The sequence below is a fragment of the Odontesthes bonariensis genome, chromosome 13 (genome assembly GCF_027942865.1).
Source record: "Odontesthes bonariensis isolate fOdoBon6 chromosome 13, fOdoBon6.hap1, whole genome shotgun sequence".
Lineage (NCBI taxonomy): Eukaryota > Metazoa > Chordata > Actinopteri > Atheriniformes > Atherinopsidae > Odontesthes > Odontesthes bonariensis.
This window is the reverse complement of record NC_134518.1, coordinates 8,626,434-8,746,008: the sequence shown is the minus strand read 5'-3', so window position 1 is coordinate 8,746,008 and position 119,575 is coordinate 8,626,434. Positions and strand designations below refer to the sequence as shown.

General features: G+C 42.9%; 4 protein-coding genes and 2 non-coding genes across 8 annotated transcripts; 3 read left to right on the top strand and 3 right to left on the bottom strand.

Annotated features, from left to right (window-relative positions):
• Window positions 1–18,813: 18,813 nt before the first annotated feature.
• cnga2a (cyclic nucleotide gated channel subunit alpha 2a) lies at window positions 18,814–56,874 on the bottom strand. Of its 3 annotated transcripts, none has more exons than XM_075480854.1 (11): window positions 56,833–56,874; window positions 54,017–54,106; window positions 27,363–27,473; window positions 27,020–27,211; window positions 26,821–26,931; window positions 23,415–23,521; window positions 22,573–23,060; window positions 22,189–22,467; window positions 22,000–22,098; window positions 19,246–19,623; window positions 18,814–19,120 (listed from the first exon to the last, which is right to left on the bottom strand). In XM_075480854.1, the coding sequence occupies exons 2-11, from the start codon at window positions 54,103–54,105 to the stop codon at window positions 18,935–18,937; spliced, it is 2,040 nt and encodes a 679-aa protein (XP_075336969.1). In that variant the 5' UTR covers window position 54,106; window positions 56,833–56,874; the 3' UTR covers window positions 18,814–18,934. The 3 variants fall into 3 exon arrangements, with proteins under 3 accessions (XP_075336969.1, XP_075336968.1, XP_075336970.1); XM_075480853.1 differs by lacking the exon at window positions 56,833–56,874 and adding an exon at window positions 54,369–54,542; XM_075480855.1 differs by lacking the exon at window positions 56,833–56,874 and adding an exon at window positions 54,369–54,542 and having other exon boundaries at window positions 19,030–19,151.
• Window positions 56,875–59,317: 2,443 nt separating this feature from the next.
• LOC142397472 (plastin-3-like) lies at window positions 59,318–78,310 on the bottom strand. Its single transcript, XM_075480851.1, has 16 exons — window positions 78,229–78,310; window positions 75,232–75,300; window positions 74,527–74,678; window positions 69,328–69,457; window positions 69,062–69,194; window positions 68,836–68,917; window positions 68,580–68,745; window positions 67,893–68,032; window positions 67,254–67,349; window positions 63,045–63,231; window positions 62,880–62,958; window positions 62,679–62,799; window positions 61,640–61,773; window positions 60,893–61,016; window positions 60,682–60,806; window positions 59,318–60,543 (listed from the first exon to the last, which is right to left on the bottom strand). Exons 2-16 carry the CDS (start codon window positions 75,290–75,292, stop codon window positions 60,411–60,413), a joined length of 1,863 nt encoding a protein of 620 aa, XP_075336966.1. The 5' UTR covers window positions 75,293–75,300; window positions 78,229–78,310; the 3' UTR covers window positions 59,318–60,410.
• Window positions 78,311–85,234: 6,924 nt separating this feature from the next.
• ptcd3 (pentatricopeptide repeat domain 3) lies at window positions 85,235–94,187 on the bottom strand. Its single transcript, XM_075480850.1, has 23 exons — window positions 94,092–94,187; window positions 93,509–93,561; window positions 93,248–93,287; window positions 93,091–93,136; window positions 92,920–92,988; window positions 92,374–92,478; window positions 92,137–92,260; window positions 91,922–92,025; window positions 91,629–91,793; window positions 91,441–91,501; window positions 90,295–90,377; window positions 89,822–89,966; window positions 89,641–89,691; window positions 89,468–89,557; window positions 89,314–89,342; window positions 88,846–88,952; window positions 88,658–88,736; window positions 88,057–88,147; window positions 87,880–87,965; window positions 87,627–87,763; window positions 87,467–87,508; window positions 87,116–87,274; window positions 85,235–85,367 (listed from the first exon to the last, which is right to left on the bottom strand). Exons 1-23 carry the CDS (start codon window positions 94,178–94,180, stop codon window positions 85,322–85,324), a joined length of 2,001 nt encoding a protein of 666 aa, XP_075336965.1. The 5' UTR covers window positions 94,181–94,187; the 3' UTR covers window positions 85,235–85,321.
• Window positions 94,188–94,432: 245 nt separating this feature from the next.
• On the top strand, window positions 94,433–119,332 carry polr1a (RNA polymerase I subunit A). Its single transcript, XM_075480849.1, has 37 exons — window positions 94,433–94,609; window positions 94,971–95,079; window positions 95,234–95,329; window positions 95,514–95,663; window positions 97,908–98,018; window positions 98,150–98,235; window positions 98,919–99,007; window positions 99,305–99,385; window positions 99,730–99,847; window positions 100,092–100,233; window positions 100,486–100,647; window positions 100,864–100,986; window positions 101,101–101,328; window positions 101,410–101,517; window positions 101,615–101,761; window positions 101,955–102,146; window positions 102,355–102,504; window positions 102,613–102,796; window positions 102,915–102,997; window positions 104,126–104,284; window positions 106,114–106,212; window positions 106,385–106,537; window positions 106,967–107,049; window positions 107,240–107,405; window positions 108,070–108,193; window positions 108,322–108,419; window positions 108,571–108,770; window positions 111,994–112,161; window positions 112,564–112,699; window positions 112,934–113,088; window positions 113,187–113,316; window positions 113,437–113,544; window positions 114,955–115,227; window positions 117,053–117,253; window positions 118,172–118,289; window positions 118,368–118,532; window positions 118,895–119,332. The coding sequence occupies exons 1-37, from the start codon at window positions 94,533–94,535 to the stop codon at window positions 118,993–118,995; spliced, it is 5,073 nt and encodes a 1,690-aa protein (XP_075336964.1). The 5' UTR covers window positions 94,433–94,532; the 3' UTR covers window positions 118,996–119,332.
• Window positions 103,118–103,254, top strand: LOC142398143 (small nucleolar RNA SNORA5). The gene has a single exon (XR_012772759.1). It is a non-coding gene; the product is annotated as a small nucleolar RNA SNORA5 (small nucleolar RNA).
• On the top strand, window positions 107,593–107,729 carry LOC142398144 (small nucleolar RNA SNORA5). Its single transcript, XR_012772760.1, has one exon. It is a non-coding gene; the product is annotated as a small nucleolar RNA SNORA5 (small nucleolar RNA).
• Window positions 119,333–119,575: the final 243 nt, after the last annotated feature.

Here is a 119,575-nt window from a genome sequence, read left to right as displayed (position 1 = left end):
GGGGTCCAATTCACAGAAAGTGAAGTTATTTCAGACAGAAATGGTAGATTTGTCATAATTAAAGGGAGACTATTTGGTTTGCCAGTGGTGTTAGCTAATATATATGCACCTAATTGGGAAGATGCAGGTTTTTTCCAACATTTTTTTTCTCTCCTTCCATCTATGGACTCGCACAAGTTGATACTGGGGGGTGATCTGAATTGTGTTTTGTGTCCAAAATTAGACCGCTCAAATCCTACCACCAAAATGGTTAGTAAGACAACCCAGGCTGTAAACTCTTTCATGCAAGCATATGGAGTTATTGATCCTTGGAGACACCACAACCCACATTCTAAAGTCTATTCTTTTTTCTCACATGTACACCAATCATATTCCAGGATAGATCATTTTCTGATGCATTATTGCCTTTGTTTAGATCAATTACTTATGACGCTATTGTAATCTCAGATCATGGCCCTGTTAATATGGTACTTAGCTTCCCTGGACAAGTTTCAGCTCAGTTAGTTTGGCGCTTAAACCCACGATGGCTTTCAGATGAGGATTTTGTGACATATTTGTCAAATCAGATAGATTTTTTCCTACTGACTAATAACTCCTTTACAGTGAGTAGATGCACACTTTGGGTGACTATGAAAGCTTACATTAGAGGTATGATTATTTCGTATACAGCAAGTGAAAACAAGAAATTATATACACGGCAGAAAGAATTGCAGGACAAAATAAAGGAAATTGATAAACAGCATGCATCTACACCCTCCCCTGAACTTTACAAGGAGAGGCTTTTGTTAAAAACCGAATATGATATTTCAACAACAAGCCAAATGCAGGACCTGTATGTGCATTCTCGTAGTGAACATTATGAGCATGGGGAACGAGCGGGGAAACTGTTAAGTCATCAGCTTAAGAAGTCTGCCTCTGCAAACCAAATTACAGAAATAGCATTGGATGATGGTTCAGTTACGTGTGATCAAAGGAAAATTAATGGACAGTTTAAGCAGTTCTATAAAAATTTGTATACTGGTGAAACTCTTAATGATGACTCCATAAGCAAGATTTTGGATGGTCTGGAATTTAAAGACATTGAAGAGTCTGACAAGGTGGCTTTAGACCGTACGATAACCCAAGAGGAAATTGTGAAAGTTATAACATGTCTGAAATCAGGTAAAGCTCCAGGACCGGATGGGTTCCCCATTGAGTTCTATAAGAAGTTCTCTGCAAAATTGGCCCCGATTTTATTAGAGGTGTATGAAGAATGTTTTAACAACGAAACTTTACCTCCAACAATGACCCAAGCAATAATATCTGTGCTGCTCAAGAAGGATAAGGATCCTTTACAGTGCGGCTCTTACAGGCCAGTGAGTCTATTGGGATGTGATTACAAAATACTTACCAAAATCTTGGCCTCTAGACTTGAATCTGTTTTACCCAAGTTTATACACACAGATCAGACTGGCTTTGTAAGAGGCAGGCATTTGTTCAGCAATTCATCACCTGTCCCTGAAGTTCTTCTTTCACTAGACGCGATGAAGGCGTTCGACCGCATAAGCCATAATTACTTGTATAAGGTCCTAGAGAAGTTTGGTTTTGGGTCTACATTTCAAACGTGGGTTAAAATACTGTATGCTGCCCCTCAGGCGGCTGTACGCACTGATAGAGTAGTGTCAGACTATTTCCCCATTGGTAGAGGCACTAGGCAGGGATGCCCACTATCTCCCCTGCTTTTTGACATCGCCATCGAGCCACTTGCTATGGCTATTAGGAGTTCCCCTTTGATCTCAGGGGTTAAAAGAGGGGAGTATATACATAAAGTTTCAAAGTATGCAGACGACTCAATGTTTTTTCTTTCAAACCCAAATAGCTCACTGCCTGAAGTATTACGAATAATATCAGATTTTGGACGGATTTCTGGTTATAAAGTGAATCTGACCAAGAGTTTGATTATTCCTATGAACAAACAGGCTAGTCAGATGTCTTTTGACTCATATCCATTTCAAGTCATACGTGATAGTTTCACTCAGTTTAAGGCCTTATTGACTAAAATGGAGTTGTCTAGGTGGGTAACCTTGCCATTGTCACTGGCAGGGCGAGTGAATTCTGTTAAAATGACTATCTTACCCAAATTTCTGTTTTTGTTTCAGACACTACCTGTGTTTATTCCCAAGTCATACTTTAAAGAGTTAGACCAGCTGACATCTTCTTTTATATGGAACAAAACTATTCCACGAATCAGGAAAGAGTCTTTACAAAGACATAAAAAGGAAGGGGGTTTGGGATTACCAAACTTCATTAATTACTACTGGGCTGCCAATGTACACAAAATCCAGTTCTGGATGTCATCTAGGCCAATGGAAGAACAACCACTGTGGGCATTGATGGAGCGTAGTGTGAGTGCCCCTGTGAATTTGGCTGCACTAGTATGTGCCCCAGCACCTCTTAGTAAGAAATATTTGACTACTAATCCAATAGTGAGTGCTACACTTAGAATTTGGTCTCAGTTTAGGTTACATTTGAAGCACAAGACTAGCTTACCATCTAGTCCAATAGTAGCAAATCCACTTTTCCCACCATCTTTGTTGGACACAACTTTTCGGAGGTGGAGTGCGGGAGGCTTAGCTTGTGTGAAAGGTAAAAAGGTAGATCCCGATCCTTTGATGGGTGTTTTTGGAATAACTCCTCTGGGATCGTCATTTACAAATTCACAGTCAGAAGTCATTGCATTTACATCTCTGTTAGCTAGACGACTCATATTATTAAACTGGAAGGCTGATATCCCTCCATCATATGGACGTTGGGTGGTGGATGTTATGGCCTACTTGAAATTAGAAAGAATGAGGATTGCCTTGAGAGGCTCAGAAAGGAAGTTTTGGAAAGTGTGGCAACCTTTTATAGATTATGTGGAAGATCATTTCAGACCTAATGTATAGTTCTGGGATGTACGGTGTATAGTAATCACTGCAAACACCCCCCTCTTCTTATCGTTTTTTTTGTTTTGTTTTGTTTTTTTATATGATTATAATTACTGTTTTTGTCTTGTATTATTTGTTGAGTTTTATTTTGGTATGTGCGTTTGGATTTTTGTTTTTTTCCTGTAATTTCTTAAATAAGGTCCTCACAGTTCGACCTCTTTTGTTAAGCATATTGTGAAGTTTTTGGTGTGTTTGATGTGTGTTTGATGTTTGTTTGATGTATCTTCATGGACACTCCCTGAATGTAAAGATTGTAAGTCAACTTTTGACTCATATGGAGACCTGAAAAAACTCAATAAACATAATTTCATATATATTAGGAGAGATAGCTCATAAGATGGATGTTAGACCACCTACGTGGAAGGAGGTTGAGGAGGTAGTCAGGCGTGCAAAGGCTTCGTCGGCCCCAGGGCCAAATGGAGTCCCCTACCGGGTTTATAAAAGTCCACCTGATATCCTAAAGTTTTTGTGGAGGCAATTAAGAATAGTTTGGGAGAAACAGATTATTCCTAGAGCATGGCGTAGGGCAGGAGGCGTTCTTATTCCAAAGGAGAAAGAGTCCTCAGACCTGAGTCAGTTCCGGATGATCTCTCTCCTAAATGTAGAGGGGAAGATTTTCTTTAGTTTAGTTGCACAGAGATTAGCTAGTTATTTAGAAAAGAATAGCTTAATAGATACTACTGTGCAGAAGGCAGGAATACCAGGTTTCGTAGGGTGTTTAGAGCACACAAGCATGATTTGGCATCAGATTCAGACAGCCAAGATTGAGAAAAAAGACTTGCATGTTATATTTCTGGATCTAGCAAATGCATTTGGTTCAGTGCCACACGCCTTATTTGGAAAGCATTTGAGTATTTTAGAGTGCCTGTAGTAGTTGTTAACTTAGTAAGAGCATATTTTCAGGATATTAGACTGTGCCTAAGTACAACAGGTTTCACAACAGGTTGGCAAAGGCTAGAAATAGGCATTATGGCAGGGTGTACGATTTCTCCATTTGCATTTACAATGGCGATGGAGATAATTATTAGAGCTTCCAAGTGGGTTGTAGGTGGAGAGAGACGTCAGGATGGCATGCGCCTTACACCAATTAGAGCATACATGGATGATATGACGTTAGTGACTACAACAGTGCCATGTATGAAGAGAATACTTGAGAGACTTAATAAAAATCTAAAGTGGCCTGGGATGAAAATTAAACCTACTAAGTCTAGAAGTATCTCAATAAGTAGAGGGAAATTAAGTGATAGAAAGTTTGTAATAGATGAAGAAAGCATTCCAATAATTAGGGAAAAGGCAGTAAAGAGTTTAGGCAGGTGGTACCAGGCAGACATGAATGATGGAGAGCGGGCAGTGCAGTTTCGGAAAGATGTTGCTGAGGGACTGGATAGAATAGATAAATCAGAGCTTCCAGGAAAATTGAAGCTGTGGTGTCTGCAGTTTGGATTGTTTCCTAGGTTGATGTGGCCACTGTCTGTGTATGAGATTCCATTATCTGTTGCAGAAAAAATGGAAAGATTAGTTAGTTTTTTATATTAGGAAGTGGCTAGGTGTTCCTAGATGCTTAAGTACTGTGCTCAATTAACCTCATTTGGCACACTGACGCTGTGACGCTTTGCGGTAAGACGTATTGCATCACATCATGTTACCTTGCTTGTGCACTGTGGAATTTCTTGCTCCGCTTGGACTACTGATAATCACTTTATTTCTATCTATAATTTACACAATTTTGCATAGTTAAACTCTACAGCTTACCGTTCTGTTCTAACACACTCCTACAGATCTTTAATCTTTATTCGCACTTTTTAACGGTGTGTCTGGTTCTCTAGCGTAGCATGGCTACCGGTTGTCTTCCTCCATCTCCTGCTTTCACCTGCTCCGTGTGTCAGATTTTTAGTTACTCCTCTGCCTCCTTTAGCGATAATGGTACATGTAACAAATGTAGTCTTTTTGTAGTTTTGGAGGCGAGGTTATCTGAATTGGAAGCTCGGCTCTGCACTGTTGAAAATCAACCGATAGCGAGCCAGGTCCCTTTAGCCAGTGTGGAGCCACCTAGCGTAGCTAGCTCAATTAGCCTCCCCCTAGCAGAACCTGAGCAGCCAGGATTACAACGTGGCTGGGTGACTGTCAGGAAGAGGCATAGCTCTAAAGTCAAGCCCGTTGTTCACCATCGACCTGTCCACGCTTCAAACAGATTTTCCCCACTCAGCGACACACCCGCTGAGGAAAAAACCCTGGTAATTGGCAGCTCCATAGTCAGAAACGTGGCATTAGAGACACCAACGGCCATAGTCAAATGCATTCCAGGGGCCAGAGCGGGCGACATAGAATCCTATTTAAAACTGCTGGCTAAGGATAAACGTAAATACGGTAAAATAGTTATTCACGTCGGCGTTAATGACACCCGGTTGCGCCAATCGGAGGTCACTAAAATTAATGTTGCATCGGTGTGTAATTTTGCCAAAACAATGTCGGACTCAGTAGTTTTCTCTGGACCCCTGCCAAATCTGACCAGTGATGACATGTTTAGCCGCATGTCGTCCTACAATCGCTGGTTGTCTAGATGGTGTCCAGCAAACAACGTGGGCTACATAGATAATTGGCAATCTTTCTGGAGAAAACCTGGTCTGATGAGGAGAGACGGCATCCATCCCACTTTGGAAGGAGCAGCTCTCATTTCTAGAAATATGGATGAATTTATTTGCCACCCTAAAACATGACAACCCAGGGCTCAGACCAGGATGCAGAGTTGTAGTCTTACACACTTCTCTGCAGCTTCCCAACTGCTGCTACCCACCCAATCAATTAACACAAAAGGAGCAAATCCTCTTGTGCAAAAAGAAATTATTAAAACAAAAACTTTAACTGAACAAAAACATCAAACTATTAAATGTGGTTTGCTGAATATCAGATCTCTCCTTTCGAAGTCTCTGTTAGTGAATGAGTTGATTTGTGATCATCATATTGATATATTTTGTCTCACAGAAACCTGGCTGCAGCAGGAGGATCATGTTAGCATTAATGAATCAACTCCCTCTGACTGTTTAAATGTTCACGTTCCTCGAACCACAGGCAGAGGAGGAGGAGTGGCAGCGATTTTCAGATCAGGGTTACTAATCAGTCCCAGACCCAAGATTAGTTTGAGCTCTTTTGAATCTCTGATTCTCAGTTTTTCCCACGCAAAGTGGAAATCACAGAAACCTCTTGTGTTTGTTGTTGTGTATCGTCCACCTGGCCCTTATTCTGAGTTTCTGTCTGAATTCTCAGTTTTTATCCCAGTTAGTGCTGAGTACAGATAAAGTCATTGTAGTGGGTGACTTTGATGTTGAAAATGACAGCCTAAATATGAACTTTAATTCTATATTAGACTCTATTGGATTTTCTCAGAGTGTTCACAGACCGACTCACTGCCTTAATCACACCCTTGATCTTGTGCTGACTTATGGCATTGAGAGTGAACAGTTAACAGTGTTCCCTCATAACCCTGTCTTATCTGACCATTTTTTGATAACCTTTGAGTTTACATTACTTAATTATACAGTTTCTGAGAAGAAATTTACATATAGAAGGTGTCTATCAGAGGATGCTGTAACCAGATTTAAAGACTTAATTCCATCATCCTTTTCGTCACTGCCATGTGCAGATATGACAGAGGACGACCACCTAAACTTTACTCCAGCAACACTCGACTCTCTTGTTGACAGCACTATAGTTTCAATGCGTACAGCACTGGACAATGTTGCCCCTCTGAAAAGGAAGGTAATCAGTCAGAAGAGGTTGGCTCCTTGGTATAATTCACAGTTGCGTGCTTTAAAGCAGACTGCAAGAAAGCTTGAGAGACAATGGCGTTCCTCTAATTTAGAAGAGTCTCAATTAGTCTGGAAAGATAGTTTAATAATGTATAAGAAAGCCCTTCGTAAAGCTAGAACTGCTTATTATTCATCATTGATGGAAGAGAATAAGAACAATCCCAGGTTTCTTTTCAGCACTGTAGCCAGTCTGACTAAGAGTCCGAGCTCTGTTGAGCCAGGTATTCCTTTAACTCTCAGCAGTGATGATTTCATGAGCTTCTTTATTAATAAAATTGTTTCTATCAGAGAGAAGATTGATGGAGTCCTTCCCACTATTATCAGTGATGTATCATCAAGTACAGCAGCTTTAGAAGTATCTTTAGAACCTGATTTGTATTTAGACGGCTTCTGCCCAGTTGATCTCTCTGAACTAACGACAGTAGTAGTCTCTTCTAAACCATCAACTTGTGTTTTAGACCCAATCCCAACCAGACTGTTCAAGGAGGTTTTCCCATTAATTGACACTTCCATATTGGATTTGATCAATCTGTCTTTGCTGACAGGATATGTACCTCAGACTTTTAAGGTTGCTGTAATTAAACCTTTACTTAAAAAACCTACTCTTGATTCAGAAGTGTTGGCTCATTATATCCAATCTCCCTTTTATGTCTAAAGTTCTTGAAAAAAATAGTTGCAGCTCAGCTTTGTGATCATTTACACAGAAATAATCTTTTTGAAGAGTTTCAGTCAGGATTCAGAGTGCATCATAGCACAGAAACAGCACTGCTGAAAGTTACCAATGATCTCCTCTTAGCCTCTGATAGCGGACTTGTGTCTGTGCTTTTCCTGTTGGATCTCAGTGCTGCATTTGATACGGTCGATCACAGTATCTTATTACAGAGACTTGAACATGTTATTGGGATTAAAGGAACTGCATTAGGTTGGTTTAAGTCATATTTATCTGATAGATTTCAGTTTGTTCTTGTAAATGAAGAATCTTCCTCACACACCAGAGTAAGTCATGGAGTTCCCCAGGGTTCTGTGCTTGGACCGATTCTTTTCACTTTATACATGCTTCCATTAGGTAACATTATTAGACAGCATGGCATAAATTTCCATTGCTATGCTGATGATACTCAGCTGTACTTATCTATAAAACCAGATGAACCCAATAGGTTGGTCAGACTACAACCATATCTTAAAGACATAAAGACCTGGATGACTCAGAACTGTCTGCGTCTAAATTCAGACAAAACTGAAGTCGTTATCTTTGGACCTGAGCGTTTCAGGGAGAAATTGTCTAGCTATATAGTTACTCTAGATGGTATTTCCTTGGCTTCTAGTTCTACAGTGAGGAACCTTGGAGTTATTTTTGACCAGAATTTATCATTTGACTCGCATATAAAACAGGTTTCTAGGACTGCCTTCTTTCATCTTCGTAATATTGTTAAAATCAGGAACATCTTGTCTCAGAGTGATGCAGAAAAACTAGTCTATGCATTTGTTACTTCAAGATTGGACTACTGTAATTCTTTATTTATGGGCTGTCCCACATATTCTCTGAAAAGCCTTCAGTTGATCCAAAATGCTGCAGCCAGAGTTTTGATGAGAACTAACAGGAGAGATAATATTTCTCCAGTTTTAGGTTCTCTTCATTGGCTCCCTGTTAAATTCAGAATAGAATTTAAGATTCTTCTCCTAACATATAAAGCTCTTAATGACCGAGCTCCATCATATCTTAAAGATCTAATTGTAAGATATTTTCCTAACAGAGCACTTCGTTCCCAAACTGCAGGTTTACTTGAGGTTCCCAGAGTTTCTAAAAGTAGAATGGGAGGCAGAGCCTTCAGTTATTAGGCCCCTCTCTTGTGGAATAAGCTGCCAGTAAATGTCCGGGAAGCAGACACCCTTTCCACTTTTAAGACCAGGCTTAAAACTTTCCTTTTTTATAAAGCTTATAGTTAGGGATGGCTCAGGTGATCCTGAAACATCCCATAGTTAAGCTGCTATAGGCCTAGACTGCTGGGGGGCCTCATCTGTCACACCTTTCCTCACTTTACTCTCTTTATGTATATGTGACATTATTGTGGTCATTAACTCGTGTTTCCCTGTTTCAACAGATATCCTTTGAATGGTGTTACAGTGCCGCCGCGGCCCCCTCCCCCCCTTTCTGTCTTCTTAAACCCCAGCTGGTCGAGGCGGATGGCCACCCTTCCTGAGTCTGGATCTGCCAGAGGTTTCTTCCTGTTAAAAGGGAGTCGTTTCTCTCCACAGTCGCCTCAGGCACGCTCAGGACGGGAGATTGGACCGAAAAAGAAAAAGTTTTCAGTGCAATCTGTTGGTTTCCTTAGCTAGGAAATTGTTTTTGAATTGGCTCTATATGAACGAATTGGATTATTTTATGAATAATTATGATTACAATTAATTGAATTCCAATTGGCTTGAATTGGACTTTATTATCTAAGTGCCTTGAGATGACATTTGTTGTATTTGGCGCTATATAAATAAAAATTAATTGAATTGAATTGAATTGTGGCACTGTATGGGAAAGGCATACTCCAGCTCCCAGTATCTAGTCTAGTAGAGGAGTTTAAATGTACTAAAGTTAGGACAGAGCTCCTGTTAGCTGGGAGTAAAGATGTGGTAGTTAGTAAGGTGGTTCCAAACCCAACCAAGGGGAGGAAGTGGAAACTAAAGCCCTATTCGGACGGGACTAGTTTAATGGGGAGACCTGGGGTAAAGTAATAATAACCGGGAAATCTAGTCCCGTCCGAACGCGCTATGTCAGTAAAGATAGCAAGGCAAGGCAATTTTATTTATAGAGCACAATTCATACACAGGGCAATTCAAAGTGCTTTACAGCTACATAAAATCACAAGAAGGCAATAAAACCATTAAAAAGGAATAAAAAAAATAAAAGAAAGAAATTAAAATAGAAAGAAATTTAAAACCCATTAAAATAATCATTAATTAATTAAAAAGTGAAGCGGAGTATGTCGGTAAACTTTGCCGAGAATTCTACCTCCTGTGAAACGATCCGGAGTATCTACCATAGGTAATACTAATCCCGTGCAAATGCGACCTTCGGTAATAAGTACGGAATATGTCGTCACATCCTTTTAAAGAGAGAAACAATTAGGTGTGTCTGTTTGCAAACATGGAGGTTCTGGATGAAGCGCTGCTTGCAAGCACGCATGCTTCGACCTGGGGGTATTCCTAGAAGCTGGCTTAGCGGAAAGCCTGGCTTATTTCGCTACTTCTGGCTAAATTTAGCGAGAGTTCCGTTCCATAAAGGTGGCTCATTTGAACGCCCGCTGAGTAACCATGGTAATTTATGCTGCTGAACTAGCCTGGTCTCGGGCAGGCTAAAGTTGAAGCTTAGCTTAGCTGCAACTCAAAAAATGTCCGACCGGCTGAAACAGACTCCGGAAAGAAATGTTCACCTAGAATTCTGCGCTCCTGCAACTCATGTCTTGTCTAAAAAACTAAACAAAAACTGTGGTTATCATATCACCACTTTCACTGTCTCGAAAAATCAATCAATTTAGTGCAACTAAAGAAACGCAACTATACACACGTATTGAACATGAAATTAAATGAGAGAGAACATGGTATTCATTCAAACTAATCAATACCTAACAAACATCCGATCTACACCCACGTAGGACCAGACTCAGAAAAATGGGGGACAGGTAAATATGTTAATAATAAAAATTATTGAAAGCTCCTTTCAAAACAGTCAAGGACACTGTACAAACAATATATTAGATAAAACGCAGGAATTAAAACATCATACCATATTAAAAATACACAGAACGGAGCAATCAATGGAGGTAAGCAAAGTTAAACGGATGGGTTTTGAGTTAAGACTTGAACAGAGGGAGAGTGTCAGTATTGCGAATGTCGGAGGGGGTGGGGGGCGGACCTCTGTCCTTTCAGGCTGCTGCTCCACATTTACAGTAGCCGATAATGTAAAGCAACCTACTGAATTAAGTATTTGCATTAAGTTCATCATCTCCCTCAGGCTTCCCTAATGTTATCGGTGCACTACACTGTGCCCATGTACGCATCCAAGGCAAGGCAATTTGTAGAGCACAATTCGTACACAAGGCAATTCAAACTGCTTTACAGCTACATAAAATCACAAGAAGGCAATAAAATCATTCCAAAAAACAAAATAATCATTAATTAATTAATTTAAAAGTGAAGAGTGCAGATAAACTACTTTCAGGTGTCATATGCACATCTAAATAGAACTGTTTTCAGTCTGGATTTAAACATTGTCACATTGTCCAGGCCCCTGCTGGACCCGTGGAGGCTGACTATGTAAACCGAAAATTTTTCCATTCCTAAATGTACAGGTACACTTGGGGATAATTGTCCATAGACTCTGAACTGGATTTCTCATTTTGAAAAATACCACATCAACCCCTTTGAGTAATGCTGAGCAATGTTACATTTATGCCCTGTGAAACCTCATCATTGACTCCTATCCTCCGTGCATACAGATGATCTGTGATGGAGGTCATTTCATTTCCAACATTGAGGCTAAATGGCCGGGATCAGTTCATGATTCTAGGATCTTCCGAGCATCCTCACTGACACAGAGGTTTGCACAAGGCGCAAGAATTTTACTTACCTGAAGGAGTGTACTTTTGAAGTAAGGTGTAGCATAGGCAGAATTTTGGTAATCTAATGAGAGGTCAGGTGTAGAGGTCATCTTAAGGAATTTAAAGTGCTCGTCATACTTTATTATAGATAGCCATATAAGGCACATATTCAATATGTGCCTTATATGGCTATCTATGCAATAATTGCATCAAATTGCCAAGTCTTAACACATGTATATCCATCCAACATTTCTCTTATTCTGCTGGAGAGTTCAATGGTGTCCTGCTTGGGGACAGAGGCTATGCATGCTGGCCGTACCTCCTCACGCCATATCCTGATCCAGGAACAAGAGCGGAGAGGGCATTCCACCATGAACATGCTAAAACAAGGGTACAGATAGAAATGACCTTTGGCCAAATTAAATACAGGTTCATTGCTTAAACTTCTCAGGGACAATGGCTGACTTCTGACAGAGCCATCTTAAATTAATAGTATACTTCATATTTTATACATTTTGTCTTGCGGACAACTTTTCAGGCTCAAGTCTTTTCTTCGTTGAGTTCTAGTGCCTGAAAGGACTCAGTTTCTCCTGACACAGTGAGGGACCTATACAGGGACACATATTTCCTTTGATCCTTATTGTTGTGACCTTTGAGTTAGAACTTCTTTTCATAATTTAGCATTGACACAGTAGCAGTTTAAGTCAGAGCAAGTGTAAGAAGGCTAAATGGACAGAGATGATTTATAACTTTCCACACGTTAGGTCATGGCACCCCACTGAATATAAACGTAAAAAACACATTTCTAACACTTTGCATGAACCGTACAATAATGACAAGTTTGACTTCAAGTTGGGTTGAATTGTTTAATTATTATTACATGTTTCTCAAGCTGTAGAGCGAAAACAGAATTAAATACAGTTCACAACACGAAATTCTCCTTTATCTGAATTTATACTAACATCCCTCTTCAGTTTCATAATCTCTAACTTGATCTTTTTTATTTTCAGTTTCTTGTATTCCATATCTAGTTTGGTGCTCTCTTTATTGGACAAACACATTTCTTCAAAGGCTACTTACCACTCTGAAATATTTTCCTGTACTTTACCATCACTTGCTGCCAGGTACGCTTTTGGCTGTTAAGATTGATCCTGCTGAGATGTAACTGTGAAAAAATAATATCTGGGTCACACACACAGGATAATATAGTCACAAAGTATGATGATGCGTGTCGATTATTGCGTTATTAATAAACTGAGCAGGGCCAGTATATGTGTGCTGTACATCTCATACAGAGACAATTCAGCATGCTTTATGTAAACACATTATAACACAAAGAGGAGAGCATAAATACATGAGGACAGTAAAATAAATGTCGATGGTATGAAACTTTCATGACTTGCGCGTTTAGTCTGTCAGCAGTTGTTAGCCATGCCGTTTCTTCGCTTTTTTGATCACAGCTGTATTACCTTTTCTGGTGATGACACTTTTAAAATCCTCACACAGCTCCATCAGCATTATTTGTTCAGCTGCCGAAAAAATAACAGCGCTTGTCTCGCTCTACTTTTCACACAGATCTCCGTTTTTCCACCATCCACTCGTCAGGGCTTCTTACGTTCCTCGTGCACTCGCACTTAGCTAGGCTATGTAAGCCTCGCTTGGATTAGCCTCACCTAGATGCAGCTAAAATGTCTTCGAGGAACGACTTGAGGCTTAAATGGGAGATGGCGCTAGTTCAAGCGACGCTTACCGGCTATAGCCTGGCTTTCTTTAGCTACCTTCTAGGAACACCCCTCTGGTCGGCGCCATGTCTGTTTACAGATGGGGTTTACGGAAGTGAAATGAAGACGTGCATAGCATCCAGGATGTGACGGTTGTGCGTAACCAACAACTCCTCCCATGTTAGATGAATATTACAGGGATTTCTTGTCCCGTCCGAATGGGTCATTTCTTCTCCCTGGCGTCGTCTGGTTAACCAACATTACCATACGTCCCCCCCATTGAACTAGTCCCGTCCGAATAGGGCTTAAGAATGGCAGCTCAGGAGGCAGAAGCAAGTCTTAGACATGCAGAGATTGTGGGTAATGTGCAAATAGGCCGGGGAGGCTTGGGGCTTGGCCCAGGCAAACCAGTGTGGAGTAGAGCAGGTCCAAAGGAGAAGAGAAAGCTAGTTGTTGAGCAGGTTCGTAGACAGGAAGAAATGTTAAGGAGTGCAAAGTAAGTAAGTAAGTAAGTAATTTTTATTTATAGAGCACGTTTAAAACAGTTTCCACTGACCAAAGTGCTGTACATATGATATGGCTAAAAAAAAAATTGAAAAATAAAAGCAAATCAGAACAAGCAAAATATAAAAGCAAACACAAAGAGAGTAAGAAAGACAAATACAGAAATACAATTGACAAATAGACAGCACTAACAAATAAATAGCAACAGAACAGAAGACACTTGAATATAAAGAGAGGAGAGAGATGGAAAGCTAGGAAGCAGGGAAGGCCAGGGAGTATAGGTGGGTCTTGAGCCTTGATTTAAAGGTGGTCACAGAGGGAGACAGTCTAACATCTGGGGGAAGACAATTCCACATACGTGGGGCTGCTACTGCAAAAGCTCTATCGGCTTTTTGCTTGAGGCCAGTACAGGGGTGATGTGTTGATATTTTTTGGTGCCAGTTAGCAGCCTTGCAGTTGCATTCTGTACCAATTGCAGACGAGAAAGTTGGGACTGGGGGAGACCAAGATAGAGGGAGTTGCAATAATCTAACAAATGCATGAATTACTGTTTCTAAGTCCTTGGGAGACAGGGAGGGTTTGAGATGGGAAATAATTCTCAGCTGATGGAAGCTACTCTTGATAACAGAGCTAATCTGCCTTTTAAAACAGAGCTCTGAGTCAATGGTGACACCTAGATTTTTGGCATGTGGCTTGACAAAAGGGGCGAGGTGGGCTAATTGTCCTTCGATCAGGTGCCTAGCTTTAGGAGGGCCAAAAATGATGACCTCTGTCTTACCATCATTTAGCTGAAGGAAGTTACTACTCATCCAGCGCTTAATATCCTGGAGACAATCCAGAAGAGGCTGAATGGAGTTATCAGATTTTAGGGGCAGGTATAGCTGGGTGTCATCAGCATAAAAGTGAAAAGAGATGTCATAACGCCGGATGATGTCGCCAAGGGGGAGCATGTATAAACAAAACAGCAAAGGGCCCAAAATGGAGCCTTGCGGGACCCCATAAGAAACAGGAGCTGAGGAGTAAGAGGAGCAACCAAGGGATACAGAGAAGGTTCTGTGTCTGAGGTAGGAGCTGAACCAGAGTAATGCTGTCCCCTTTATGCCTACCCAGTCCTCAAGACGGGATAGGAGGGTGTTGTGGTCCACAGTATCAAACACTGCACTGAGGTCCAAAAGAACCAGGATCGCATTTTGACCTGAATCTAAAGTGAGAAGCAGATCATTGGTGACTTTTAGCAGAGCCGATTCAGTACTGTGGAGTGTTCTAAAACCTGACTGGAAGGGCTCAATGATGTTATGCTCAGTCAGGAAGGGAAGCAACTGGGACAGCACTACTTTCTCCAGTACCTTGGAAAGGAAAGGAAGTTTAGAGATGGGACGGTAATTATTTAAAGAATTTGCATCCAGGTTGGGCTTTTTAAGCAGGGGTTGGACCACTGCATGCTTAAAGCAGGCAGGGACAGCGCCAGATGTCAAACAGGAGTTGACAACTAACTGTATGGAAGGGCCCAGCACATCAAAAACATCTTTAAAAATAGAAGAGGGGACAACATCACCAGGGGAAGATGTGGGTTTCATACAGAGGACTATGTCCTTGAGATCTGCCAGCGATACATCAGCAAAGTGACTAAAAGTAAATAAAGGGCCTGAAGACACCTTAACTGCGGGGGAAGGCAGAGGAGGGGGAGAGAACAGTGCTCTGATGTTTTCAATTTTATCAATGAAAAATGTCTTAAATTTCTCACAAGCATCAGCATTTGTGAAGGGAGCCGGTGAGAGTGGAGGGTTGGTGATTTGATTAATAGTGTGAAACAGGATTTTGGGTCTGTTAGCATGTTGATTGATAATATCAGAGAAGTATTTAGCTCTGGCTGCTTTGGCAGCTGCCTGGAAGGATGCTAAAGTAGATTTAAAAATGTCATGGGAGATTGTAAGACGGTCTTTTAGCCATTTCCTTTCAGCTCTCCGGCAGGCCTGCCTGAGTGAGCGGGAGGCATCATCTAACCAGACTTGAGATCTAAATTTTGGGCGCTTGTGACAAAGAGGAGCTACCATATCCAGAATGGCTAGGCAGGAGGAGTGGAAGAGAGCAACAATATCATCTGGGCTGGATGAGACAGAAGAGGCTGAGGACATGGTAGTAGCAATGGACTCTTTGACAAAAAAGTCAGAGAACTGAGCTATTGACTGAGAATTTATACAGCGAGAGTAGCGGCCAGTAGCTTTAGCCGCCTGCACAGGGTTAGAGATGACAAAGTTAAATAAAACAGGTAGATGGTCAGAGAAGGACGTTTCCTCAACCATAATATTGTCTACAGAAAAACCATAAGATAAAACAAGATCAAGGGTATGACCTAATATGTGGGTGGCTTGATCAATATGTTGACTGAGACCAAATGCATTCATAGCATCACAGAACTCTTTTACCATTGGCTTATCTGGGCAGCATACATGAATATTAAAATCACCCAGTACTAGTAACCGGTCATGCAATGACACAAAATGAGAGCGGAAACCTGAAAATTCAGCAATAAAATCTTTATCTGGTTTAGGAGGTCTATAAATCAACACACACACCAGCGAGTTCGTTTTAGATTCCACTGTCATGCATTGAAGTTCGAAGGTACTGTAAATCTCTGTTGGAAGCGACCGGATTTTCACGGCTTTTTTGTATACAAGAGCTACGCCACCACCCATCCAACACGTCTCGGGGTACTAACAAATGAATAGTTTGTGGGACACAGTTCACCGAAGGCAGCAGACTCACCAACTCCGGCAACAATCCAGGTCTCCGTTAGAAACAATAAGTCCAGGTCATGACGGCAGAGAAAGTCGTTCAATATGAAAGTCTTATTTAGCACCGACCTGCAGTTGACAAGAGCTGCATTAGCCACAAAGTGAGCTGCGGCTTGATGACATGGCGAGTAGTCCAATGAACGAATGTTTCGGGGGTTTACTCCACCACTGCGGATGCGTAGCCTCGGGCGGGCGGGATGACGGGCGCTGAGGACTTCGGTGGAGCAGCAGAGACATGACAGGAGTAGATCAGATCCCACGAACGCCGAGTCAGGAAGATGTCATCTCGGCCTAAGGAGAAGGCATGGCACAGGTGGGGTCCTAGTCCTGACTGCGAGTGGGCAAGTCTCGCCCAGCTCCTGATTTTCACCCGAAGGCCTCCACGATTGCCTCGACGCTTACGACGCTTCTTGCGGTGGGCAGAGCAGCAAGAGAGCCGGCGTATGCACTCCAGGGACGGCTGGATGAACGTTGGACGAAACCGGTGATGAACGGCAGGATTAGCACTGGTAAAGTGGTCCAGTGAGTCCTTAATGTGGAGCAATAACTGGCGATCATAGATCAGAAGAGCAGCGGAGTATTTCCAGTGCAGCAGGAGCAGACAAAACTTCAGACGGACAGGTAAGAGCTCACGGAGCAGACGGCAGGCCTACGAGCACACTGGCGCCATCATGCAACCGGCAGTGGCTCAGGCTAAGCAGGGACGGTGGTTGAATTGGGAAGGTATAGAGAAGAAAAAGCTTAGTTGGAAAGAACTGTGGAGTATGGACGAAAGGAGTATTAGATTTTTGATAGGGGCAACATATGATGTATTGCCAACTCCCCAGAACCTAAAACTCTGGGTAAATGGAGACCCGTTATGTTCGTTATGTTCAGGTACTGCAACTCTAAGGCATATTTTGTCAGGTTGTAAGGTTAGTCTGTCACAAGGCCGGTATACATGGCGACATGACCAAGTATTAAGAAGCTTAGCTGCAGGTATTGAAGATAAACGAAGGCAGGTAAACTTAGGAGGGTCTAAGGTGAAGAGAGTTGCAATTCAGTTTGTTCAAGAAAGGGAGAAAGTTAAAAAGACGATAAGGAGCCACGGCAGCTTGGAGGATGCTTGTGATTGGGAGATGCAGGTAGATTTAGGAAATAAGCTTGTTGTTCCCCAGGAGATAGCCTCTACAAATTTAAGGCCTGATATAGTTTTGTGGTCTAGGAGTAGAATGAGAGTCTATTTCATAGAGCTGACTGTTCCTCGGGAGGAATTAGTAGTAGAAGCATATGAAAGGAAAAAGCTTAGATATGTGGAGTTGGGGGCAGAAGCAGAGCAGCGAGGATGGAAAGTTAGGATATGTCCAGTGGAAGTAGGATGTAGAGGATTTGTTGCAAAGTCTGTTGTCTCATTGTTGAGGGAGCTGGGTGTAAGCGGACAGAGTGTGAGGAAAATAGTGAAGAAGTGTCAGATGAAGCAGTAAAATCGGTGGATTTGGATTAGAAGAAGTAATAGCAGCTGGGGGCCCAGCAGGGGGAGCACTTAGGGTAAACAGACTCTTGGAAGAAGCAAAGAAGAAATTCAGGATATTTAATTGGAGGGTTTGGCCCATGTGAGCCTTTTGAATCCAGGCGGCCATTTTGGGTGAGTTGGCTTTGAGTGAGTTGTATGGCTTAGTTTTTGCTGGCATTTTTGCTGATTATAGGACTGTTTAGGTGAGTTTGTCTGCTGAATCTGCTAGTGTGTCTTATCCTGCCTCCACCTCTGGCACCCTCTATACTTTCATTACCCCCTACCCGAACCAGGGTTTGAATCCCATTCCTGCTTATCTTACCTCTTTTATTTCTCCCCCTACCCGAACCAGGGTTTGCATCCCCACCCCGCTGTGACTGGTGTGCAGTTGGTGAGAGTGAGTTGTATGGCTTTGTTTTTGCTGGCATTCTTAGTGATTATAGGATTGTTTAGGTGAGTTTTTCTGCTGAATCTGCTAGTTGTCTTGTCCTGCCTCCACCTCTGACACCCTCTATATTTTCAGTACCCCCTACCCGAACCAGGGTTTGAATCCCCACCCTGCTGTTACTGGTGTGCAGTTGGTGAGAGGCTGAGGTAGCTTGTGGCTGTGGGAGGAAAAAAAAGATGGTGGTTGTGGTGTGAGGAGCAGTGATGGCTGGCATTAGGGGGGTGACTCTGGGACGCCAGTGGTCATTGTCTAGCCTCCTGGAGGTCTCGTGGGCCCAACTAGACGAACACTGATGACCCCAATGATATGTTGGTCAGCACTGCTCACTGGTCTATATAGGGAGTATAGGGAATTACTCACTGCAGACACCACAGCATAGAAATCTAGAGAAAATGTCTCATTCAGCCAAAGTATTGGTAGTTTATTTGGTGTGATGTTGTACGTTATCAATTTTATGTACAAAAAGACACAGAAAAACACTCATGAAAGGTCAAAGTTTGGACGCATTAAGATACAAACAAACAAAGAAATAAAATAAAAACAAAACACATGTTAAAAAAAAAATCTGCTCATAATATTGGTTGGAAATAAAATGGAATACAACTATTTTTCAAAGCCGAATGTTGATTTCACTTCGCGCACCGTCACAACCGGAAACGCTCTCAACACCGTCGACGTCTGACAGGAAGCCGCTGCCGGTGGCTGCATTGGTGATGTTGTGTTCCAGGGCTGTGATTCTCTGTTTCAGACGAAGCTGTGCAGAGTTGAACTCGCTCTGCAGACGGGCCAAGCAAGTCTGACAGTAACAGTAATGATAGTTGTTATCGCTATTAAAAAAAATCTGCATTTTATTGTCATCGCGAGCACAAGTTGGGAGTGAGTGTACATGGCGGCAGAGCTAGCAGCTACAACGGCACTGACCTGCAGTCGATCCAGACTAGTTTCCAGCCTCTCCACCTTCTCATCCAACTCTTCCCCGGCAGATATGTTCACCTCTTCCAGAAGACCCTCCTTCTGCAGGATGTCCCTCCCCCTCTGCTCCAGCTGGGCCCTGGCATGAGGAAACTCTTGAAGTGCATCCATCAGGTCTTGTTTAGAAAGGCAGAACAAGTCGGAGTATCCCAGACTCCGAATATTAGCTGTGCGTCTGTTCCCCATCTTGCTGCCGCTGATGTTTAGGATGCTGATCTCTCCAAAGCAACTTCCTGCGGTCAGGACGGCTAACTGGGTTACTCCATCATCCCCAACCACCACCAGGCGGCCATCTTTTATTATGTACATCTCCTTACCGACATCACCCTTGAAAGAAAACAGTCAGAGAAAATATCAGGATTTACCAGTAATTTTATAATTTCATCATTAAGGAACAAGAACTGAAATTAGAAATAGAGGGGTATGGCATTGGCAGCAATTCATTTAAATTAGATAATACTTTAATAATCCCAGAAGGGAAATTCTATCGCTGCAGTAATAATTCATATGAAATATATGCTATTGCTATAGATAGATAACAAAATAGAATATAAATCAGCTGACAAATGTAGAAAGTTGAAGTGTAGCAGAGAGGAAGGTGTAGAAATCTTTAGAGACAACATCAGCGGGTTGGGATGTTGTTTTTGTAGCTTGGCTGATGAAATGCACATCGTCAGCAAGTAGCACAGATTAACTCTCTCAGTAGGCAACATGGACAGAAACTGACAGCCAACAGTTCAACATCTGGGGGTTGTTAACACAGACATCCGTTGTTAACAAGCTCTGCTCTCTTCCTCCTTCCTGCTTACCACCCTGTCTGCAGTCTCTGTCTGCCCATATAGTCTTAAAGCTGAGGTGAGAGGTGTTAAAGATGTTCTTGCAGCCAGGTCTCTATGAGAAAATAATAATGCTTCGCTGATAGCCCTATTGTGTCCTCATCAGGATCCAAGCTTATCAATTTCATCTGCCAGGGATCTCACACTTCCCATGATGATCAAGGGAAAAAATTTAATTTTTCTCCATTTTGTTCCTGCTCTGAGGACTAGACATGTCCTCTTCAACTTATCTTGATTTGGTGTCTTATTCCAGGCATTACTTGGACTCTGGGAAGCTTATTTAGCTGCTCCAGCATGTTGACAACTTTCCTGTTGCCATGGTTAGGCATCGTAACAAATGGAAAGAACTGCCAGAGTTACCAGCAGAAGTCCTTCCAGTAGTGCAGCATCCAAACCAGCATAGACGAATGCCCTAGAAATCAGTTCCTTCACAGATAAAAGCTCAGAAGAAAATTTCAAGAAGATGAAAAAAAAGACACATGATGTCCAGAGCAATTGCAGCAGGCTACCTGCCTATAGGGCAGCGCCATTCTGTGATGTAAGTCTGAATGCTAGTAGCGTCAACAGCAACTATCCCGGAATAGGTAAAAGTATCCTTTCTTACAACTGAGTTAAACCCAGGAGCAGTATGTGACACACGAGAGATAGTTTCATACTACTGGAAGGTTGAATGTCAAGAATTGTTCAGGAGGATAATATGAAGCATGTTGAGACATCTACCTACTTGCCCTCCAAAATGCATAAACTATATAAACCACATAACAGCACAGTTTTTATTAACTGTCCTGTTACCTCTACACCATTTTGTGCTGGTCATACAGCTTTATAACATCCTTAATATCCACGATAAAGAACTGCCGTTCCTTTAAGAGGACATTTCTTGTCTCCTGAGCATCAGGGCCTTTGGACGACTACCAGGTTCAGTATCTATTCAAAAGCCACACCAATATGAATATTATATGTCTGTGTTGTTCATAGGGGGCTCTACAACTGCAGATAAAGAAAAGTTTGGACAGTAGAAATTCCTACATTTACTTGACTTTTATTTCTTTGCAGACTGTATGCACCCAAGATATTTAATATTTATTTTATCAACTTAATTTATTTATTATTATCATAATGCAGAATATGACTAAACCATTCAAGCCATCCGGAGGAGTTTCAGTGTGTAAACGTCAAGGGGGGCAAGCTAGTTGGACACCTGTGATCTTCGATCCCTCAGACAGCACTGCATCAGCAACCGTCATCAATCAATAGCTGATATGACCACGTTGGCGAGGGATTAATGTGGGAAACCTTTGTCAAGCATCACAATACAGAGCTACATTCACTACTGCCGCTTCAAACATCATTGTGCAAAAAAGAAGCCTTGTGTAAACATGTGAATAGGTTGCATCGACTTCTCTGGGCTCTGAGGCATCTGAGTTGGAGCATCACACAGTGGAAATGGGTACTGTGGTCAGACCAATCAGTATTCCAGATCACTTTTGAAGAAATGGACTGTTGTACACATCCTTGCAGGAAGAATGGGACAAATAACTATTGAAATGCTTCACTGCTTGGTCATCTCAATTCCAAAACACCTTTTAAGAGGCATTAGAAGAGATGGCGATATCACAGAAGAAAAAGCTTTACTTTTCACAACTATTTTGGAATATTTTGCATGCCAGAAATTGAAAAGTCCCCCAGGCCAAGTGGAACCAGTGATCCTAATGGTTCAAAACAGCTGAAAGGCTTTTGTTGATTGAACAACATGTATATAAAAAAAAAACTGAATTGGTATTATGTCTTTGGACAATGCTTTCATCCATCACAGTAGCAACTAATGATTTATCATTTCTATAATACCAGTACCAGACATACGAACCTTTCTACAGATGTAGTCACCAGGACTGAAAACTTGCGGTCGAAGTTTCAACACCAGTTCTACAAGGAGTCCTGCCTCACAGTCTTGGAAAATACGCACCTAGATCCACAACCACATTAACAAAAACAAACTTTATAAAAAAACCATCAACGTTAAAAGGCTAACGTGAATGGAGTTAAGCGTTGTTACCTTCTTCAGTGTGTCCAAGTGAACATTTATAGCAATCTCTGCTCTGAGTTTATTAGGCAAGCTCCGAAGCACTTCTTGTTCATCTATCGTCTTCTGATTGGTCCAAAGGTAGTCATACCAGCGAATGACACGCTGCTCCAACCCCTTACTGACATGTCTGAAGTGCATGTAGTGTTTGAGTGCATCTACACGAGTTTGAAACACCGCTCTTGTTGCATTCATGTTGGAGATCATGGATCCAACATTACCCACAATGGAGGCAAAAATCAGCACACCAACCTGGGAAAGATAACCAAGAGTAGTTGCTTTTATGAGTAGAACCCACACAGAACAATATGAGGCTTTTTTGAGTCAGTCAAGTAAGACTATATCCTGTGAACGTACCAGAAAGTCAAATATCAAGAACAGATATTCCTCATCTCTTACAGGAGGCGGAGTCTCACCAATGGTCGTCAGTGTCAGGGTTGACCAGTACAGACAGTATATGTAGCTTCTGGCCAGGGAGCCAAACTCAGGGTCGGAAGCATTGGGATAAACCCACGAGTCAGATCCCAGTCCCAGGATTTTGGAGAAGCTGTAGTACCCACAGGCATTCCAGTGGATGATGACCAGAATGTACAGGACCAGCTTGCAGATGCGGAAAGCATTGGGGTAACCCGTTCGTGTTTCTGTTCGTTCAAAGAATTCAAACAGGCGCGGCAGCCGCAGCAGCCGGTTGAATCGAAGAAGAGGAGTGTAGCTGATTCCAACGGTCAGGTACAGGAGGTCGGTTGGAAGGATGGAGCAGATGTCGAGTTTACACTGCAGCGTTCGAATGTACGCTTCTCTCAGACGGCGCACATCTTTAACTAACAAGCCTTGATCCAAGAAACCTTCACACAGATAGTAGATGTACAGTAATCTTTTTTTATAGGAAAATATCTATGTATTTCTTTTATCTAAAAAAAACAACCTGATCAATATGACGATATTTTCAACAGAAAAATCTCTTTACTACATCATAATACAATTTTTTTGGGCTTTTATGCCTTTAATGGACAGGGCAGTGAAGAGAGACAGTAAGCAGGGGGCAGAGAGACGGGGAATGACATGCAGCAAAGCGCCGTCCGATGCGTGACTCAAACCGGGGCCAGCTGTAACGAGGACTGTAGCCTCTGTACATGGGGCGCCTGCTCAACCCACTACGCCACCGATCACCCCATCAGATTGCAAATTTGTCTCAATACCTGTGTGGAGACGGACAGCGATATCCAAGATGTAGACTCCATCACAGACGTAGTCCAGAACCAACCAGACCAGAACGTTGCTCATCTGGAGCTCATCGAAGCAAGCCCTTCAGAAAAACATATACGAAGCAAAAGAAAATCACATCATGCTCTTCCACACAAATGATGAGGGAAAAATTTGACCATTGGCTCCTGAAGACCTTATGTGGAACTACTAATCTACTAGAAGTGATTTTTGTTTCTATGACAGTAGTTGCAGTAGTAATGCTAATATAATTTAATCCAATGCTATAGCTGAGTGCTGAAGCCTTCTTTCAAGGCACAAAATCTAGTATTTTTCTTTTTTCCAAACAGGAAAGCAGTAGAAAAAAGGGTGATTGGCAACATAATGTGTGTAAGAGGAACGAGAGAGCCACATCCCCATGACTTTGTTGGCTGTGTCTATCTGCATGTCTGCATTTTGGCTGAAGGAAAAAAATTGTCTGAAGAGCTGAAAAATCTTGCTAGGCTTTGTAAAAGATGAAAAAAGTGAAAGAAGGTCAGCAAAAAAACTCACATTGCAAAAGCTGCTCAACATCATGGACAACGCTGCACACCCTCTACACATTGGTGATGAAGCAACTAATGGCGCATTTCCACTAGCTCGGCACGGCTCGGTTTGGTTGTGTTTCCATTTACAACCGAGTATCACTTTGTGCCTTCTCGACGTGGGAGGGGTCGTCATAACACGGCTGCGCGACCAGAACAACAACAACAACAACATACGAGGAGGATAGCATGGAGGACATTGGAAAGCTCGTGTGCTGCTCACCCTGTGTCTTTTTGTCGCACAGAAGGCAAGAGAAGAGAGCCAGAGACTCCTGGCCGCCAGACAAAACAGTATTGAAAAGTGACGACACTCATCGGCCAATCAGTGGAAGGCAGTCAGCTGAAGTCATGTTTTAGTAACGCTTCGGCCCACTTGGAACCAGGGCTGAGGTGATACGGAAAATCTACCCGGTTGCAGGTACTGCGTGCTAGTGGAAACACGCAATAGTGTGCCGAGCCGAAGCGAGCTAGTGGAAAAGCGCCATAAGTGGCTTCAGTCAGACGCTTTTTCAGCTCTGCTGCAACAACACAAAAAATGTTTTGGGAACATTTTGGGAACAAAGATGTTGGGGAAATGGCAGTTAGAGATGGCACCGTTAATCTCTGTGAATATATCAAAATACTGCCTGACGAGGTGGTCCGTGGCGTAGTGGGTTGAGAGGGCACCCCATGTACAAGAGGCTATAGTCCCCGCTGCAGCTGGCCCTGGTTCGAGTCCCGCATCGGACGGCCCTTTCCTGCATGTCGTTCCCCCTCTTTCTGTCCCCTACTTCCTGTCTCTCTTAACTTTCCTATCCATTAAAGCAATACTATGTAACATTTCTACCTTAAAATAACAGCTTGAAAAAATTTGTGTGGCTAGAATGAGTTTTAATATTACGATTGGCCTGTCTCCTATGCCCTTCGGGGGTCTGAGTTGGAAAAACTGCGCTATGTAACTTTGCTGGAGCGGCCCGGTGGCGGCCCGGGAGCTGAGCGGAAGTACTTTGACTTGCTTTCTGGCACACCTACCGCAAAAACAAATAGACCCCTCTCACGCTCCCAGGTACATTTGATTACTCTTACCTTCTTGGTCGACATAGCTTGCACCTTCTAACTCCTCGCCGGTTCGTCAACAAACGTGAAAAGTGAAAGTGAAAGGGTGTTGTATTTACGACAGTGTAACCGTACATTACCTCCAAGCCTGTAGGGGGAGCTCCAGAGTGGGCTTTTTGAGAAGTTACATTGTATCGCTTTAAAGGCATAAAAGCCCCAAAAAAATAATTAAAAAAAAAATACTGGCTGACAAGATGACTTCCAGTTTACGGAGACCTGACAGAAAAGAAAAAAACATTCCAGCATGATGATGATCCAAAACACATGGTCACACCAGAGAGTCCCAAGAAGAACAAAGTGTCATTTGTATTATCTTACCAAATATTGTCACAAGGCCAGCGTACTGTTTTCTGTTTTGTCTTTGTCTCTTGTTTGTTACCTTTTCCTTCCCCTTGCACTGTCACCTCTGGATCTGCTTACCTGCCACTCTGCCCTGCTGCTTCAATCAAGCCACCTGGTTCCCATCAGCTCATTACCCAGTCTGTATTTAGTTACTGTCCTACCTTCAGTCGTCATTCTGTCTTTGTCGGAAGTGACTTCTAGCCAAGCACAGTCTAGTACTCTATCTGTTGCTAATATAAATCTGTTTTTGTTCAGTTTCCAGATCTGCCTGTGTCTGCCTGCCAGCCCGCCAGTCTGCCTGCCAGCCTGCTTGCCATCCAGCCTGCTTGCCATCCAGCCTGCTTGCCATCCAGCCTGCCAGCTCGCCTGCCAGCTCGCCTGCCAGCCCAGCCATTCCCTCAAACTAACCTGCAGCTATTTCCCCCTGGACCCCTTCTCCAGCCCATACCCCCTTGGATCAGAGCCCCACCTTCCCACACCTTCCTTTATAAATAAACTTTTTCTTTGTCAGTTGGTGTCACATTTGGGTTCCTAGCAGAGGCGTGACAAATATATTGCCTGACATGATTACAACAGAACACTTTTTTGGTATTCAAGAGGGAAACGTAGAGAACTGCAGTAAGATGCATGCAAACAAACTTTGTGAGAGCACAAAATCATCAGTTAATCACCTTTTATTAGCTTTTTTATTAACTGGTTTGATTAGAAGAACAACTCCAAAGGCATCACTATAGCCTATGAAGGTCTTTTTGAGCTTCACCAACTACCAATTTATGTAAAAAAATATGACTCTTCAGTTGTTAGATAGTAGTAGATACTTACCAGATATAAAAATTAGAATGATAAAATGGTCCTTCCGTTATTTGGTTCTGAGCTTTGAACTAAATAATGAACCTAATTCGTCGAGTTTGGGTTTGTGAGAGCATCTTGACAGCCACAGCTATTAACAAAAGTGATATTAGCTGCAAGATGATCCCTATAATATGGACCAGTGAGCTCCCTAAAGGTGAGATGGACACTCGAGTTTGTGATAATGGGTTTGTCACATCTTCAGATTACGCATTATCTTCATCAGCTTTAATGCTAATATTAAACCAATGATTGGAGCAGCTTTAAATGTACAGATGTTAAGGTGACATGACAGCTTGGCTGGCGTGTCCGTGCCAACTTCTGTCTGCAGGAGATGGCAAACATGGTAATACGCATATGTCTGAAGATTTGTGCATGAAATATGAGGTAAAATACACTTTCATTTTTTTTCTACAGTTAGAACATAGTAGCTGCTGTAATAACAACTTCAGTTGTCCCAGAGTTATAAGTGGTGTAAGATCTTGCAGTAGAACTGTCAATTAAATTGCCATTCACAATAATAGTTCCCCACCTGACAACTAGAAGGGTCCAGTTATAAAAAACAGCAGCACCAATCACTATCACCCAGTGGTAGTAGGCATCATCAGATGGGGATAAAACCACAACGTTACACCTCCTCCTCCTGACAGAGAGTGGAAGAGAGAAAGAGTGGGTGTCTGACATGGGTGTCAGCTGTGCAAGTTCATTTTGACCGTTATTTGTTTTCTTACGTGCGCCTGGAGCGTCTGATTTCATTCTCCGTATCGGAGCCTGTGTGGGTGTGGCTGAACCTGCTGGGCGGGGCCTGTATATCCATGTTGGCTGGGCCCCTGAAACGCTCCAAGAAGGAATCTGGCCGCTCAGCTTCCTCTGCCAAACTTTTCTGAGCCCATTCTCTCAGAGTCATCACCATGCTGACTATCCTGAAGACAGATAGACAAAAAAAACAGCATCATATCTCAGCACCTGACTCCTATGTCTAAAACACAGAAAAAATAGTTAACATAATCACTCTCTGGAACTAAAAAGATACCTACATCTACTCCTTAATATCTGAATGTCCGATTGTCATACCTGGACAAAGCCCCTCGCCCTTGAAAGGAATTCTGGGAATTCATATCCCTCATTTCGATGGCTGCCATTCTCTGCAACTCTGAAGAGGTGTCATCACATATTGACTGACCTCTACACATTCACAAAGCACAAACATAAAAAATACAGAGAAGTTTTTTTTAGAATAACATTAGATACTGTCAACATCATCAGCAAAAAGAATACTTTCCAATCCGAACGTCTCCTCATTAAATCATCAGAAGAGAGGGGGTTTTTTTGAGAATTTTCACAAAATTCAAACAGTGCTAGAAATAGAAGAAAAGTACATATGCATGTATGATTGTTATCAAACCTGCATTTCATTCACTTAAGGCAGTGGTCCTCAAACTACGGCCCACGGGCCACATCCGGCCCAACTAAACAATTGGAGTGGCCCACTTAACAATCCCAAACAATCCCTCTAAACATGGCCTATTTTTTATAATTGTATTTTCCTATTATAAAATATCCGCACTTAAAGGTGGGGATAGGGGTTCTTTTTCTGGAGCATTTTTTTTACATATTGCTTGAAATACTCTTCACACCCCCATTGCAACCAATTAATTAAAAGTTTTGACACAAATATGAAAAGTTTTAGTGGCCTCTAGAACGTACAATCTAGGAAAAACACTATCCAATCATAGAGCTTGAAAGTCCCGCCCCCTTTTTTGCTTCTTCTTCCTACTTCCGTCATCCCCATGGGACCTCATGCCTGGATCTATTAACATGGGCAGGGTGATGTCTTCTGTTCCCAGTCATTATATGCCTTTTTACAGTACACGCATGATGTTCTGGGGTTAAATATGGATGAGTTCATGCAAAAACATTGGCGATTTGTCGTAGGAGTGCCTGGTTAAACGTTGTAAAAAAAAGTTAGGGTAAAAAGACTACATTGCGTCGCATATGCTACGTCACTGATCATATTTCCCACCATGGACGAAGCCAGACATATCACCACCAGCATAGCAGAAGCTCTCCACGTGCCCCGACTGGTAGTGGTTCTCTCCTCGGCTCACAAGTTTTCGTTCGCCCTCGAAAAACTGAGTGAAACTGGCCAACGACAGCGCCATGATTGCTCTTCTTCTTCCACTCCTCCGCGCGCCCAAACGTGATGACGTTTATTTTCCGTGCCAAACGCTACATGCTGTAGTTCGAGAAATGCTCAGAAAAATAACTTAACAATGAAGCACTTATGCCCGCTAAACTGTTACGCTACTGGTATGAAAAAATATTAAAAAATGTCCTACACAACATATGTGAAATGCAAGACTCAATTCCATCAAGCGCAAAAAATAGTTTTATTCCGTCATGGCTCCGTCATTGACTTGAATGTCAAATTATTACACTTCCGAGGTCCCATGGGGAGGAAGTTGAATGACGTCAAGGAGGCGGGACTTTCAAGCTCTATACTGAACGGACCGTTAAAAATGATTGGATTCTGATGCCGTCTATCAAACTGCAATCTGCTCCTCCCTCCCCCTCCCTCCCCCTCCCTCCCCCTCCCTCCCCCTCCTTCCCCCTGTGCGCGTACCCTGCTCCGTGAACGAATTACGGGTGTCCAGAAGCTTGGCAGGAAGCTAAACTAGAGCCAGCTTGGCTAGCACCTAGCATTATTAAACGTATAGTTAGCATATACTAAATACGGCAACGATCGATGCTTGCTGTCAGAACAGCGCTCGTGCACCTTCGTGCTTGTGCGCGTTCATGTACTCTAGAGGCGTGGCTTCGGGGGAAAGTGAAGAAAAGGGACTTTTGACCTGTGTATTTTCAAAATGCAGCTTCGCTGGACTCAAAATCCAGGATCTCCTACCCTACCTTTAAAGCTGCGGTCGGCAACTTTTTTTTTAGTCATATTAGCTTGAACTGTCATGGGATTCTGGAAGTAGAATATTAAATAGGCTGTTTAGGAAAAATAACGAAATCTGTAGCTCCCTCTGAAGCCTGTAATCATGCTTGCAAAAACCGAGCGCTCCCGGCTGTTTTTAACCAATCAAGTTAGGGTGGAGGAATCCTACCTGTCAATCACAGCTTGTGCACACGCTGCTGAGCGTGAGTCTGCCCCAGCTTGTGTGTGCTCACACTGGTGTGAACTCACGTGCACAACCTCGTCCACAGAGGGGGAGGGGTTTGGGGGGGCGATTCAGAGCTTGGTAGAGGTTGGGGGAGGGACCTGAAAGTTGTATCAGTTCGAATTTTCCGACTTCCGAAAACCTGCGACTGCAGCTTTAACTATTAAGGTTAGCATTCCAATTAAGATTTACCTTATTTACGAATTATTTACAGTTGTAGCTAATTTTAACCCCCCCCCCCCACACACACACACACACTCATAATGGTATATTCCAACTTGATTTTGCTTGTGATCAACGGTCAAGTGTGCGCGGGCGAGGCGAACTAACAAAAAAACAAAATGTCGAAACGGAAAATCGACAGGAGAGGATATTTTTTGTAAAGTACGCCAAACGATGGAAGAGTTGGGTTTAGACTGGTCTATGCTGGCTAGCATCACAACAGATGGTGCTCCGAGTATGATTGGTGCGTCGAGGGGGCTAGTGGGGTGCATAAAAAATGAAATGCAGGGACGAGGTCTCACCCCCCCACTACAAGTCCACTGTCTGATTCACCAGCAAGCAATTTACAGCTACAGGGCATGGGGAAATTAATCTGTGACCTGTACTCCCACATCAAAGCATTTGAGGTCAAACTGGCGCTGCTTGTTGGACAAGTGCAAAAACAAGACTTCACCAATCTCCCTGCTACTCGAAGCCTCTCAGCTGAGAAACCAGCGGTCCCGTTCCCAACCGAGAAGTGCAAGGACGCACTGGAAACGCTGAGGGCGGAGTTCCGTGAGCTTCATGACCACGTTAAAGAAATTTGCGTATTCCAGAACCCTTTTGCTGCCGACATTAATGACAACCTGCTTTCTCTTCAATTTGAACTGGCTGAGTTGCAGACCTGTGATGTGCTGAAAGACGCATTCAACCCCAGCTGTCTCATAGAGTACTATGCTTACCTCCCAAACGAGACCTACCCCAACATAAGAAAGCATGCAATGAAGATGTCCACAGTTTTTGGGAGCACATATATCTGTGAGCAAACTTTTTCTCGCATGAAGCTGATAAAAAATCCAATGAGTCAAGACTCTCAGATCAACACCTGCATCAGTCTCTGAGGCTGGCTGTAACTGGAATAGAACCTGCCATCGATCTCCTCACCAGTCAGAAGCAAGCCCACATCTCACACTGATAGGATAAGCCTGCTGATTTCAATAACTATGAATATGATGTCAGTATAGTAATACTCTTATTATAGCCAAAATGTTTATTGACCAGTGATGTCACAGAGAAAATGAGACTACAGCATGTCATCTGCTGATAGGCTGCTTGTGTTTTTTTATCTGCCATTCCTGAAGGGCCTGCATGCTTCCAGGACCACCCTAAAGTGAGGAGGAGAGATTGTGGTTGATCGCTCCCACCCTGGAGCCATAAATCCTCATCATCACAGCACAAAAACCTTATCTAACAGTCATGTAAATACAAAATCAGATCACCTTATAGAGCTGTTTATTACAATCATTCTGTATTAATGTTATTTCACTGTAGCTTTAGTAAACAAATATACCTGTGTAGACAAAATACTTAAAGATCCACTTCCATCGTTCTTTCATTTACAAATATACATATTACTGTGGTCACCACTATGATTGAATGCATTGTGCATCGTTTCAAAAATATCGTCCTTGTCTCCTTGTTTCAAGCTGTTTTGTGTGAGCTAGAATTGGCCTGTGTGGCAAACGACTGGCTTTTCCGGTTTTCCTCATGAATATCCGCGACGTGACAATAAGGCACCTCTGATTGGTTTCTAAAAAAAAAAACGTCACGGGGCACACCCCCTAGACCCCAGCTGAGCTGTGCCACTGCCAGCCCGCAGCGCGCTATGTTTGAACTGTGGCCGGAGTTTCTTGCTGCACTGCAACGATTGGCAATCATTGCTGTGAATTTGTGAAAGTTGGCGGATAAAATCATGTCTTCATGTATTCGCACCGCCTTACTCGCGCGAGTATTGCCGCAGGTGTAAATTGAATTTACTCGCCTTATTCGCGCGAGTAAAAAACCAGCGAATAGCTCAAGGGGCTATCCATTTCATTCTCTCATCAACCATGGCTGATATAAGTACCATCGCGTCCTTGTACCTGCTGTGGCAGTCCGAGATTCGTCTGAAACGCACACGCCGTCGTGTCTGGGTCAGTGACATCATCCGGTGGTGCATTCAGCTCGGATAATTTCACCGCCTTCTCCAGGAGTTGCGTCTGGATGACGGCCGATTCCGCTTCCAGCGGTATTTCAGGATTACCAGGATCCAGTTTGATGACCTGCTCGGGAGGATCGGTGCCGTGATCTCTCGGCAGGACACCAACTACAGGCGCTCCGCAGCTGAAATGGAGCTACGGTGCCGTGATCACCTGAAATCGGTGCCGTGATTTTAGGTTTATTTTTTTATTTTATTTATTTTATTTAGTCAGGGACCATGTGCAAAGTACATTAATTACAAAGTAAAGAGATGACCGGCACCAGATTGTAGTTTAGAAGCTAATTTCCATCTGCAGTCCCATCTGCATGTCACAGACACGACTCCATTTCAGCTGCGAAGCGCCTGTCCATCAGATTAGCTGTGGCCATGCCATACAAGGCTATGGGCGAGGCTTACGACCGAGTGACGAATCAAAGTTTCGCCTTCTCTCACGCGCTCATTTGTCTGTGTCTCTAAGTGGGTTGACCCTTCAATGACCAGTGCAGCCCAAGTAGATCGAATTACACTTCGGAGAGCATATGAAGGTAAAAAATGCAGAGTAATCTCAGTCCTATATAGAAGTTTGATGTCATGCAGAAAGTCTTCCTCTCTATATATCAAAGAAAAATGAGAAAAGGAACTGAAAGAACAAATAACTGAGGAAGAGTGGTTTAATATCTGTAAAACGCAGTGCACGTCCACTAGCTCCAGGATCTGGAGAGAATTCAACTGGAAGAATATGGTCAGATTTTTTATAACTCCAAAGATTAGGGGAGGAGTGGTGTCTGCTCAGCAGCCATGCTGGAGAGCATGTGGTCACGTGGATGCTGACCATACACACATATTCTGGTCCTGCCAAAAGTTAAAAGGATACTGGGACAAACTATGGAGGGATTTACAAAAAATAATAGGATATAAGATACCAAAAACATGTAAAATACTCTACTTGGGTAATTTAACACGAGACATAATACAAAGAGAGGATGAGTATCTTGTTAAAGTGCTGCTATCAGCCAGTAAAAAAACAATTACGAGAATGTGGTATAAAGTAGACCCACCGACTGAGGAGCAGTGGATGTGCACTGTGGAAGAGATTTTTGTAATGGAGAAAATCACACACAAACTGAGACTACAAGAGGCACAATTTGAGGACAAATGTGAAAAATGGACTGATTATAGAGGACGAGAAGAGGACACCACCATTGCCACTGGACAATAAGGACATTGATATAAGGATGATTGTTTAACTATGTATGTACGATATTCCCTGACACTGTAATTGTTGAAAGAAAAATTAATAAAAAATAAGTTTAAAAAAAAAAGAAACCACTAGACATATCACCATATCAGTCAGCAGGATGACTGGAAAGACACAATGGAATAGTTATGTCAAGACTGAAGAAAAATCATAGAAGAAACAGGAAAATGGTTTCACTGTTTACCACTAGTAGTCCTAAATGTCAGATAGGGCGGATGCGAGGAAGCATGCGGATACAGAATTCTTTCAAAAACTAAACTTGGTTTATTATCAAAAAGGTTTCAAGGAAAAGCGCAGCTGGGCCGGATATCAAAAACCAAACAGTAACAAAAACAAAACATAACTAAAGTTAAACAAAACAGGACTATGACTATGACTGAACACAAGAAGGGTACTTAATTTCAGTGACCAGTGACTAGTGAGGATTTGGCAGTGAACATGAATAAACCGGGAGACTAAATACTGTGGAGGGTGATCAGTGATTGAGTGCAGTTGATGGCAGGACAGGAGAAGGACTGAGGAAAGGTGGCATGACATGACAAAACTAAATATGAAACCTGAACCTAAACCTTAACAAAACTAAGAAATGGTAAAAACTAAGAACTAAACAGAAAACTAAAAACGTGCCAAAAAGTCCACAGACACGACACTAAACATGCATATCATTTCAATTATCGCAAGATTAATGCCATTTGAGATAATGTATGACCATTTGTACTCCCACATGAACAGAGAGAAGAAACCGTTGCAGAATACATGGTTAAAATGTTAACAAGGAGAGAGAGATCTCTTCTGTCAATTCTGTTCCAGGTGAACCTGTGGAGGAATCTCTGAAGACAGTAAAACCCGGAGACTGGATCCTCATCAAACCGATAAAGAAAAAGGGACAAAGAACTGGCCCAGTCCAAAGGGGGGAAGGTCCATATCAGGTACTACGTACAACACCCACAGCAGCTGAAAAAGTAGAAAGGACTTCCTGGATTCACTTATCACACTGTAAACTAGTAAGACCACGACCTTCAGAAAAAGGGAAAGATTAGTTACCCACTACCGTTCTCTGAAGCATAAGTCTGACTACAAAGGGGAACTTTCTCAACAGGAGAGGTTCATCTCAACCTCAGTGAAGAAAACAACGGCTAAAACGAGAACATAGGGTGCGGCTAAAATAAGACAGGAAAATGGACAGACATTGGCCATGGCATCCATTCAGATTACCAGGATTTTGTGGGATAAGAGGAACTACCTGTGTATTGTTTATCATTACCTTTATTATAGTATTTCCAATTTTATGGTATGAAGCATGGATTAACAAAAATGAAGATGATGCGGAACAGAGTACCACCACTGCTCCTGTGACACCGCGGGTGCCACATAGAAATCGGGTTTAGGCCTCATACACACAGAACAATATCAAGAAATATAAGAAAGACATTCATACATAGACATAGATGTTCACATATAGGCTACTGAAGGCAACAAAGACCTGCTCACCCAGTAAAGTGCAATATTAATGTGTACTATTTAACTGAGATCTGCAAAACCGTGAGTTAAAATGTTAGGGAGTCCATAGTCAGTGTGAGAAAACTACAGAGATAAATGACTGTATGTACGTTAAAACAGAGATGAGAAATTGAGAATAATAATTGTTTGTTTGTTTGTTTGTATGTATGTATATGAATGTGATCTGTGCATAAACTGTTTTGGGTTGTAATTATCCAGTAGTGTCTCAGTGAAACAACAGACAGGGGAAACATAACGAAGTCAGCAAAAAACAGTGTTCCACTGATCTGATCAGTTGCTCAAGTGTACTCCATTCAAACTGGTTGGCTATTAAAGGGACATAAAATGGGGAAGGCTTGTTTAGAAGAAAATAGGAATTGAGATGTGAATGTCAAATACATGTTTTAACGGGACACAGATCATATTAAATAGGCCACTCAGACGAGATGGGGAAAGAAGTTTGGTTTTTAAGCAAATCTCAGTGCAGAAGGATACACAAAATTAGGGAAAGCAATCGAAGAATGCCTTTCTGAAGTACTGTTTACCAGAGATAAGTAGCTTTGTGACCAAGCGCAGGGTAGATCACTGTACGGCCCAGTTATATAATTAAATCAAATCAAATCAAATTTATTTATATAGCACGTTTTATGTACAAACAATTCAAGGTGCTTTACACAGAATAAAGGCATTGCAGCAGGGAGTGGAAGAAGCATTTAAAATACATAAAAGAATATAAAGAGAAACAAATAAAATCATTTAAATGAATTTAGAAACAAGCAACAGTCCAGATAAGTTCAAAGATATCGTGCAGATTTCATGCATTGACACATGAGAAAAGAAATGTTTTTAACCTGGATTTAAAAATGTCTCCATTTGGTGAAAGTTTAATCTCCACTGGCAGTTTGTTCCACTTGTTGCAGCATAACAGCTAAATGCTGCTTCTCCATGTTTAGTCTGGACTCTGGACTGGACCAGCTAACCTGAGTCCTTGGATCTGAGAACTCTGATAGGTTATATTCTCTGAACATATCACACATGTATTTTGACCCTAAACCGTTCTGGGATTTGTAAACCATCAGCAGGCTTTTAAATGGATCCTGCTTTCAGATAGGCAGTGAGTTGGTAGCCGGCTACGCGATAGTAAAGCACACGGAACGGATTTTGTCGTTGAAAAAGCTAGACCTAGATGACAAAATCACACTTAAAGATGTGAATTTAATGCAGGAAGCAGCTTGTACGATGGACAAGCAGCGTTGGGCTGAGAGGGGTGCCAGTCAAGACCCTACGGGTCTTTGGAGAAACCATGAGGGTTTGATGGTGGCGCCCCCAGACTTGTTAGGTCTGCTCATTCAGGAAGCACACGGGCAAGCCCATGTTGCAAGGGGGGAAGTCAGGAGGAAGATCACACAAGAGTACGGTTTTTGGGCACCGTACTTCCTCGAACAGGCTGATCACGTCATTGGAAGATGTGCCATTGTTTGAAAAATAATGTTAGGAGAGGTATGACAATTCCTCCAGGGCACATTCCGACTCCAAAAGGCCCTATGCGGGAGTTGGTCATGGATTTTGTTGACATGATAAAACCAGTGGAAGGTAAAAGGTACATGTTGGTGGTAGTGGACAGGTTCTCGCGATAGCCAGAGGCCTGCCCAACTAGGCGAAAAGACGCTCAATCTGTCGCTAAGTTCCTGTGTTGTGAAGTCATACCCAGATGGGGGCTTCCAGATAGAATATCATCAGATAACGGGCAAGAATTTGTTGATAGAACTGTAAAACTGATCCTACAGAAACTAGGAATCAAGCAACGTCTTGGAGCGGTTTATCATTCACAGAGCAAAGGCATGTGTGAGAAAATGAACGGCGTGTTGAAATACCGTCTTGTAAAAATCTGTCAACATACGGGACTGAATTGGGTGGCAACGCTTCCACTTGCTCTAATGGCATGCCGTTCAGGCGCACTTCGCGATTTGCAAATGATACCACATGAGTTGGTGATGGGCAGACGAATGCCCACGCCCTTTTTGCGAACAAACGGGAAAGGTCCAAGTTTGTCTCTGTTGGAAGATGAAATGAAGACATACGTTAAGTATATGGTTACTTTACATAGGAACATATCCACGTATGTCATTGACAGGCAAAAACAGGACCACGAGCAGGAGAAGCTTGCGGAGCAAAAGAGAGACATTTTGCAGCCAGGGGACAAAGTGTTCGTGAAGGTCTTTAGGAGAATTTGGTTTAACGCACGCCGGGAAGGACCATTTGAAGTTGTGCGCAGCACAGGGACAGCGGTCCAAGTAAAAGGGTCTCCCACGTGGTACCACCTGTCACACTGTGTCAAGGCAGCAAAAGAAGAAGAGACTCAAACTAAAGGTACGCAAGACAAAGGGTCCAACGGAGGGAGCACGGACAGATTCGAAACACCCGAGAATGCTCAATATCAAGGTCCAAGAGAGGAGACTGATAATGTTGCAAACAGCTATGATCCTGCTGTACCGGTTCCTGATGACACCGACCGGGGCCCACCAATACAAAGATTTGGGGTCATCAATTTGCAACACGTGCCATAGACAACGGGGGCCTCCTCTCCAGAAAGCAATCCAACAAAGATCAAAGAGAGCAACAATGACTCTTCGAGAAGTGGCACAGAGTCAGCCATACCAAGGAGGCCAAAGTCCGGCCGCAGAAAGACCAAACCCGAGAGATACGGCGATTAAGGTAATAGTGGCCGAGGGTCAGTCGGCCCAGCTTCCATGCGAGTGCAAAGTGGTGGACGTGGGAGGACCCCATCGACCACAGTGGAAAGATAACTACGGAAAGCTGATAACCTACTCAAATGTCACCATCAACGCACTACCAAAGTATGAGGCAAGGAGGGTGAAAAAAGAAGGAGACTGTAGTCTTTTTGTGCGTCATGTTCAAAAAAGGGATCAAGGAATGTATACATGTATATATTTTGGGTCCCCAACCCAGGGGAAAGAAGGGTGTAATAGAGCTGAACCTGAAGTCAAATATGTGAGGTTAAGGTTAAGAAATGGAGGGGCGGAAACAAAGACGATAATTCCTGAAGCAACACCTGTCTCAACACAACTCCCTCCACTCGTACACACATCCAAAGGGGAAACAATAGAACCTGCAACCACTAGTATTGCTCGGGGGACTGTAGCGAAAATTAACACTACCTCCAATAACAATAAGAGGATAGGGAGTACCACGGCGAAATCTGCTCCGCCAACAAGCGTGGTGGAGAAAAAGGTGGTACCATCGGACACCATTTACCATGTCAATAGGAAATTAGACAAAGAGACACTAGATTTTGAACAGCAAGAAAATGACGTAGCGGCTGATGAACAGACAATCTATAAAAGAGAAAATAAATGGAGGGCATTTGGGTTTGATTCTTCGGTATTGCAAATTACTGACCCATGGGCTAACAAGAACATGTGGTTCCAACAACTGACTCATTCCGTACGGCGAGCCACACTTGATAACTGCCCCTGCTTTGTAAAGGTTCCAGCACCAAACACATGGCCGTCAATTCTGGAGACAATACCTGAGCCACTTAGTCCCTTGTGTCAGGAGTATGCGTTATCTTGGTTGTTATACAATCAACAAGCACCAACAGATAGGTGGTTGGCTCTGTCAAAACATCTATTTACACCCAAAAAGGAATGTACATGGTTAAGTGATTTGCCATATCTTAATTTACAAGATCAACAGGAGAAGGGGGCAGCAGCACGGCCTGATCCGATGGAAGTAGTGGCCGTTAAGGCCAAAGTCTGTTTTTGTTCGAACGACACTCACGGTGCTGTAGGGATGTTCGTAGGAATATCAGAGTGCGATAGCTATAAGATACAAGTCAGAGGAGAAGCAAACAACAAGATTGAAGGTCAGACAAGGGTAACTTTCCATGCCCCGGATAAACGAGAGAGTAGGACCCTGTGGGTTAAACATGAACTCCTCCCTGTAAATGTGACCATTGGAACCTTTAAAGACATCTGGTGGGTGTGTGGTAATAAGGTATACCTATTTTTACCATATGGATGGACAGGTTATTGTTTTATGGCTAGTCTAAAACTGCCATACGGGGTCGTTACAATCCAACAAGAACCACCAGCTGGGGAGATTCACCCCATTGACAGTTCGGCAAACAGGAAAAAGAGGAGAACCAAGCACAAATGCCATTATTGGAAAGGGGAAGGTGGAATGAAGACACGGAAGAGGTGCAAGCAGAGGATGATATCATGGATATGTATCCACTTTAAAGATACAACTAAGACAATCATGCAGTAGGAGTGGATGGCCATTTTGTTAACCCAGTTTTCTCCTGTTTATATTACTCTAGGGAGGTAAGATGACTGTATTTTTGGTTTGCATTAATTTTGTCAGGAAAGTCAACTATATTCAAGATGGACCTGTTTTGTTTGTTATTTTGGCCAGGGTCCACTCCAACTCGTGTCCCTAAGAAATGTGCTCATTGCGGAGTTGCCAGTTGATTGAGGAAAGGTTGTAACCAGACTAGAAAAGAGGTTCTGTTTCTAGCACCATGCACTCCACTCCTGGGATGGAAGGCGTAGCGGTTATTATCACAAACATATTTTATAGTTTTATACTGAGTGTGACGTTTTTTACATGGTTTATCACTTATTTCTGACAGTGTGCAGTCTTATTAACCTTGTCTACATTTATGATACAGTGTTTTACTTAACAATCTGCTATTGCAGTGGTGTGGCCAGACGCCAGAGTTCCAACTCTGTACGGGAGTTTTGACAAATGTAAGGGGGGAATGACTATGCTGAGGCTAACAGGATAAGATGGGTGGACACAAGTAGATACACATGTCACATACACACTAATATAGAAATTAGGGGAATTAGTAAACAACATATACAGGTATAGTAAGTAGGACTCTGGAAGCGGAGTTTGGACACATCGTGCGACAATTATGTAATCATGCAATATACTGTAGCATAAGTTAATTTTCCGGCAAGATACTGGTGGGTGTTTTCTTTTCTTTCTTCTCAGGATGACATTCTGGGAAAGGGAAAACGAACTGAGAGACACTGGCCGTCCAGAGACTCAAGACGGGATGATGAAAATGGACTGTGGGACCCTGGACAGGAGAATACGATAAAGGAAAATGGACGATGGATAACAAAAGATGGAAACAAAGTTGCACGGCTACTCCACTGCAAATGCATTGATATTTTTCAGTAGTACTAGTTTGCTAAAACTCTAGAATTGTGTGGATTGAGTTATAATCATGAAAAATGTAATCGTTGATGTTATGAACCATTTCAATCTGCATTGTATGCCATAATGGAGTGTGAACTTATATGTTACTTGTGATATTGTTGTCATTATGCTTTTGATATAGCCTATTCTCTGTAATACAGTAGGAGCCACACTTTGTGGACATAATAGGACGAAATTGGACCAAATTGACCATAAAGGTCCTGAAATTAGACGTTAATGTTAAAGGTAATTGTTAATATGAAACAGGGATTGCTTGCTTAGATTGGCACCAGAGTGAGATTCCCTTAGGTCATCCAATCTTTTTCCCCACCTTTTAGGAAGGGTGGTTTTTTATTGACTGGATGACAACTGACCTGCAAGTTCCCCACAGGGACACACAGATTGCATGGGAGAGCAGGACATGAATGTTTAGTCATGTCAGGAGACTGATGAGCTGTGTGACTGGAGGGAGACCGGTAGGCTGGTTTACTGTAGCCGAATTTGGACCAATTATATGATAGATTTAGCTTACCTAGTCTAAAATAGTTAAAATAATGTGCGCATAGACACGTAAATAGGAGTTTAACTAATCAGTTGACTCAGAAATTGAGGGCTTATGATATATTAAGAGATTTGGCAACCAATAATGTTGAACAGTGAAGTCTTTGTTTATGCAGGTTCATGGAGTTGACCATCTATCATGACCATTTTGTGTTTCGGGACTCTAAGTAGGGGGGAATGAAGTGTATGGACTCATACAAAATGGAGGAACAGGCCTTACTGAGTTCATTTGAGTACACAGCTACGTAAGTTCATCAAGTGCATAATTGTTGCGCGCGTCTCCGCGCAAGACACAGGGATACACTGAAAAATAAAACACTTAACATGACCAAATAAGGTAGATTTGATAGGAACATCCTTAAAGTCAGACCATATCTCTTGGCTTTACGCCTGGACAAGTGGCCTTGAACAGCCTTTAAAAAGTAAGGGACTTTCTCTCCAGGGGTAGAGAGTTTTCCATCTGGCGAATTGACACATTTTCTCTCCGGAAAGATGCATCTTTTCTGTAAATTGAGACGGACCTGACGACAGAAATAAAGATTTCTTTGTTCAACTACGTCCGTGTCAGCAGACTTCTTCATCACTCATTTCTACACCAGCTCGGCGACCTGCTCTCAAATTTACTACACAAGGCTGCTCAATTTCTTCATTGATAAAATAAATTCACAACTCTACAACATAAAAATTCATGTAGAATATAGCATATACTTTGTTGTCTACAGTAGTATAGTAGTACAGTAGTACATTGGTTTGTAAAAATGCCGGAATTCTCCGGAATTCCCCGCCAGGTATATTCCACTTTGTTAATATTTATGTTCACTTTAATACTAATGGAGCTTGCTGTCTCCCTGATGTGTGTACTGTGTGTGTGTGTGAGGAAACCGGGACTGATTGTCTTAATTCCCCACCAGAAATAAAAGGCAAGTTTGCCAACCTTGACTGTCTTCTTCAGTGATAAACACAACGCAAGAGAGAGTAGAAAGCCGCTACACTTGGGTTGTTTTGCGTTGCGAAAATTCACATATTTTCTATACCCGTCTTGCGTGAGAGGCAACGCCCATTTCAACATCCCAGCATTCCGACATCCCGCCATTCCGCCATTCCGCTATTCCGACATCCCACCATTCCGACATGCAAACGTCCCAGCATTCCGACATCCTGCCATTCAAATGTCCCACCATTCCGACATGCAAACGTCCCAGCATTCCGACATTCTGCCATACCGACATCCCACTATTCCGACATGCAAACGTCCCGCTATTCCGACATCCCACCTCTCCACCATTCCGACATCCTGCTATTCCGACAAGCAAGCGTCCCACCATTCCAACAAGGCTTTCCATATAAGGAAATGTGCGTTACTCAACAGGTGAGTCCTTCTTTCTGTTCATGCATTTTACATGTTTTAATATGTGTACAGATGTGATACAGTCTTTAAAAGCGTAATTAAAGCCTTTAAAACTTATAAACTAACAAAAATAATAATAATAATACATTTTGGGTAGCCTAATATATGAAATTGGTTTTATTTGCAGCACCCACCGGGACGTCCGACACAGGTGAGCTGTCATTGATGTCTGTAATCAATGTAATTATTAATGTTGCATATGATGCCAGAGTGCAAAAGACGCATGGACTCTGTGGAGAGCTCCGCTCCAGCTGGCTGCTGTGACAGGTCACTGACACTGTTGTTACAGGCTCAGCCCAGCCGTTTACTGTGATTTGTTATGTGGGAGGGGCTAGGTTTGTAGGTAGTACGTCAGCAGGGCATGCTGGGAAGGTGTGTATTGTTTTTCCTGGTTCAGCTAAGCAGTCTCATGTGACGCGACTCGGCAGCTTTGTGTGTGTTTTTCTTAATGCGAGAAGTGCTGGAAATAAAAGTGCCGTTCTTCAGACGTGGTCCCAATCATTTTGTATGTTACCTCAACGAGCTAAACAGAACTATCTCCAAGGTGGCTCCACCTACTACGGTTCGAGGGTCTGCCAGCTCGAGTTTGGTAACACTGTATTTCTGCTTGATCTAACATGCTTCAGACTCGCCCGATTTACATTAATACCTGTGTTGTGTTAAGTAACTACAGGTTGCCGTTGTCACGGCAGGTGACGCCACCAGGGTGCGCATATGTGAGGACGTTGTGTACGTGCCTGGATCATGCTGTAGCAACTACAGCCAGTTAATAAAACCAGCTCTTTACCAACAAGACGGTTTGGTTCCTCCTTTTATTACCATCGACACATGACATGGTGTCAGAAGTGGCCGACTTCACGCTCACAAAATAAGGCATGGCGAAGCTCGGACCTCCGGAATCTTTTGACTTCACTCGCCCGTCGGAATGGCCAATGTGGAGCCGGTGTTATGCCGAGAAGTGCATGTTCCGAAGTTGGACAGAGATAGTTGGGAAGTTCAAGTCAACACGCTTCTCTACGCCATGGGGAGAGAGGTGGAGACAATTTATGATTCCTTTGTGTACGATGACGACGATGACGGCGAGGTGGAAAGAGACGGGACGGAGTTGAACTACGACACGGTGATAGCCAAATTCTCCGACCATTTTGTGCCCAAGAGGAACGTGATCCATGAAAGAGCATGTTTTCACAAGAGAGCGCAGAAGCCCAGTCATTCGGTTGAGGCTTTTGTGAGGAGTTTATATGAACTGGCACAGTACTGACTCTGGGCGGACTAAAGATGAGCAAATCAGAGACAGAATTGTAATTGGCCTTTCTGACAACGATGTATCACAGAAGTTACAGCTAGAGCCTGAACTCTCCCTTGAAAGGGCTGTCCAAATAGCGCGCCAGAGCGAGCAAATAAAGCAACAGAATGTGAGCCTGCGCTCGGAGTGTGCAGTGGACGCCATGAGACGGGGGAGGCGGCAGTTCCATGAGAGAAGAGGCAGCAACAAAGGACAATGGCAGGAAAAGCAGGAACGCAGTGAGTCAAAACAACATCCTACCTGTTCCCGCTGTAACAGACAACATGGTAAAATACATCCTGTGGTGTGACTGTATTTTGTGAATACGATGACCTCAGGAACAGGTGAATGCTGGGTAGTTCCAGGTTATCTGGAAGCCGGGATGTACACTGTAACGTGCCATCATTACCTGAGACAGTAAACGTTCAGAGAACTACAACAAACGGTGACGTTATTTAAGAGCTAAGAACACAAACGTCGACAACACAACATGGTGTCAGAAGCGGAGCTGCCTCGGTTCACGATACGTTAGTCACGTCGAGTCTCAGTTACGGAGCTAGGCGCTAACTTGCTTGGCAGCTACCACAGCTAACGCACGGCTAGCGACGGAGATCGTAGACGTCGAGACCGCGGGGAACGTGACCAGGCAAGACGACGTCGGGACCGCAGCGGACGATACCGAGATGAGATGGCAGCCACACAACAACCGGCCGGCCCTACAGCTATGTTCACCATAAAACCACCGGACTCCTTCAACTTCTCCAAACCCCATGAGTGGGAGAAGTGGATACGGAGATTTGAGCGCTTAAGACTGGCAAGTAACTTGGACGAATCATCAGACGCTAACCAAGTAAACACGCTAGTTTACTGTATGGGAGATGAGGCTGACGATGTGCTACGGGGGTTGGATTTAACCAGAGAGCAGCGTGAGCTGTATGAGACTATCAAGAAGGGATTTGACAAATACTTCATCCCTAAAAAGAGCGTCATATATGAACGACCCAGGTTCAACAAGAGAGTGCAGCAGCCAGCAGAGCTGGTGGACTCATTCATCACAGCACTTTATGCACTGTCAGAAAACTGTGAGTATGGACAACTGCAGGATGAACTCTTCAGAGACAGTCTAGTTGTGGGCCTCCAAGATGCATCATTGTCAGAGAAAATGCAGCTGGATAAAAATCTCACCCTTACCAAAGCGATCACCATGGCTAGGCAGTCTGAAGAGATTAGACGCCAGCAATCAGATCTGAGAGGCGTGGCAAATTCCAGTAAAGCAGCTATAGATGCAATGCACTTCAGAAAAAGTAAACAACTCGGAAGCAAATTCAAAAAGCTTCCACAGGGACAGAAGCCATTTAAGAAACCCATTCAGACTAAAGGGGGATATGATTCATGTAATAAATGTGGCAAATCACCTTCCCACCCTGCATCACAATGTCCAGCTAGAAATGTTGAATGCCACAACTGTGGAAAACGTGGTCATTATGGGAGAGTCTGCAGATCTGCCAACTCGGTCAATGCAGTAGCAGAGGACACTGGAAGACTGCATGATGCTGATGGACTGTTTCTGGGAACGATGACTTCTGAGGACAGTGAGGGTCCATGGAATGCAGACATCAATGTGAAAGGCAGAAAGGTAACCTTCAAGATAGATACTGGAGCAGACGTATCAGCCATTCCTGAACATGTGCTTGAAGGCATTGTCCATAAAGATAGAAAGCTAGACAGCGTTCAGAAACCACTCTATGGTCCAGGGAGTACAAAATTAGATGTCACAGGGGTTACTACAGAGACATTCATACAAAGAGAGAAACACCACAGAGAAGCTATTTGTAGTGAAGGATCTACAGGTAGCGCTGTTGAGCAGAGCAGCTTCACCTCAAGCTTGTGGCTAGGCTAGACAGTATAAGCATAGACCTAGACACAGTGAAAATTGCTTACCCAAAACTCTGTGATGGTCTTGGCCGGGTTCAGAAGCCCTACACTATAAAACTCAAACCTGATGCTAAACCATTCTCACTCAAGGTGCCACGACGAGTGCCACTACCTCTAATGGGTAAAGTGAGAATAGAGTTGGATAGAATGGAGAGTCTAGGGGTTATTAGTCGAGTAGAACAGCCCACGGACTGGTGCTGTGGCATGGTCGTAGCCCCAAAAAAGGACAAGGAAGAGGTCCGAATATGTGTGGACATGACACCCCTAAATGACTCAGTGTGCAGAGAAAAATGTATTCTTCCCTCAGTTGACCAGACTCTCGGCATGCTTACTGATGCACAGTTTTTTTACCAGACTAGACGCTAACATGAGATTCTGGCAAATTCCTTTGGCCAAAGAATCAGCGCTCCTCACCACCTTCATCACGCCATTTGGGCGTTATCACTTCAACCGCTCGCCCTGCGGCATTTCCTCCGCACCAGAGCACTTCCAGAACATGATGGTGACTGAAGTAACGGCAGGCCTTGAAGGGGTTGTCTGTCACATGGATGACCTCCTCATTTGGGGGACAACAATGGAGCAGCATGATGAGAGAGGGGCAGAGAAAGGGGCAGAGAAAGCAGGAGTCACACTCAACCGGAAAACGTGCGAGTTCGGAAAGAAATAGGTGAAGTTTCTCGGCTACATTGTCTCAGCTGACAGACTAAAACCCAATCCTGACAAAACAAGAGCTGCGCAAGAGCTGAACAAGCCGACGAACACAACCGAGGTCAGGAGATTACTTGGTATGGTGAATCAGTTAGGGAAATTCATACCAAACCTGGTGGAAAAGGACAAACCGCTAAGAGACCTCCTGTTAAAGAAGAATCAGTGGTACTGGGGTCCAGAGCAGCAAAATACATTTAATAGACTTAAACAGGAGCTGCTGACATAATAATAATAATAATAATAATAATAATAATAATAATAATATATAAGTTTTATATATTCATCACCTGTTCTCCAGCTGTATGACCCTAACAAACCTCTGAGAATATCTGCTGACGCCTCATTCTATGGGTTGGGGGCAGTGATGTTACAAAAGACTGGATAGACCTGGGCACCTGTCGCCTATGCCTCACGGTCACTGACGGTGACAGAGCAGCGCTACGCCCAGTTGGAAAAAGAAGCGCTAGCTCTGACTTGGGCCTGCAAGAGGTTCAGTGACTTCATCCTTGGTTAGTTATACCAGCTAATATGAGAGATGATGTACTCGAGGTAAAGTGGTAAAGTGCAGGTGTCAGATGTCATTGTTCACCTGAAATCAATGTTCGCCAGAAACGGTATCCCAGAGACCTTTGTGAATGACAATGGCCCACAGTTTTCGGGAGCTGCAATGAAAGCATTTGCATCAGACTAAGGGTTTGTCCATGTAACCAGCAGCCCCAAGTTTCCCCAGAGTAACGGTGAAGCAGAGCGTGCGGTCCAGACTATCAAAAACCTGCTCAAGAAAGCTTGTGATCCCTACCGTGCTTTACTGGCCTACAGGGCCACGCACCCCACTGCCCAACTTCCCAGAGACTTTAAAGCCAGCTCTCCCAGACCTTCAAGCTATCCAACACAAGGAGAGGGAGCACAAAGAGAAAAGGGGGCTAGACACTTCAATCTCAGACACAGAGCAAGAGATCTCCCAGAACTCTCACCTGGAGATTCTGTGTGGATCTCGGACACAAAAACAGAAGGAACCGTGATATCTAAACATAATTCACCACGGTCCTACCTTGTCAGGGGACCACAAGGAGAACTCAGGAGGAACAGACTACATTTGGTGCCGATGCCAGCATCCGAGTCTCAGAGTGAGGCTCCTCAAGAGACTTTTCCAGAGACTGTGTCACCAGCTAAAAATAAGGGTACAGCTGGCATCATGAGAACGATGTCAGGCAGAGAAGTAAAGAAGCCACACAGGCTTGACCTGTAAAAACGGTCTTTGGAAAAAAAAGAAAAAAAAGGGAGATAACAAGATTGAATTTAACACATTGAATACCGGTGGTGTTTACGGAATTATGTCGTAGACTCCCAGCGTTCTAAACCATTTTTTGACGTTTTTTGTACAGTCACAGCATATTATGTGATAGGGCCACTGAAACATGTTGTGGCTCGTTTGAAAGCTGAGACTTTAAACTCTTTGTGGGTCAAAACTGCGTGTCTCTAGGTGCCGCCATTATCGAGCTATCCTTAGCTAAACCAAGGCGGGTATCCACCAAAATCAACAACAAACTGAGATATCGGGGCTTTGTGAACCGTGCGCTCTTTCAGCCTGTCGCACTTTAGATACTATCCGGGTCAGAGGATTTGCGTCGTGTCCTTGTGTCAAAGGAGTTTACATGTTCATAAGACCGCCTCCTTAGACTTGTCGCGTCTCTTCTTCTCCTTCTTGTTGTTTGTTTATGTTACTTTACCGCCACCCTCTGGAAACCGACATGTTCGATTGGACAAAATGCGGAAATGCACAACAATCAATGCAGCGTTATCAAAATTGTTCTTGAGTTGACGCAAAGCCATTGACGTAATGATCAAAATGTCCAGATGATGACACCAGTTTTTGACTGCCATCTATGTCAGTTCTGTTCATCACATAATTACAAAAATCACACAGAATGTGCATTAGAATGTATAGATTCAGAATCCATAAAAAAACGTATATAAATATTTTTACCATTTGGGAGCCAACGCATGGGCAGTAAAAACGTAGTTTTACGTGACTTGGGAGTCAATGTGTTAAGGAGACATGTCTAGTTATAATGTTTTTATAAGGTTTATGGAGATGTGGAAAATGACCAATGTTAATACAGTATATTTACAGGTTTACCAGACTCGTTGGGATCCAACCATTAATCGTATTATGAGACATTGATAGCAGGAGCTGAGAAAGTACTGTTTTGTTGTTATACAGAGAATGTTTATTGATTTGTATTGAAGCCTGAGCTAAGCTTAAACTAAAACAAAGTTAAGGGTAAGTTCAAAGCCTAAAGAAAGGGGGATGTGGTGTGACTGTATTTTGTGAATACGATGACCTCAGGAACAGGTGAATGTTGGGTAGTTCCGGGTTATCTGGAAGCCGGGATGTACGCTGTAACATGCCATCCTTACCTGAGACAGTAAACGTTCAGAGAACTACAACAAACGGTGTCGTTATTTAAGAGCTAAGAACACACACGTTGACAACACAACACATCCCTGCCCAGCCAAGAATAAAAAGTGCAGAAGGTGAAATAAAATTGGACATTTTGAGGCAGCATGTCAGACGAGGATGCTGAAAGAGGTAGCTGAAATGCTCAGCAGCACCACTGATACAGACAAGATGTTTTTCCTTGGAGAAGTTGAGACAGTGTCAGACATAATGGATCTACCTGATTCAGAAAATGAGTGGCTTGTAAACTTACCTGTCAATGGCAGCACTGTGGAATTTAAAATAGACACTGGGGGAGACATTATTGTAGTGTCGCAGGCTGCATTTAAGAGACTGCCACAGCGCTCACAGCTGGTATCTGTTAGGAAAAGACCCATCACCAGCCGTGGCGGCGAAGTTAAGAGTATTGGCAAGTTTCTGGCAACAAGTGAGTACAAGGGAAAGAAATACAGGTTGGGACGGAGTGTTGCCACAAGGATGGGACCGGTCATGAGAGTTGATGGCATGGACACTGTAATGTTAAGTGATGTGTTTGGGGATATTGGCTTGCTCAAGTATGACCTTGTAAAATTGAACTAAAAGATGACTGTGAGCCCTACTCACTGACTACGCCACGTCGCGTTTCCCCTCCTGCCTAAGGTTGAGGCTGAACTCAGAAGCATGCTGGCCCTGAGCATAATTGAGGAGGTTACGGAGCCCTCAGACTGGTGTGCCCCAATGGTTCCAGTTGAGAAGAAGAACAAAGAGTAGGTGCGAGTGTGTGTTGATCTAAAACATTTAAACAAGGCAGTCAAGCACGAGAGGTACATCCTGCCAACATTGGAGGATATTGCTCCCAAACTGGTTGGAGCTAAAGTGTTCTCGACCATTGGATACTTCCAGCCAAGAGCTGACAACCTTCATAACCTCAATGGGGAGATTCTGCTTCCGACGTCTGCCATTTGGTATCACGTCTGCTCCGGAAATCTTCCAGATAAATACCATACCATACCAAATACCATAGATAAGAGACAGATGTCGACACTGTTGAAGGATCATGAAGGAATTGTCGTGGTAATGGATAACATACTTGTTTATGGAGCAACAAGGAAAGAGCACGACACTCGTCTTGATGCAGTGCTGAAGACCATAAAGGACAGTGGTTTAAAGTTGAGCAAGGCCAAGTGTCATTTTTGCAAAACAGAAATACAGTACTTTGGCTACATCATAAGTGGAGAAGGCATAAGACCTGACGGGGACAAAGGTAAAGCCATCACACAGATGCCAAGTCCAACCAATGTTACAGAACTCAAACAGGTCCTGGGTTTTGTCAACTATGTTGGAAAGTTCCTGCCCAGCCTCTCCTCTGAGCTGCATCCCATCACTCCCCTGCTCAGGAAGGAAAATGAATGCGTGTGGAGTGGTGCACAAGAAGAGGCGTTTGAGAAGGTAAAAACTATGCTTGTATCAGCCCAAGCACTTGCATATTATGATGTCAACCGCAACACCGTCATCAGCGCTAATGCAAGCAGCTACGGATTAGGAGCAGCGTTATTGCAAGAACTCCTACACCACAACTCCTTCACTGTTTCCCAATTCCTTCTTTGTGCTGATCTCTCTCCTCCTCTCCCCAATGTGTTATTTCCTCTCTCATTCTACCCCTATCTCATTAACGCTTCACTAAGAGGAAAACTTAGTTATATTCAAATGGTTTATCTTATTAATGAAAACTTAGTCATATTCAAATGGTTTATTGAGACCTATTATCACTGTATAAACCTTAATATTTCCTCTCAGATGAAAGTTTTTTACCCAAGTCCCCTTTAATTTAATGTATGGACCATTGAACGGCTTCTTAAAGGTGGGGTAGGGGATCTTTTTCTGGAACATTTTTTTACATATTGCTTGAAATACTCTTCACACCCCAATTGCAACCAATTAATTAAAAGTTTTGACAGAAATATGAAAAGGTTTAGTGGCCTCTAGAACGTACAATCTAGGAAAAACACTATCCAATCATACTGAACGGACCGTTAACAATGATTGGATTCTGATGCCGTCTATCAAACTGCAATCTGCTTCTCCCTCCCCCTCCTTCCCCCTGTGCGCGTACCCTGCTCCGTGAACGAATTACGCGTCCAGAAGCTTGGCAGGAAGCTAAACTAGAGCCAGCTTGGCTAGCACCTAGCATTATTAAACGTATAGTTATCATATACTAAATACTAAATACTAAATACGGCAACGATAGATGCTTGCTGTCAGAACAGCGCTCGTGCACCTTCGTGCTCGTGCGCGTTCATGTACTCTAGAGGCGTGGCTTCGGGGGGAAAGTGAAGAAAAGGGTTGTGACTTTTTACCTTTGTATTTTCAAAATGCAGCTTCGCTGGACTCAAAATCCAGGATCTCCTACCCTACCTTTAAATGCTCCCTCTTAGAGGAAAGCTTATCCATGTTTCTGATCTTATTAATGCTTAATGCTTCACTAGGAGGCGAACTTAGTCATATTCATATATTGAAGATCTGTTATCATTTATTATACCAACCGTTCTGTTATTAGCTATATTTTTAAATGCTTCCTCTTAAAGGAAAGTTTATCCATGTTTGTTAGCTTTTGTTAGTTTACTCAAATTACCTGTTATAGTTAAACGCTTCACTAAGAGGAAAACTTAGTTATATTCAAATGGTTTATCTTATTAATGAAAACTTAGTCATATTCAAATGGTTTATTAAGACCTTTTATCACTGTATAAATCTTAATACTTCCTCTCAGATGAAAGTTTTTTTACCCAAGTCCCCTTTAATTTAATTTATGGACCATCGAACGGCTTCTTAAATGCTCCCTCTTAGAGGAAAGCTTATCCATGTTTCTGATCTTATTAATGCTTAATGCTTCACTAGGAGGCGAATTTAGTCATATTCATATGTTGAAGATCTGTTATCATTTATTATACCAACCGTTCTGTTATTAGCTATATTTTTAAATGCTTCCTCTTAGAGGAAAGTTTATCCATGTTTGTTAGCTTTTGTTAGTTTACTCAAATTACCTGCTCTGTATTTCTGTGTTGTATTTTTTCTGTGTTGTATTTTTTCTGTCTTTATGTAAAGCACATTGAGTTGCCTGTGGTATGAAATGCGTTATATAAATAAAGATTGATTGATTGATTGAACATGAGGGGGAGTTAAAGCCAGTGGCATTCTGCTCCCGCACGCTATCAAATGCAGAGAAGAGATACTCCCAAATTGAAAAGGAGTGTCTTGCAGGCGTGTGGGCATGTGAACGATTCGCCTGCTATGTGCAAGGCATGGAATCGTTCCGTCTACAAACGGATCACAAACCACTTGTGCCCCTCATAAACACATATGATTTGAACAAAGTCCCTCCAAGGTGCCAAAGACTCCTGATGCGTCTTCTGAGGTTCAATGTGGTGGCTGAGCACGTCCCGGGGAAGCACCTCGTTGTAGCTGATGCTCTCTCCAGGAGCCCACTCACTGACGGTGGTGATGAACACACAGACCAGGAGGTACAAGCATATGTGGAGTCAGTGGTGGAAAATGCACCTGTCTCATCACAAAAACTGGACAAAATCCGCTCAGCCACACTACAGGATGAAGAGCTGCAAAAGATCAGTTTATTAGGAACAGATGGCCACCAAAGACAGCGCTGCTTCCATCCCTGCATGGATATTACTCTGCCAGAGCTCACCTCTCTGAGACCGATGGACTGGTGTTGTATCAAGATAGACTTGTCATCCCTGCTGCACTTAGATCAGAAGTGCTCAAACAGATACATGAGGGACACCAAGGTGTGACAAGTTGTTGTGTTCGAGCCAGGATGTTAGTATGGTGGCCTCGGATCAGTGCAGAGTGTAAGTTCTGCATTGAAAACAAACCCACTCAAGGACGTGAACCGCTTCTCACCACATCTTTACCTGAGGGCCCCTGGCAGCGCATTGCTGCTGATTTTGTGTGAGTTAGAGAGACATAATTATCTCATTGTGACTGACTACTACTCGAGAGACATTGAAATTGCTCACCTGTCTTTGACATCCAGCCACCAGGTCATTACCAGGCTAAAAGGCATGTTTGCAAGATGGGGGATCCCGCTGGAACTGGTGAGTGACAATGCCACACAATTCACCTAGGGTGAGTTTCAAGACTTCTGCCAAAGGTATGGGTTTGCACACATAACCACCAGCCCTCACTACCCCCAGGCAAATGGTGCCGTAGAGCGAGCTGTGCAGACTGCTAAACGCATCTTAAAGCAGCCTGATCCGTATCTTGCTCTGATGTGCTACAGAGCCACCCCTAGTGCTGCTACTGGGGTGAGGCGAGCCCAGCTTTACTGATGACTGGAAGACACATCAGGACCACACTTCCTAGGCTGAAAAACAAACAACAAGCTACTCCTGTGAACAGACAGCAAATCCAGCAAAAGGATGCTCAGACTAAATCAGCTTACCAGTTCTTCTATAACCGCAGTCACTCTGCCCTGCCACTTCCTGAACTTCAAACTGGGCAGGCCGTCAGAGTGAAACTGGATGGAGAGAAGGGTTGGAGAATGTCTGCTAAAGTCATTGGCAAGAGCACTGAGCACTGAGTCTTATATTGTGAAGACAGACAACAGTGTGGTGCGGTGCTGCGACGCAACAGAAGACATCTGCAGGTAGTCTGCAGTCCGGACGGAGCCTGCTGACCCTCCAGCCTGCAGCCCTCCTTCTGTAATTGGACCCAGCCAAAGAGCCACTGAAAGATCCACCTGTGATGCGTTCACCACCCCAGTCATCCCCAGACAAGGCTGTTCAGTTGACATCCAAAGGTTGTGAGGTCAGGGTACCTCTCAGATATAGAGACACTTGAACACTTAATGACACTCTACTTCACACTGTTTCCTGTTTTTCTAAGTAATTTTGTGGGGTGAGATAGGTACGGAAAAAATAACATTATGTTCCTTGGTTAAAGTTATGTTCCATATGTACAAAGTGTTATGTTTTGGGTAAGATCTGATAATGGACAGGATAAATAAGACTTGGAATTATACAATTGCCTGAGATCACAAACAGCAATGCTGATGTAATACATCAACCACCCAGGGACTGTTCTGAAAACTGTTCACACACATCATAGGAACAGCAACTATTGGGGGCAGAATAAACGTTGCTGTGGACGGCGGGCAGTCTACCCCAAAGTCCTAGAGTGCGACTGTTATATTCATGTTTATCTTTAATTGAAGTGATGTACGTCTGGTTTAATTGTTTACGTTTAAACTTTTGAAAAAAGGGAGATGTTGTGATAAGTAACTACAGGTTGCCGTAGTCACGGCAGGTGACGCCACCAGGGTGCGGACACGTGAGGACATTGTGTACGTGCCTGGATCATGCTCGGTTAGCTGTAGCAACTACAGTCAGTTAACAAAACCAGCTCTTTACCAACAAGACGGTTTGGTTCCTCCTTTTATTACCATCGACACATGACAACCTGTATTTTGATATTTGAAATTTTAGGGAATTTTGATAATAATTTTGGTAAAGTTGGTTTGTGAGGTTATGGAGTTCCTCTAAGAAAAATAGGCTTTAATAGGCTATTAAAGGAATTGTCTGAATGGCGGGACGTTTGATAGAAAATTAAGTGTCGCTGACAATTTGGGACGTCAGAATGGCGGCATGTAACTGTCTTGCGTAGCTGCTAGCTTAGCTCGCCCGATCAGCCCTCCTCCCTGCTTCTCTAAAATGAGAGCGCTCTGACTGCTGTCCACTTCTGGTAAAACCGCAACTACTCCCAAGAAATTCACAAAACACTGCAACATCAACAACAAAAAGGACAACCGTCCCTTTAATGACAAACAGTATCCTCAGGGGTGATTCGTTGTTTGTAAGTATTCTGTTTTTTCACATATTGCATGTAACAAATCATTTATGTGAAACAACAAGTGTTCGTCGTTGTCAGCATATTCATTTATGTCAAAACTACAGCTACCAGTGCCACGTTTACAGTTCTGAAAAATGTGTGTGTGTGCAAGTACCTGCTAAGTGTGCTTTCAGCATGATCACTCTCCTCCTCCGTCCATGTTTTCACAGACAACCTGTGTGAATCAGGCAGTGGGCCCGTCATACTGCACACACAACACAAAGTCTCAGTTCATTTTCATGTTCATTACAGAGACACGCATAGAATATGCATAGGACATGCATAGAACAGAATACGAGCTACCGTACACACTCATTTTAAAGAAACATGCACTTATACACACAGATCACAGAACAGGGCACAATGGTGACCACCACATTCAGAATGAAAAAGGCCATCCAGTAAGGTCGTCCTGTATCAGGCATCGCTACAGACACCAGATGGCATAGCAACAGACATTAACAAACCTGATAAATTTCCTGAAGTCCCAATGCTCAGCTGCTTAATCCATCAATCCAGTTCACATGTGTAATTTAGTTGCATCCCATATTTTTGGTCTGTTTCTATGTATTTCTTCAAATTTGCAAGCTGTTAGTCACAAAAGACAGAGGAGGACACAGAAGATGTCTTGGATGGACGAAGGGAACAAATGTAACCAGCAAAAGGAATGATCACATGACCACTTGAAAAGCATCATTTAAATTGTAAATTGTACGTGTGTGAGAGGGTGTGTTTGTGTGTTCCCTTTCACCCACAAGCTCATCTGAATTCAAAATCCTTGTCTGAAGTGGCATCTGAACCACGAGCGTCTCTGTGTGAATGTGTTCTCCTGATTGCTCAGATGGAGAAGTGTCTTTATGCTCACACCTGCATATGCTAATTGAGATGCATCGTGTTATTTCATATCTTCACAAGAAAGAGATTTTAATCCAAGATGCTTTTATTTGATTCGCAAGCAGGCCTACAGCATAATATAACGATTCGCTGCACAAGTATGTGTTGTTCCGTGTTTTTTAAATTCACTGGAATTAAATGCCATTCATCACATTTAGATTTCACGTAGGAAACATGAAAGCACGTTCACGGTAAAAGCAAGTGTTTGTCTTCAGGACTGACGAGCCCGCAACAGTTTGTCGAATTACATCCAGCACACATCAGGCAACAGCTACCTTACAGCACATTATGATGACACATCAACCTCACTGTTGACATGGTAACCCAAAAATGTTGTTTTGTCCATACAACCGACCTGTTCCAATCATTTCCCTGTGTTGTGTTGTTTTGATGGCACATTTGACGGTTTTAATGATGGCAAAGATGTGGTGACAAGCTCAGTGGATTCATACAACTTGATTTCAAATAATCCTCACAGCTGTACAGAGTTTGACTTGAAACCAACCTCTGGTCTTAAAACTTGCCCATGAATCGAATTGTAGTAGTAACAGCTCCATTTTTCCAGCCCTATTGTGTCAGTTGGTTCTTTGGGCTTTTCTTGAACATTGCATTACATGTCTTAACCAGCAGTACCTTTTGTTAACAGTAGACCTAAAGTTAAGTTTGTTATTTTTTCCCCTCACACTTGTCTTCCTCCTGCACACAGACATTTGAGTCCTACACTGTAAGCCCTTATGTGATGTGCTGATTAAAAAAATTGGCACAGGGACGGAGGACTGAAAAAGCATGACACAGCAGAAAGGCTCTGCTAAATTTGTCTAATTTCATACTCCTCGTCTCCTCTGCCTGGAAATCTGTCACAAAATAATGTTTAGAAAGATATCTCGAGTCCTATAATACACCCAAGAACAGAGGCTTGTCGGAGGAGCCATTGGCTCGGATAACACACCAGTATATCTTTTACAGAAGTTTTTTTCTTTTGGCCGCTGCAGTGTCCGAAGGGTGCATAAGCATGTTAATCATACGCTCTAGAGTGAATTGAAAGTACATTTTTCTACTTTATCACAAACCAATGTAATGCTCATCTGCAAAGATGATTAAACAAAGTGGTAGGCTGAAACTAAACCAAGGCTGGATGAAACTTTGGTGTCCGAAACACATTTAATTCAAGTCTGTTTAAAATGACTAAGAAGGTGGATGAATAATTCACTGTCTGTAAATTAGGAAATGAGATGAGGAAAGAATAAAATCCAAGTCTAGAGATTATTCCAGGGTGTAATTAGTCGAAACAAGGGGGAAGAAATCCCAAACTAAATTAAAGCCTGTTCTCTAACCATTAAACCGACAGGGTTCAAAACACAAGTAAACTCTAGGAAGGAACACTGGAACTCGTGCAAAGTTGAAGTTATGATGATCCAATGCTGGAAGAAATGGAAATGGAGCTGTTACTGTGTGCTGAGCAGAAGTGACCAATCACAGGTGTGGTTGCCTGGCTCAAGTCCACTCTGTGAAACTGGAAATAGTGTAACATGTTAACATTTTTGTCTGACATCGGGCTAGCATGATGGCTCTCCAGAACAACTTAAGGGAACAAGTAATGTTAGAATCAAACTTAGAATCAGTTTGAATGCGGTAAAGGATGGTAGAGGATGAGGAGCCAGTAGCCCATGTATTCCTTCAGTTGGTTGGATCCACAGCAGAGGTAAAAGGAGAAGCTATTTTGGAACGAACATTTGAAAGATGATTTCTCATGAATTTGGGGGTTGGTGTAATAATCCTTAGATAGACGTAAATAAAAGAACTGCATCCTTCATTCTGAAACTTAACAACGAAATGTGAAAAACCTGAATGCACTGTAGCCTACATGTGTGTTGGCTGCATTAAGACGATACATGTTTGCTGGCACTGTTTCCAAGTGATTAAAAACAGAATTTTATTTAGATTGTAAGTCTACCACATCGCTACAAAGTGACACCGCTACAAAGTGACACATACGGGTTTTTAAAACTCCCCTGACAAAAAAAATCCACACTCAACTCTTCTTGGGAATTATCCTAGAAGCCTGGCACAGTCTTGTTAAGGCGGTAGCATGGTTGCCGCGTCTGTCACGGCGGTGGTGGACCGTGACGTCAAAATGACGTTTCAGGCCTGGCGCTTCCCTTGAACAGACGGCGCAGCGCGTTGTCGTGCACCAGTCGATTTTTGTAACTTGGCGGCGCCGAGCACAACGAACCGGATGGACCGATGTGAGACCGGCTCAGTGAGGAGGTGCGTTTGTACAGGCAGCTGTACGAAACTGCAGTGAAACAGCACAGGGAGCACGTAAACTCCCAAAACTGGTGCACAGAGATGGGCAGAACTTTGGGGAAAGAGGGAGAGTTCTGTAAGAATGTGTGGAAGAAGCTACGGGACAGATACGTGAAGGCAAAGAAGAGGGCAGAGACTCTGTTGATGCCGGGGGCTTCAAACCTTCACCTCTTAACTGAATTAAAAAATTAAAATGATCCGAAAACTGCAGCAGTATCATTAATTACAGTATTCCTGCTCTTGACAGCGGCATTTTTTCTTCTCCACTTTCGTGGTTGTAGAGTAGAGGTAACCTTCACGTAGCAGCGCCACCTCTGTGACGGAGAAAATTGCAACTTCTGGCGCGCAACGACTTGCGCCACTATATAGGGTCCTATGGCGGGCACGAACTCGTGACGTCATCAACACCGCTCGCGCGAGCAGACGCGGCAACCATGCTAGAGCCTTTACAGAGTCTGGACGAGTCAGAGTTTTCCGCTGTTGGAGTGCTGGAATGTTCCAGCAGTATTCTCCGAGTCGTCGTCTTCACAAGACCGGCTCAGTCAGGAGGTGCGTTTGTACAGGCAGCTGTACGAAACTGCAGTGAAACAGCACAGGGAGCACGTAAACTCCCAAAACTCGTGCACAGAGATTGGCAGAACTTTGGTGAAAGAGGGAGAGTTCTGTAAGAATGTGTGGAAGAAGCTACGGGACAGATACGTGAAGGCAAAGAAGAGGGCAGAGACTCTGTTGATGCCGGGGGCTTCAAACCTTCACCTCTTAACTGAATTAAAAAATTAAAATGATCCGAAAACTGCAGCAGTATCATTAATTACAGTATTCCTGCTCTTGACAGCGGCATTTTTTCTTCTCCACTTTCGTGGTTGTAGAGGTAACCTTCACGTAGCAGCGCCACCTCTGTGACGGAGAAAATTGCAACTTCTGGCGCGCAACGACTTGCGCCACTATATAGGGTCCTATGGCGGGCACGAACTCGTGACGTCATCAACACCGCTCGCGCGAGCAGACGCGGCAACCATGCTAGAGCCTTTACAGAGTCTGGACGAGTCAGAGTTTTCCGCTGTTGGAGTGCTGGAATGTTCCAGCAGTATTCTCCGAGTCGTCGTCTTCACAAGACCGGCTCAGTCAGGAGGTGCGTTTGTACAGGCAGCTGTACGAAACTGCAGTGAAACAGCACAGGGAGCACGTAAACTCCCAAAACTCGTGCACAGAGATTGGCAGAACTTTGGTGAAAGAGGGAGAGTTCTGTAAGAATGTGTGGAAGAAGCTACGGGACAGATACGTGAAGGCAAAGAAGAGGGCAGAGACTCTGTTGATGCCGGGGGCTTCAAACCTTCACCTCTATTAACTGAATTAAAAACTTAAAATGATCCCAAAACTGCAGCAGTATCATTAATTACAGTATTCCTGCTATTGACAGCGGCATTGTTTTCTTCTCCACTTTCGTGGTTGTAGAGTAGAGGTAACCGTCACGTAGCAGCGCCACCTCTGTGACGGAGAAAATTGCAACTACTGGCGCAACGACTTGCGCCACTATACATGGCGGGCACGAAATCGTGATGTCATCAACACCGCTCGCGCTAGCAGACGCGGCAACCATGCTAGAGCCACACAGCTGGGATGGTTTTTTAAAAAAAGGGAACGTTCAGTACCTGGTTTCCTCCACACGGCGTCCGTTGGGAACCGTGCCCAAACAGTTCTAATAATAATAATAATAATAATATGTATCATCAGACCAAATGATTTTGCTCTTCATGGTCTGACCAAAGATGTCTGACATAAACCATCGAGTGGGAAACCTTAGAGTTATAAATGTGTCTTTTCCTGTGTGCACACATTTCTAGAGACACAGGTGGACTTCAGACAGCTAAGGATGTTTTAGATGTTTAAATAAATCTGCTTACTTGGAACACCTGAGTTAAATGGTACATTTCTGCTTATTTTTAAAGTTCAAATCGGTTTACAAACAGTCATTTCTTTTGCCGTCATCTGTTAGGATACAGAAAAGGTAAAAGTGTCTCAAAACTTTCTGAATGAACTGCACATTTACTGTATACTACTAAATTAACACAACACCTTATCACTGTACATTTTCAATATGCTGAGGTTCAGTCTCGTGATCATCATGGTGCATCTAAATAACTGTAAACAGAGGCGGCGCATTCAGACGCCAAAGAAAAGAAAAACAAATAATCTAACAGAAAATAATCGAGCCTTGTACGAAAATCTGCTTTTATTGAACATATCAGATCCGATTGTGTACAATGACCTTTGAAGTGTTTAGTATCATCGACCAGTGACAAGCCCAAGTCCTGATGAAGATAAAGAGCAAAGATGTATGTTCCTTTATTAGGAAATATCTGGGTTGAGGGGACAGAAAATAGCCACTGCTGAATATTCAAACCAAATCTGCAATTTCAGCTGAAGCATTTGCTTGGAATCTGATCACAGATTCATACAGAAAATATCAGTTTTGGATGATTCTGTTGTGATTACATGAAGTCAGTAGCAGCTTGTATTTTGCACATGTTTTAAGAGAAGCCTTTTCCTTTCATTGAACTGCAAAGCCAGTCAAAACATTAGAATTAATCCATTCTCATGGAAAAAAAAAGAGAAAAAGTTTTCAGATGTAGTTTATAGACTTTCTGTGATCGATAATACGGGGTTGGTCTTAAATTCAAAGAGGCTGAAGGTTATTATGGCTCAAGTAGAATGTATGTTCATACTGTGAACAGGCTGGAACTTTGGGAGATGAGCAGAACTGAGACAGCAGTGACACATGGGGAAACTGAGGTAACACTGTCGATAAACTGAGCAGCACACCAGGGGGGAAAGCAGGAAAATGGAAATAAACTAGATAAAAATCATCTTGTTTGTTTTGGTTTTTCGCTGTGTGGTTATTGCGTTTTACATTTAATGTATCCCAGAATACACTGGCTGCCAGTGTAGGGAAACACATTCCTACTGACGTTCATGTGTACGAGCAGCGTGGGAGTGCTGCTATTCCACCTAAACCAAAACCCAAAAGCAAACCTAAATATTAAAGTCACGTCGACTCTTTACCGTCTGTAACCGAAACTCAAATTCCTTTTGAACCCTCAGCAGATCCACATTGTGTGTCATCTCCGTTTAAAGTTGGGTAGGCAGAACAGGCTCGCCGCTAAACTGGCTAACCACATAAAGAGCCACTTAAAATAACGACACGATCCGGCCACGTTCCCTCTCTTCGTGTCTCGACAGGCAAAGGCGGTCAGTCACCACGTGTGCGTTTGTGTGTGTGCGGGTGGAGATGTGCGCGTGTTGCTTCTTTATGCCTTCTTCATGCCTCGGCCCATCAGGCAGGCGAAGATGGTCATCACCATTTTGAGGTTGACTTCTACCAAGTCCTCGGGCAGAGCGTAGACTTTAGCGCCGATCTTCCTTGCCATGGAGATGGCATACCTAAGGGGCAGGGATGGGTCACAAGGGTCACTATGGCAACATAACACATGTTAATTACAGATATGTTCCAGAAGTGAAGAAAAAGCAAAAAGCAATTGACTGGCATACAAAAGCCCAGCAGGGAGAGCGGGTCATTACTTTGCATTGTCCAGCTTGTCTTCTTCTGAAAGATCGTCTCTTTTCACCAGATCGAAGTTCACACTCTGTGGCTGAATGGCATCAATCAGATCCAGAACAGGAACACTGGTGCTGATCGCTTTGTCCTGAACACACACACATATAACATGAATGTCTGCAACAGGCATTTAATTGACTCGATTCATTGACCAACGGTTGCTTTGCCACTTGCCTTAAAGCTTTTGATGGTAGAACTCTTGCCTGCTTCACCTAAAGTCTTGTTGACCCAGGAAACGATCAAATCGTCTCCAGCACCTTCTCCATGTCCGAGATCTTCGAGCACATTTAGAGTGTATCTGCGTTAAATGTTGGAAGTTCAACAACATTATTGGCGCATCCCTGAATGTGACTGCTTTACCGTCATTGCAAATGCCAAAATCAATTAGAGTAAGAGAAAAATTTATGCTAAAATTCCCCTAAGTCCCTGCTGTCCTCAGCAGTCAGACAGCAAAAAAATTTGGCTGAAACATGGCCCACATCTGCACGCTTCTTTGGTCCACCCATCACAGATAGAGTGTGGCTGCCTAAACTACCAGACATCATTAAATTTCACATCTTTGGGCCTTCAGATCGCACATAACATACTTGTCAGTGCTGTAACTGAGCCACAAACCTCAAAAGTAGCCTAGATCGGACCCAAATGTGTATACTATTTATAATAACCCTGCGCATCTTTCCCTTCCTGCTGACTCCGGGTGCGTTTCTTTTCTCTGTGGCTCCACTGAATGAAGTAAACGTGTTGAAAATACTGTGGCAGCCTCAATCTTCTCCTGAATGAACATCGCCCTCTCCCTGTCCTGGGCTGCACAGCAACTCCAACATCCCCAGTAGAAACCAAACCCAGAAGCTGACGCTCTTCTCCACAGTTATGCTGATGGCTCAGAATGACAAACACAGATGGAAGTTGAACAAAAATCACCTCCTCATCAGCTGCCACACCAGCGCCAGGGTCAGAGTCGCGTTTCCGTCGTACAGGTCCTGACCTCCAATTCCCACCAGGGAGAAGCCTGCTTTTCGTTTACCCAGCTCCACAGCGTAGTTGCAGTTTTCAATCTGTGGCACACACACACACACAATTTCCTGAATATAATAAGTCTAAAAGTGTGGTTCCCCCCCCCCCCCCTTCAGAGCTCTTTTGCATGCACCACGTCCAACCCTGATTCCAGAAAACGCTGAGCAAACCTCAGAAACCATTTTATTCACTTTAGAGCTTATAAAACATCAGATGCTAAAAGTGAGACTTTTTACGACTGCATGAAAAATGAGCTCATCTTAAAATTTAATTGGACTGCAGCCAGCCCAGCAGCATGAAGCCATGATGTTGTAACACAAAGATGCAGCATGAGGTGTAGCGTTGTCTTGTTGAAATAAGCGAGGCCTCCTCCGAAAAAGTCATCTGGATGGGAGCATATGTTGCCATAAAGCCTGTAAATATATATATGCACATTTCACCATTGACGGTGCCTTTCCAGATGCTCAAATTGCCTGTTCCATAGGCACTAATGCAGTCCCATGCCATCAGAGATGCAGGCTTTTGGACTGAGCACTGATGACATTATGTACTGTACATGATGGAATGTTCAAAGTCTTCATTATTCTGAGATTTGCTCCACAACACGTAGACACAGTTTTTTGTGGACTGCTGCAGTCTGCCTCTCTAAGGTTTCATGTTACTGACCTGTTGCCAATGAACCCAGTTAGTTGCAACACGTCCCTTCAGCTGTTTGGTCTTCAGCTTGCCGACGTTTTTAAGTTTAGTTTAGTTTAGTTACTTTTCCAGCCTTCAGTTGACTCATTCTTAGACTCAATGTCTCACTTTCAAGGTTTGTTTAGAAATATTGGTTGATTAGATTAGCAAATCGCTGCTTTCATTTACATTTTACACACCGTCTCACCCTTTTTTCAGGATTGGCGTCGTGCTTTTTGTACTCAGCCTGAAAAGTGATGCGTATGTTAACCTTTTTTAAGTGGCCTCCTCCTACTGCCTTGAATGGGGGAAGGTTGACTCGGTTGTTCCAGTCCACCGGCACCTTAATCTTTTCATACAGCTGCAGAATCACCATGGCATCCTGCAGATCCCTGCATACAAACACACACAGATGTGTTGAACTCTGGCAGTAAAATGCAGAGAGATATTTCCCACAAAGAGAGATACTCACCCATAGATGTGGTGAACATGTGGACTGACTCCCAGAGAGTTCATCCAGTTCCTGAAGGTTCTCTCCTCCCTGGTTTGACCTAAGAGACAAAAAAAAGAATGGGTTTAAAAAAAATTTTTAAAAAAAGTGTAAAAGATTATCCCTCCGTGATCCCTCCATGCTCACTCTCAAGATTCCAGTCTTGGTTTTCTGGTTTGGTGAGAGCCGGGTGTTTGTTGAAGAGCGTGGCCACAAAGGCCAAGTTGAGTTTGGCGTTTCCAGTCACGACATCGGTGGCGGTTACGAACTGTCGGCAGCCCAGGTGGTCGGCCTCTTTCAGCATACATTCGGCTCTCTTTGTGAGGTCCTTTTCCTACAAAAAACATTTGACATTTTTCAAAACTAAGATTTACCCCCCGCCCCCCCCATGAAACGGTTTCAGAAATTACATCAATATTACAGGGGGGGGGCACAAAAAACGGTATATTATTTCATGGATTTCAATCCTAAGTGTTCTATTGGTTGTGACTGAGGAGCCCAGGGGCGGAGCTACAGGGGTGGCTACGGGGGCATTTGACCCCCTTGAAATCTGATTGGCTACCCCAAGTGCCCCCCCAGATGATTGACATGTTACCGCACCGCAAAAAGCCAGTTACATTGAAGTCGGTGACTGCGAGTTTCCTCCTGTACAGTAGATGGCGCAATGCATGCGCTGCAATCCACATCCCCTACATAACGGGTGTCTATGACAAAGAAGAAGAAGGAGCCACTGAGTGAAACAGAAAAGGCTACACGCTCCTTGTGAAATACCACAGATTCTCTATGGCCGTTTCTCAATACCAAGAATGCAAAGAACAGACTTGTGTTCTTGAGGAGAATGTTCTTGCTAGTCAACCTCGGAAGAATGAACTCGGGAGATCACAAGTACACACGCTCCGTTTTCAGTTTTGAGACGATGCGTTCTTCGTACCCGAGGCAGCCTGCTCTGATTAAACAGCTGGGCTTTTTCATCCAAGTGCTCTCTCTCGCGTCTCTCTGTGTGTGTGTGCGTGTGTGTGACAAGTTTGAGGCGCAGAATTCTTCCGAACAAAATTGTAAATAGCTGGTATTAAGACAAATTAACGATAAAATCGGGATCTAAAGGGCTACTTTCTCGCCTCAAAATGTTTTAAACGTGGATAAAGTGATATATTTAAAGAGTTTAGAGCTAAAATGAAATCAGCTTCAGCCTGTTGATTTCGGCTCGGGTAGGAGCGCAGTGCATTGTGGGATATTTGCGCTGACAAGTTAGCACAAGTTAGCTACCAATGCATCCTCGGTAAAATGGGCGTGTCGAGAACACATCCGGGAACTTTCACCGTTCTTGGCGAAATGCAAACTTGTGTATTGGGACAGTACTTGGGCTGCGACTGATGACGTTTCACAAGAACACAAGTACGGACAAGAACGTATATTGAGAAACGGCCTATTAATACACTCAGCGTCGGAAATTAGCGCGGGCCATTTGGCCCCCAATTTAGCCTAAAATGCCCCCAAAAATCATGCTCGAGGGGCCAAAATTGCCCCCAAGTTTTTGAAACAAATATTTGTACATTATTATAATGTGACATTAAACTACAATTTTTATTTTCATTAATTTACCGTCGCGTCTCTTTATTCTCCTGATGGAATGTAAATAAACGATTATTAAGCGAGCGGCGGGAGTAGTTGGGTTTCCATCCAAGTCGTATCGAATTTAAGAGCGTATTTTGTGAGAATACGCAAAAAGCAAAGCGAATTTATGTGTTTTTATTTATTCGCAAAACCTGCTTCCATAACAAAAATGCGCATTTTCCTTTTATCGATACACTGACAAATCCACCCCCTCCAAGCGTAAAAACTTGTTTGCGAATTGCATTTGGTAACGGTGCCAGATCCTCCAGCCCCACCAGATTCAAAGGTGACGAAAAGGTGCACCTTGCCATCCACTATTGAGAAATGGAAAATCGACTGGCTTGGTGTGGAAGTGGTTGACAAGAACACGGTAATCTTCTGTAAAGCCTGCAGAGCTCATCCACCTAAACACGGTTTTGGACTTGGGAACTCGGGAAATGACTTAATCAAAGGAAGCAACCAGGTCAAAAAATACAATGCACATCACCAGACAACGAAACACCGCTTATGGTAAGTGACAACAGACGCTAACTTTTAAGACTTCATCACATCTTTTGTGTGGCTCGTTAGCTAAGGTGTCGAGTTGATAGCTATGGTCACCGTCTAGATCCTGCAGCAACATACGGCTCTTAGGCAAACACTGAGAGCCGTATGTTGCTGCAGGATGTAGACGGTGACCTTAGCGTTAGGCTAGAATCAACTCGACACCATAGTTGAGTTGTGTAGTTTGGACTGTGTCACTTCTCGTGTTCCTCGTGCAGAATGTGCAAAAAAAACGACCTGTACTCTCGCTTTGTATACACGACATTGCCTAGCAACGTTGTGCATGCGCATTATATCCTGCTCCGCTCCCGAGTTTTAGCTCTGGTTTTAGTACTGTAGTAGGCTATTCATGGGAAACGCATGAATAGCACGTTAAGGTCTCGGCCAAGTCGTAATTAAAAGCAGTTCTTCATTATTTAAATACAGAACGTGTAATCTATAGAGTCGATTTAGAGTCGGGGGGGGGGGGGGGTGCTCAGCCCTAGGTTTTCAGCTTACTTTTATGTTTATGAGGGGCCAGGCAGCCTACCAGTTTTGTTCTCATTGTCATAGAAGGCTAAAATTGTTTAAATCAAACCAATACTGATGTCAGTTTTCTTACGGCTGTCTCCTGTTTTCTGTCTGTACCTACTACTTCCACACTTCTCTCTGTAAAAGAAATGGCAAGCTTTACATTTATTTGGGTTGGCAGACGGCAAAGTAATGATGACGTTGTGCATTTAAGTGTGGAGTCCAGGAGGGCACGTGCCCTTAACATGGATGATTTTGTCAGTCATTTTGCCACTTCTCATCAAAATAGAAGAATTATGCTTTTTTGAAGCTAAGATGACCTGGGTATTGTTAGTCTCTGGTTATGGCCATGCTCTGCCCTGTGTCCTACTTACATATGCAGTATGTTCTATTTAGTTAAAACCCTAGAAGGTAGAAGATCTATGCTTTGTTGAAGCTAAGATGGGTATTGTTAGTCTCTGGTTATGGCCATGCTCTGCACTGTGTCCTACTTACCTGTGTAGTATGTTTTGCTTAGTTAAAACCTTGTCAGTCTTTGTATGTCATGTCAAATTGTTGGCAGTTTACTTTTTTGTTTTGGTTTTGGGTTTTTTGTTTGTTTTTTTGCTGACAATTGAGGGACTGCTGACTGTGTGAACAACACCTGTGTGTGAGAGTAACTGTGTAACAGACCCAGTGTCTGAGTAACTGTGTGACTCAGTTATTATGTGCATTTTAGTTTCTGTCAATGGTATCAGGGTGTTGGTAAATGCACCATATTCATTTTGTACATAAATAAACTAAAAATTGCACTCAAAATGGCATCTTCTGTCTGCTTAATACGTGGCTACTTAAACATTATTGCAAATTGAAATGACTGTTTATAGGTTTATATAAGAAAGATCAATACACATTAATTAACTTGTAAAGGCACCAGAAATAATCACTTCACATCTTTCATCTGTAGTCCCTGGAAATTGTGTGTGTGTATATATGTATATATATATATATAGTATAAGACAAAAATTATCACAAGTCATGACATATCAAAGAAGAACACAAGACAAGAGAACAACATGCGTAAGTCCATATAGGAATAAATAATAATAATAATACAATAATAATAAACAGATATACATTACTCAATTACTAACAGATGGTTTGATGTTCTTCTGGTGCCACATTACTGTTAGCGCATAAACTTATTTGTGTGTGGTGTAAACCATTGACCCCCTGAAAAACACTTGGCCACCCCATTGCTACCCCAAGAAAAAAAGTCTAGTTCCGCCACTGGATGAGCCAAAAAGAAAAAAGAAAAAGCACAGCAGATAACTCACATTACTGGGAAACAAGATAAAAATCACATGTTTGGCATGTGATTGGCTGAGTTTTATGAGGATTATTGCAAAGATAAAGAAAAAAAAACTGAAGACAACAATGACATTTCGGAAGAAGACGACTGGGTTTTGAAAACTAATTCCATGTGACATAAAGACTTTTGGGGGTTTAAACTGGCTTTTATTTCTTTATTTTTTCAACAATAAGTAAAAAACTGGAAAACTGTCTGCATGCATGATCCTAAATCCTGTGATTCACATGCGCTTGACGGCTACAAACTGCCACAACGCGGGCGCAGATGGGCAGAAAATATGACAAAAGTACAGTAGAAAAAAAAAAGCCGAGTTATATTCACATATAGAGTTCACTCACATATAGACCTGACATTTCAATGTTGACCCGAGGGACGTCCTCTTTGCTGCCATCTGGAGCGATCTGCTCCAGCAGGTGGAAGTACGCCGTGGAGTCCTGCACGGAAACGCACAAACACTCGGTCAGACATGACGTAAACATCTAATTCCCCCCGCGGCACATTCTGGATTTGCTCTCCTTGCGGGTTCAGTTAATGAGCATTGTGTGGTGCTGCAACATGCGAGTGTTTCGGAAAACAGAAGCGCTTATTAAACACATTCATCATCAGCAGATGACAGTAGGCAGCCTTGAATTGTCTCCTGCAGAGCTGCTGGTGAACCACAAAAAAAAAAAAAAAAAAAAAAAAAAACACACCAAATTTTTCCCCAAGAAAATTCTGACCAGCAGCTGAGAGGGCACACAAACAAACACCACAAAACAGATGCCACAAATACGTGCGTCGCAGCTTGGAAAGGAAAAACGACAGCAGCGTCACTCAGAAATTACGTTTCTTTACAGTCGTACAAAATACTGCGGAAGATAAGGTGAGATTCTTTAGATACAACCCAACTACTTCATCGTGTAAAAGCATTAAGATGACTGGCAGCTGGAAGAAAATACACAGAGAAAGATTTAAGCTCCATGGCGACGCCTTCTTACCTTAATATCTCCGGAGAAGTTTGATATGGTCACGCCAGTTTTCCTCAGGTGGAAATTGGCCCAGCGCAGCAGCAGCTCCTCAGGACTGAGTTTCATCAACTCCTCCAGGCTCTCCCCCTCATCGAGCAGCGCTGCGATAGCTGCACACACACAGACAGACAGAAAGGAAGGCTTACTTTTGTTTTCGTCCGACGTCTGCCCTCCTCTCTAAAAACCAACCTCCCCATTGCCAGTGCACGTCCCACCAGCCCACCCCATCAGGCCCAACCACCGGCTTCCACATAATGCATCAGAGAAAAGGAAGAAAATGAATGAATGTTGACAACACGGAAGCGTGAAGGAGAACGGGAAGAGCTAAAGGAGCCTCAACACAGAAAGGTTTACAGAACAGCAGAAATACACAACCCGTTCGTGTAAGACTGCCTTCCTCCCTGCTTGCATGAATCTGTGTAGGTGTAACAGCTCTAATGATTGTCGGTGGCCTCGCTCTTCTGCAACATGGTAACGCCTAACTTGGTGAGTGTGGGAGCAGCTTTGACTGGGACACAAGCTCCTCGGAGGCTTCCAAGGTTCCCTTTGAATACTCCAAACTTTAACCAGTAATCAAAATAACGCAAGCATGTTTGGGTATAAAGAGTGTACAGGTGAAGTTTAACCTCTGACTGAGCATGTTTGGGCGCAGCGTACCTTCATTACGGCTCAGCTCGATATCAGCGAACAGTCCGATCTTGATAATCTGCCAGAGGAGTCCGAGCACCAGGTGAGGTTTCCCCTCCTTAAGATCTTGAGCCCCGATGTTGACGACCTGGCAGCCGATGGCTGAAGCTGAATTCAGAGCCAAGTTCAGATTCTCCTGTTGAAGCAAAGTCGATATGAAACTTACAATCGCACGCGAGCGACAAGTCACTCAAATATTTTCTGCACGCCACTGCACCAGTCTCACCTGCGTGGTGAAAGCAGTGAGTTTCTTTTTGTTGATGGTTCTCTCATCAATGGTGTCAGGAACAGACAGGTTGATGAGTTTGCTGCGACAAGGAGCGTGAGGGTGGGTGGGGGAGAAAAAAAAAAAGGTCTTATCTCACCGACTGTCATTAGGCGACGTAACACCCAACAAGAGTCTGAAAACAGAAAGGACAGCGAGGAACATGAAGGCACAGCTGAAGGTTTACCAAAGCACAATGCCATCCGCCACGGCCTTGAACAGAGCTCCGGTGTTGGGGTTGATGGGCAGAACGTGTTCACAGTCTGGATCCTTCTCCAAAGAGGAGTTGATGTAGTTGGCAAAGGCGAAGCGCTCCTGCTCTGAAATAAAGTCATGTGTCACGCAACTTCACAAGATTATCAGAATCCGATGATGTTTATTGGAATTTGAGGATTCCAGTGGACGCCGCCGTGCAGTGATATCAGGCATATCAGCCTCTGTTGCTTTACTAACCAGAGATCGAATGCTGAGTTCCTTCGCTGGAGATCTCACTGGTACCGCCGATAGCTACAATGCCTTCTTTCTTGTTGAGAGCTTTCCTGAAGCCCTGAGCCAAGCGGTCGTCCTTCATCTCCTGGAAGATCTGAGTGTCCAGAGAAACACACACACACACACACACACACACACCAGTTTGAAGCTATTCAAACTAGACTTGACGTTAGTAGATGTTATTAGTTGGTCTTTTTTCCATCAGTTAGATTTAAAACAAAGAAAATATCACAGACAATAGATCAGTTGAATAAGCAAAAGAAGAAAGAGAAAAATCATCCAAAACGGATCGTTTTTCCACTTGAATTTTAGTCTCGTTTGGACTTGGTCCCAGTGACATATGACATACCAGGTCAACTTGTAGTGGATAGTAAACAGTAAGTCAGTCAATTTACACATCAGCACAAGATAAAAATAACCAGGGGCCTCATGTACAAAAACTTGCGTGGATTTCCTACTGAAACATGGCGTACGCTCAAACCAAAATGACCTCCAACATCGGATGTACGTGTAGCGTTACCGGGGCAATTATATATATCAAATATAAGGATTTATCTTAAACCTCGAATTAAGGGCACCACCTACCGATATCTTAACTTTACGTTACAGTCAGGTAGGAAAACTGTTGGAATATTACGATCCTGGTATGTTAAATTAATAATCAGTTAATAATCAGTCTCATATCTCGCTACTTTCGTGAAGTTCTCGTTTGGTTGGACAGACATTACGTAAAGAAAGCATACGACACAATCTGTGATTATAACATATATATATATATATATATATATATATAGATATATGAACTGTTTATTAAAATGATATGACCAAAACATGAACCTTTAAAACAAACAGGAGATGCATTGAATATGGGTGATTATATAAAACACTTAGTGAATGGAAAATAAAATATGGGGAATGGGGAGATACTGGATGTATTCAAATAGTTGAGGTTGGCTGACTATTTGACGCTAAATACTGACATTTCGGATTAATGTATCATTCTGTGAAAGCCTCGAGACATCCATCAAACCCACTTTAAGGTGAAAACGGGTCGGTCTTACTGTACTGAAGTTCTGCTTAGTCAGCTCGGAACACGGCAGCGGCCACGCGGGGTCCGAGGGGATTTCTCTTCCGCTCTCTGGGCCTTCCTGGTTGTGGTGGCTGACTTTAGCGGACTAATCAGTTGCTTCTTTCACTGGGAAACGGGAACGATGGTGCCGAGGGCTGTGGTTAGATGATCGAATCTTCTGAGTGTCAGTGGGTCCGTTGCTTCTCTGATGAAGTGAACTTAAGTTCACAGAAGATTAATAAAAGGTTGCTTGGAGTTGGCTTTCTGGGTAGGAAAACTTCATTCTGTTCTTATCTTTGTTCGGGTCTTTCTTTCTCGTCTCCGGGGTCTCACTGGGTTCTGGAGGGTTTCCTCCGGTCGTCCGCTGCATCGTTATCCTCACGTCCTTCCACTCTCTCCTGAGATTATGGGAAAACTCCCAAACTCTGGTGAGCTCTTCTCTTCTGCTCAAACCATCTCCAAAACTCTCTGAGCAGCTGTTCTCTGCTCAAATCTCCTTCTGAAACTCTGGGTTGGAACTCTTCTGGAACAAGTGGCATGAAGCCAGAAACAAGACGCCTGAAGCGAGCCAGCAAACGAGAGAACTAGAGAGAGAGGCTGTGTTTTCCGCGGGCTCCGGGTTTTGACTCTCGGAGGCGGGTGCATGACGTAAGCTTACACTACTTTTTCAGCCAATGATATGCTTGAACTGTGTGCATGTCTGCCTGGGTGTCTGTGTAAGGTGATCTGTGCTATATGGGGATTTCTGGATTAGACAAAGAAACGCTTATTTCTCCATTACTCCGTCTCATAGAACATTTGTCTCTGTGATTCTGAAAACACCACATCTTGTTAAGATATGCAGATTAAAGATATAACATAGACTTGTAATATAAAGACATCAAAATAACACACAACGTAATTGATGATTATGACTTTCAAAATTCAGATGAATATCTATGAAATCGTGACATATGAATAGTGAACCACACAATGTTAATTTTCTGTGTTAACAATGGGGATACCAAACAAATACCAAATAGATACCGAAGGGACATCGTTAGAAGTTAATAGTTGCATATATCTTGTCCATTTTACTGAGTCCTCTGGGATTTAAATGTTCAACTAATCAACACTGCAGACCACTAGGGGGCAATGTGGTTCCATCAGGCAGGTTGGGCATTTTCCACCAAAATCAGTTCTTTGTCAATATTTAAGCCAGAATCGTACAAATTGTCTCTATATGCGTCTTGTGATCAAGCTGGAAACCTGAAAGAAATTGTATACGGTTATCAAACACATTTAATATAGTTTTAAGATTCGACTAAAAGTGAGTCTTAGTGAAGTCTTCTCAGTTCGTATGTAGCCATCTGGTCTCTTTCTCTGGGGGGGAGAGGGTGTTAACATGTCAATTCGATTCATGGTGAAGATAAGATAGTGAGGTCTCCAACATCTCCAACAGAAAGGTCCTTTGTTCATTCGAGTTTTCCAATTTTTATGGCAAGTGTCTGTTGCTTATTTTTCACTCCCAAAAGCTCTTAAGAGGGTAGAAGGTTAACGTAAATTAGGCAGTTTCTGTCTCTTTTTCCTTTGTGGAAAGAAAATGAAGATCTGGTTTATATCCACATACGTAAACATCCCCCACAGGAATGTTGGTTTTGTCAAAGTTTGAAAAACTCTTAATCCACACGGCACTGTGACTGCTACATACGAATCTGTGCGCACGCATTAATCCAAGCACATTTCGTTTGTACATCCCAATCAACGTGGAACTGAGCGCACATGTCAGAGCACCCGACTCCTCCCTGTCCACGCCCCTACTTAAATTTGCAAATCATATTTAAATGAGCCCTGCACCTGCGATTCCCCTCGCTGCACAATCAGAAAATAAAGAAAAAAGAATTAATAAGACGGGAAAAAAATGAGAACTTTACGGAAAGCGAGATATCGGTGCTACTTTCTGAAGTGGAGGTCCGCAAAAATGTGTTCTTTGGCACACTGTCCTCCGGCATAAGCGGCAAACGCAAGAGGAGTGGGTGAGAGAGCCTGAGGCTGTCAATGCTGTGGGGTCTGAGAAGCGCACACAAGCAGAGGTGAAGAAGAAGTGGTCCCACATTAAGGTGGATGTGAAGCGGAGACTGGCTGCCCACCGCCGCAGTGTGGCCAAAACAGGCGGGTGGGGGGGTGACCGACTGTTTGAACAGAGAGTCGGCGCAACTATGGGTGGCACTGCTCTTTGCCCACAGAGATGTTCAGGGGCTTGTTAGAAAGATCTTAAGCTGAAGTTTAACCAGCAAAAAACAGCAAGAAACTAACTTTAACCACCGACTATGATGCTGTGAAGACAGGATAGAAATTGGGGGCGCACATGCTCAATGCACCTCACGGGGAATAATATTAGGACAATTACACGAATAAAGTTACTCACCAAGAAGCCAGCCATCACACACAGTGCCACCTTGTAATCTGTTCCCAACATGCTGTTACTCAGAATGTATGAATTGTGCGTTGAACCAGGCCACCTCGCCACAATGTTGGTTAATTGCATTTATGCATCACATATGATCTGTACATCGATCAAATGAAAATGTTTCCTGTTAACATACAAATTCATCATGTGATGGCGCTTTTATAGCAATGTGTGTGCAGTCGATAGCTCCGATTACAAAACCGGCTCTCGCTTCAAATTGAGCTTTAATGTTGGCCTGTTCAACTGCATTGTGGGAATTTGATATACGTGGCTGAGATGCGGATAATTCTGTCCCACACGGCTGGCATGGCTCGGCTCAGGGTTGACTAGCACAGTCCCAATCGGTTGTCCAGCTCCCTCTGGAATGCCCCGGTTGGAACCCCAGTGTGCACATCACCTGTGAGCACAGGCAGCGCATGGCTCCTCGCTGTGTTGCGCTCCAACGCCGGCCGCAGCTCTGCGCACAGTTCCAGGAGGATTTCCCTCAAAACTCAGTCGCCATCATGTGCCAGCAAATCCTCTGTCTAGTGAACACACGCTCTCTTCGAATTGCACCATTTGCAAAGTCTTCTAATACTGCTAAAGCAGCCATTGTTTTCAATGGTGTGCATTGCACCACTTTGCGCTGCTTTTATATCCACTCGTGTAATTGCAGACACATGGGTGCGTTCATTGTTTATCAGTATTAATAGTCATGTGTCTCAGATGTGCACATCACAGTCTGAGGACTAATTGTTTTCACATTTATTTATTATAACAGTTTCCCAACATCACCTTAGGTGTCGCCAAAGAATCAACAGCTGTAGAAAAGTGCGTACGCCAGCCCTGAAGTTGGCGGGAGGCACCGCACATTTCCACGGTCTTTTCACTCTCGATACATCTGATCGTTGACGTGAAAAGGTGCGTACGCCACTATTTTGTGCGTACGCACGCTTTGTACATGAGGCCCCTGGTCCTTACGGCTCTTAAAGTGAGGTAAATACATCTTCAGTTAATGAAAACTAAGCCAAAATGCAGAAGCAGTGTGTGAAAAACTAAGTACACCTTCACTGCTTCAGGCAGTTTGCTGGTCCGAAGCATTCAGGTGTGTGTGTGTTAACACAATGCCGAGGAGGAAAGGCATTATCAAGGACTGTCCATCAGTCTGGGAAGGGGTATACGGTCAAATGGAGCAAACAGAATGTCTGAAAAAGAAAATAATCAACTTCTACAATGATCCAGTTAAAGTCCAGACCTCAACCTTACTGGAATGCTGTGGTGGGACCTTAAGAGAACTTTGGATAAATGATTGGAGCAAACTGCAATCAACCGAAGCAACGTTGTAGAGAAGAGTGGACCAAAATCCTTCCACAAGGATGCGAGAGACTGATAACATCAATGAGAAAACCATGACTTCAAGTTATTGCTGCTAAAGATGGTTCTACAAGCGGATCGTGGGGTGGACTCATGTGTTGTTGTTCCTCCGAGGTTGGATTTACCTAATTCTAAGACCTGGTTAGAGAATGTTTCACTACGTCCTGGGATGTAGACCTTTCTGACTGAAAGACGGTGTGCGTTCTGTCTCACAGAACTGTAAAAGGTTAGTCAGTAAATGGGAAACGTAAGCAGAGTTAGTTTGTTAGTTGATAAGTTTAATGTTACCTACAGCCGTGAACTCCTCCAGGTTGATGCGGCTGTCCTTGTCGCGGTCCAGCCTCTGGAGGAGTTCTCTGATCTGGTATCCAGGCAACGGACAACCCACCTCACGGAAGAGATTGCCAAGTTCAGAGGCACAGATGTAACCGTTGCCATCCAAATCTGAACGGGGCGGATGGGAAAGAAAAAAAAAAAAAGAAAGTTTCAACAAAGCTTTTCTCCTTTTCTGATTGACCCAACATAGTTTCACATGTGCTGCCCCAAACATCGTTCTGAAGGAGAGAACAGGCCTCAGGTGCCTTTGAAAAGGAGACCACTGATCTCAGAGGGACCAACTTGGAGAAATATGGGTTAAATAAATAAATAAACACAAACAGCATCTGACTGACAGTGTAATATTCACAGAAGCCCCGTTGCAGGACAAACACACAGAAAATAAGAGAGCTGCTCCCCAGAAAGACTCTGGTTGACCTCTTTAATACTTTCATAGAAGAGATTCTAAGAAATTCTAAATGATTCTTTTTCACCAATGACTGAAATGTGGGTGTATCAAAGGTTTAATTTCCTTCTGTGCACACAGAGACGAGCATCTGTCCAGCAGATGTTACACACGAGCACAGACAGGGGCATGCGTTAGATAGCTGCTGGAAACTCAGGTGTCGTCCACATCTACACACACACACACACACACACACACACACACATCTTAACTCACCGACTTTCCCAAAGCCCTCCCTGATCTCCTCCATCTCTTCGGCGCTGACCTTCTCAGACATACTGACACCTAAGGGAGACACAGGAAAATGCAGCAAATATAAAAAATAAGGAGTCTTTAAGGGTTTTTAACCCAGACGATCAATCACAGATCCACTAAAATGAAAGTGGCTGCAGTTCTACGACAAACTCTTCGGTCAGGGGGGGGGGGGGCACGCGCAGCAGCTTGATGTATTATACAAAGAGCCATTTATCACTCTGCTGCTCCAGCAGTCTGGAGAGCCGCACGACTTCTAACATATTCACTGCCTCTGGCGCAATGTGATTCTATAATGGAGGCTACAGAGGGTTGTTATCAGAGCTTGTGTAGGAAGACGGTGACTGTAATGAATCGATGATTCCCCTGTTCTCAAACAAAAACTGATGCGTGATAAACATTAGCTCGTAACAGACAGAATCTGAGGTCAATGGCTGCGAGGAGGTCTTGAGCCACCCCTCATCTTTTCAAGAAGTCAGCACTTTTCTTGGAAGCATCAGTCCAGGCTTGTAACTGACCATTTTAAGGAATGAGTTTTGGTTGTTTTTTGGTTCGTTTAGTCAATTAACACCGACCTGTGAAACATTCAATTAAAAAAAAATCAAAATTAAAAACAACTAAATGAAGCGATGTTGTGTCTACATATATTGGACAACTTGGGGAAAAAAAGACAATTAAAGGCACATTTAGGCACTTAACCAGCAAAGACACATTGTTTGGTTGCATCTAAGTATGTATGCCAAAGATGACACACTTCAACAGACATTAAATAGCCATTTTTTTGCACTGACAAGGTGATTCTCAAAGAGTTGGACAGCTGGAGGACAAAAAAAAAGAATTGTCAGGTCTAAAAAAAAAAAAAAAAAAAAAAAAAAAAAAAAAACATCTACAGCAGACGAACAGAATCTGAAAGTGATATCTGTAAGAAAAAAGACCGACACAGTTCCTGAGAGATGCATCTGGACTTTCAGCTGATCCATCTAGTGTTGGCCCAAGCCTCACCAGAAATGGTCTCCATGGAAGGGTGGCTGTCAAGAAGCCATTCTTAAGGATGGCAAACAGGTCTTATGGAGGGATGAATCCTCCTCAGAGCCCGGACCTCAACATTACTGAAGCAGTGTGGGATCATCTTGACGGAGAACGGAACAAAAGGCAGCCGACATCCAAAGAAGAGCTTTGGGATGTCATTCAAGAAGCCTGGAGAACTATTCCTGAAGACTACTTAAAGAAATGACAGGAAAGCCTTGAATTTATTTTCTGCAGCTAATAAGTGTCCAATGAACAGAGGTGGGCGAAGGTAGCTCCTCTTATTGTGTGTGCATAAAACATAAGTAATACTATTAGAGAGGATGTACAGTTTATAAACAGGAAATGGTGAGCTTAGCTTGTCCTGTTAGAAAGAGCTTACAGCTGCAGAGAGCAGAGCCCTGCTGGACGCTTCACAATCTCAGACGATCAATACAGGCCTGGAAGGCAGAGCCATTCAGACATATCATTGGTATATGTCTCCTGACACCAAACAGAGAAAAGGGATCTGATCCAACAGCGTCACATTCCTTAACCATTGGATTTGATGAGATCTGACCTCCTCCTACTTCCCAGTCCTTCTCTTACCAAAACTGAGATCATCTCAAGTCGCTGACTGTGAACGTCCTCCTTCGTGTAAAAGCACCTTTCAACATCGGAGACCACCCCGGGCCCTCTTTGAATACCGCAAGTGCAGCCTGACCCAACAAACAAATGCTGCTCATTAGTGGTAGTTTAGTCAAGCGGACATGGCAAACACACAGTCCCGAGGAGGCCATCTCGGGACTCAAACCTGTAGTATGCTTTGGAACTCTGCTAAGAAAATAAAGCTTGGGGGGGGGGGGGGGGTCGTGTGACACACGTGCCACGAGACAGTTGTTTGCTCCCCCAAGTCATTTGACTAATGAATGAAACAGGATGCGTGCATACACAACACAGAGAGGCACCATCATGAACTCTGACAACTGTAACATGACTGGCTGAACAAACTGGGAAAGGTGGTGTGGAGCTGTTTTATAGGTAGTCTGAGAAGTTTGTGTGTCGGTGGAAAACGCTCCATTCTATGTTTAAGGATTTCAATTTGAACTGCCACCAGATGTCGCCGCTTTGGAAGGAACAATCCTTTGGCTTCAAAGGGATTTGAAACGAGTCTACGCAAATTAAGTCAAATCTAGTTAAGACATCAAGTAACATCCCGGCCGATCAGCTCTGACAGAGATGTGACAGTATGTTGTTTTGTTTTTTTTGTTTTTTTTGTTTTGGGGGGGGGGGGAATCAAACAATTTGATTCCCATCTGTACTCCACATTCGGAGGATCCATTCATCCGGCCACACCGTGATCCCAGGCGTGTCTTTCAGATCTCCGGAGGCTGACACACATGTCTGCGTCCACAGTGACGATGCGTTTCATATCCTCATCCCGACACCCTGCTGCTGCACAGGTTGCCAGCCACAATTTAGAGGCTAATACTGAGTGAAATCTCAAAATGACCGGTTTTTATAAGAATTACCCTATATATCTGCACACCAAAGCTTAAATCTGCGTTTCACTTTGAGTGTTGAGTTTAAATGGGATTCTGCAATATGAACATCATAGTGATGATGTTAAAAAGGTCAAATATTGGTATTCTGAACTGAGAGAAAATGTGCTTCCAATGAGGTTTTCTTAATGGAAAGAAAACTACTCCCAGCGCCACACTGCCTTGTATATTAGAATTTCGCTTTTTAACGAAAAAAAAAAAGCTAATTTCTGGTTTCCCCTGACATATCTTTAATGGAATCCCTTCCAGAGAAAAGCTGTGAAATGTATTTCTAACTTAACACAGACGTGTCGCAGTGATTTAAAACACATATTTCCCGTTCCTCGTTGAGTCTAATAAAAACATTTGGCTTCTGAGTCGTGAGAAAACGCCCTGAAACGCTCAGTTCTCTTACCTGAAGTCCGCTGGTGCAATTCGGTAAAAACACCCGGGGAAATGTATCCCTCTGTCGGCCTCTCTGCCCCTCTGTCCCGTTTTCTTCTGCTGACACCGCCCGTTAAGTGGAACGGCTCCGCCCCTCCGCGCCACCCCTTCTCAAACAACCCTCCTCCACGTTCTGCTGCTGTGAGCAGCCATGTCTTCACCAGCACTCAACAACAGAAACATCTTTGCAGGAGACACACATTTTTAGGAACACTAGCTTATAGTAAAGCCAAATATGTTCAAGAGCGTTTAGACGAAAAAAACATAAAGATGAAAATCGAAATCATGTCTAAAACTGCTAATTCCTGGCCCGACATTATGCTAATGCTATCCAATTAAAGCAAAACCTGTGTTTAACAATCTATAGAAATCATCATGTCCACGACTTTGAAGATAATAGTAGCATAATTAGTTTTAGACTGTCTTTTCAGAAGTTCTATCATAGTTTAACCAACAAGTTGATGAATATTTTTTTCCACAAAGTACTGTAAATACCACACCAACATATATTAATCACCTAAAAACCTACCAGTGTTCCCCAAAAACTTCCCCTCATTCAGTGAAGGGGATTCAAGGACAAATATATTAATAAAGCACATTTCAAAACAAACTAAATTTAAAAGAAAAAAAAAGGTGGCCAAATGCTTGACAGTAAATCAGAATTAGCATTTAAAAAGCACAGGTTGATGGACATGCCCACTTTGTTTATGGAATGGGTTTTTCTATGGAATATTTGCCTCACTAATGTCAGGAATGGACCACGACTGTAAATCTCTCTTTACCATTTGATTCAAATATATTTCAGACTTTACATGTGGTGTGGTGGTTAGCGCTGTCACCTCCCAGCAAAAACGCTCCCGGTTTGAATCTTGGCTGGGGCCGTTCTCTGCTGAGTTTGCATGTGCTCCCCATGCACATTTGGATTCCCCCTGGTTACTCTGGCTCCCTCCCAATGTCCAAAAACATGCATGTTGGGTTAGTCAATTATTATAAACTGACCCCAGGAGTATGTATGAGCGCGTATGGTTTTTTGTCTCGTTTATTAATGGATGCATAAATGGAACAAAAATGGCACGCAATAGATATCCAGTTCTATGGGGTCATTGGGGTTAACCTTCTGAGGGTCATACTGGAACCAGGAGTTATGGGATGGGCACCTGGCTCCCACATGCACCAAGCTCTTTGAGTCCTTGGAGAAGGCTTCCGAGAGCGCTGCCATCCCAGTGGACAAAGCCTAAGAGGATGGTTTAAACACAGGTTAGTCTTGCAATGATATCTTGCCGATACTCTACACTGAAGCCCAAGGGGGAGCTGTGTGTGACAGTCGGTTCGACAGTTGATTCGACAAATCAAAATCAAATCAAATTTCTTTGTATAGCACATTTCATGTACAAACAATTCAAAGTGCTTTACATAAAATAAAACATTAACATAACATTAAGTACAATCTATGGAAGCCGTTTCCGCCACTTCATAAAAAATAAAAAAAAAAGATATAATTTTGAATTAGAATATCTTTTTTTTTTCATGAAGTGGCGGAAAACGGGCTTCCATTACATACACAATGAAACGTAAAAAAAAGTTAACTGTATGGTGGTCACCTGGCATCCCCCTGCAGCTGCGACGGCCCTAGTTAAGATACAAAATCTGACAGAATCAGATTTCATGCCATCACAGCAATAAAGAGAACATGGCAGGTTTACCATCTTCTCCAGAGCAAAACACACCAAGCAGCTTCTGTCCACCACAGCAAAATGTGCCTATGGAGTGTTAGTGCATGTTTGTGCATGATTATGCGACCTCCAGTGGTCATGAAAGCCGCTGAATGTGAAGGGTAAAAATGGCGTCCACAATGTGCATGTCGCAATGTAAAAAGTACATTTTTAAAATTCTAAACATGAAGCATGAAGTGGCGTTGATGTAACTCTCTAAAGCCAACCAGGATGTGACAATGTTTCATCTTAACTTTACAATTCTCTACTCTACAAGACAGAATTATGAGTCTGATTTAAGGGCATTAACAAACGACAGATATGACGGTTTCAGTTGAAGGATTTGTTGCTCATTTCTTCAGTCCCTCGTGGTACATGCAAAATAGCTGTAAAGCCACACCCATCAAGTTGTCAGAATTGGTTCCTCTAATTTTCCACGTAGAACAGAATGGACCTCGGCCTCTCTGAGGCTGTCGGTCAGAAATCCCCAAACATAATGTTGATGGTGGATCTTGCTCATGATGTGTCTTGTAACACATAAGAACACCTGATGGGTATGTTAACAAGGTTCAAACGCTCAGACAGGGGATTGAATCGAAGAGAATTCTTTAAGCGATCTGTTGGTTTCCTTGGCAAGGCAACTTTTTTTTTTTTTATTGGCTTTGTATGAATTGGACTTATTTTGAATTTGAATCATTTTATTTGATTGGATTATCAAATCAAATTTATTTGTATAGCACATTTCATGTACAAAACAATTCAAAGTGCTTCAAATGAAATAATTATGTGAAGCATTGCAATTAATTCGGATTGTAACAGGCTTGAATGGGACTGTATCTTTTAAGGTGTCTTGAGATGACGTTTGCCGTGATTTGGCACTAGATAAATAAATCTGAATTGAACTGAATTGAATTGGAAGGCTGGCCCTTAACATTTTAAACTGACTGAACATTATTGGAAAACACTTTAAGACTTGGATCTGTTGATGAGGCCGATATCCACTGACATGATGTGTAGTCATGCATGCCAGTGCTGTGACCTTTACAATGATTGTGTATTACTTTGGCAAGAAATATCAGTCTCATCGTCATGCAGGTGAGGCACATATGGTCAGGTTTGAATTTGCTAAAGATTATGGATTATTCATTCTGAAAGCATGCTGCAGCTGTGAATGTAGCTTTGTGCCTGAACTGTCAGAGCTCTGTTGTTGCTGCCAGTCTGTACATGCAGGAATTCCTCCTCCCTCCTTCATCCTCCTCTCATACCTTTCCTTCCCTCCCATTCCTTCTCCTCTGTCCCCTCTCGTCTCTCACTCTTTTTTTTCTGGAGTGATATGCTGAATCTTGTCAGAGTAAATTCCTCCTCTGTTGCAGACACCCAAGAAGAACTCTCTACAAGGATCAGACTACCTAATTCTTCTTAGATATACATGGTTGCATTTGGATTGGGAGATGTCCTGTTATTTGAATGCATTTTGTCTGTCATTTGAATGGATCCCAATGCAAAAAACGTCTCATGAATTTTTAATGATTGCCTAATGGAAAGCTTTTGAACCTTTTGGTCCTTTACAGACACTAAAACAGTGTGTTCTGCTGGTACTACACTCGGATTAGAGTTTATTTGAAACAAGTTAAAACTTTGCCAGCCAGTCTCTGGATTATGTTTTAACTTTTACAAAGAGATACTAGACAATGATGTCACTGAATGGCACAGACATCTCAAACACAGACTGGTGAAAAGACAATGCCACATTGAGCAATATCTCAGATTCTTTAACAGTGTTATTTTTGCATGTGCCACACAAATAGCCATGTATATACAGTATATATATATATATATATATATATATATTTATCCTTCAGTCCAACTAATAATCAAAAGAAAAAATACATTACATATAGAGTGATCCACAACAGTAAGACACTTGAAGTCTTCAGGTTCAATCATTTGCAATTTGTTGCATTCAGATGTTACTCACGTCTGATTTTCATACCATTAAAAATAAAAAAATTTAGGAAAACTATTCCAAAACTAAACGACTTATGTGTTTAGACCGAAACACAGACCACAGTTGATGATTTGTACCTCCTCATTAAGACGGTTAGAGAAGGACCTTGGATTTTTTCTGCTTACCCAGGGCCGCATACTGACAAGCGGTTCATGTGATAACGCTGACAGGATGCCAGGAAGCCAAATAAACTGTTGGCCAATTCACTATTGTTTGCCCTACGGCAGTGTGTGTGTGTGAGAAAAACACTGTTGGGAAGAATTGGGCACAAACAGAGTTCAGACTGAAAGACAGAACATTGTGCAGTTTGGGCAGGATGAGGCAAATTCTTTAAACACATGCTTGTATGACTCAACCAAACACACACATTACTGAACACACAGAAGCTTGTGCTGTGTGTGAAGTGTATTCCCTCTCCATTTGAATATTTCAGATATCTGCATACAGTATGTAGGCATGATTGCATGTGGTACGTGTTTACCCAAGTGAACATTATCCAACTACTGAGCTACAGAACACCAACATGAGGTAGCTCAGTGGTACAATGTGACAGACACATTCATTATACACTGACCAAATCAGCTGATCAAAATGTAAAATATAGCAAATAGAATAGAAATGAAAGATAAAATTATATGGAAACGTCGAAAAACCGTTAAGATTTCATTTTAAAAGAGTGCATAAATCACAGTTGCATAAACAGTTCCATAAAAAAGGTGCACAGCTGCGGTTTGGATCATTTTAAGGCTCCTTATATGTGAACTACAAAGACCAGAGAAAGAAATGTTACAATAATCAAATGTGGAATAATCAGTTCCATGTAAAAAAAAAAAAAAAGAATAGAAAGAAATCATAGCATCAAATATGACAGAATGGGAACAAATTCTCTAAATGTTTTCAGGTGAAAAGACACTGGTCCCATAAAGAAAGTCAGCTTACCAGCCATAATGACATTAAATAAGAAAGTGCATCCTCTTTAAATTCTAAGGTTTTGTACATCAGACATAAAGAAAAGATTCTTATCAGGTCATAATGTTAGGCAAATGGGTGGAGAGATAAGAAACTCATCAAATATTCTGTTTAGAAATGAACTGATCATCAACAGGTGTGAGCACCTCGCTGAAAGCAGAAGTTTGGACAGTTTGCTGGTGTGGAGAATTCAGGTGTGTGTTAGCACGATACCAAGGAGGAAAGACATCATCAAGGACCTAACTCAAGCAATAGTTTCTGCCAATCAATCCGGGAAAGTTTATAAGGTCATTTAAAAAACTATTTGGTCCATTGTTCTACAGAGAGAAAGATATTCACAAGTGGAAAACATTCAGGACAGCTGTCAGTTTTTCCATTAGTGGACGTCCCAGCAAGTTCACCCTAAGGTCAAAAACCCAAGAGCTACATCTCAGACTCTACAGGCCTCAGTTAGCATGTTAAATGTTAAAGTTCATGACAGTACAATTAGAAAAAGCTTTGTAGGAGAAAGCCTCTTCTCTCTAAAAAGTTAAAGTCCAGACCTCATTCTGACTGAAATGATGAGGTGGGACCTCAAGAAAGCTGTGCAGAAATGCTGCAAACATCATTATACTGAAGCACAACGTAAAAAAGTGTGTGTTAAAATTCCTTTACAATGATGTGAGAGACTGATAGCAGCCCTCACATCATTGTGGCTTATGATGAATGATAGCTTATGTTCCACAGCTTATAAAACTCGCAGAAAAAACAGCTAAATTCGTCAGAATTGATGAAACCGTGATAATAGCAAAGATGTGTAAGGAGAGACCTTGAGTCGATATAACTACAGATCAGAAGGGTTTTCATCTTTTCCTTTCTGCTGTGAGAGATTGGCAACATAGGAAGTAATTAGCTTTCACTCTCTGCTTGTAATAACACAGCTACTCTGCATGTCATTAATGCCCCTTTCCTCCTCAGTCAGCCACCTCATCCTGCTCCTTCTCCCACTGTTTCACTACCATTTGTCTTCCTCCTGTCTTCCTCCTCCTCCTCTCGGGAAGCAAACATTCCCCATTTCACATTTAGACCCAGGCAAACTGGACTCACTAAGTGATGGCATTAAAAGCATCAGAGGACGTTCCATCACATCCTGTGTTCGTGAACAGGTTTGACCTCCACTGCTCGACAGTACACTCATGTCGGGTCAGTAAAGGAGTGAGAGAATGGAAAGTTTTTTGACCGGCAACTTCCTTTTTTTTTCTCTCCCCTTTCAAACTTGCTGAACACAAAGTATTATGTCACAGGTTTTTCTGTCATCCAGGCAGACAAAAGTCTCCATTGTTGCCGGGTAACTTCACACTTGTCCCATTATCCCAGAGCTCTTTTAGCCTTTCCATTTGCGTGTTTCTATTCCTTAACAACACCTTCAGGCAAAGCTGTGTGTAAATCAACCAAATCAGGAATGGATTCTATGAGCGTGCGCTTTTATATCACATGCAAATGGGAAAAGGGAAAACAATGGCAGCTTGTTGTGTGCATGTTACTCAGGGTGTTGCTTTAAGCAGGTCCTCTGCTCAACAATGCACTCCTCCAGGACCACGCCCTTCTCAGCATGCCCCCATCCTTCTCATACCTTTATTGGCTTCAGCCCACATGTCCTTATTTGGTGGTGCAGCCAGCTCAGATGATGATTGGTCAAGGGAAAAGTAAACTATTTCACTGGGACACATGCACCTGTGCTGGCTTGCTAACACCCACGCCTGTTCTCAGCATCTCCCCTGAACCTAGACAGGTACAGACACGACATTAATGACTTTACTGTGTTAGTCTCATTGCTCTGAAAATAATGCCATTAAACTAATGTCTTAATCACACTTCCTTTGCTGGAAGTCTGTGAGGAGACGCTGGAGTACAGCAAGGCATTCCAGACTCCCTGAATATGACACACACGAAGGATTCTGAGGAAATCGCTTATCGGTAATTTGAGGAAGTTGGTAAGCTATCACAGAGAGAAATGTGCTTCTGCATTTACCCACCCGCCCCAGGCCAATGAGCTCATGGTCATGGTGTGTGCAGAAAATACCATCTGTGACTCTGTCGGTACATTTAACTGTGTGGTTTTCATAAAGAGGATAATCATTGTTTTACTTTCAGAAAGGGTTTTATTACAGCTCGAATCTGAGCTGAAGATAAATGTGTTTAAAAAAAACAACTGAAAAGCAGCCTGTAAAAAGACTGATGTGACGACTCACCAAAAGAGGAGAAGCAGTTGCCTCCAGTGGAAACAAAAGACAAAAACACAGTGTCTCTGGCTTTTATTTTTTTTATTATACAGATAAGCAAGGCAAGCACACGTCCACGGATTTACATTTGAGCGTCACCCAGCGTGGTGTCATTCAGTCAGAGGGCTCTGCTGCAGCCTCCAGTTCAGACACGACAGCTCTGGATGGGACACAGATGAGACGGCACGTGTGAGCGTGAACGTGGTCAAATCAAACTAAATCTCACAAATGAAAGAACAGCTGCTTCTACATGGAGTGTGGAAGAAAAGAAAAACAACACTTTGTCTTTTATCATAAAAAAACACCCTTCACTATGATGAATCATTCCTACCTCTTACAAGTTTTCAGTCATTTTTTTAAACTTCTGATGCTAAATTCCTCTGTGAGAGGGCGGGACAGATTTTCTTCTCCACACGTGTGCAGGTCTGCTGCACCGTTAACACCAGGAGTACTTGTGTTCATACCGTGCATTAAAAATGCATCTCCGGTGATCACCTGGGATCAGTTACCTGCTCTGCATGAAAATAGATACACAGTCAGCTGAGGACATCACACTGTTGGCTGCTGACATTTCTGCTGCATCACAAAAACATTCTCGGTGACCTCTTTTTTCTTTTTTTTTTTTTTAAATCTCCAGGTCCTCTGGACACCCTGCAGTTTTCTTCGCTATGATATTACCCCGACGCCACAGAAATAGTTTCAATCTGAATCTGAATCTGAATGAAAATCTATGGTTGAAAAATTGAACCAAAGCTCCATTCTGCCAATCTTATCTATTAACTGTTATACAAGAAAGTTGGAACCTGCCTGATGAAAATTATTGTGGAATTAAAGTGGTCATAAAAAGCCAGACGAGGCAGAAATGAAGCACAAACTGCGATACCCGGAGAAACGCCGTTACAATGTTCTTTATATTGATCGAGTCTTTCCATCTGTAGCATACAACCCGCTCCTCATATAAACGGGCCGACAGCCCATCGGTGCATTTTGTGCTGAAAAAGCGTCAAATGACACAAGATTCCCCTTTTTATATGGCCTCACACTAGTCTGGCGACGCCATCCTACGTACTTCCGCCCAAAGATTTTGGCTCTGCACATAGTCTGGCCCAACCCCCCTACCTCGGTTCGCTCAGTGTTTCGCCAATCAGCAAACAGTTGAGAGTGGTGACGCAGAACTCACCCGCGGAGTCCATTGTAGTTCATGTAATTGTAGTTCAACCGCAGCGGAAATAAACATGGCGACGGAAGAGGAGACGCTAGAAGCTATCCATGAAGTTGTCTCAACTCTGGAGAGCATTACACAATTAAAACAAGAGCGAGAGGAATGCCTCGTCAATTTTGTTAGTGGCAAGGATGTCGTAGCTCTCCTTCCAACTGGCTTTGGGAAAAGTTTGATTTATCCAATGGTACCGTTGTGGGATGAAAGCGGATGTGGGAAGCGTGATTCGCGAGCTAGAGCCTCGCGAGAGTAAGCATGAACCTCAGCGCATAACCTACGTAACTTCTAAACATTACTGATTGGTTAAGGGAACTCCAATGAATTTAAGTTGCTGAGTAAGGTCCCACCCTCCATGGGAACGGATTCCTCTTGGGTTTTTCCAGACTGTTTGATGGAGTCAACAGTCGGCTTTCGCCCAGGCTAGCCTCACAAAGAGCTACAGTTCCATATGACACTCCTCTGAACTATTGAAGCTCTGACTAAAAGAACAGATCAGGAGTTCTGGTGTGATCCAATCTAACGGCGTTCTAACTGTGATCCAATAAGCCTGAACACGTGGTGGCACCAGGAATGAACAACCTGAATAATTGGCTACCTTGAGAACTTTTTGAAACCAGTAAGCTGACACATTTGTTACCAACTCTCCCAGGTGAAGGCGACGTACTCCAGCGCTCGTGTACACCTCTCACCTCTGCTCCTCAGTCAGCTCAAACTCGGCCAGCGTTTGCTTTGCCAGCCCTGATGTCGCTGGCAGACAGAAGGCTGCGGACAGCTGGACCAGCTCCATGGCTCTCTGGGAGTCACCACTGCTGTGACACAGTGACAGGAAGTTGTTCAGCAGCCCCTCACTGGAGAACACAGACAGAAGCACAGGGTTACCATCCTTTATGCCAAACCTAAGTCGTGTCAAATGGAATGCTGTGATGAGATTAACCAGAATCACATGGATGAAAGTTAGATGACGTCTGTTCTGTCTGGGCTGATTGAGAGTGTTTCACTGAAATAACTGATTCTGCACGGCTGTTATGGTGGACACTTACGAAGGAACTCTGTTTTTGGCTTTGAAGAGCTGCAGCATTTCCCTGCAGAGAAAGAAAAAGGCAGAAAGTAGGTGAAGTCACATGATTCTCCCTGAAGATTACTGGAGCCAGAAAACAGCGGAAGCTTGCATAGAAACAGGCTTCCAGCTGTTTCTCTCACCAGGCCTGTTGGGACTTGTTGGCCCACAGCAGCAGGGTGGTGACGTGCGACAGGGAGGAGGCGCTCCACTCATGATTGGGCCTCCCATCGATCACACTCTTTACATCCAGAGCGCAGGCGGCAAAAGACTCCAGAACCTGCAGACACATACAGAAACATGCTCAGGCTGACGTTAGCTTTCGTGTCGAAACGCTGATGAACATCAGTGTGTCTCAGATGGGTGAAGCAGCTGTTATTTCACATCATTCCCGACCTCAGGACTGTGTTTCTCTCTGGCCATCAGGCCGAGCAGCTCCTCCACCAGCTCAGACTTGTTATCATGACCTAGAGTCTTGATATCTGAAAAACACAAGAAAAGTTTCTTAAATTGTAAACTCCATCTTTAACAAACGTGGAATCTGTGCCGTTGGAACATCAGGTTTGAACTGACCTTTCCATATAGTGGGCAGCAAGTCCAGACGGCTGTCTGTGTCCAGAGCCTGCAGCAGGTCCCGCATCCCCTGAGAGTTGGGGTAGTACAACTGCAAACACCACAATTAATGGAAAGCAGGAGGAAGTATAAAGTGACTGTCCAATAAAAAACATCATTGTGCACAAAATGGATCCCTTTGTCTCAGACTTCCTTTTTTCTTTTGTTTGACCTGTAAAAGCTGATGCAAAGCAGGCCATCGATGAACGTGACACTGCTGCTCTATTCTCACCGCCATCGCACGCACGCATTAGGCAAAGTACACCGAAGTATAAAGGAGGTTCATCGCTATCAAACATCGCAAGATGAAAATCAATATTCAGAAATCCCGATTTAGATGCAGAGCAACAAATTACAAGAAAGTCTGACTGCTTAGGGGCAAAATAGAAATAAATGAGGGGTGGATTAACACCTGCACAGAACTGTGTTTATTACTAGATTTGCATAACAGAAACAAAAAAGCACAATAGTCAACGAGTTATAAAAATTGAGGATGCAGGAAAACCATAAAAATGCTGCGTTTTCTGGTGTGATGATGTATAACATACTGAGACATACTGACCGAGGGGATGATACGTCTGTACCACTTCAACACCTCATCAATTTGCTCCATCATGCACAACAGGTTGAAGAAGCGGCCGCTGGAGAGAAAAAGGAGGGAGGATGATTTGGTGAGAGCAGAACGATTATTGTGCCGACTGAAGAACATTATCAGGAGCACTTTTTTGGGAAGCGGGGGTTCACACTTACTAGTAAATACTCTGTCGGTAGGAGTCTCCCAGCAGCCTCCAGTTCTCTCCAACTTCTACTAGACTGTGCACTTTATAACCCAGCTCCAGGTCCTTATTATCCAAACACTTTGAAGAAGAACGTGTAGAGAAAAACAGGGGCTGTGAAGCCGCTCAGAATGTCTGATTGCAAACGGCCATTTAGAGTCAGCCTAATGTAGCAACAGCAACTGAATATGACCGAACAGAGCAGGTGACACTGATTAAATGGGTTGAATTCATGAGAAAAGATAGCAGGAAACAGGCTGATTGAATTTGATGTTAATGTCTTCATACAAACAAATCTAAAAGTGAGTAAATAGACATGAGAAAATGCCTCAAACCCTTCACTTAAAGACTAAAGGTAAAGTCAAAGCTGTTAAACCGACTGACACTGGAAGGGGAGTCATTTGTGATAAAAATATGTCCAAAACAGGAAATAAAGACTTACTATTCTCATTGCACTGGAGAAGAATAAAACTGGAGACAAAGAGAGAGAACACGAGCTTACTTGAATGCACTTGGTGAACTGATTTTAGATACCCGTGAGGAGAACATGTCTAACAAACCCGTATTACTGACTTCATTCCCAAACTGTGACGTACCATCATTGGGGTCCTGGCAGGTGAAGCTGGTCCCTTTCAGCTCCGTAATCATTTCCTCTAAAATGTCGATGTTGCTGGGCCCGGAGGAAGCTGCAGAGGAAATTGAAACATCCAGCTCACAAACAGCACCAGAGCAAAGTTTGGAAGCACTTCCCCGTCATGCACCATTGTACCTGATTTGAAAAAGACTGCCACGATGTGGTCATAGGTGGCCAAGCTGGGAGCTGAACACACACAAACGTAAGTCAGCGTAGGGACCGACAAGAAATAAAAAGTACCAATTCCCGTGTGGTGTTTGGCACAAATGTTACAGGAGAATTAATTTGGAACAGCAGCAGTGTGTGTGAGAGTTACCAATCCCCAGTGCCCTCATCTCATTCAGAGTGTGTGGAGCTTGTGTTTTAGCCATGTAGCCGCAGCGTCTCAGAGACTTGAGGGTGCTGTTGAAGGTCAGCAGGTTGGGATGAACTTTCTGTTGATTCATCTGGGTCAGCAGCTCCTGCGGACACAAGAACGAGATGCAGCTTTCAGTATTAACTGTGTGTGTAAAAACACACACACACTCACAAAGTGCTGCACAGCTCTGGACTCGGCTCTCATAATTCTTGTAATTAAGAAATCGTTCAGTTTAACATTCCTCTCAAAGGTGAATTGTTGCTACGATAAGAGGATATATGCAACATATTCAGTACTAAACACTTTGGGATGTCATAATTCTATTTATTTATTGGGGAAAAGATACCTGACAGAAATCTGAACATTACAGGAAGTCTGATGGTGTGTTCTGAAGGTCAGTGTGAGAGTAAATGAGTGTGAAGGGGCCTTACAGTGATGAGATCCCATCTCTCATTATATTTCTCTCGGACTTCTGGAGCTGCTGAGATCAGAGCGTTGAAGGTGTGGACGTCGGCTGGGGACAGGAGGTTACAGTCATTTCAACAGGCCCAATCAATTTGTACGTTTTATCAAGTGAAGTCATGGGTTGTGCCTCATTGTCTTCTTTGCTTGGCGAGGTTTCCGGAAGAGTAAGATCAAAGGAACTGGCTGAATTCACTAAATGCTAGGAACAGAGGGTTCTTTTAGCAAAGGAGACATTCCTCTATGAAAGGCAAAGAGATGCTGTCCCACAATTCCTTGAGGCAGTAACACTGAAATTGACCCTCATTTATTCCCTTTCAGTCACACTAATTAGGATTCACATAGATATCAAAAGGATAGAAGGGCGTTGCTTTTTTTCCTAAAAAGCAAAACACAGACTTTCATGACGTATAAGCAGAAGTAACGAGGGAGAAGTAACAGTTTCGGGAGAGAAATTCCAGCCCCAGAAACAGCCCTGATAGAGAGGTGATCATTCTGAGACCCTCCTGAACCGAGCTGAGCATTTCTGATACTAAATCTAAATCAAAACCTTTCTTTAAGATAGAGGAGGTCATCTGTTGGACCATCCAACAATACAAGTTGTTTTTTTCTCCAGTTAGTTGAAGCTTAACTCTTTGGTGCCATCTAGTGGTAGAGTGGAGAATAATAAGTCAAATCAAATATACTGTTGCCAGTTAAACATAATGAAATGTCCAAACTGGAGACAAGCTGCTGCTGATGTAAAACTGAAAGACATCTTACGATGAACTACACAGTGCGAGACGCCGTTAATGACATCATTCAGAAAAATAAAACCATGTTTATACAGATATCAACCTTCATGTTCAACGAAAATCACTCGGGACTAAAGCACAGAAAATACGCTTATTTTTCAATCCGTGAAATTTAAACTCTTTTTAGTTTAAATCATTTCATATTTTTAGACTTAAATGATCCACACCTGTCATTTTTATTTTCTTCACCGTGAAGAAAATTATTGTAGAAATAATTACAAGCAAAAATCTAAGTTATTGGTCCAAACCACTGTTTCAACTCAAATTGAAGAAATAATAGTTGGATTTGCACACTTAAATAAATGAGCTCCTTCAACTCACCCGTCAGCCTGTTGTTCAACATATCAGTGTACATGCTGAATGCCTTTGCGTAGGCTCCATGCTGCGGAGACACAGACATAATCCATCACTGTGGATGCACATAGACGGCTCTTTCAGTAACTCATGAAACGGCCGGTGGCTCTGTTGCTCCCTGCTGACAGACATCTCAGTGCTGAATGTGCTCCTACCTTCACCATCCCTCTGATCAGAGCAGAGTAACACTGCGTGTTTCTCTCTGGCAGCAGGTTGAAGATCCTCTCTGCGTTATTCTTTTCTTTCCAGGTAAACTTCAAGAAGTCGTTAGCCCGGCGCCCCTTCGGCTTCTGTCTCTTCACCCCCTCTGCTCCCTCCTCCTGAACACACCATACAAACAAATCTGTACATTTATATATACATGTAAAAAAACAAACTAAGAACATGCAAATTGTTCCTTTATTCATCACTTAGCATCAGCCTGAGGTGTGAATGATAGAAGACTCACTGCGTCCTCCTCCTGTGGCCCCCCTTCCTCGATGGGGTCCCTGTCACAGTAGAAACAGATGAGGTCTAGCAGGTCATGGGTCGTTTCTATGGAGACTGCTGTGCCTGCAAGAGGTGAAAAAAGAAAGAAAAGCAGGTGATGTGGTGGATTAACAGTAACATATGTGTGTGTGTGTGTGTGTGTGTGTGTGTGTGTGCGTGTGTGTGAGATCTCACCAGCTTGCAGCAGTTGATCGTACATGTCAACAGCTGCTGCAACTTTCCTTAAGCCGATTCGTTCTTTCAGTGCATCCTCGGTCACCTCCTCCAGACGCAGTGACACAGTCTCTGGCATCAGACACTGCACACACACACAGACCATAATGCAATTACTTCATCAATTTATTTATTTATTTTTTTAAAGGTCTGATTTTGCTAAATCTGATATTCACACCCTCTGTGTGTGTTTCTTACTGGTATATGTGGTTCAGCAAAGTCTTTAGTGAAGAATTTGGGATTGTTGTTGACAAAGTATTTGGCTGCAGATCTGCCAGATTCCTGGGAGAGAGTGAACAGCCTCTGCAGGGAGACACACACACACACACACACACACACACACACACACACACACACACACACACACACACACACACACACACACACGTATATATCAGTTTCTAACAGTGAATTATTGTTCCCATCATAAACTGCATTATAACGGCAACACCAAGGAGGGCACTCTTCACTTTCATTACGACAAACGGTCACCTGAGGGGGTACACCGATTCATTTTCATCAGTACATTTTTTTTCTTTTTATTACTTGACTTAATCTTAATAACATCAGGGTTACTGCCACTAATGAGTGTTACAACCATATCATGAACAAATACCAAGAGGACAACTCATTTTGCAACATATGCTCCCATCAAGATGACAAGCAAATATTTTTACATGAAATTGTTACATGTCTCACTTTGGACATATAATCGGTTTTCTATGTTTCTATGTTTTAACATACAAACTCAGCAGAAGTCCTGGGAGACAGGTACGAATCATCCTGGAACTGGTAGGGATGTGCTGTGGGATCCTGGTTGGAAGAAGATAAGACTTTTGAGTGAGAAGATAAATAAGAGTATGACTTCATAAAAACAGAAAAAACTAAATCTTAGAGGAGTGAGCAAATTCTTACCCTGCTGACAGTCAACGCCAGAGCCTCCAGCACTGCCTCTTTGCTCCTGTTAATTGAGAAACAACATCAATGAAATGCCACGTTTGAAGAAGACTGCAAAGAAAACAGACCCAGGGGTGTGTATGACACCTCATGTGACAGTTAAATCATCACTTACCATGTTTTCTTTCTGGGGATGACAATAGACTCTGTCGATTCTGAAATGCAATTGACAAAAAAGGGCTTTTATTTTAAAATATCCAAAAAGCAACACAATCATACAGTGTGTTATGAAGCCACTTCTTTATAACAAAAAGAACTGAGGTCAACCTGAATGAAAACAAATTACCTTTACATGTATTGCTTTGTGGGGCATCAATAATTACAAATTGCAGCGCCAGTCAGCTGATAAGAGGAGGTTATGCCCCTTTTCATTTACCTGTAGTAATTCCTGCAGCTTGTTGTCGCAGAGCTGGAGTCCAACCAAAACTCCTGAAAAGAAACGAGCATTTGTTTGTTAAACTGAGGAACAATCTCCGTGACCTGAACCTACGTTTCTGGGGAACTGCTACTGCATTAAGGTGCAGTTGGTCTTGTGAAAAAAAACGTTGTTCCATAGTTTATAGATATTGTACTTAGACTGTCTAAAGTCTGTGACAAAAACAACATTTGTCGCCTCGTTACTTTGGGATCACCACATCTTGAAAAAGATGATCTTTTGCTTGTTATTACTAAAATATCTGCACAACAGTGTACAGTAGAACCGATGAATGTAAAGAAACGGTGACTGCAAAGTGCCAGGAAAAGGCCGTTTTCTCTCCCAGTTTAAAAGCTATTTCGACATATTTTGACAATATTTCACCCCGTATTATGATGTAAGTAAACGACATGAAGGCATGACCTTCTGTAAGATGATGCTAGCTGCAGCTGTCATACTTTTGTAGAAACTAATAAACGACACAGAATTAAGCAGTACTGAACAAAATTCTAGATTAAAACAACAATTTGACAACTTGTCGTACCTGTTTCCCCACAACTGTTCGAAGTTATACCGCAGAAGTCGTCCGTTTCTCTGCATATAATGCCCTATGTGCTTACCGGGAGCCGCCATATTGTTACAAACTGAAGGCTTCTGGGAGGTATAAACCATGTATTCTAACCGCGGGGGAGCTGGAATAATAAGAATGAATGAATGAATGAATTCTAAAGAATAAATTACACCTTTTTAACAGTTGAAATATATTAATAATCAATATTTGTTTTGAAATATTAGACCATGTAATGGAAATGTTCAGCAGGTCTTTAGAAAAGCCCAGTCATGGGCTTTTTGTCCCCCCTCTAATAGGAACTTTTTTCTAACGGTCCCACGTGTGTAACAGAAGATATATACGACTCGTGGGCTCCTACTTGACGCCATGAAATTATATTTATAAGCACCACAAAGTCAAAAATAATTCCTAAAAATGTTGTTTGGAAAAGAAGTGCCATGGCGGCGTTTAGAGGGCATGTCGTTTGGCATGTACTCCGCCGAAGAAATAAGGTGAGAGATGGCTTGCTAGCTTGTGGCTGTACACTCAACGAGTTATAAACAACGTAGCAGCTCGAAGCAGAACGCAAGTTATGCAAATTTTGTCAAGAGCTAAATGTTTTATAAATATTGTCGCTGCTTATGTAGCCTCAAATGTGGTTAACTTCCAGTAGCTATGATTCAGAGTCAAGTAATTTACCTTCCTACTTCAGGTTCTTTTGGTTTACATTACTTAAAGCTCCAGCCACACCAGAGCGCTGCAATAAAACTGACCGCAAACAGGAAAAGCTGCCAAAGCTACTTGAAAATTAGCTTTCAAGAACCCAGGGTTATAAGCTGGAATAACAATGCATCGTTTTTATCTCCTGTTCAGGAAGTTAAGCGTGAAGGCGATCACTAACTTCAGGTTCCTTGACGCTGTTGGGAACGTGGCCCCTAACAGTCTGTACGATCTGGCCCTGGGGCCAGCAGACATCAAAGAGGTACATCAAATTACGTGTGTATGAGACACTGTATAAATCAATCTGCTTCCGTTTGTTTACCATCCAATGTCTATAAAATCTTTACATTAAAGGTCCCTAATTTTTTGCTTTTATTTAGATATCCTCATTACTCTTATTGTTTTTTTTTTATCAGGTTTGTTCAACCTGCTGTCAGGACTTCAACAACTGTCCAGGACACCTTGGACACATAGAGCTGCCTCTACCTGTATACAATCCACTGTTCTTTGATGTAAGCATTGAACACATATCAACTCTGCCTGCCCAATTATATAACAAATGGCTTTTCTGACATCAAATGTTAGCACATCTTCCAACTCCAAACTTCATATATTTCAATGTTTGTTAGATTTAACAAGCATAACGTCACTTGTGGTTCTACTGGGCTTCTCTTCTTCTCTCCTTATTGTTTTTAGAAACTCTACCTTTTGATTCGTGGATCATGCTTGTTGTGTCACGCGTTGACGTGTACCCGTTCTGCCATCCACCTGCTGCTCAACCAGCTGAGGTTAGTGGACCACGGAGCCATGCAGGAGGTCTACCTTATCGAACAAGTTCTGAGCCAGGTGGGTACATGCTTGCTAGAGCAACTTTATATAGGCACAAAATGTTTGGAGTATGGGACATATTCAAGTTAGTTAGCATTGAGCTGAGGGTATTTACATTCAAACTGGAGGAAAGGGTTTAGGAATTGCAGCTTTTGAACACGTAGAGAGCTCTACATTTCAGAAGTTCAGGTGTATTTGGATGAATCAACATAACTAGAAATAAAAGGTTTGTTTTTAATACTTTGTTGAGAATCCTTTGTGTCTGAAGTGAGGAACCCATGAACATCACAGAATGAGTTTCCAGCTCTGCCGTGCTTTGCCAGACCTCTGCTGCAGTTGTGTTTGTGGGTCTTTCTGCCTTTTGATTCGCTTTTGGAACACGATCTGCTGCTCAGTCAGGTTGGGATCAGTCGACTGAGTCAGCCACTGTACATACTCCACCTCTAAATCTTCAAAAACATCTGCTCAGCTTTGCTACGTGTGGCAGAATCTGAAGAGACAGTATATGTGTACACTCTGTTTCCTGTCACATTATTAACACCAGCGAACAGTTTTCACCCCCTGCTTTTTGCTCTCATGACGTCTCTTTATCGTAGATTTTGAGAGTTAAGCCTGATTCTTACTCGGCGCAACTGTTCTGGCTCGAGAACCATTAATGACGTCATCGAAAGCGCCAGCCCCTTCACAGTTCCTTCAGCTCATAAGCGCAGTTTGCGCCGAGTATGCGTCACATTTGCAGTTCTCTCCAGACCAGCGGGCGTCACTGTTGAGGAAACAAGCTGAAGAACCGGACGTAGAAAAGCATACAAAGAAAGCATACACAATGCCACCTGTGGTGTCACGTCAGCAGAGGCTGGCACATCTGATGCGGAATGAATTTACTCTGGGTGTAGAACTGTATATGTATCTCAGAGCTAAGCGGCTGCGGCAAAAACAGAAGAGAAGGTGGAATGTTCGTCCTTTGCAACAAGACGAACTTTGTCAAACGTTGTCCTTTGGGACAACGTTGTCCCAGTGTAACTTCATAGACGTGTCGTACAGATGTTTGTAGAGGCGCACCCTCTCGGTCACCGCGGTCTCTGCAGTGTTCATGTTTCCTTTCTCTTTGTCAGCTGTTTCCGGTTGAGCTCGCGCGAAGTCAGAAAAAAAGTTGTGTGCGCGCCCTTGCGACGCGCGAGGATTTTTTTTAGCTTGCGACGGGGGGCGTGGCGGAATTTTGGGTCACGTGACTGTTTGCGCCATTTGCGACCAGCTAGTAAGAATGGGTCAAAGCGAGGTTGCGCCAAGTAAGAATCAGGCTTAATGTCTCTGGTTCTTAAAAAGCTTTTATAATTTGGAGGGGGCTTCTTTACCCTGGAAAGGATCTGGTGTTCAGCTGCCTCAGTTGTCTTCTGTAGACGGTGTGTTGGGAGTCCAAGTATTTCTGAACATAATTGTGACCGTGGCAGGAAAGAAAATAAACTATCATAGTATGCTGAAGCGCTCACTCACGAATCCCCATACTCAGTGATTTATATGAAGAGGACAATTTAGTGAGGTCATATCATCATGAAAGAACACTTTTGGACACTACTTATGTCAGTTCGAATGATGTCACACTATTTAAAGCTATGGTAGGTAATCCTAGAGAGCTAGCAAGATTCGAAAGTGGCCCCTCCTCTAGAACTGCGTGCGCACACGGAGCAGGGAGCCGACAGAGGGGGGCGTAGGCAGAAAGCAGAGGCATCTGATTGGTTTTTTGTAGGCGCTCCAATCCGAGATCAGCATCCCGCTGATCTTGGATTGGTCAGCTTTTTCTCAGTCCTGCAGCTGCCACAGAGGTCTGATTATTTTCGTCCCTTTTTCTAAATACATCTTGTATAGATTTCTCTCAGGATAGACGGACCATTTCACCCAGTATTACAAAATGTGTTTCTGAACAGGATTACCAACCATGTCTTTAACTCTCCAGGTCAGGACGTACCGAAAGGATTTCAACTTTCCTCGTAGTAACTGAATTCCTTGAGCCAACTGTGTTGTGATTTTCTGCTTCCTTCATGAGCCATGTTGCATTTAGCACATTGTTTTCACATAAGAAGTTGTGCATTTGTCTGCAAAATAGAAAAAAAAAATTTACTTTGTGAACAAGCTGGTTGCGAACCTTTCTCTGTTTTGAGTTTTTTTTGCCTTATCGTGCTTTGTGCTTTATAGGCTGTCTGTGCTCTCTTGATTTTTAAATAAACTCTGTGTGTGTGTGTGTGTGTGTGTGTGTGTGTGTGTCAGCACCTGGATGAGAATCCCAAAGCCACGGGAGATGAGATTGAGCAGGTGCTGAAGCAGTTCACAGACAAGATAGTCGGAGCGAGCGCCGAAGGTTCAGAGAACTCCAAACCTGTAAGTACACACTTGTGAACACGTATGAAGAACCATTCCAGACACACAAATGCCTTGAATTCAGTCTCACTATGCTGCAGTCACTATGGAGGCACACTGGCCTTATTTTGTGTTGGTGTGTGTGTTTTCAGATTAAACATCTAGTTGAAAAGAAGGGCAGCATGATCAATGACTTCTGGACAATCCACATGAAAACAAGGAAATGTCCTCACTGCAGGTGACCTCCTAACAGTCACCAACACCTGATCAGTTGATTTCCCGTTTGATTTTGATCTGACATGCTGTATTCTTCTCAAATAGAGGCAGAGGCTGATGAACACCTGGCCTGTAACAGAGGCAGGCCTTTTTATTTCTAATTTTCACAGGCAAATCGCTTTTTTTTTTTTTTTCTTCTCTTTCCCCTCCAGAATTGAATAAAGGTTTCGCTTTAGTGATGGATTGTGGAGACGGACGACATTGTGTGTCAGACAGCTGAACACACACAGTAACAAACAGGCTAAAAACTACCAGCTACACTATTAACACTTTCTGCTTCGTGTCAAATAAAAATCCCTTTTAAATTGAACTGGATAACGCTATATCCAGTATGGGGAAATAGTTTTAAACATCATGTTTATTTAATTTTAAAGATATAATGAAAATACAATCACTTTCATTTCCTTCCTCCCTCCATCCCTGCCTGGCCTGTATTGGCATGCCAGTCTCTGTTTTTTGTATCGTATCCTCGACCAGCCATTATAAAAAGCCCAACTTTTAATTGAGTCTTGGTTTTTATTTGAGAAGGTACAGCCCTTTCATATCAAATGATCACATTTACATTAAAATTCGTGTGTGGGATAGTTTTAAATGTACTCCGATTTGATCAGAATGTCAAATGTATCACGTCGTATCCATATTAAGGAGCGGCAGGTCTACAGTGCGCCGTGAACACAACAGCAAGCTGATCGTCACGATGCCATCGGGAGGACAAACTGCTGACAGTACAGGTGGTGAGTACCGTTTAAATAAAACACTCTGACGAAGAAGAACTCATATCCACCAGTTTGATCCCAAATGTGAAATATATGAAGCAATAGAAGAAGAAGAAATGTCACCAAGTGGGAAAACTGAAATCCCAGGCGAGACAGATGGCGCTTTTAGTTCAGGGATTGAGCCGCTTTAGAGCTTATCTTTTCGATACATTTCACACACTGTCACCTTGTTTTTGATTCAGTATTGGTTTGCACTAAGCTCTGCTTATACGTTTGTACGTGCGGTGTTGGTGCCTCTCTCCCCTCTCCTTGCAGACGATCCAATGGCTGGAAAGAGAGTCTACCTGACTGCCAGCACGGCCAGAGAACACGTCAACAAAGTGTGGGAGAAAGAAGGTAAAGAATCTGACCACCACATGGTTAAAATAACAAAGTTCAAGGGCCGGCTTGGATTCCATTGAAACTTTTTAAAAAGGAAGGTTCAAAGTTGTAGTAAGGTCGAGTCTCATATGAATAGAATTGTGTGTAGAAGCCGGTTGAACATGTCTATGTACCAGTTAGTGGGTTTTTGTTGTTAGTTTTACTTTTTTTTGTGTGTGTGTTTGTTTTTATTTTTGTTTTAATCTTAGAGAAGCCATTTTTAAAAGGGCTGAGTACATGATGTTAATCACTTTCCAAATCACTTTGTTGAGGGAACAGAATATTAATTAGATGTTACCCTCCTTGTCTTCTCCCTCCAGGTTTCTTCCTCAAGTGTCTGTTTCCTGGGTTGGATGAGACTACAGTATCTACAGAGAGAGAGATGGGGTTCTATCCAGACCTCTTTTTCCTGGAGCTGTTGGTGGTCCCACCTTGCAGGTACAAGAGAAGCTTTACATAAACATGCTGTACACCCAACCAGTTATGACATGAAACTGGCAAATCTTTAGAAACTGCTACTTTTTGTGGGTGGCGGTGGTTCAGGAAGTTGTAGTTTTTAGTGTTTAAAGTAATTTGAGTTGTCAACAAGATGAGAAGAAGGTGATATGAAAGCAGTCCCTGTGCCGTTTGTGAAGAGAAAATGGACTGCCACAAGTAACTGCCACTGTGTTCTCTCCGTCAGGTATCGTCCAATCAATCGACTGGGTGACCAGATGTTTACCAACGGTCAGACAGTCAACATGCAGGCTGTGATGAAGGACTCTGGAGTCATAAGAAAACTTCTGGCTCTCATAGCAGGGGAAAATAATACTGAGGAGGCTGAGGTGAGACAAGAATTGACTGAATCTTATTTCTTTCATACAAACAAAGCACAAGGTTTTAACATTGGAGGGTGCAGTGTGGTTCGGTTAGTAGGCATTCGGTTTTCAAATTAGTATCAGTATCAGCTACTACCTACAGTGGGAAAACCATAAAGACAAGAGAAAAACAAAGAAACTGTAACAAATAAAGGAAAAACGGCAAAAGCAATAGTTGCGAGTGCAAAATGTCAACCTGTTGGATCTCGTTCTTTCCAGGCTGCAGAACAGGCGGACCAGACTTTTCTGAGCGGAATCACCGGACTGACATTAACAGATAAACTCTACAACACGTGGATCCGCCTACAGAGCCACGTCAACATAGTCTTTGACAGTGACATGGACAAACTGATGACCGAGAAATACCCTGGAATCAGACAGGTATCGCATAATCCACATATTCTGTATGCAGTGGGAGAAGTCTTTGAAAATTCAGCTGAGTAGTGGAACCGCTCAGCTGATGTAATGAGACAACATAAAGTCATACAAAGATTTGCATCATGATGGAGTAAATCTGATGATCTGATGAGTTAACCTCATGTTTTCTCATCAGTTGACAACATTCCTGTTCCTCTGTCCTCTCCTTCGTCCCGTTAGATCCTTGAGAAGAAGGATGGATTGTTCCGGAAACACATGATGGGGAAACGAGTGGACTTTGCTGCACGATCTGTCATTTGTCCTGACATGTACATAGGAACCAACGAGATAGGAATACCAATGGTACATCTGACCCAGATTCATTTATCCCAAAAAAAAGAAGCTAAATTTTCCAAAGTAATAAAACTCTGCATGATTAAACTGATGCGAACTTCTGCGTCTTCGTGTTCTGGTCAGGTTTTTGCCACCAAGCTGACTTACCCTCAGCCCGTCACCCCATGGAACGTGAAGGAGCTTCGTCAGGCCGTTCTCAACGGGCCCAATGTTCACCCCGGCGCCTCCATGGTGATCAACGAGGACGGCAGGAAAACCATACTGTCAGCTACCAACCCAACACAGAGGGAGGCGGTCGCCAAGCAACTGCTCACACCCTGTCCTGGTCCACATAAAATGCCCATGAAGATAGTAAGTCAGATGCCGTGGTTGTAATCCCACTCAGACACCCATGACTTCCTGTACAAGCTTTGATTGTTGACGTCTCCTCAGGTGAATCGTCATATAAAGAATGGAGATGTTTTATTACTCAACAGACAGCCGACGCTGCACAGACCCTCCATACAGGCCCACTGTGCACGCATCTTACCCGGAGAGAAGGTCGAACCTGGTTTCTCAGTTTTTCTGCTGGTTCTGTACGGTTCATTTAGAAATACAACTCCTAACTAAGCATACTACATCTTTGTTGATCTTACAGGTGCTGAGGCTCCATTACGCCAACTGCAAGGCGTATAACGCTGACTTCGATGGAGATGAAATGAATGCCCACTTCCCTCAGAGTGAGCTGGGCAGAGCGGAGGCCTACATGTTAGTCAGCACTAACCAGCAGTACCTCGTTCCTAAGGTGTGCACCTATATACAAGCTATAGAGTGTAATCCACATGCATCCTTTATGATGGTGGTTTGTGACCATATTCCTCAATAAGCGTCAAAACATACCAAGCAGAGGGATGATCATCTTTCTCTAGCCCTCGCATTCTTATCCAAGCGCACAGTGGTCATCTTTTCGGGGTTTTCTTCTCTCCGTTTCTTCTCAGGATGGTAAACCTTTAGCAGGTCTGATCCAGGACCACATGGTGTCGGGAACAAGGATGACGATACGAGGCTGCTTCTTCACCAGAGACCAGTACACTGAGCTGGTGTACAGAGGACTGACTGACAAGCCGGGCAGAGTAAAGCTGCTCCCTCCGGCTATACTCAAACCGCAGCACCTGTGGACCGGAAAGCAGGTCACTGAACCTCTGTAGCTGTTTTAGTGGAAGCTTCACTCGATGCTGTTCAGCTGTCGGCTTACTTTATGTCAGCAAGAAGTCAGTTTGGCACAAATGCTGAGCTTGGAAGTTGCTGCAATTCACGCATAAAAAAAAACAAAACAGGACATATTCATCTTATGCGAACACTTCCGTGAACTTATTTGTACTGTGGGGTGTCTTATAGGTGGTGTCCACTCTGTTGCTGAATGTAATCCCTGAGAAGGCGGTGCCTCTGAACCTGGTTGGGAAATCAAAAATCCCCAGCAAGGCGTGGATCCAGGTGCCACCGCGAGCCGCTCCTGGATACAAACCTGACAGCATGTGTGACTCGCAGGTATGAGCATGGTTCCCCACAAGGTGGCAGAGTTCTTCATGCAGAAAAACAAAAAAGTGTCCTAAAAACGAACCTTCTTTCTTTCCAACTTTTGACTCTGTTTCCCAGGTGGTGATTCGTCAGGGGGAGCTGCTCGTTGGGGTTCTGGACAAAGCTCACTATGGCTCCTCAGCCTACGGTTTGGTACACTGCTGCTATGAGCTGTATGGAGGCGAGACCAGCGGGAAACTGCTTAGCTGCCTGGCCCGACTCTTCACTGCATACCTGCAGCTGTACAGAGGCTTCACTCTTGGTAGGAGCCCAGATGTCCTATAGTGTTACTGTACTGCAACCAAAGAATGAGAAACACTGCAGTCAAATCTTAGATATTTATTCTTTTTTTCTTTTTTTTCTTTTTTTTTCCTTTGAAGGTGTGGAGGACATCCTGGTAAAACCAGGTGCCAACATGAAGAGGAAAAGAATCATTGAACAATCTCTGAAGATTGGGGCCAAAGTGAGTTGAAGCCACAGCTTCTTGTGGTGAAATCCATTCTAATTGTCAAGTTTGATATTTAGCACAATGAATTTAATACATTTTCTGTTAAAAAACTAATCCAAAGAGTATTTCGAAAACTGCAGCCTTGTCAAATTCAGTGCATCCTCCTCCATGGATACCACTGGCCAAAATGGCTGCCACAGTGAAGGTGTAATTCATGGGCCCCACTGTGCTGCGACATGGCCTCTGGGGATAAATATGTACTACACACAAATTTTAATTGTTACTTCTGATGGTCAGTATAAAGCTGCTAGGACTGTTAAACAAAAGTTAAAGGTCTAAAACTGTGTTAGATATGGTTTGTCCACAGAAGCTACAGTTAAAGGTTATTTTCAATAGCCACACTTTATAGATGCTTCCTGAATGCCTCGCATGAAGGCAGTTGATCGTTATCAAAGTGTATCGGAAAGCAACTTTTATGTTGTTCGAGCAGCTCCTCCACATGACTTCAGACACAGGATTTGTAATCCCTCCTCCTTCACTCTTACTTTTGTCTGCAGTCTCTCACTATTCGTGTTGTGTTCAAGCTGAGTAGAGAGATGTTGGTTTGTTCTTGCAGCCATGTCTTGGCGATACAAAAAATTGCCTTCCTGATACTCCTGCTACATTGTTTTCAGAGCTCTAAGTTCGTCCATTTTATCCAACAGTGATCTCACACCTACATGATGATCAAGGGAGGACACGCTTTAAACTTCCTCCTCCTTTGTCTCCTTTTTTTTTTTTTTTTGCTCCGCATCCACAACATCTCCTTTTCAGCCAGTGTGATTTTGTTGTATTATTCTAGGCATCGCTTGTCATTGCGGGCTTTCCTGTTGCCATGGCTATGCATCATAACAGTTATACAAAATTTCCACTGTTACCTGCAAAAATCCCTCCAGCAGCACAGCATCCAAACTAGAAGAAAAAAAGGGTTTGAATTAAAAAAAAAAAACGGGATTCTTTTCAAACTGCCACTACCGGGCGGCAAAGTGTACAAATTGTCAAATTCCCCACGTCTTGATCTTAAATACAAGCTTAATTGCAGCGCTTTTTTTTTTTTTAAAGACGTGGAGGAGATTGAAGTGTCATGCTCTCTCTGTAACTCAGGCCCTCCAGGCGGCATTCAACCTGCCTCCTAATGTGGACCAAGCAGAGGCTCAGAGTCGATGGCAGGACGCCCACCTCAACCCTGACCAGAGAGACTTCAGCATGGCTGACCACAAGTTCAAAGAAGTGGCCAACCAAGTCAACAATGATATCAACAAGGTAACTCGCCACTGCGTTTAGTATTGCCACCACTATTGCTGCTGCAGTCTTTTTCTTTTTTTTTTTAAAGTTGCAGTGGTTTATCTCTTAATGCCAGGTGTCCTTGGTGAAGGTTTGTAAAACCACCAGGTGTGAAATGAACAGTCCTCAGCTATCCATCGGTGTAACTTTGGGCAAAGTTATTCCAGTACAGCTGGCTCTCTGAACAATGCCTAGCCCTCGCATTTTGATTTGCGCTTCATAAAACCAGTCCGCCCAGTTTAACTTAATTTAGCACAGGCGCATGCAGCCTTCTATTGTCTTCAACACAACATGGTTAACTCCTGAACCTTGGGCCACAAAGCAGGTTTCGTCAGCTTTTATGTGTAGGTACCACGCTCTCTGGCATCTACTCTGTCACAGTTCAACGTCACAGTTAACTAAAATAATCCACCTCTATTCAATCTGATTATTCCAAAGTAATTTAGAATAAAACAGACCCAAGTTGTTCTGCAGATTCTGGCACCAATGGAAGATGTTACGGAGGCAGAGGACTGAGCTCATTAGTGCTCAGATGTCCCACACAGCGAGATGACGTGGCTGACGTTTGTATTTAAACATCAGTGTTAGGAGATGGGTACTTGCAAATATTCATTACAGATTCTGCTGCAATGTGGAGTTACTGTTACTGCAGTAAAGACACAAGGTTGTTTAAACCGAAAGGAAACTGCCTCACGAGTCACGGATCTTACTGAGGAACTGAAAAACGAAGGCTGTGTTCCAGTTGTTCACTATATAGTTTAGTATGTAGCCCAGGGGTGCCTGCAGAATTTTATCGGAGGGTACACACGACGGCATTACCGCACCTGACCCACACAAATGTGTGCCACATGCACGCGATGCACGTGGCACACAAAAACAGCAACATCGCACCTGACCCACGCGCACACACACACACACCTACCTACATATATGCCTGAGCACTCCGGTGGGCTTGCGTGGACAAGTGCTTAGTGACAATTTTCCTGGCATTACTCCAGTCAGTCACTGGCTTCGTTCGGAGAATCATGTCACCAGTTGAAAAAAGCATTCAGGACACACAAAACAATCCATCCTGTGATACGCTGTACCTCAGTGTAGGATATATATTCTCATTGGAAAAACTCATCAGGGACTTTTCTTTGTTTCCCAAATATCATCAGTGACGAGGCTACCCAGTTTCTGGGGGGTATGAATTGGTTTTGCAAGGCAACAAGTTTCACTGAATCCGTGGCTGTTTTAAGTTCATCTGCTTTGATTGTACCTGTGGCTGTGTGCTGCTGGCTGGGCTGGACTCCAGTGGAAGGGTTGTAGCTGTGGAGGTGGAGGCAGAGAAGCTAGCCTATTCTTATTTTACCTTACTCACAATTTTGGTAATAATAAAGGGGGAAAACATCAATAAAAAGTCAAATAATTATATATATATTTTTTTTTTTAAAGATCAAAGCAAAATCTCAAGGTAGGCACAGTGCGTACAGCTGCAGGCGCCACAGATGTAGCCCACCATTATGTAGTGCTGTTCGAATTCTCAACTGAAACCTTTTATTCACTGTGTTGTGTTTCTGAAAACATGGACCATTTTTTACATATTTAGTTGCTCTTGGTTGATTATATTAACATACGATCATTGATGTGTTTTGGACATTGTGAAAACACTCCCACTCTTCCCAAATACTTCAGTGTTTTCTAGTTATGACTCATTTACCCGTTTAAACTAAAAATTCATCAACGCACGACAAAACTTTGTTGTTGCTTTACTTAGTGTGTGAAGATATTGTTTCATTCTGAAATGTCACCATGTGTATTTGAAGGTGTGTATGCCAGTCGGACTGCACACATCTTTCCCAGACAACAACCTCCAACTGATGGTACAGTCAGGAGCCAAAGGATCCACTGTGAACACCATGCAGGTAACCCCCCCATACACGCACCTTAATGTTTGTCACTTCATACTGTACAACTGCGATTTAGCATCCAATCTTATTAAAGTTTGAGGGCTCAGTTTAGAAAGAATACACTTGACGTGTGTGTGTGTGTGTGTGTGTGTGTGTGTGTGTGTGTGTGTGTGTGTGTGTGTTTCAGATCTCGTGTCTGCTTGGTCAGATTGAGCTGGAGGGCCGTAGGCCTCCACTTATGTCTTCTGGGAAATTCCTGCCATGCTTCCAGCCATATGACCCTTCACCCGGAGCCGGGGGCTTTGTTTCTGGAAGATTTCTCACAGGCATCAAACCACAGGTACGTGAAGTCAGATGGCTGTTTCTTTTGTGTGGTGGGTCACATTTTAAAAGTTGCTTTCACATGTCTTTGTGTGCTCTTCATGTTGCAGATTTAATTTTGGTTGATAAATCTGTTGTTGTTTTTTCTACCCCAACCATCGGGCTACAGTTGGTAGATTTCCCAGAGATATTGAAATTTTTCATACTCTTAATTCAGTTCTTTGTAGAAGCTTCTTTGGTATCAGTTAAAGCCTCGGCTCATCTCTCAGCAGGGACTGTTGCCAGGTGATGAGCAGAGACTCTTTCATCATGATCTCAGCCTCCTCAGTTTGCTTTTTGACTAACTCTGGAGGCTTTTTCTCATTGACTTTGCATATTAACCCTTGCATTTATGAAAGTGATTATCTTTCCTTTCCACATGTGTGTAATCACATATCACTGTCTCCAGGAGTTTTTCTTCCACTGTATGGCTGGCAGAGAAGGACTGGTCGACACAGCCGTGAAAACGTCCAGATCAGGATATCTCCAGAGGTGAGTTCAGCTTTAAAAGATGGGATATCTTTGTGTGATTTCAAACTCTTGCTGGCACATGGCTTTTTTTTTTTTTTTTTTCTAAATGAGCTTTAACTTGTTTTAAGTTTTTGTGCTTAGACACATAACTCTATTCCTCTGATGTGCTCCCTCTTTTCTTCTTTCCTCCCTCTCCTTTACCGCTCTTCAGATGTATCATAAAGCATCTGGAGGGTTTGGTGGTGCAGTATGATCTGACTGTGAGGGACAGTGATGGATCTGTGGTTCAGTTCCTGTACGGTGAGGATGGGCTGGACATTCCCAAGACTCCATTTCTGCAGCCAAGGCAGTTCCCGTTCATAGAGGACAACTATGAGGTATCGCAATAACACAAGCACTGACTTTCTGTGAGAGTTTGTCTAATAATAAGATAATGATAAGAAAATTACATTTTAGAGGACAGCTTGACACATTTCGGAACTCATTTTCTAAATAATTTGGTGGAAAAATAGTGCTTTGTTTTTTTCAGCCCACTTCACACAATATAGTTGGAGATGAAGAAGTTGCAGCCTTGTCAAATTCAGTGCTCCCTTCTCAGTGGGTACCACTGGCCAAAATTGCTGCCACAGTGAAGGTGTAGTTCATGGGCCCTTGGGACCTCCAACATGGCCACAGGGGATAAATATGTACTACGCACAGTTACAAATGATTAATGCCATCATTTTAACAGGTCGAGTATGGAAAGCTGACATTGATGAAACTCGCTAACATGGCTTTCATCCAGGAACTACAGTCACCAATTCAAACTGTCTGGATTTCACATGTAACAAACCTAATAAACCAGACACACTGATTTGCAGGATTAGATGAACTTTTCAAGGTTTGAAGCCAAGCACAAGGTTTATTTAACTTGAGGCATTTAGCATTGTAGCTGTGTGCTGTCCATGTGGAAGGTTTATTTTATTTGTCTGCATTAGTTTCATATATATTATACCTGTGAAGGAACTTCTCCTTAACCGGCCACATGTTTCCCCTTCTTAGGTCATCAGGAGGTCTCAGGGTCTGGACAGTGTTCTGGCCCGTTTGGACCCCCAGACTGCCAGTCATCACTTTGAAGCCGTTCAGCGCTGGAAAGCAAAGAGAGAGATAGCATGTCCTTGGAGAGGTAGATAACAAGTTTTGGCTTGCAGCCTTAGTTATTCAGTCAGTATGGGTGTAGAATTTGATTTCCATATGTTTTAATTGCTTTTGCAAGCATCCGCCATGTAACGCTTATGTGTTAATCTGTGTCAGGAGCGTTCCTGCTGTTTTCCCAGAAGAAGTTGGCAAAACTAAAAGGGACTATGCAGGGAACCGAGCCCGTCTCCAACAGAGATCTCGCTGTACTCCAGGTAGTTACAGCAAAATAGAAAAATCAAAGATTAGCCAGTTTTGATGTCTCTCTCTTCTCCTGTCAGTCTCTCCTTCTCCTGTCAGTTTTTACAGTGTAACATGGGGCCCTGACTCTAACCCACACTGTTATTTAAACTCTGCTCTCCCCAGCTTGTACAGCAGTGGCACTCTCTGGATGAAGCTGGCAGAACAAAATACATCAGGAAATCTTCCCGCTGCCCAGACCCCTCACTGGGTGTTTTTAGGCCTGACGTGTGCTTCGGATCAGTGTCAGAAAACTTCTACGACCTCACAGAGAAGTACCTGCAGAGCAGGAACAGTATGAGTCAAGACGGCGTGGATACCGACAGGTATTGACCGTGAGGGCTTGTAGGAGCAAAAACTTTAAGATGCGCCTCAACTTTATTCATCCAAAATATTTGAGTAGCTTACGGGAATTCAGACTGTTTGTTCTCAGCCGAAGACGATGTGCAACATCAGTTTTTAAGTGAAAGATCTGAAAGTCAAAGAACAAGTATCTGACTAGGTTTAGTCACCACATGACTCAATGCAAATTCTTATTACGTCGTCCTCATATGCTCACTGTTTCAGTCCTTCCTCATTTTTCTTGCAGCAGTAATTTTAAGAGGTACTGTCTCATTGGTTTGGTAGACTTTGCCCTGCTGGAAGCCCATGCTTCACGAAGCCGTGACCTTCAGCATTATTGGTCTCTGAGAACTTAAGTTGCCTTTTTAAGTTTTGGAGGCTGCGATTTTTGCGATGAATTGTGGTTGCAGTGAAAAGCATTTTTTGATATTTTAACTTCTGGATTTCAATCTATGAAGGTGGACTAAATGTCAGAAGTGCCTCGCGATACACAGTAGTATACAAAAAAGTATATACTTAGAGACAACCTAATCCTATATATAAACAGAATGCAATGATGTGGAAAGCTTATGAACTATTTTATTCACAGAGGACACTGAAAACGTGAAATATTGAAAGTGAGACCTTTTGCATTTTAATGAACAATATTCAATCATTTTTAAGTATGTTTTAACAAACAAAGACAGCTGGAAGAACATGTTGCTTCTTATTCAATTCAATTCAAATTCAAAAATACTTTATTTATCCCAAAGGGAAATTAAATGTTGATGTAACTCAATTAAATCAAGGAGTTATTATAGATGCTGATGGCTGTGGGCAGGAATGATTTTCTGTAGCGGTCCGTTTTGCATCCAAACTGAAGAAGCCTTTGACTGAAGAGACTCTGTTTTCCAATAACAGTCTCATGGAGAGGATGTTCAGGGTTGTCCATAATTCTCTTGATTTTATGCAAAATCCTTCTTTGCATTATTGTCTCCAGAGGTTCCACAGTCGTCCCCAGAACAGAACCAGCCTTCCTTATCAGGTTGTTGAGTCTTTTTAGGTCCCTGGTTCTGATGCTGCTGCCCCAACAGATGACGAGGAGGAAATGACGCTCTCAACAACAGACTTGTAGAATATCTGCAACATCTTGTTGCAAACCTTGAAGGACCTTAGCTTCCTCAAGAAGTACAGTCTGCTCTGTCCTTTCTTGTAGATGGCTTCACTGTTGTGTCTCCAGTCCAGTCTGTTGTCCACATGAACACCAAGGTATTTATATTCCTCAACCACCTCCACTTCTTCTCCCATGATGGAAACAGGGTTTGATCTTACCCTGTTTCTCCTGAAATCTACAATCACCTCCTTTGTTTTGTTAACATTCAAGATGAGATGATTGTTCCCACACCATGCCACAAAGCGGTCCACCAGCTCTCTGTACTCAGCTTCTTGTCCATCTCTGATACACCCGACCTCTGCAGAGTCATCTGAATATTTCTGTAGATGACAGGAGTCTGACTTGTACTGGAAGTCTGAAGTGTACAGAGTGAAAAGGAATGGTGAGAGTACAGTCCCCTGTGGTGCTCCTGTGCTGCTGATCACCTGGTTAGACTCAATTCTTTAGTCTGACAAACTGTGGTCTGTTTGTCAGGTAGTCATTAATCCAGGTGATTGTTGAGGCCTCCACCTGAGTCTTCTGGAGTTTCAGACGAAGCAGATCAGGCTGAATTGTGTTAAATGCACTGGAGAAATCAAAGAACGTGATCCTCACAGTGCTGCCTGCTTTGTCCAGATGACAGTGGGTTTGTTGAAGCAGGTGTATGATAGCGTCTTCAACTCCAACTCCATGGCGATAAGCAAACTGCAGGGGGTCCTGATATGTGCTGGTTTGCTTACACAGGTGGGTCAACAGGAGTCTCTCCAGGACCTTCATGATGTGGGATGTCAGGGCAACAGGTCTGTAGTCATTGATGACTGAAGGATGAGTTTTCTTTGGTACCGGAACCAGACAGGATGTCTTCCACAACAGTGGTACCTTCTCTTGGGTCAAGCTAAGGTTGAAAAGGTGTTGCAGAATCCCACAGAGCTGCTCTGCACAGGCCTTCAGGACTCAGGGGGCTGACACCATCTGGACCTGCAGCCTTGTTCCGGTTCAGTCTCTCCAACTGCCTCTTCTAAAAACAGACCCGATTATATCATTGGAAGCACTCCACGGGCTCAGGAACACTTCCCTTTTTATAAAAGAGGTTTTGTCGGCTCTTGTGGCCTTTATTTGAAAGTAGCTCGACAGGAAACGGGGCACAGAGAAAGAAGGGAAGACATGTAGCAAAGGGTCACAGGCCGGACTGAGATGGACCAAAGAGCCTCTGTACATGGGCCGCCCGCTCATCCCAGTGAGCTAAATGGTGGCTGAGGAACACTCCCAGAAGTCTGTGAACACAGTTCCTGTGTGTGTCATCCCCAAATGCAGATTAAAGCCCTCATCATGCTAAGAAGAAGCCAGATGATTCAGAAACATTGCCACTGGGTTCTCTGGGCCAAAGTTAATTTAAAATCGACTGAGGTGAGTTGCTAAACTGTTCTGTGGTTGGCGGTATCAAAAAGTCTTGGAAAAGTTTGAACGATTTTTTTGGAAATCGTGGATGTTTATACAGGTTTTTGAGGAACATATGCTCTCGTCCAGATGGTGTCTTTTTCTGTGAAGGCGTTGCAACAAAACAATGCAAAACCTCACATTGCATCTACTGCAGTGGTCTGGTAGCTGGAGCAGAGCAGACCTTTCACTAGCTGAAGATCTATGTTTCCTAATGAAATGCAAAATACAACAAAGAAGAATACTCTATCAGAGAAGAATGGGACACCAATCCTCTCCCAAAGTTCCAGCAACTGGTCTTCTCAGTTCCCAGATGTTTACTGACTGCTGCTGTTAAAAGAAGACGGGCTACTACACAGTGGAAAACATGTCACAACTTTATTGAGACATGCTACTGAGATCAAATTAAAGATGAGCTGATATTTTTCACGAAGGAGTAAAACGTCTCACCTCCAACATTTGCCGTTTTTATTGTAACTCAAATATTGGTTTGTGAGTTTAGCAGATCATTACGTTCTGTGTTTATTTAGATGTTCCACAGCGTCCCAACTTTTTTGTGATTGGCGATCTTCAGATCTGGCACTTGCTTTTTTTTTGTGTGTGTCATTATTGAGCGTCGCTCTTCTCTGTGTTGGCAGCCTTCGCCGGCTGTTACATTACAAGTGGCAGCGCTCACTATGTGACCCGGGCGAAGCTGTGGGTCTGCTGGCAGCTCAGTCCATAGGCGAGCCCTCCACCCAGATGACCCTCAACACCTTCCACTTTGCTGGCAGAGGAGAAATGAACGTCACTTTGGGAATCCCTCGGTAAGGACACCTCATTCTTTACCTTTATGTACTCGTGCAGCATTACCCGGGTCACATACAAAGCTCGGAGAACCCAAGGTTCTGAAAAGTAATTTGGTCTCCCACTGAATGCCGAAGCTTTATTCTCTTTATTATGTGTAATGAATCCCTCGCTGTGGCCGAGAACGTCGCACCGTGATCTTGGTTGATGTCGAAGTCTCGGGTCACATAAATTTAGACAATTATTTGTCCAAAATTTGCCAGTTGATTGTGCACTTCCAACAGATAGAAACTTGTGGAAAAACAAACAAAAAGCGTAAATGTTACAGGAATTGTGGCACGGTCGTGTGTCTGTTTGGTCCTCAGAGCATTACGTTCCCCCCGTGTCTCACTCGTTTATATAAATGTCTGCCCGCCTTACAGACTGAGAGAGATCCTGATGGTGGCCAGTTCCAACATTAAAACCCCCATGATGAGCGTTCCAGTGCTGAACAACAAGAAGGCTTTGAAGAAAGCAAAGATGCTGCGGAAGAAACTCTCCCGGGTGTGTCTGTCTGAGGTACCGATGAGCTTTTCATTTTTATTTTTAAATTCTCTTCTTTGCCTCCTTAATCTTCCGCTGCTTTTTCTTTTTGATTCTTTAAGTCAGCCCTTGCATTTCAGTGCGTCTTTACTCTTATTTCCTCATTTATTTCTCACATTGCGTTCATTACTATTGCTTATCTATGTGCCAGATGTTTGTGGCAGTGGACACATTAAAACAAGAAGTCACCACAGGTGTGTGTGTGTTTAGGTGCTACAAAAGGTGGATGTGGTGGAGACACTGCTGATTGAAAATTACCAAAAGCTACGGGCATTTAAGGTCACCTTTCATTTCCTGCCACCTGCCCGTTACAGTGACGATAAGCTGTTATCACCCCATCAGATCCTGCACTACATGGAAACGAGGTGTGTGTGTGTGTGTGTTGTTCCTTCTTGTGTCAGAAACCATTCAGAAGTAGCCTGATACCTTCTGTGTTTTTTCCACTTTTCCCCCACCCTCCCAGGTTTTTCCGTCTCCTCCTCGAAGCCATTAAGAAGCGCACTGCCAAACTGGCCTCCATCGCCGTGGAGACGAGGAAGGCCACCCCCAGAGATGCGGACTTCAGTGGGGATGGAACAGCCGGCACAGCAGAGGTCCGATTTCTCTTTTCCCGTTTTCACTCAAGCCTGGATCTTTGGTGTAGCTCGTTTTTCTTTCCCCCACTTGAAAACAATAAAACCTGAAGTGAAATTTGTCTTGTTGATTCTCCTCAGTTAGATGATGGGGAAGGAGAGGAGGAAAGGGAGATTGTCGATGACCAGGGTGACGAAGGAGACGCCGACGCAACAGACGCCAAGAGAAAAGACAAACAGCAAGAAGAGGTATGAAGACGGATAAGAATGTTTGATGCTGAGGAACGTGGCTGAATTTGAATGGCTGGATGTCCCTGGAAGCCACACCTCATAAACCAGACTCTTCAGGAAGCCTAGTTTCCTACAACTGAATCTCCACCCTCCATTATTTCACTGCAGCAATTTTCCAACGTTAGAAGAGGATTGCTGATATGGCTTTTTCATTTTTCACTTGCAAGTTTAGCATTTTGGAACGGCAACTTTTGGTCAGTAACGCGTGGTGCAAATGGATGGGAGCCAGCCCGTCTTAAAGATCCTCGTTTCGGTTTCAGTCTGGACTGAAGCCGGTGTGAAAGCGATTCTACACGCTTCCCGCACCACTTTCACAATTTGAACTGATGAATCCTGGCATTGTCACCTTGGAATATGCCTGTACCATCAGAAAGGGAAAAGATCAGATTAGTTTGGGAAAAACCTGATTGTTCAGCATATTCAGGTAGTTGGCTCACCTCATTTTATTGGACACATGTCAAAGCAGAAGCTATCCCTGAAACCACTGAAATAACCCCAGATCATTTCCTGAGTTGTGGTGTTTTTGTTTTTGTTTTTTATTTATTTATTTATTTAATTTGGCCCGACATTGTATTTCCAGTGCTGTCTCTCACTGATTAAAAGTAAACTAGTTCATGTTCATCGTCCCTTGATCGTCCCAAAATGACTGTTATGGAGTACTGAACCATCTGGGCAGGTGTGACATCTCTACTAACAACCAGGAGACTCCAAATCACTTTATTTGATTGAGTTTAACAGAGTGCGTTTTGGTCTCGACGGTCATTTCTGTGGGCTTTGATAGAACAATTTTTCCACCAGAAATCACATTCATCATGCCTTTCCCTTCAGCAAAGTTTCACCTTTACCAGTAAATCATGAACAGCTCTAAACGATCTTAACCTAGATAATGATCTGAGTAATATAACATAAATGGTACCGAACAGAGCTGTAGAAGAGCTGTCCTTCATTTTTAATTTGCTTGGGTTTGTATTCGTTCCTATCCAAGCTGCTCAGTACGCCTTCACACAGGAAGGGACACTCGCTCCTGTTTCGCATAATTTACATTATATAAGGGTTAACGACCTTGAACTTGTCATCTTACACTATGCTCACTTACTGTTTCTGTTCTGCTTTGTAAACATGGCTGTGAACGACTCTTATTTGGTCTGCTTGGTGACTAAAATCCAGGCCCTCGCACTAGAGACTTTTTTAAAAGTAAGTACGTGCCCAGTTGTTTCCTTGGGTTCCCAGCCAGCTCTTCGGCCGCTGAATGATAAAGAACTGGTTCAGCCCAGGCTCTGACCTAACACTGGTACCTTCTCGTTGTTCCTGTAGGGTTTGGCTGTAAGTCCATCATGTAACACCTAAATCACTGGTTTTGGCCTGCAGGTTGACTATGAAAGTGAGGATGAGGATGAAGGCGAGGATGCTGAGGATACAGAAGAACAGGTGGAGGGGGAGGCTGTGGAGAATGCACAGACGAGCACCGCGGAGGAGCCTCAGCCAGAGTCTGCAGGAGCAAAGGCAGCGAGGGGGAAGAAACGAGTGAAAAGAGGGTCAGGAGAAGAGTCCTTGTCCCAAATGAGGGTGAACTCGGTTCTGGAGATAAACCCTGCCATCCAGGAATACAGCTTCGATCAGCAGAATGAACTCTGGTGTGAGGTAAGCTTGGAAGTGTTGCACCAGATGATTTAATCAGTGCTTTTTAGGTTTTTCCTTTCCTTCAGTTTTCAACAATACCTACGTGCCTGTAATGTCACGTGAAATGACATAACACTCAGTTCAAAGCATCAGACCTGATTTAAAAAAACAAACAAAAAAACCCCCAAAACATCTGCTCCATACAAGTTCCTGCTTAAATACACACGAAATATTCAATCCATTACGAAGCAGTGTTGCTTCTTCCATTGGAATTAAGAGGTTAGGTAACAGCTTAATCAAATGTTCCTGATTAATTGATGATCAGCAGGTGTGAGCAGCTCTGTAAAAGCAGAAGTGTTGTCAGTTTGCTGGTCTGGAGCATTCAGGTGTGTGTTAACACAATGCCAAGGAGGAAAGACATCAGCAATGATTTTAGAGAAGCAATTGTTGCTGCCCATCAATCTGGGAAGGGTTATAAGGCCATTGGCAAACCATTTGGAAAACATTCAGGACAGCTGCCAGTCTTCCCAGGAGTAGACGTCCCAGCAAGTTCACCCCAAGGTCAGACTGTGCAATGCTCAGAGAAACTGCAAAACACCAAGAGCTACATCTCAGACTCTACAGGCCGCAGTTAGCATGTTAAATGTTAAAGTTCATGACAGTACAGTTGGAAACGGACTGAACAAGTATGACTTGTTTGGAAGGGTTGCAGGAGAAAGCCTCTTCTCTCTAAACAGAACATGGCAGCACAACTTAGGTTAAAAGTAGGGCTTGTTTGGAAATATTGCAGGGGAAAAACTCAAGACTTCTGGAACAATGTCCATTGGACAGACCAGACAAAGGTGGAGATGTTTGGTCATAAAGCACAGCAGCGTGTTTGGAGAAAACCAAACACAGTATATCAGCACAAAAACCTCATACCAACTGTCAAGCACAGTGGTGGAGGGATGCTGATTTGGCCTTGAATTGCTGCCCCAGGACCTGGAAACCTTGCAGTCATTCGTATACGGAGGAGTTCATGGTGGACACCTGGTGGAGTCAAACGTGAGGCCATCTGTCTGACAGCTAAAACTTGGCTGAAACTGGGTCATCAACAGGACAATTATCCCTGAGAGCTTTGTATGAATGAATGCCCACAAACCTCAATGAACTGAAGCAGTCTTGTAAAGAAGTGAGCCAAAATTCCTCCGCAACAGCGTGCGTGACTGATAGCATCGGACAGAAAACAAGCACTTCAAGTTGTTGCTAAAATTAGCTCTGCTGAATCATGTTGTGTGAGCAGTTTTTCACACACTGCTTCTGCACTTTGGCTTTGTTTTGTTAAATAATAACGGTGTTATATGCTGGATGGTGTTCAGCTGAGGTTGTAGTTACCTTATTTGGTGTGGATCACAAGATTTATATTTGTTTATTTATTTTAAAAAAACAACTAAAGAGTAATTAAACGATGAACCAGCGAATGAGAATGATAAAGAGTTCTTTAAAAGGTTTCAATTTAGGGGGGAAAAGTAGACTATGTTTTAGTTTTTCTCTGTGAAAAACAGAAAATCATTTAAAATGGAACTCCTGAAATATTCTGACCTGTTTTTAGACCTATCCATCTGCTTTCAGGAGTCATCACCTCTGATAACCAATTTCTGATTGAAGAGTCGTGCTGAAAACAGTTTGCTTAGAATTGAACCTTTGGAAGTTGATGCATTCTGGTATGTGTCCTTATCTCTCAGGCTTTTTTTATCGGTTAATTAGTCACAGAACCAGCACAAACGCGCTCACCACCAGTCTGGTATTAAACTAAACGAAATGTGATGTGAGCTTTCATTTATGGGTCCCCTCTCCGTCCTCACAGGTGGAACTGGCGTGTCCTGTGAACAGGGTACACTTTGACCTCACCTCAGTCCTGTCGACACTGGCCCAGAACGCAGTCATCATGGAAACCAAGGGCCTGACCCGCTGCCTGCTGAGCGAAACTACAGCGAATTGTGGAGAAAAAGAGACTGTTCTCAACACAGAGGGCATCAACATGCATGAAATATTCAAGTACAGCGACGTATGTGGTTTCCAATTTAACCCTTTCTGACTTGGGTTTTGAGCTGCTTTCACGTAGAATAGGGTGAACCATTTGTGGCTCTGACATGAGAACAGACATGCAGAACATTATGAACCCACACTCTCTGAGCTGCTTGTCTTCTCCTTCACAGCTTAGCCGGTGAACTTCCTGATTATCTTTTCTGTCGCTTAGCAATTGTTGCAAAGCGAGCGAGATTTGCACATGTGGTCTCTTCTTCCCCTGCTCTGTGACGAGCACAGCATACGCTACATCCTAAGCGAAAGGCCTTTAGTTTTTTAACTTTAGACGACACCCAAGTTTTAAAAGTCGCAGACAGTTTGAAGAAATGACACTGATCACATAAAGTTGTTACACAGCCAAACTCGGTTCCCTTTGTGCTTCCACTGTGCACAAGTTCCACTTGGTATTCGCTTCTCTGAAGCAAGTTTCTTGGTATTACTTACTGACTTTTTAACATTTTTGGACTAATTATTTCTTACTAAAACTGGATGGTAATGGAGAGAAAAAGAACATAATGACTTTAAATGACTTTAAATGATTCGCATCTTAATGGCTTAGTCTGGTTTACAGAGGGTTGTTGTGTCATTTCATGCTGTGGCACAAACTGTTGACAAAGCATTAACCACAGAGAAATTAGTGACTAGATTAGTGTGACTAGACTGAAATCTCCTGTTAAGTTGGTTAACTAAACTGTATGTTAGTTATATATTTGGATTCCACCGGTTAAAGTTACTTATTATTTTCTAAGGTATTTGTGCAGTTTTGCCAAGTTATTTTAGAAAATATCTCTCAGAAACTGGTATGACAGCTAATGACGAACAGTGGTTCTTGTTATTTTAACTAATCACGCCGCTAATTGATTTGTAATCATCCAGATTTTGGTATATTTTTCTCCAGATTTTGGACATCAACAGACTGTACTCCAACGAGGTCCACGCCATGGCTCACACCTATGGGATCGAAGTAGCTCTGAAAGTCATCGAGAAGGAGATCAAAGATGTCTTTGCAGTTTATGGTACACACACACACACACATTTGATCAAAAGGCTCTCAAGACCACTCAGATCGTGACTGCATCTCCGTCTGCCTCCAGGTATCGAGGTTGACCCCCGACATCTGTCACTGGTGGCAGATTACATGTGTTTTGAAGGGGTATATAAGCCATTAAACCGGCACGCCATTCGGTCCAACTCGTCTCCTTTGCAGCAGATGACCTTCGAGACCAGCTACAAATTCCTCAAACAGGCCACCATGTTGGGTGAGGAAAGAATAATGTGTGGATGTTTATTATTATTATTATTCCTCACTGCTGTACTCGGCATGAATAAAAAGAACCTGTTGTCTCATTTACACAGTCCATAAAATTCTGTTGGTACGCTTCTGCATCCATTGTTTAAAGCCTCCCATTAGGTTGTAAAACTCCACAGGTGTGACTGTAAGTAGTCTGTACACAGTCTGTTTTGAACAGTGTATTGAGTGAACGACAATGCTTTAGGAAAAAATGAGACCTGTTTGTTTTCTCATTGTGGGTTTTTGTAGACTTGGAGCCCCTGCAGTGCTTTGTGGTTTCATTAATGACTGTTTGTTTTTCTTTTTTTCTTTTTTTTCTTTCATCTTCAGGGTCACATGATCAGCTGGCATCACCCTCAGCCTGCCTGGTGGTGGGAAAAGTGGTCAAAGGTGGAACAGGACTGTTTGACCTGAAGCAGCCTCTGCAGTAGAACAAAAAGCCGTCTGTTCTCTGTAATGGTTGCAAAGAAATACAATCGAGCATAACCTCTTTTTTTTTTTTTTTTTATTTCAGCTTGTATTCAATGGGATCCCACACACCAAATGTTCTTGTACAACAAGGCCAGAAATATATGATGTGAACATAAATTAAGCCTGTTAGTGGTTCAAGGACTTGAAGTCCCTAAAAGCAGTTATTGCATCCGACTGTAAAATGGTGTGCAGTGGGAGTTCACAGCACAGCAGTTTAAAACAACAAACAAGCATAATTGTTAGAAAAAAATACTTTTATTTTTTTTTTTTATCTGTATTTAATATTAAAATGAGAAACAAAACTGGATCAGTGTTTTTTTTTTTTGTGTACAAAAAATAAGGAAATGAATTTGATTATTTTTTGTTTGATTATTATATATATATATATATATATATATATATATATATATATATATATATATATTTATATCATATTAGAGATGATATAGAATATTACTTTATCAAAGTTTGAAACGGAAAAATGATGAGGGACCAGACAAAGAACAGCTCAAAAACCCCCTATGATGATGGACAATATTG

What these genes read in the sequence shown, in the direction of transcription:
- cnga2a (XM_075480854.1), bottom strand. Translation starts at nt 54,105, where the DNA reads ATGACGGGCCCACTGCCTGATTCACACAGGTTGTCTGTGAAAACATGG. An exon ending in GCTGAAAGCACACTTAGCAG is followed by an intron (nt 27,474 to 54,016) that starts GTACTTGCACAC and finishes GTGAATGTGTAG; the next exon opens with AGGTCAGTCAATATGTGATG. An exon ending in CGCTGTCCGTCTCCACACAG is followed by an intron (nt 23,061 to 23,414) that starts GTATTGAGACAA and finishes ATCTGTGTGAAG; the next exon opens with GTTTCTTGGATCAAGGCTTG.
- LOC142397472 (XM_075480851.1), bottom strand. Translation starts at nt 75,292, where the DNA reads ATGTCTGAGAAGGTCAGCGCCGAAGAGATGGAGGAGATCAGGGAGGGC. An exon ending in GGAGGGCTTTGGGAAAGTCG is followed by an intron (nt 74,679 to 75,231) that starts GTGAGTTAAGAT and finishes CGCCCCGTTCAG; the next exon opens with ATTTGGATGGCAACGGTTAC. An exon ending in TTGAAATGTCAGGTCTATAT is followed by an intron (nt 63,232 to 67,253) that starts GTGAGTGAACTC and finishes TGTTTTTTGTAG; the next exon opens with GAAAAGGACCTCACAAAGAG.
- ptcd3 (XM_075480850.1), bottom strand. Translation starts at nt 94,180, where the DNA reads ATGGCGGCTCCCGGTAAGCACATAGGGCATTATATGCAGAGAAACGGA. An exon ending in GTTGAACAACAGGCTGACGG is followed by an intron (nt 90,378 to 91,440) that starts GTGAGTTGAAGG and finishes TCCTGTCCCCAG; the next exon opens with CCGACGTCCACACCTTCAAC. An exon ending in GCTGCCCACTATATGGAAAG is followed by an intron (nt 87,966 to 88,056) that starts GTCAGTTCAAAC and finishes TGTGTTTTTCAG; the next exon opens with ATATCAAGACTCTAGGTCAT.
- polr1a (XM_075480849.1), top strand. Translation starts at nt 94,533, where the DNA reads ATGTTGTTTGGAAAAGAAGTGCCATGGCGGCGTTTAGAGGGCATGTCG. An exon ending in AGGAAATGTCCTCACTGCAG is followed by an intron (nt 98,236 to 98,918) that starts GTGACCTCCTAA and finishes ATCCATATTAAG; the next exon opens with GAGCGGCAGGTCTACAGTGC. An exon ending in CAAACAGGCCACCATGTTGG is followed by an intron (nt 118,533 to 118,894) that starts GTGAGGAAAGAA and finishes TTTCATCTTCAG; the next exon opens with GGTCACATGATCAGCTGGCA.